Source organism: Mytilus edulis, chromosome 7 (assembly GCF_963676685.1).
Source record: "Mytilus edulis chromosome 7, xbMytEdul2.2, whole genome shotgun sequence".
Classification (NCBI taxonomy): Eukaryota; Metazoa; Mollusca; class Bivalvia; order Mytilida; family Mytilidae; genus Mytilus; species Mytilus edulis.
This window is the reverse complement of record NC_092350.1, coordinates 67,468,637-67,612,815: the sequence shown is the minus strand read 5'-3', so window position 1 is coordinate 67,612,815 and position 144,179 is coordinate 67,468,637. Positions and strand designations below refer to the sequence as shown.

The following is a 144,179-nucleotide window of genomic DNA, read 5'->3' as shown; positions in this document are numbered from 1 at the left end:
CGGTGAAATTTCGTGTGCATTGGTTCCCAATATACATGAATTTATCTCTTGTTGAGTCCTATTTTGAGACTCTTGGGAGCAACGTCCATGTCTACTTCGAGGACCAGATGTATGGTACTTTACGGCTATAGTCTGGGGCCATCAGTGGTGACATGGTTGTCACTGAAGACCAGTATCACGAGATCCCAGGACCGCTATCGACAAAAGGCAAGTAAAAACCCGGACAATTGATTTCGATCGTGAACTGGACTTTGAGAATATTGTAACCACCCTATCTTATAGAAATTATATAAATTTTGATCTTCAATTATTTCATTATAATATTATTATATTTAACATCTCAAATATGCCAAGTATTTCTAGGGGCGTATGACATTTGCGCCCATTTCATTTTTTCTAATTGGATTTACAGGTAAGTTACAGGTAAGTTAAAACTTTTACATTGGCTGAGCACAGAGTTTAAAGACAAATCAAGTGACATTGCAATTGGTAAAAGGCTATCCCAATGTTTCGGGTAACCATTCCTTTCCATAAATGAAATCGATGACTGCTTCACGTTTGAAATTGTCTGACGCTTCGCTCCTCCTGATGACAAATGTCATACATTCATAGACAACTTACAAGTACACATTCCATAACGGTCAACCAATTCGTGATGGCGTCCATAAAATTAACGAAGGGATGATTTCAACTTCACCATTTGGAACTCTTGGTTTAATAGCTTCCTTGTGAGAAAATGCGAAGTCTAGAAACTTTGGACACATTCTTGTTTATATATATTATGTGAAACAATATTTTCTTTTTGATAGAGGTAGAGGAAGAGGAAGATTTCTTATTATTCATGAAAAGTATTGCTGATCTAGAAGAAGAGTAGGTTTATAAATAATGTTTTGTTTGATATTATTGTACAATATTGAAAAAATAGGAATAGAGGGAAACTAAAAGGTAAACAAGCAAATTTAAAGGTGTAGGTTCATTAAGGCCCCTTTTTGGCCCCAAAATATAGTTTTACAAAATTGTGAAAATGTTATCTTTTAGCTATTGACTGGAAAGTACAAAAACTAATTGAATCAATTGAAATAGACACTTAAGTGTTTAAAAAGTGTCCAATATCTTTCGTTAGATGAACCTCGGCCCTTACCAGACCTTCTACCTTACAGATTGCCTTTGTTTCACATAAACACACTGGAAAAGCTGTATTTCAAAACTAAATAATGATTTGGTTCCAGTACGTATGCCAGACAAAGAAAAGATGGCCTTCGTTATCGACAATTACGCCAAATATAAAAGCGACGAAATCATAAGGAAATATATTAGATGTGTTCCCTATACATGCTCGGCAAGAACAGATATATGATTTGAATGTATTCCGTTTTTATGGATTTGAATGCTGTACATTTAAAACGAAAATTTATATAAACGGAAAAAAATCTTTGTCAAATTTCAAGCCAGAAGCGTTGATTCGAACAAACATTTAGCTGAAAAGATGTTAACAAAAGTAATTTACAAAAACAAACACAAAAACGGGTCTTTATAATCATATCCGGAAAAAAACCAACTTCCACACTTCACGATTCCGGGCGGGAAAACCCGTTTCCGATATCGGGTTTTCTTTTACTTTTTAATGTTTTTAACATGGCTCACGAAACTGACCTTGAAGCAAAAAAACGAAAAATGGATACATTTACTGTTATTATTTACCAAACATAAAGAACATAGCTTGGATACATTTTTAAATTATACATAACTACAGTTGCAATATATCCAGCACTTTGATTTATTGAAGTGAAGGAGAATTTTTCATCTGACCTGGACAAAAAAACAACATTTTATATACACTTTCAGTTACAAAAATGTAACCTCAAAATGCAGGATTTCACATCTAATTTTCAAAAATTTTCCAAGGGCCCCCCCCCACCCCCCCTAGCAGGTTCGGATTTGAATGTATTCCGTTTTTATTGATTTGAATGCTGTACATATATTTTTAATTCGTCATTTTAGTATAAACAAACTGCTTTTATCTTAGGTTTTTTACTTCTTGATTGTAAGCAGGAGACAACAGTGATATACATGTTATGATTGACAATTCATAAAATATGTACAACTGGCTAACGGAAGAGGTCTTAAATGATAAATGAAAATAACATTACTGGTATGGAGAGTTGTCTCATTGGCACTCATACCACATCTTCTTATATCATTTCACCTGTAATTTACCTGTTATTTAGCTGTTAAAAAAACGGCGCAAATGAAAAATAAAAATCGGCGAAAATGAAATGCAGATCGGCGTAAATGCAAAACACCGATTTCTAGTTCTAAAACAATAAATAAATGAGGCATAATGATACATCGAGTTATGAACAACAGACGTGAACAATAAATAAATGAGGCATACATCGAGTTATGAACAACAGAATTTTTTTTCTTCCCAAGAACATCAGAGTTAAAAGCGTAACCTCACTGAACACTCGTCTAACTGCATATGGCCAGCTTAGCAATACATATGTGTATCTTAGCAATGAGCCTTATAAGCTCACTGTCAAAGAGAAATACTTTCAGACAATGCAGAAGGCCCAATTCTTCAAACTGAAGGGCCATACTATTTACCATCAGAACACGTTCCTTTAATACAAATTATGCCATGGTAAGTAATATTACGCATACAATAAAATAGTCAGCTGTATATATACTTATTTTCATAAGGTACTACGTACTTTATTTACGCCTTAAACTTTATTTATTTAAAATGAAGCAAAAAAGGTGAAAAGAAGAATGTAACAGAAATTATGATGCAAATAATGTTGATACTAACACTGATGATATTGCTTTAGTTTCAAATTTTTATACTAATGATTTTATGGAAGAGGAAGCTGGTGAATTATGATGATTTACCTCAATTAAAGGATTTTTATAAATATATGCCTGATATATGTTAACAATCTATTACAGTACTGTTGATGAAATTATTGATTCTTTCAAGGGAATTGAGAAAAATAAACTTCCAGGACCTGATGATTTATTTAAAGAGTTTTTTAAAAAGTTTATTGATATATTTTGTGAGAATACTTTGCCAGATTAACAACCAATTTATATGAATGGATGTTATTCTTCTATAGACATTCTATATGCAAAAAGAGCGTGTTCTGACACTTGACCAATGTCAGAGCCGACGCTTGTTTCTTTGTCTTTGTTCTTTACTGCAGCAAAGATGTGTTATCCCGCAAAACTATTTTTAAATCTAAAGACACTAGGCATCGCTGGTGACATGATGTGTGGCTGTGTTAGCGGTAAAGGTCGCCACACTCGCCATGGGCGAATGATTTTATTGTGTGGCTAATAAAAATTCAGTTGCGATCGCCACTTTGGCGAACGAAAATTTATATAAACGGAAAAACATCTTTGTCAAATTTCAAGCCAGAAGCGTTGATTCGAACAAACATTTAGCTGAAAAGATGTTAACAAAGTAATTTACAAAAACAAACACAACAAGAGCTGTCGACAACGACAGCAAACCGGAATTATTAATATTTATTTGTGTCCTGGCAATATCACAAGAACCATTACTGATGGATGGTGAAAGTGAAAATCGTCAATATCAAATTTGAGCTCCATTTTGTCATCAGTATCAACATCTTAAAATTTGAAAAGCTTAGATTGAATGGTTCATGAGTAAATGCAACAACGTGAATTGAAACGCCATTTCACAATCTTTCAAGAACCATAACTCCTGAACGGTAAAAGTCAAAATCGTCATTATTGAACTTGACCTCTAATTTGCCATCAGTAACAACATATAAAAATTTCAAAAGCTTTGGTTGAATGGTTCATGAGAAAATGCACGGACACGACTGTAAACACCATTTTTCAATCTTTCAAGAACCATAACTCCTGAACTGTAAAAGTCAAAATCGTCATTATTGAACTTGACCTCTATTTTGTCATCAGTAACAACATATTAAAATTTGGGAAGCTTTGGTAAAACAGTTCATGCATAAATGCACGGACACGACTGGAAACACCATTTTTCAATCTTTCAAGAACCACAACTCCTGAACGGTAAAAGTCAAAATCGTCATTATTGAACTTGACCTCCATTTTGTCATCAGTAACAACATGTTAAAATTTGGGAAGCTTAGGTAGAACAGTTCATGCGTAAATGCACGGACACGACTGGAAACTCCATTTTTCAATCTTTCAAGAACCATAACTCCTGAACGGTAAAAGTCAAAATCGCCATTATTGAACTTGACCTTCATTTAGTTGTCAGTAACAACATATTAAAATTTTAAAAGCTTTGGTTAAACGGTTCATGAGTTAATGCACGGACAACATTTGATTGCCGCCCGCCCGCCCGCCCGCCGTACATCCGCAAATCAATAACCGACATTTTTGTCACAAAAATCCGGTTAAAAACGGGTCTTTATAATCATATCCGGAAAAAACCAACTTCCACACTTAACGATTCCGGGCGGGAAAATCCGTTTCCGATATCGGGTTTTCTTTTACTTTTTAATGTTTTTAACATGGCCGACGAAACTGACCTTGAAGCAAAAAAAAAACGAAAAATGGATACATTTACTGTTATTATTTACCAAACATAAAGAACATAGCTTGGATATAATTTTAAATTATACATAAATACAGTTTCAATATATCCAGCACTTTTATTTATTGAAGTGAAGGAGAATTTTTCATCTGACCTGGAGAAAAAAAAACAACTTTTTATATACATTTTCAGTTACAAAAATGTAACCTCAAAATGCAGGATTTCACATATAATTTTCCAAAATTTTCAAGGGGGGCATGCAAACCCCCCCCCCCCCCCCCTTAAGCAGGTTCGGATCACTTCGTGATCCTCACCGGTGACACACAAGTTGTAGCTTATCACATGAAAATGTGGCTAAGCAAAAAAATAGTTATTAGCCACTTTGGCTATTGACAATTATTGACTACTGCTAAAAGTGTAGGGAGAGTGAACACGTGGAGATACCGGACAAAAGTATGATATGCAACAGACCAGTACTCCTCACTCTTCTTGGACGACAGACACAGTGCCTCGAGTGTGTTGGAACATCAGCGTGCCATTTGTCGCTATCTGAGGAAGCAGCATATAGTGCATCAGCGCTCTTCTGCAGATGTTGCTTCAACCACACATGGGGAACCCTTTCAAGCAGCTACATCTGTAGATTGCCAGAAGAACGAAGAAATAGCCAAAATGCTCCCGCAGGACAAGCGCGGTGAAACGGATGAGACCCTCTGCGCGTATGACACGCAGTTCAAGAGAATGGTTTATTGAATTTACTGATGAATGTGATCGAATGTGATAAATGTATAGAAATAAGGGATTCCTTTTTAGATGAATTAGCTTTGTTTTAATTATTGAATAGCCAGTGTTCAAGAGTTCGAAATAAAATACTACAGATTGTGTGGTGCCGAAAAATGCCACCTGGTAAATTTTTGGAACAAATACGAGACCGGAACGCTCAGATTCAACGCTATCAGTTAATAATGTTAGATCTAGCCAAATCCTAAGTAAAGCAAATTATAAGTACCTGTCGAGGTTCATGGTAAATACTTTATTAAAAAAGAAGCAAACAGGTAAAAGGAAGAATGTAACAGATAATATTGGAGGTGCAAATACTAAAAATCCTGAAAATTGTTTCACAGCTTAAAATTGTATACTAATTTAGTTATGGAAGAAGAAATTGATGGAGAAATTATGGATGATTGACCTTAATTAGAAGATTTTCATAAATATCTTTTACTGCATGTCGATGAAATGATTGATTCTTTGAAGGGGTGCATCTTTCAGGAGTACTTGCAGTAGATGATGACTTTGCTATGTCAATTGAAATTGCCACGTGTCATGTCACAAACCAAATACAACAGTTTGATTTAAAATCGTAAAACCAAATAGATCCAATAAATTTACATTTCATCTTCAAAAACAAAACTAATGCAGACAGAAATGAGTCCAAAAAAATTACACACAATATCAAACGATTAAAACACAAACAACATGAGATATAAAACCTAATAAATAATCAGGATGAGAAAGAAACACAACTGCATTATACGATTCGAATAATTATGCAATAACACACAGTTCACCTGTGAAACAAGAACCGGTAAATTAACTAACCGGTTTTGAAATAATTTTTGATATAATCTTGAATGTCATACAATTTACTGTATAAAAGCAAGCGGCAACTAAAAGTTCCATAAAAGGCGTAGAATTTTTAAAGCTAGAAATAACAAAGTAGAAGTTTATTGCCTAAGTGACAATTGTATTATATTTCTTAATTTTCTATTGGTGTTGATGGATAAGAACAGTTTTATTTGTCAATGACGACGCCTTCCCCTGAGCTTAATAATGCATACAAATTATGATCTTTTTAATGATTGACATTGATTTTATTGATCACACTGTCCCTTTGGTATCTGTGTCCCTCTTTTCTAATTCATCTCGCAGTTTACGTGTGATTTGGAAAGTATGAATACGTAACTAATGAGTAATACTAATTATTATTATTTTCATTCGACAATTCGTCCCTTTAAGCATTAACTGATAAATACATTACAAAATATATGAATCGTTCTAATATACTTTCGTGTTAACCTTGTGAATATTACAATTTGACTGAAAAATTAAGACAGTATTTAAACTCAATGGACTCTTTTCACATACTGTTACAGCAGGTCAAACTAATGATAGGTATATACGCATATGCACATCTGTTTTGTTAACGACTATTAGGACAGGATTTCGGAACCATAAACTTAAAACAATATTTTCTTTAACTAAATGCAAGGTGCGCACAGATGCATTCATATCAACTATTTTCAAAATGCCAAGAGTTTCCATCTTTTAGGGTGCGCTCGACTTTTGTAAAAAAAAAATAAACACTAGCAGTCATAGAAAAGCAAGTGAGTAATCTGTTTCAAATTTTATAACAAAATTCTAACCATTTCTATAAAAATCTTAAAGCCACAAAGTCCAATTATTATATTAAATGCAATGAAACAGTAAATTATAATGCTTTGCACGAAGTTTCCTCTTGGTATATGTAAAAAAGGGCCTATCATTATTCATCATATTTTCCTACGCTAAACTTAATCAGCATATCTTTGCGTCTTGGTTGTAAACGCCATATATAAATATTTAACATAACGTTGCTACGAAATAAAGAGAAGAGCAATTATTTTTGCTGGTTCCAGCAAGGTACATCAAATACTGTTAAGACCGAATATCTACAAATAAGCCTTTTTCAACTGATTTTTACAGTTCGTTCTAATATTGTACTATTACACCACTGTTCCATGTAAGGGGAGGGTTGGGACTCCGCTAACATGTTTAACCCCGATATATTACGTACATAAGTGCCTGTCCCAAGTCAAGAGCCTGCAATTCAGTGGTTGTCGTTTGGTGCAGTGTTACATGCTCGTTTTTCGTTCATTTTTTTTTGTACATTAATCAAGACGTTAGTTTATTTGTTTGAATTGTAAAACGTTTTACATTTGTCATTTCGGAGCCTTCTACAGCTGGCTATATAGTATAGGCTTCGCTCTTTGGTGAAGGCTCTACTGTGACCATTTTATTGATTGCTGTGCCATTTTGTCTCCTGTGAAGAGTTGTCTCATTGGCAATCATACCACATCTGTTTTACAGATCCTATGGAAAATTAAGACACAATAAAGTATCAGATTACCTAAAATATCGACACCAGCAAGCCAGACATTTATTAGTCTTGCTTGGTCTAAAAAAATAATTATAAGAATTTAGAACATTTATTAAGAAGATAGGTAATTGTCCATACACCTTTCCATTTTGTTTTTCTAGAGGGCACGTCTGTCAAGGTGGTCTTGGCACGCATGGTATGTGTTCCTATCCACTTCCATGGCACCATTTTTTCTTTTGGGGTAATTGAACTGTTTCATCCTCATCATCATCATCGACAAAAGGGATCGCTTGAAATCAATGTGCTACGCCAGACGGTTCTTGATGTGATTATTGCGGTTCTTCAACCTGGTCTTCTTGAGCGTCATCCTTTTTCCAATGGCGTGCTTATCCTTGCAACTTCACGCTCCAATTCTTTACTGGCGTTGCTTGCAAGTATACAAAAATAAAAATAAATATATGATATATTTTCAGTTTTAACAAATAAAAATATATTACATGAAAAACCCAAATTAAGATTGATGTGATAAATTGTTGATATGTTTGATGATCACCGTTTTTTGCTTGTTCTGAATGTGATGAAGTATAAAACTGAGCGGAGTAATCGATTCATTGACAATTCCGATTGGTCAACATAAATCTTTAAATTTCATTGTAAAGGATATATCAAATGTCATGATTACCGGATAGAAATTTGCTGTTCACCTGTTGTGTTTTTTTGTTTTTTTTTTATTTATTGATAAAAATATCAAATTCAAGGTTTTCATTTTCTTTAAGGTGGTACCTACAGGGAGATAACTCTATAAAATCCGCTAAACGTTTTAATCACGTTGTGTTGTTTAAGGGAATATTAAGCTTCTCAATGATCAAAATTAGTGTTTGTCAAATTGCTATATAACCAGTTTAATTTTTCTGACAAAACGGTTGGTTCAAATTTTTTCAAATTTTTATATTTTTGTTTATGTGTCAAAGTAAATACTTTGACAAAATTTTATGAAAATTAAACGAGCCAAATTAATTTTCGTGAAAGTGTTGGGTACCACCTTATATGATTATTTACGGAAGCCTTTTAGGGCCATGCTAATTTACTCTATTTAATTTGTTATAACAAATTAATAATTTGAAATAACAATATAACATATTAATAATTTGATATAACAAATTAAATAGTTTGATATAATAAATAAATTATTTGATATAACGGATTAACAATTTGATAAAATAAATTTTGAAAATTTGATATAACAATTCATTCATTTAATTTATCAAATTATTTATTCAAAATAACAAATTGACTATTTGATATAACAAATTAACAATTTGAAATAAGAAATTAATAATTTGATATACAAATAGTCGTCTCAAGTGCATTTAAGCGATAGACTCAAAGAAGTCAAGTCCATAAGTTAAATATTGTGTAATGCTTATTTCTTATTCAATTAAAAAAATCTAATCATTTGGGGCTTGGCAGTCAAAGTCACAGCGCAGTTTTAAAAAGGTTGGAAACTTAATCAAAACCGACTTATGCTTAACTTGCATGTCCGAAGTCATTCGGAAACCTTCAGCTTGTGCGTTTTTCGTCAATTGCAGCCTCTTCATATTATTTTTGTTTCATCTATAAATTTAAGGCCATTGTTTTTCTCATTTTGGATTGTTTCTTGGACGCACCCACCATCTCACTATGTCGGGCTATAGTTGTGTCTGTAACATTCCCACCTGCATCTTTTATAGATTCTACAAAATAAAATTGTTCATTAGTATATTATCGAATGCTTTGTGTTTTAGAGTTATATCCCTTAGTAATTTTGTAGGTGGGGATTTAAATAAAATGTTGAACATTATTCTAAATATGTATTAGCAAACTATTCAACGGTTATTTAGACTTGCTTTATCGTAAAAAACTTGAAAATTAAAACAATTTTGATAATACAAAATGTACAAGTTTGAGAATATGAAGTGGAGAATCATTTATAACATAGTTGAAATATTAAAATTTAAAAAAAACCATAGAAGTATTTGTTACCTTCTCAATTGACTTCAACTATTTATAAATAAGTTTAAAAATATCAGACATATTATATTAAATTGCTACTTTTTACAAATTGTGACTTGGATGGAAGGTTATCTCATTAATACTCCAACCATGTTTTCTGATATTTATGATGATGTGCAATACACATGTACTGATTAACATAAAGTGTTAATAACTGGCTACAGTTTTTTCATTATATTGAATTATTTTGAATGACAATGTGTAATAAATTTACATATGAGCTATTGTTACTAGCTAAGTTATTTTATTCAATTTTTCACATATTATTCACATATATTGTCATTAACTTAATATTTTAATATTTGTATTAAGCTGTTTTATATGGTTATTCATAATACAATATATATATAAACTTTTTTTTTATTATACATGCACATTGTATTACCTTTAAATCCTCTGTTGAAGAATTCCATTTGAAGGTCCATTTCAATGTTGGTGTTGTTGTCTCCTTTCAAGTTTACTGTTTTGTTCCGCACCAATTGATGGCCTAGTCTTTCTGATACACCTCTTCTAACATCCGTTATCAGCTGATGTGCACATAGAAAGTATTGTGTGATGCATTACGTAAAAGTCTATTAGCTTCGAACCATTGTTTTTTTCTTATTGCATTATGATGTGCAATTTCTTTAAGTCCTCTATAAAGAAGTATACAGGTGTTATAAAAAATTGAATCATTTTCATTATCAGTAATGGTCTTGGATCTAGCGACTTGACTTGGGACAGGCTCAAAATTGCGGCGGAGTTAAACATGTTTATGAGATCTCAACCCTCTCCCTATACCTCTAGCCAAAGTAGAAAAATAAACGAATAACAATACACACATTACAATTCAGTTCGAGAGAAGTCCGAGTCCGATGTCAGAAGATGTAACAAAAGAAAATAAATAAAATGACAATAATGCATAAATAACAAAAGACTACTAGCAGTTAACTGACGTGCCAGTATAGAACGATATAATGATAGGTTATTGTAAGTAGTGATCCATTGGTCGCATGGTCCTAACATAATTATTTGTCATATTATTCAATGATTTAACACATGTTAAATACCAGGCAGCGACATGGTGTCTGATTAGGTTATAAAAGGTATCAATACATACACGGTTTATACATAAGACCACTTGCAATAGTCTAACTCTAAGTAGTTACTCTTATAGTTGGTAGCTACATGAACTACATGTACTTTTACTGGTAATGTAATGTAATAATATAACTACATTGTAATATACAGCCACAGATCATAGCATAACTTTATACACTTCTCTTAATTTAGTTTTGCAACTAACATTTTAACTCAGGAATTCAAAATTAATAATTTGCGACTACTTTAATTATTGGTATGGTACTCATACATAATATCACTGGTTATGTAATTAATATATATATACACTTTTTACTTTGAATTTCTCTGTTTATCATTTTTATATTTCTCGATCATATACACATGCAATATGCATTGAATTTCTATAGCAAATCATGATCTCGCCCTGCTTATAATAACCAAGCAGAGGGCAACACTTACACACCGTCACAATAGATTTGTAAACAAAATTATTTAATACTTTATTTTGTTTTTGTCCATAAATACATTATTTAAGATTCAAAATGCAATTTGTTAAAAATAATTATTTGTCATGGTATGTCCGTTGTTCATCAGTCCTGTCCTTTGTCTGACCCCTGGTATTTAGGGCTGGTTCTCTCGGAGGTTGGTGCCACCTTCTTAAATAACCTTTCTATGGTTTAAGTCGTATGACATTGGTGAATTGATTGCAAGTTCAAGAAAAGAGAGAGTGGTTTTCCTTTTTTGCTGAATATCAGTAAATGCTTTGATATGTCCAAAACTTTATCATCTTTATAAAGATTTGTTTGAGTCTTTAATGCCTTAAGTTTTTCAGTTTTTTTTGTATTTATCTCTCTCTGTTTCTAATTCAATTTCCAAATTCCATTTGTCTTTATTGTTTTCTTTTTATCTCATTTTCTTTTCTTTGGACTAATTTTTATTTACTATTTTAACACGGTTATTTAATATCTTTTTTTTTACACATAGTCATTTAAAGTTACTTGTTTTCTGTTTTTAATTGCAGTTTTTTTTTTTATAAAATCTTGTCAGTGTTCGATTTACTGTCTAGCCAAGTTTGTGTTTTGTTGTCGTTAGTCGTAATAGCGCCCACACGTGAGTTCGGAGACTGTTTGATTGCACTGTCCAGTTTTCCCACCAATCGGTCAACCGTTATATTATTAGAAGGACATATTTGCCACCACACAGAAAATCAGAGAATAATTGTTTAGTTTCTCAATAATAAAACAAAACATAATTTGAAATAAATTGTTTTATACCGATTTTCATTCGCCGTGAAAATATTCTGTACAAGGTGACAATCTTGTTCGGGGCCAAAAAATAATTTCATATGATCATCATATAATAATGAACTCTAAGTGATTTAACAATGTTGTACAACACATCAATTAATCTAGAGTATATATATGTCCCATTTCAATTGTTTTTTTTCTTTTCTTTTCTAAAGCTGCTTTCCAATATGGACATGTGATGGTTTTATATATCATTCCTAAAGCTTGCCATATACATATTAACATTTTGTTTTGAGGACAGTCTACAATTAATTGTTGTGTATTATTTAAAGCATTTTTTTACTGTAAAAGAATTTTTAAAATAACATGTTTTAAAAGGAAAAATTCAACCAGCATTGTTAAACTACACATTAAAACGACTCCCTCGCGTCTTTTCCATAGAATATTTGTCAATACCTTGACTCTTTAAATAAACATTTGACAAGGTTGGGTCTTCTGACCCATCTTTATAAAACAGTTTTGAAACAGAATTCAATAAAAAAAAAAACTGAATGAGAGGATGCACATAGTATTTAAAACTATTGATGGTATTTTTATTAGAATTTTAAATCAAAATACAATTAGTTTTTTATCCTCTGTCACACTTCTATCGGTTATAAAATTTTAATTTTAGACATTATTTTTAAATCCGGATTAGCAGTACACACATCATTTATATTATAAATCTTATGATCTGTTGATTTAGCATACTTTTCAGCACGACCATAAGCAAGTTTTTACAAACCAAGCGGATATGTACTTTTTGCATTTGATAGTTCAACAGCTTAAACATGTCTTCCACGTGTAGTTGTGGCATCTCTGTGCATCGTAAGATTGTCATTTTCATTAAAAATTTCCGACATTTGGTCTTTTGACTAAATTTCTTGTCAAGAAGAAGAGCCGGACTACAACTTGGGAGGACACTATATTCAGTATTGAACGTGTCAAAAATATATTTCAAAATTGGACCAATATGTTCAACTCCAACCTCATGACTTTGCAACAAATAATAAATTTGTCGTATATTACTATAATAAGGTCGCCCTAGAGAACTGTCTCTCGTTTTAAATTTCATTGTATCAAGTATTTCATTATTGTTATAATTTTTATCGAATTGTTTTTCAATGTTAGCGTGTAAATCCTCGATCTCAATCTTTGAATCTTTAATAACTTCGGATAAGTTTTTCATATTGTTTGTTCTTGCTTTCAACCAATTTCATATTTTATGAGCATAACATGGTATTCAGAATTAAGAGTAAGGCTAATTCTGATTGATTAATATGTGCGCCCGTAATTTTTTATCACTAGAGACTTCGTGCATTCTGCATTATAGCATAGGCCAAACAAAATATTTTCCTTAGCCCTAACGGAAATAAGATGTCTTTTCAACGCTAGGACAAGGCACGTTTTTTTAAGTGCAAAATTGATAGGCATGGGAGATAAGTACAAAATACGTTAGGAAATCCAACTCGAACCTGTATTTTTTGGACCAAAAAATACTGTCCGAATAACTTTTCTGTAATTCTAGCAAGGTTTCGTTACAAAATCTACTTTCTAAAGTCTGTATCTCAAAAAAGGCTATCATTGTCGCCTCTAGGAAAATTAATTGTTATTTCAATCTTGAGAACAGATATCTTGAGTATCCAACTTACCAGTCAAATCTTCTAACAAACAACTGGATCTTTCAATACTTAATTAACCAATTAAACAGGATCTTTCATGTGTATCAGTAGGAATAAAATTCATGTGCAAACCAAATAAACCAGTGTACACACACACGCAGTGAGAGACGGTGTAACATTTCTTTACTGAACAAATATAATGTAACACATATAATGCTATATACAATTATTATTGCAGGGCTACATCACCTGAAATGTGTTGAATTTAGTTTAAACTTGTATAACTGCATGACTTTAATTGTTTATATTTGAAATACAAAACAATTACTGGTCTTTAATTTACCTAGTACAGTGCTTATACTTTCATTATTGAGAACCTCTGGTATGCATGCCCCATTTAATTGTTGGGTACATGTAACATACACACATTATAAAATAATAAAATAATACCTTGAAACCCTTAATATAAAGCATGCACTAATTTATAACATCTCAGTGGAATTATCTCTCCTTAAAACAATTTCCATCTTCCATATGATACCTATTGTTCACAGTTTATTATGGTCAAATGTTGTTGGTCTTTCAACACATATGAATAGCTGTTTGAAAAAGAAGAAAAAATGTAATTATAAAGTTAAAATCTTGAGCGATATCATATGTTAACAGATATATGTAATTTTGGATTGCCTTAGTAAGATCAAAGCCCCAAGACAGAATTAAATATATACATTATTGAGAGAGAAAAAATCTGAATAATTAATACAAGGTGAACTAAATTGATGATGGGAACTGTTCTTCGCATATACATGTAAAGAATCTGGACATCAACTAAAACAGAGCTGATTCAAAGTATTGACCTGCAGGTAAATTGGTGGTATACCGCCATCTTGTATTTTGACAATCACAGTACAACATCAGTCTAGTTATTTGCCGAAATCTGCAAATTTGGAGACTGATTTTCAATTTAATGGTTAGACTGTTTATTCTTTTGATGAAAAATTGATGATTTATTGTATTATCCAAAATATTTAAACAAATATCAATTTTTTCGGTTTGTTTTTATAATCATTTGAAATGTTCAAATGAGCAATTAAAGAAGAGACAACATTTTAGAAAAAAAGTTATAAAGACCTAATAGGGATTTTTTTTTAAATTTTTACATAGCAAGAAAACAAGTTCGGACACCATTTTTCTCTTTATAGCTAATTAAAAAAATTAATAAAAACGTATCTTTATAGCAAATTAAAACAATTATTAAAACCTATCTTGCACACAAATGTGTTTTTTTCATAAACAATCTAACCAAATTTAGGCAATTTTCAACGACACAAAAAAAAAAAATAGCGCGGTGACCCGTACTTTTTATTAACTTTCTGAGAAAAGCATAGTAAAATCTTCATTGTGGCAAATTATAAGAAAGTTCTGTCTCAAAAAGTCTATACTTATGATCTACCTTTAATTAAAGCCTGAAATACATCTTATATTACTTTATATCATAAATGTACACTGGCAAAATATATTAATTTTCAGGCACGATTCATTGTAACAAAACATAAAAACAATATTTGGAACTGTGAAAGTGATGCCACCAAAATTTTAACCTCATAAATGCTTGAAAATATTTGGTCAACCCAAAGTTGTATTATTTGTGGAAACAAAAATTAAGAGGGACTGTAGAACAGAAAGACAGAAAGGTGGACAGACGGAGACATACGCTTAAAACAGTAAAACCCTTATATGTTTCTTCTTAACCATCTTGAAAACATTAAAATCAGAATCAACCATCTTGAAAACATTACAATCAGAATCCGAGTCTGTACTATTGTTACCAATTGTACATGTTTTCATAGATGCGAAGGAACGATGACATAGAAAGCCAGTTGGGTAGTTTGTTGCTGACTCAGCAGCTATAGTTTTTGGTGACGCAGAACTTTCAGGGTTTTCTGTTTTAAAATATTCTCTGAATGACATGATGAAGTTTCATTCACATCTTTTGTGCTGACAAAACTTCAGATAATCCTGCTGAGAAGCAGATAGTTCAGAAGAATTTTCTCTATTGAGTTGTTATACGTAGAGTCTGAGGAGGGTACATATGTTACAGTTTGTACCTCCATGACTCTCATGCATGATCACTCGAGCAAAATCTCCATGAATATACCTACGCATTATAGCCTCACGAGCATTTTGATAAACATCTAAATTTTTATTTATGATATAAAACTCTGGGGGCTTGCAGCTTTGTCATATCATGCTAGGATAATATGCCTGCAAAACTACCGAACGGTTAACACTTGGCAGATGTACATACACAGCAACATTATATTGTCCAGCTATTTAGAAAGGTATAAATTAGAATTAGGGTAAGACATCAAAGAACTGCATCAACAACAAGACCACTATACTTACAAATATGTCACCAATTTTGCGAAGCCTTAGAGATAACAAGAAAAACAGTGTTCGGGGAGATGGCTCTCATATGGAAAATATTTGATATCATATTCAATATATCTAAGCGACATCTTGCGAAACAAAAAAAAGCAAAGGAAAACATAATAATAATCAGAAGAAAACCAATAGGTCTTTCCACGGAAAAGTGGAAAGACCTAATAATCAGAAGAAAAGCAATAGATCTTTCCACGGAAAAGTGGAAAGACCTAATAATGGAATTGATTATCGCTATTTATTTTCATTTCATAGAAAATCAGCTTTTTAATTGGGCATAAATTATTTGTTAGTGAACTAACTCCTTATACAATATACATGTATAGTTAAAATAAAACTTGATTCGTATTCCATTATATAAGATGATTTTATCAAAATTAGCAATTTCAACATAAAGAAGTAAAATCACAAAAATACTGAACTGCAAGGAAAATCTAAAGCTCAAACAAATAAAACGAATGGATAATGGATAACAACTGTCGCATTCCTTACTTGGTACAGACATTTTCGTACATGTATGTATCAAACAGTGGATTAAACCTGGGTTTCTTGCGAGCTAAACCTCTCATTTGTATGACAGTCACTTAAAATTCCGCGTCATACGTAACAAAGCAACACAAAAAGGCATATTCTGTATGATAGTGCCTGACCCAAGTCCGGAACCTGTTATTAGGTGATTGTCGTTTATTGATGTTTTTTTAATTTTTTTTCCTTTTTTTTTGTCGACTTGTGTATGATTCTTTTGTGAATTATGCAATGCATGTACATAAATGCGGGACGGAATATTATAAAAATCATGAATAGATGTAGGTAATTGTGAATAGAGCCGACAGTGTATAGAGATCCGACTATCAAGAACACGTCAAAAATTTGTAAGTAAAACTTTTGTACCTACAATGTATGTTCTGATGTTTTTTTTAGACCACGTTATACTGGACAATTCATGGTCACCGAGTAGACCCTTTTCTATATTAACATGATTAAAGCATATTCTCTGGATTAGACTAAAATAGCTTTCTCACATTTTGTAGAAAGGTACGAACGACTGTAATATGGGCAATGTTTCGAAAAAGTACTATGAAATTTTGCTATATTTAGGGCTGCAACTTTTTGAATTGAGGAAGTATCTTTTTAATTATCTTGTTTGTTTTCGTGTGAGAGAGAGGATGAAAAATTTTGTACTGCATTTTTTGTTTGTAATCTCTGTTCTGCCTTTCTATTTTTCCCTCTTTTCGGTCGTGCATTTTTTTTTCTTAGTTTATCTGACTTTTTTTACATAAATTGTCATCCTGCCTTTTTTTTGGCCAAGTTGCTCATCCTGCCTTTATTTTTTTTAACTCAAAACTCCTGTCCTGCCTTTTTTCAAATTTCATACTAGCCCCCCCCCCCCCCCCCCCCCCTTTCCATAAAAGTCAAATGGTAGTGACCTTGCCTGAAGTTGTTTCTGTTGACATTATAGCATTGTTCACGTTTTGTTTATTCAAATCCCCTAATGGAGGAAATATAATAAGTGTCGCGTGATTCAGTACATAAGGAAATGCGTCGATGGCATACCTATTTCTATTCTAATTTTGAATAATTCGAATAACTAATGGGTGATTTTAGCATGATATCGCGTGCATTTTTTTTTTATTATTGATTTAAATATCCATCTGATTTCAACTAGAACTATTTACAATAGAGTAATGTAACAGAGACGCAAAGAAACAGGTAGTTTGACATGAATTATCAGAAAAAAAGTTTGTATTGTTGATAGTACATACCGTATTTAATTTATTAAGTAGATAATGTAAAAACAAGAAAAAACCAAAACAAAATAAAAACACTGTAAAACACTTTGTGGTCAAAATGCACATCATTAATCACTTGCACCCGGCATGCAAATAATAAAAAAGCTAAATACCTGTTTTCGGGATGTGCAAATACCGAATCACGTCAAAAGTCATACGACCAAGAACTATATCACGAACACCAATGACTTTAATTTTACAAAATTTTAATTCCGGTATATTCAATAATCAATAAACAAGGAATGTATTGCCATAAATACATATTACTGATAATAGCTAGAGAATCTTTACAGAGCTAGAAATTGTCAACCAATCGGATATATAAATAAATCAAATGTTCACAATTGTCATTTGACTCCTTATTTGAATTATTGTCACTTAATGACAAATTTAATCAATGTGTTACTCTTTTGACTATATCTTCAAAACGTAGAAATTTTATAAAATACAAACAAGCCGATATTTCTCATGGACAAACACAGCAATATTCCTATGTTTACTTCATAGAAATATGTTCCCTAGATTTTTTTCAATATTTTATTCCGTAATGACATTTTAAAACTATAGATACAGACACAGTGTGAATGGAAAAATAATCTACTAGACTAGTAAAGATTACAAATTTACGATGCTCCTCATAGAGGAAGATAATCAGTTACTTTGATTTTATAGTGTTTTTTTGTTTGCTTCTTAACACAAATTTAAAATACTTCGATTGATGGCTGTTTAGATATTTGATGTTCAAAGTGTCTTAAGTCAGCATTATGTGTCATATTAACTGCCGAAACAAATCTATTAATCTGACCTTGCTGTGTTTTGCTTATTTAGACAAATTAAAATATTCATCAATCGATGACTTTTGAGATCTTTGATGTTAGAAACGGCTTTCGTTAACACTATGTGTCCATAACTACTACAGAAGCTAATCTGTGACACCGACCTTGCAGTACATTGCTTCGTAAGACGAATTAATAGATTAATGACTTTAGATCTTTGATATTCGAACATTTAGAAAATCTGTTTACTTTGTTATTTTCGTTCCTTAATCCTTCTTATCATTTCTTAGGACTTCATAATTTGAAACAGACGTAGACAGTCATATATAGTTTCCCCCAAGGGTTACTGGGGTATAGAAATATGGTCACTTGGTCTTCTTCCGAACGGCAGTTAAACGCTTGCCGAAGTGGGGCGTCCGTTTGGCTGTGCGGGATGTATCAAGTTCGCAGTCACGTCCGGTCAGAAGGGGGACGTTAAATCCGAGGCCTCGTGTAAAGAGAGTGCCACGCTCTTTGCACGTTAAGAACCCTTGCAACAACTCTTTTGAGGGGTCCGTAGGTGGCCTGTTGCAAGGCAAAATGTCTGTCCCTCATTTTCCAGTGGTAGTCCAAATTTCCCCGACCATCATCTCGGATGGCCTCTATCGTATCGACCTACCTGTTGTATTTATTGTGAACTTGTTCTCGTCCTGAATATGCATGAAATATTTGCCACTGGACGTTAAGCAACCAACAATCAATCAATCATATATAGTTATAAATTCGAAAACAATTAGCTAGCCATTACATTAGTCACGCCTCAACTGATATATAACCACACACATCGTATTTTTTTGTTGACAACACTTCAAAGAGTGGACATTTGAAGAAGCGCGATATTTACGCAGAAGGTAAGAAAATCAAACGTCTTTGCTGCTTAGTTCCAAAAGATTTATTTATTAAACGGAAGTAACCTTAACTTCGTTCGAGTGGTATGTTTTTATGAGGCTGGATATAAAATACTGTTTATTTTAGGACGCAGGAGTTAACTAGATTCACCATACATTTTGGATACTAGTATAAAATCTGATTCCCTACATTTTTTTAACAAACATATCAGAGATGTAATGATATGTTATAAGGAATGTAGTTATAATATAACCATCTACAGTTATGAAAAAATAAACTACGTCTTATATCTACATGTATTTGACCGTTTTTTTTTATTATTATTATTAAAATGCATTGCATACGCTATTAGGGACGACATCAAAAGATCAATGAAGGATAAAAAACTTAATTCAAATAGTTTGGGGGTGGGGGGTTAAACTTGCTGCAAGTTTTGATTATCCTACATCGATTTTACATATATCCATATGGGTCAATCAATTTTTCCCAAATTAAGTTAAGAGGGGGGTAGGGGGGTCATTAAAAAAACTATGTGAATTAAGTTTTTTATCCTACATTGAACTTTTGATGTAGTCCCTTATTGAAAGGACATCGGTGTGTATGTTAGCTGCAACAAAATTAAAGAGATTTGCAAACAGATATTACTCTTAAAATAACTAAAACTGTTAGTTGTATTTAATATATGGTGCAAATAAGCATGAACATTTCCAAATGTCTATACATATGTTTTATATACTAGTACTTGTTTAAATTCTATGTATCACTGTTCCATTGCCGTTAATGCATTTTATAATTGGTAAATAATTGTCAGAAAGCGCGACCAACATTAAGAAAGATTCGGAATCTGTTTAGATTTTTATATTCGTATTTTTCGTGACCAGGTTATTTACTGTTCATGCTTTAATAGACATTTTCAACAACTCTCGACACTTTCAGTTGAGAACGACTACGACAGGTAAAATGTGAAGGGTCGTCTAAAAAAAAATGGGGTCATTATTGATTAAATTGTTTTCCTACAGAGTCCAAATGACATGATTTTTTATTTATTTTAAAGAAAATGATGGACTTAAGTCACATTTCATCTTTTTAGACGTTTAGCTTCTAGCTGTCCTGGTGGAGTTTGGAAAATGAAAAAAACAAATCATGTTTTATTGTAGTTGATATTTAAGTAAACAATGATAATGTCTGTTGACAAGGGCAGCACATGTTTCCACAATGTTGGTTAGTTTTGGCCTTGTATTCCTCCATAATGTACTCAATACTTTGTATCTTTTCAATTCACCAATTTGGTGTTCCACTTGAATTCTGTATTCACCAATCACTACTTAAATGTTGTAACATTGAAACGAGGGATAAACTATATATTTTTTTTCAAAATTCATCAAGGAAAATCATTAACTTTAACAAGATATCTTGAAGCGGAGAAGTCCGTCGTTGATAAAAAAAACAAGAGGCTCTCAAGAGCCTGAATCGCTCACCTTAATTCTTTTTGTTAAATCTCTCATCAATGATTATTTTGGCTTTTCAATTTATTTAAATGTTTTTTGGATCGTCCTATTTTCTTCAAAAGCCAAAAAAAATTATCATTTTCTCCTATGTTCTATTTTAGCCATAGGAGCTATGTTTCTTGACATACAAGGAAATAAAATATAAAATTTATACTAGATACTCTGAAACTCATTTAGCCTAAGTGTGGCTGAAATTGATACAGCAGTTTCAAAGGAGAAGATTTTTTAAAGTAAGTCAACATGATGAACAAATTGTGAAAAAAGTCTTTAAAGGGCAATAACTCCTTAAGGGGTCAATTGACAATTTTGGTCAAATTGACTTCATTGAAGATTACTTTGCTGAACATTATTGCTGTTTACAGTTTATTTCTATCTATAATTATATTCAAGATAATAAACAAAAACAGCAAAATTTCCTTAAAATTATCAATTCAGTGGCAGCAACCCAACAACAGGTTGTCTGATTCATCTGAAAATTTCAGGGCAGATAGAAATTGACCTCATAAACAATATTACCCCAACGTCAGATTTGCTCTAAATGCTTTGGTTTTTGAGTTATAAGCCAAAAACTGCATTTGACCCCTATGTTCTATTTTTAGCAATGGCGACCATTTTTGTTGATAGATCATAACTTCGGATACAATTTACAAACAAGATACCCCAAGGAACATTCAGTTAAAGTTTGGAAGTATTTGGCCCAGTAGTTTCAGAGGAGAAGATTTTTGTAAAAGATTACTAAGATTTACGAAAAATGGTTAAAAATTGACTATAAAGGGCAATAACTCCTAAAGGGGTCAACTGACCATTTCCGTCATGTTGACTTATTTGTAAATCTTACTTTGCTGAACATTATTCCTGTTTACAGTTTATCTCTATCTATAATAATATTCAAGATAATAACCAAAAACAGCAAAATTTCCTTAAAATGACCAATTCAGGGGCAGCAACCCAACAACGGGTTGTCTGATTCATCTGAAAATTTCAGGGCAGATATATCTTGACCTGATAAACAATATTACTTCATGTCAGATTTGCTCTAAATGCTTTGGTTTTTGAGTTATAAGCCAAAAACTGTATTTGACCCCTATGTTCTATTTTTAGCAATGGCGACCATGTTTGTTGATAGATCAAAACTTCGGATACAATTTATAAATAAGATACCCTAAGGAACATTCAGTTAAAGTTTGAAAGTATTTGGCCCAGTAGTTTCAGAGGAGAAGATTCTTGAAATAGTTTACGACGACAGACGACGGACGCCAAGTGATGGCATAAGCTCACTTGTCCCTTCGGGACAGGTGAGCTAAAAAGATATTTTCCTTCGACCCAAAATAATCAATATGTGATTATTCCTCCAGAAATCGAATATGTACATCAACTAAGGTGAAGATCGGTAGAAAAACACCAAGTTTGATACTTCATCCCTTATTTTTTATTAACTTTGTATTTATATTGTATCACAGATCAAATTTATTCGTTCATTGTCTGCTTATTTGTTTCACTCCGATTTTTGATTGAGTTAAGTCATTCCAATTGATATTTTATAGTGTGTTTCTATGTTGTGACGTTTTACTACTGTTTCATAAAAGGGAAAAGGTTTGATACAATTAAAACGTTTAATCCAGCTGCAATTTTTTGCACATGTCCTAAGTCAGGAATCTGATGTTCAGTGGTTGTCGTTTGTTTATGTGGTTCATAAGTTTTTCGCATTATCTATAGATAAGACCGTTTGTTTTCCCGCTTGAATGGTTTTACACAAGTAATTTTTGGGGCCCTTTATAGCTTGTTGTTTGGTGTGAACCTAGGTACCGTGTTTAAGACCGTACCGTGACTTAAAATGGTTTACTTTTGTAAATTGTGACTTGGATAGAGAGTTGTCTCATTGGCACTCATACCATCTCTTCCTATATATATATATACGTATGTGTGCTGTTTTGTCTATTTTAACTATTTGTTTGGTTCAAATCAAGGTTATATACATGAATGCACTCATGCTTCAAAATCGGAATACAAAGCAATGGTAGTAAAAAAATAGACATCCTTTTTTTTTTAAACCACCTAGGTTGAAACTTACCCGAGGAATAGTGTTATCTGAGGCTCTCCTGTTATATCTAAATCAAACAATTCTATTTGGTTTTGACCAGCCTCAGGCAACCAAGAATCCGTTGAAAATTTCCTATATTTCCAAGTAACATGGTCACAAAAGAGCCTAAAGTAAAAACAAAATATCACACGAGTAAAACAAACTAAAAAAGCGTTGATCGTTTCTGGATCCTGTTTGCTTCTATTATTTTTTTTAGGTTGCTTTTCTAAGCATTTCACTAATTATGAAATTATAGTCAGGGTCATGTCACATGTGACCGATGGAAACTTCTTACATGCCATCTTTATATAAGGTATTGAGCTATGAACCATCACTTTCGGCAGATTAACATGTTATTATCTTGCAATCTGAGACTCTTTTTCAAGACATACAATAATTTCTGGGCAGTATTTTATTCATCAGACTTGGAAAAGATATCAATAAGTGAGAACCTTAATTAATAATGAAGATACTCTGATAAAACTGCAGGTGTTACCGCAGTTACAAGTATAGATATATGGGATATTCTAATATGATCTTCCCCAACATAACGGTTCCCTTCAATATTTTTTTTATCTGATATTGTCTGTTATTTCCCTTATTCTTGCAGCTAATTTGAAGAAAATCTGATTAAAAAATGCTCTATTAGTATTAGAAATCAGTTTTTGAAATTTCAAAAACCCCTTTCCAAAAAGTTGATGGTTCAGTTCAGATTTTTCTGATTTTTCCTAATTTTTATTAGAACTTCATTATCCAAGTGATAAGTGTGAGAAGAGTGGAATCATTTCTAAATAGTTTGTACTTTTGCTAAGTATTTCTTGCTATGAACTGTTACATTTTAAATATGATTAATTTTTTCATAAAAGAGGCTTTAAGCTTAATAAAATTGTCACGATCCAGATGTATTTTATAGAGTTATTCACATATTTATTTAGTCGAGCTTGTATATAGATAACGATTGTGAAATTGTCGTCATGATCAGAGAATTGCACTTGCAGTCTTTGCGCAGGACGCCTATTGTTCACGGTTTATTTTATACATAGTTTTAACATACGCTTTGATGTATATATGTACGTTTGGCCTAAGTTTGGTTCACCTGTGTTTAAACGCACACTGATTAGGCTTGGCCTATTTACACACCTGTTGACTATTTTTAAATAGTGGTCAATCGAGTTCTTCGGACAAGTTTGGCTATTTTTAAACAGTGGTCAGATGATTTCTTTGGACACGTTGTCATTTCATTTCTGCTTGGGATTTTCGTGTGGAAGGATGCCACACTCGTTAGAGCATTTCATATTTGTTAGCTAAATTTAACCTACAATGGTTCTACTGTATATAGTGCATCAATTCCGAGGTAAGTGTTTTATTCTTACATATATTTATATATACTTTTCTGTATGTTACTTTGTTTATCAAATTTCCGAAACTTTCAGACTTCTGCAGATAATTTTCCATTATGTAAATTGTATAATTTAGAATATTTTGTAAACGGATTTAAAGATATGAAAACAATGTTTTATATTCAGATATTTGCGGTTTTACTAGTGAACAAGAACAAAATTGTTAATTACGGGTACATATTGAATGTACGTGATATTTATGTGTACAAGGTTCCGAATTTCCTTATGTACGTGAAACTATCATGCAAGGTTATGATATTTATTACAGTATGACACATTTTGCTACATATAAAATGTATGTGCGTATTTATCTATGTAAATTAATAGAATATATATGTTCATTTTATGAACGTGAGATTATAGAGTTCATGTTTATGTTGCATGAACGTGCAAGTAAAAAGCATATCTAAATTAATAATCGTACTAAAGAGTTTGTACAATTATATTATTACCAGGTTCCAGCATGCACCAGAGTAATACAATGCTGCGGTGTTAAGGAGTGGTCATACAGATTGAACGCAATCATACATGATAATTCATCAAACAACATATCTACATATTATAGTGGAACTGTCGTGCACGATACAATAACCGTCATAACGATACCATAACCGTCATAACGATATAAAGGGAAGTAATCTGGATATACAATACAAACTACTGAAGCTGTTGGACTATTTATTTGGACTTTAATATTTATAATAATTTGATGTATTTTTCTTCTTAATTGTTTATTTTTTTGTTTGTTTATTAAATAATTTATTTATTCTAATCGTTGATTCTTTTGTCAATATTGTAAAATAGCACTAAAAGACTTCTCCATCCGTCCGTCTGTGACAATTGGTGTCAGAAGTGGGATAAGTCTGAAGTGTTTTTTCTTATACATTTTGAAGTTAAATTTATATTTTCTATAGAAGAATTTTTTTTTTTATATACATTGAATATACATTCATAACGTGTAGTAAAGCTTACTATTGTATTTTTCAGAAACTGTAATGTCGACAGAAACCTGATAGTTTGGAACCTCAGAATTTGTAAAATAAATACACTACATTACCTCGGTGTTGTTGCACGCTGCAAGTACAAACAGTAGATTTAATGTAGGTATTGTTATTTAGAGTAGATTTAGACTAGCGATTGTTTATTTTGTGTTGTGATTGACACTTGTGGACCAGGCTATGGTCAACTGTGATACTAAAGCGTAGTGTTACGAGATATATATATGTGATATATTGAGCATTGTCCTTGGTCTAGTTTATTGTTACATAGCAAGTCATATTAGCAGGAATCAATCATGGAGACTCTAAATGAGTTACGACAGTATGGTGAGTCGTTGGGGTTAGCCAATGAAGATTTAATTAGGTTCATTGAGTCACAACAGGCGAAACAGCGCGATGATAGACGTTTTGAAAGAGAAAGAGAGAAGGAAGAATGGGAAGTTGAAAAGGTAAGATTAGAACATGAGTTGGAATTGAAAAGACTAGATAATACTCGTTTATTGGAAACTGAAAAACACAGGGAAGAAAAATGTAATGTTAACCCCTCAAAGGTACCTAAACTACCTCCTTTTGAGGAAGGTACTGATGATATGGATGCATATTTGCGTCGTTATGAAAGGTATGCTATATCGCAAAAATGGGACAAATCAATATGGGCCACTCATTTGAGTGCACTTCTTAAAGGTAATGCATTAAATGTGTACGCTTTGATGCCCTCAGATCAAGCATTAGATTATGATGCTCTTAAGACATGTTTGTTGAAGAGGTATAACATGACTGAAGATGGCTTTAAGCAGAAGTTTAGATCTTGTCGTCCAGAGTTTGGTGAAACGTTTCAACAATTTTCTGTTCGTTTGGGTAGTTATTTTAGTAGGTGGATTGATATGTCTAATGTTGTGAAGACGTTTGATGGACTTTATGATCTTATGTTAAGAGATCAGTTTTTACACATATGTAATAACGAGGTAATGTTATTTCTGAAAGAGAGAGTACCGAAGTCCATAGATGATATGACTCGGTATGCTGATCAATTTAAGGAGGCAAGGCGAGTAAATATAGTTTCACTTACAAATCAGACTCAAAAAGGTAAGTCACAGCCGTCTCAAAAACCCAACAATGCACGGAACCAAGAACCGCCAAAGCAAAGTGACAGAGATAGAAATAGACATGCAGGAGGTTATGGTGGTGGAAACAGGTTTGATAGAAAGTGCTTTAAGTGCAACAAATCAGATCACTTGATATCGAACTGTCCATTATTGAAAAACAAGGTTGGTAATGTACAAAATAGTGGTTCACGGGGAAAGGAAACTCCAATCTGCGGGAATGTTATTACTCTTACTGATAGCATTATTACTACACAGGTAAGTAATCTTACAATACCTGAACAGTGTGAAAAGAAACCAATCAAAATGCCTGTAGCTAAAGGTAAGTTAGGTAACCGTGTTGTGACAGTACTTCGCGATACAGGATGTAATGGAGTTGTTATAAAGAAAAGTCTTGTAAGTATAGATTGTTTTCTAGACGATTATCAGACATGTGTATTAGCTGATGGATCGAGTGTTAAAGTACCTATAGCTATAATTACTATAGACAGTCCTTATTATCAAGGTGAAGTAAAAGCATGGTGTATGGAAAAACCATTATATGATGTTATTATAGGAAACATAGATGGTGCTAGGGAGCCTTATGATCCCGATATATCTCCGACGGTAAGTGTAGTAACTCGACAGCAAGCGAAGAAGAGAGATAATCCATATCCGAAATTAAAAGTTCCAGGAAGTATTAAAGATGTTAGTCTAGAGGACATTGAGTATGAACAGCAGTCTGATGCAAGTTTGTCGAAGCTAAGACAGTATGTAGCTGAAGGCAGAAACTTTGAGAAGACCAATGGTACAAAGGTAAATTACATATTGAAAAAGAAACTTATGTATAGAGAATTTATGTCGCCGAAAGTAGAAAATGGTAAGTTATTCCGTCAATTGGTCGTTCCTGAAGTTTATAGAAGCGATGTCATGAAATTAGCACACGAGTCATTGATGGCTGGACATATGGCTACACGACGTACAGTATATCGTGTATTATCAGAGTTTTACTGGCCAGGAGTTGAATCCGATGTCAAGCGGTATTGCCAGTCCTGTGATATTTGCCAACGCACTGTACCAAAAGGTAAGCAAGTGAGAGCACCTTTGGGTAAAACCCCTATCATAGATGTACCTTTTCGCAGAGTAGCTGTAGATATAGTTGGACCTTTAGTACCAGTAACTGATAAAGGAAATCGTTATATACTAACTCTTGTTGATTACGCTACAAGGTATCCAGAAGGAGTAGCGTTACCATCTATCGAGACAGAAAGGGTAGCGGAAGCATTGATTGATATATTTTGTAGGGTAGGTTTTCCAAGAGAGATGTTGACAGATATGGGCGCACAATTTACTTCCAATTTAATGTCTGAGGTGAGTAGACTGATTTCTCTTCGGCAGCTTACTACTACACCGTATCATCCTATGTGTAACGGACTCGTTGAAAGGTTTAATGGTACGATGAAGATGATGTTGAAACGACTATGTGCAGAGCGTCCGCGAGATTGGGATAAGTATTTAGGACCAGCATTATTTGCCTACAGAGAAGTACCTCAGGAGAGTGTTTTATTTTCCCCATTTGAATTGGTATATGGTTGGCCAGTCAGAGGTCCAATGACAATTCTTAAAGAATTGTGGACTAGAGAAATTACTGATCCTGAAGTGAGGTCCACATACGAGTATGTTATCAATTTACGAGAAAGATTGGAGTCGACTTGTGAATTGGTTAAACAAAACTTGGAGAAAGCTTCACGTAAACAGTCACGTATATATAACAGAAAGTCACGTTCAAGAAAGATTAAGGTAGGTCAAAAAGTATTGGTGCTACTACCTACTAAAGCAAATAAGTTGCTGATGCATTGGAAAGGACCATTCTCTATAGTAGAAAAGATAAGTGATCTTGATTACAGAATTGATATGAGAGGTAAGCTTAAAATGTTTCATGTCAACATGTTGAAACTGTATGTTGAACGTGAGCAAACTAACGTGTGCGTTAGTGCACCAGATCACAAGGTAGGTTTTGTTGCTACAGTATCAGTTATAGATCTCGAAAATGAAGATACAGACGATGTAGACAATTACGAAAGTGAGTTAATCGAAACGCCCGTTGCAGTTGCTAAGGAGACATTACGAGATGTTCATATCAACGAAGCGTTAAAAGCAAATGAAACAGTTAAGGTACAGTGTTTACTAGATAAGTTCTCACACGTGTTGACAGATATTCCAGGTAGGACAAATGTACTACAGCACGATATCAAGTTGACTTCTGATGATCCTGTTAGATTTAAACCTTATCCCATACCATATGCTATGCTAGACACGGTAAATAAGGAAGTCGATAAGATGTTAGAAATGGATATCATTGAGCGATCAGATAGTCCTTATTCAAGTCCATTTGTGATTGTGAAGAAGAAAGATCAGAGTAATCGGTTTTGTATAGATTTTAGAGGTTTAAATAGTATTACAATTTTCGACGCAGAAACGATGGGTAATATAGAAGAGATGTTTTCAAAGTTGTCTGGTTATCAGTTTATATCTAAAATTGATTTAACCAAGGGATATTGGCAAATTAGTCTTGTGGATGCTGCAAAACCCAAAACAGCATTCCAAACACCTAGAGGATTGTTCCAATTCAAGGTTCTGCCATTTGGCTTAGTCAATAGTGGTGCTACTTTTGTACGTTGTATGAGAAAAGTTTTAGAAGGGTTGGAAAACGTTGATAACTTTGTTGACGATATTATTGTGTACACACGTTCTTTTAATCACCATATGGAGGTTTTGGAGAGTGTATTTGAGAGGTTGGCATCTGCTAATTTGTCAGCAAGACCCTCAAAGTGTTATATAGCGTATAGCAGTCTTGAAGTTTTAGGTCACATTGTCGGAACAGATCGCCTTTCACCAAATCCAGATAAAATTGAGGTAATCAAAAATGCTCATAGGCCTACAACCAAGAAACAAGTTAGAAGTTTCATTGGCATGGCTGAATTTTACAGAAAGTTTGTTCCCAATTTCTCAGATATAGCTAGTCCGCTTACTGATCTGACGAAAAAGGGACAACCAAATCAGGTACGTTGGGAAGCTATTCATGAAAGAGCATTTTCAAGTTTGAAGAATGCATTAGTAAAAGCTCCTGTTTTAAAGTTGCCGAACTTTTCTCAGGTATTTATCCTTCAAACTGATGCTTCTGATAATGGAATAGGCGCTATACTGCTACAGGATGAAGATAATATTAGATTGCCTGTATCGTACGCTAGTAAAAAACTGAAAGCTAGTGAACGAAATTACTCCACTATCGAGAAAGAATGCCTAGCCATTGTATGGGCAATCAGCAAATTTCAAAGGTATTTATATGGTAAACAGTTTATATTAGAGACCGACCATCAACCTTTGATATATTTGCAAAAGTCTAAAATTGCAAATGCACGATTGATGAGATGGTCACTCTTGTTACAGCCGTATAGGTTCAGGATTGTTGCCATCAAAGGAAAGGACAACGTTGGAGCAGATTTTTTGAGTCGTATATAGGATCGTGGAGATAAATGAAAGTAAGAATACTTTCTCAAATTTGGGAGGTGATGTCACGATCCAGATGTATTTTATAGAGTTATTCACATATTTATTTAGTCGAGCTTGTATATAGATAACGATTGTGAAATTGTCGTCATGATCAGAGAATTGCACTTGCAGTCTTTGCGCAGGACGCCTATTGTTCACGGTTTATTTTATACATAGTTTTAACATACGCTTTGATGTATATATGTACGTTTGGCCTAAGTTTGGTTCACCTGTGTTTAAACGCACACTGATTAGGCTTGGCCTATTTACACACCTGTTGACTATTTTTAAATAGTGGTCAATCGAGTTCTTCGGACAAGTTTGGCTATTTTTAAACAGTGGTCAGATGATTTCTTTGGACACGTTGTCATTTCATTTCTGCTTGGGATTTTCGTGTGGAAGGATGCCACACTCGTTAGAGCATTTCATATTTGTTAGCTAAATTTAACCTACAATGGTTCTACTGTATATAGTGCATCAATTCCGAGGTAAGTGTTTTATTCTTACATATATTTATATATACTTTTCTGTATGTTACTTTGTTTATCAAATTTCCGAAACTTTCAGACTTCTGCAGATAATTTTCCATTATGTAAATTGTATAATTTAGAATATTTTGTAAACGGATTTAAAGATATGAAAACAATGTTTTATATTCAGATATTTGCGGTTTTACTAGTGAACAAGAACAAAATTGTTAATTACGGGTACATATTGAATGTACGTGATATTTATGTGTACAAGGTTCCGAATTTCCTTATGTACGTGAAACTATCATGCAAGGTTATGATATTTATTACAGTATGACACATTTTGCTACATATAAAATGTATGTGCGTATTTATCTATGTAAATTAATAGAATATATATGTTCATTTTATGAACGTGAGATTATAGAGTTCATGTTTATGTTGCATGAACGTGCAAGTAAAAAGCATATCTAAATTAATAATCGTACTAAAGAGTTTGTACAATTATATTATTACCAGGTTCCAGCCTGCACCAGAGTAATACAATGCTGCGGTGTTAAGGAGTGGTCATACAGATTGAACGCAATCATACATGATAATTCATCAAACAACATATCTACATATTATAGTGGAACTGTCGTGCACGATACAATAACCGTCATAACGATACCATAACCGTCATAACGATATAAAGGGAAGTAATCTGGATATACAATACAAACTACTGAAGCTGTTGGACTATTTATTTGGACTTTAATATTTATAATAATTTGATGTATTTTTCTTCTTAATTGTTTATTTTTTTGTTTGTTTATTAAATAATTTATTTATTCTAATCGTTGATTCTTTTGTCAATATTGTAAAATAGCACTGAAAGACTTCTCCATCCGTCCGTCTGTGACAACAATACATACCAAAACTGATGTTGGAAGGAATGGAATGGCATCTCACGAAGAGAAGTGTCTAACCATGATTTGACATCTCACATGCTAACACTTTCTGGTGTGGTTTATCATGAAAACATGATTCTATTTCCTTTCGTAGCTGTGGAAGAGTCATGACATTAACAGGTCGTAATCTGTGTGAAATTACTGAAAATCGTTGATCAATGTCCTCATGTGTATGACAGTCACTTAAAATTCCGCGTCATACGTAACAAAGCAACACAAAAAGGCATATTCTGTATGATAGTGCCTGACCCAAGTCCGGAACCTGTTATTAAGTGATTGTCGTTTATTGATATGTTTTTTTTAATTTTTTTTCCTTTTTTTTTGTCGACTTGTATGATTCTTTTGTGAATTATGCAATGCATGTACATAAATGCGGGACGGAATATTATAAAAATCATGAATAGATGTAAGTAATTGTGAATAGAGCCGACAGTGTATAGAGATCTGACTATCAAGAACACGTCAAAAATTTGTAAGTAAAACTTTTGTATGTACAATGTATGTTCTGATGTTTTTTTAGATCACATTATACTGAACAATTCATGGTCACCGAGTAGACCCTTTTCTATACTAAAGCATATTCTCTGGATTAGACTAAAATAGCTTTCTCACATTTTGTAGAAAGGTACGAACGACTGTTATATGAGCAATGTTTCGAAAAAAAATACTGTGAAATTCTGCTATATTTAGGGCTGCAACTTTTTTAATTGAGGAAGTATCTTTTTAATTATTTTGTTTGTTTTCGTGTGAGAGAGGGGGCATTTATTTTGTTTAGTATTTTCTTAGGTTGAATAATGTAATGATGTAATTCTTTGGGAGAGGGTCGGGAGTTGAGCAATAAACTTTTATTTTTAGGGGTATATATCATGTATATATATCCTTCTTCTGACGAGCCTATGTTTATATATTTTGTAGAGTTATTTTCTTTCCCTTGGTGGTTTCATATTTTCATCTCTCGAACATCACGAAATTCTTATATCGCACTAGGGGGCTAGGATGAAAAATGTTGTACTGCATTTTTTGTTTGTAATCTATGTTCTGCTTTTCTATTTTTCACTCTTTTCGGTCCTGCATTTTTTTTTCTTAGTTTATCTTGACTTGTTTTACATAAATTGTCATCCGGCCTTTTTTTTGGCCAAGTTGCTCATCCTGTCTTTTTTTTTTTAACTCAAAACTCCTGTCCTGCCTTTTTTCAAAGAGGTAGGGCCAATATGCCGAAGATTTTTTTCACAGAAGGGCCAATTTCAAAAAGTGCCAACAGAGTAAAATTTCCTATAAAAACCAAAAATAAAAATGCTTTTTGATCAACATCTCGATTTACATATAGTATGATATGTGTGATCAATAGTTAATTTAACCCTAAAAAAGGATGAAAGTCCAATATCCGGATTTTCGGGTGTATTTATGTGAAAAAAAAACAGGGAATCCCCCAAGAAGGACATTTCAAACCAAAGAACAGTTATGCTTTTTATGACTGTTGTTAATTATACTACTTTTTACTTCAAAAATGAAATTGGTTTAGTGTGTCCTTATTACAATGTTACATAAAAAACAACTTTTTAAAGAAAAAATTGTAACATCGATAAATTGTACCAATATAGTTTCTAAATCAGAGTCATAATGATAAGAATCGCCGTAGCTCCACCAGTAGAGCACAGAACTACTTATAAATGACGGTTTTGAAGAAAGGGTTCGAACCTCGCTCAGAACTTTTGCATTTTTTTGTGTTGTTATATTAAATTTTAAAGTTTCTATCATATTTTTTTCGGTTGTTTGCTTGATTCATAGAGTCATTTTGGTTCATTTTGACTATTCAGTTAGTGTACTAGTAAAAAAATTTACGTGTATCAAAGAAAAAACAATGTATCGCTTATTGTGTGCGATCCTATGACTGTCCATACTCTTGAATTACTTTCTATTCATGTGTTTACGTTATTACATATATCCAAAGGACAACTGCCGTCAAACTGATGTAGGTGCCTGTACATAACCAATAACACGAGAATTAATTCTATAGAAATTAAGCCTACATGTTGCGGGTGTAATATACACATAACTTAAAATAAGGCCATTGTATACAATATTCATAACAACAAAACACATTTCGTCGAAACCTTTTTTGAACATGGTATTATATGTAACAAATGCAGTCAACAACAATTTTGTCGCCAAATCACAAACTGTAAAGATACTAGTACTGAAATTTTTACCACCGTCTATACACGAGTACATAACTCATCAGAAAAATAAAACAACATAACAGAACAAATCAATTACACTACAAATCGTGATTGTAGGTAAAACATCAAGAAGCTGTTGCATCTGTATCACAACGAAGGGCCGATTTGTTAAAATTACAGAAAAGGCACAAGTTGGCTTAATGATAAGGTAAATATATTTTCCTTTGCTGAGTAATATCACAGGGTCATATTATATATTCATTATGGGGAATTTGACAAAAGTCCTTAAATGTATGGTTTCAGGATAAACACTGTTTCAAAATACATTACAGATTGTTTTGCATTTCCAAAGAAAGCCGTATTATCATAATGAAAATGTATTTTTTGGACCTTAGTAATATTTAAATTGACAGTCATTTCACAACACTAACATATAGAGTGCTCCTTTAGCCAAAATTAATACCACTGTTTGATCACAACTCCTGTTATTCTCTATACAATACATAACGGTATACATTATATATTACAAGTGATAAATTGTGACCTATATTATTTGAATTTTCTGACACCCTTACTCCTGTATTGTTTACATTAAAATGTCATTGTTACAACTGTCATTAAGTGCAGTTTAATCTTTAATATGAAAAGAAAATCTAGTTTCAAAATTTAATTCAGGTATGAAAATTTATTTCAGGTGATAAATGCATATATGGGAATCCTAAAGAGTGAGCAAAATTTAGAACAAGAGTGTCACATTTTTGCTCTGCCTTCATATATGGCAGTCCTTTGGAAGCAAAAACGGTTTGATACATGGTTTTACAGTAAGGTAAGAATTTCATTTGTAAAATATGTAGTTTGTTACTGTTAATTTATTAATTATCAGTTAGTTAAAGTAAAATAAAGCAATTATTTGTATGTTAGTGATTAAAGGAAATCATCAAGTGAAATATGCTATAAAAAAACATTTTGGGACTGATATAGTTTCCTCTCTCATGATATTTTATGGAGAACAAAACCAAGAAATCAAATGTGTTCAATTTCTTTATAACCTTTCCAGCTAACTTTACCCCAAAAAGAAATAATTCACCCTGTCTGTCAAAATATCCTGTAAGAACAACTACTACTGAACCACTTGAAGTACATATTTCAATAAAACTGTACACAAAGGTTTGAAATTATTTGTTTACTTGCCCAAAAAAAGATCATTCTTCTTAGAATCTTCAAAGAGGAGATAATTCAACTAGTACTTTGACATTCCTGGGAGGGAAACACTGGTATCCTTTAATGTATTTTCTTACACTATATGTCTGAATTCACCAACAGTTCATATATGTAAGGTATAAAAAAAAAAGATTCCATAATAATTTAAAGTCCAATATATGTATATATTTTTTCGTTAATTAGGATGAGCGATTTGAACTCATGGGATCCTCATATAGAAATATAGGTTGGTAACTTTCTATTGTTAAGGATGATGTCATTAACACTGCATTCATAAATTATGTATCTCAAAATTCATCTTTTCCTTGTAGGTAAAATTCTCAAGATACACTTGGATTTTCATGCCTATAAACAAATCTCAGAACCACTGGATATTACTGGCAGCAAATATTCCATCTAAAACTGTATCAATACTGGATTCCATGAATGAAAACAATGACAAATATGTACAACTTTGGAGGTAATTCCATTAATTCTTAAAGAAAATGAATGATGCAATTCCTTGAACACAACACAACCAAATAGTGCATTTGAAGAATATGTTGAGCACTACAGTACTATGAACTCATAAGAAAAAATATAGAATTGGCCCTTAATAAATTAAAAACTTGAAATATTTAATCATCATTTATTTGACCAATGAAATTGTTTTCAATTAAAACATGTTTTCAATTACGCAAAGTGTTTTTTTAATGCACAGAAGATATCTCAACTGTAAAGGATGTTTTAAGTTTCTGATTCTTATACTTTATGTAGAGACTGGTGATATTGTATAATTGTACATGCATGAATTGCGATATATGCTATATAGATGATGAAGGTGACATCATTATTTATATTAATTTTCCTGAAGACAAAGTTCGTGTATCAACAAATATCATGGTTTCCTTCTGCTTGTGAGACCTAATGTTCTGAGTTTCTCTGATATATACAATTGATTATCATTTTAATATCACTTTATGGAGATGCTCATATTTTCAAAACTTTTAGTTTCCATAACTTTTCCAAAATATTTCTTTATTGAAAGTAGCATACACTATACACTATCAGTTAAAAAAAAATAGTATGTCAGTATCATATGAGTTATCTTTTTCTCTGACAACTAATTTTCATGCACTTGTATTTTGTATTTTAATCAAGAAAAACATTTTGCAGGAATTACATGAAAGTAAGAAGTGAGAAAATAAAACAGGATGTTGATTGTAATTGGAAAAAAGGAAATTTAAAATCCAGTCAACAAAATGATGGCCATAGCTGTGGACCATTTATTCTTATGGTAAAAATAACCAGGACATGATATACAAATGTTGACCAATTCTCATATTGGCTTCATTATTATTGAGTGCCACTGTTTGAGTGATTTGTGGATAGTTTATATGGAACAACAAAATTAAGAACACCGCTTACAATTTACTGTGTATGATAGGTATAATATATTGATTTGGATGTTCCTGGTAACTTTTAAGTTTTCCCCCTCCCAAAAGAATCATTTAAATATGAACTGAAAGAAAATTGGAGACTAGAAAATGCTAAATTATCCTTAAGTGGGTCAAAAATTTTGTTTCAGGGGTAGCAATTTCGTTTGCTGAGCCTCCTTGCCTCTCCCATACCATACCGCTAGCAATGGCAGACAACAAAATACACAATGTAACATGATTAAATTCAATCAAGAAGAAGACTGAGTTAAATGTAAATATAGGGAACAAGATAAATTAAAGCATATAAAAAGTGAACAATAAACACAGGACTACTAGGAGTTCTTGACATGCCAGCTCTAGACCTCAATTGAATTGATCCAAAGATTATGCCTAATATTATGTATCTTGTTTCAGAATGCACTAGCCCTATCACAAGGTCTTGAACCCAACCAGTTGACTCAAACAGCAGCTCTTGTGATGAGACAGCATGTCACAAATAAAATTATAGAAACATCTCGAAAACCAAAGACACAGAGGACAATTTGTGACATGCTGGATTGTAAGAAACCAATTAAAGATGCATGGGTTCAGTGTGAAGTGTGTGGGCGATGGCTCCACTTCAAATGCATTGGACTGAAGACAGAGCCAAAAAACGATTATGTATGCACTGTTTGTGACTCACAATCTCATTGCGGTGGAGCGGATGGTGACAGAATAGATGACCAATCCCTGGTGACATCGCCAGAGGTAGGAGAGGATACAGTCATAGTGGAGGAGGGGATGGACATGACCGGAGACAGCAAGAAGAGGATGAGGAGCGATAGTGGTGATGAGGAACAGAACGAGACAGCGGAAGATAGTGGTGGGAAAAAGAAAGGAGCATGGAATGGTGTTTTCAAGGAGGAACTTATCCCAGGTATGCTTTCGAAACCGACAAGTGACACCCCGGACTCTTAATTTGAACGTTAAATGGACTATGAGAATATTGTAACCCCCTTGTTTTGATTATGGCTATGCCCATGGACTTTGAGATTGATTTGTGGAATATAACCCTTTTTTATGGGTGTAATTTGTTTAATTATTGTATTATTATACTTTTTCTTGTTATGTATTTAATTTTCATTCTTTTTTTCATTGAGATTAAGATTGTTTACTTAAATTCCCCCTTTTTACATTTGGATTTAAAGTTTTTATTTAGAGCCTCAGTACACTTTTCTAAAGTTATTTTCTATTGTTCCTTTTTTTGTTCACCTGTTGTCAAAATGCTGTTCACCTGCCTTATAATTACTTTTAAATTTTCAAGGCATTTAATAATCACCTGTTTTATTTTTGTTACTATTTTTAATCACACCTGTGTCGTGTGTTTATACCTTTATTTACTATATAGACTGATTATTATATATTATCTATGTAATATTTTTTTCAAACTTTAACCTTTACAATGAATAAAACTGATAAAAATATTCTTAATGTAGCTACCTTAAATGTAAATCAAATCAAGATCTCGTGTTCCGTGTGCTTTTGTATATAAACTTGCAAAATTTGTGTAGCTTTGGTTAAAATTAAAACACCGTGTTTGAGTAAGAAATAGGATTTGTAGGCTTTGGAAACTCGGAAAGATTTGAGTATCGCTTCTCGGCCTTTTGGCTAAGATCAAAGTGTAGAAATATTATATGTTAACTTTTTGAAGCGAACTGTGGGGTAGCCGCCTGGTTGGAGGCTCTATTACCCACGGTCCAGAATGTCATACTACGAAAAAGACGCAATGAGGAAGACGATGAGGTGAAGTTTTTAGGACCTAGACGCGTCAACACCAGGGACAAGGTGCTGGATGAGATAGAGACACTTGTGGACATCAGGAAGCTGACGGCCATCTACAAGTGTGGAGAGGGTGCCGAGTGGTACTTGACTTTCGAGGACGAGGTGGAGTGTCAGATTGGGGACGGTAACCTGAGATCCATCACTGCAGGAATGAAGATACGGTTTGAGAGGATAGACAGAAGGGTTGTCAAGTTCAGGCTACATTGGTATCCACTTCATATGAGCCTGAACTTGGTACGTCAGTTTATGGCACGGTATGGAACGAGTGTCCATCTCTGGCACGAGGACCAGGTGTATGGAACGGATCTCAGGTTAAAGACAGGTGTCATTGCTGGAGAGATGATTTGTGGGGAAAAAGAGTACCTGGAGCTACCCACGGTCCAGAAATGACCAACCAACACTATGACAGAGACGTTATGAGACGAACCGTGAAGGCCAGATTTTTCCATGGTGAGCGAAGGATAAATACCAGAGAGAGGGTCCTGAAGGAGGTCGGGGAGATTTTTGACATTTCGGAACTGCACGCGATATACAAGTGTGGAGAGGGTCACGAGTGGTACCTGAAATTCCGCAACGAGACAATTCCTGGAAAGATAGGCCACGGGAATGCTGTAGATGGGATCGAAGGAATGAAGATCCGGTTTGACAGACTGGACAAGAGAAAGGTGAAGTTTCAGGTGCATTGGTTCCCAATGCACATGAACCTTTCTCTTGTCGAGTCTCACTTTGAGACTCTTGGGAGTAATGTCAATGTGTGCTATGAAGACCAGGCCTATGGTACACTACGTCTGCAGACTGGGGCCATCAGTGGTGAAATGGTTGTCACCGAAGACCAATTCCACGAGATACCATACAGGGAACCATTTTGGGAAATCCTGTCCTGATAACGGTGTTGGGCAGGAGGTCCAAGTGCTTCAAGTGTGGTTCCTTCGGCCACCAGAGAGCAACCTGCCCAGCTGGAGGGAAACAGTCCTCAGTGCAACAGCGCTCTTACACAGGGGCGGTTTCCGGACATAATCAGGAAGATGCCACTGAGGTCCCGGAAGCAGAAGCAGAAGTAGTGGAGAAGACAACGGAGAATGGGCTCCCGCTACTTCAGCGCGGTGTAGCGGATGTGACCCCTCAGGCGCAAGACAAGCGCGCTACTGAGAGCAGTACAGAACCCCCTTCCGTGTACTAGGACCAGGGGAAGGCGAGGAGACCGCAGAGGAGGAGATGGACATGTCGGGTGCTAGCAAGAAGAGGACGAGGTGTGACAGTGTGGACGGAGACGAAGGAACAGAGACAGACAGTATGTGGGAAGACATGGTTGAAGAAGAATGCGCTAAAGGGACCACTTTCAAATAAGAAGAAGGTTAGTGCGAACAAGGACTCGTGAATATTGAACGTTAAATGGACTTTGAAAATATTGTAATCCCCCCTGTTTTGACTGCCGCTACGCCCATGGACTTTGAGATTGAATTTTGGATAATAACCCTTTTTTATGGGTGTATTTTGTTTAATTATTGTATTGTTATACTTTTCTTGTTATGTGTTTAATTTTCATTCTTTTTTTCATTGAGATTAAGATTGTTTATTTAAATTCCCCCTTTTTATATTTGGATTTAAAGTTTTCATTTAGAGCCTCAGTGCACTTTTCTAAAGTTACTTTCTATTGTTCTTTTTTTCGTTCACCTGTTGTTAAAATTCTGTTCACCTGCCTTGTAATTACTCTTAAATTTTCAAGGCATTTAACTATCACCTGTTTTATTTTTGTTACTATTTTTAATCACACCTGTGTCGTGTATTTATATCTTTATTTACTTTATAGACTGATTAGTATATATTATCTATGTAATATTATTTTTTTCAAACTTTAACCTTTACAATGAATATTACTGATAAAAATATTCTTAATGTAGCTACCTTAAATGTAAATGGTTTATTAGATTATCAGTGTCAGTATACTTTAAAAGATTTTTGTTTACAGCATCATATAGATATTCTTTTTTTACAAGAAACACATGTTTCTAATTCAAAAAATTCAAAACAGTTAAGACAATTATTTTTATTTTTATAGATGTTTTTGGAATTTTGGCTCTAATCGAAGTAGAGGAACAGCTATTTTTATATCTTTCTCGTTAAATTTTTCTATTGTAAAATATCATAGAGATTTAGAAGCGAACTGTGAATCCTTATAGTATAGTTCCTGAGAAAAATGTGACGAAAATTTTCAACTCGGCTATCAGGTGTAAAATGATACAAGTGTTCGATAAACAGGAAGTTGTTGAGTGATGAATCTGAAAATGCATCACACATTAGAGCTGACATATATAAACTCTGAAACCAAATTTCAAAAATCCGTGAAGTATAATTCCTGAGAAAAATGTGACGGATGGACTAACGGAGGTAAAACAGTATACCATCCCCCCCTTTTTTTTTAAAGCGGGGGTATAATCAACTAAGTCTGAAACAGAAATCTTAGCGTACCAGGGGTCAAAAGACAAGGTGGTTTGCCTTAGAAGACCAGGTTAAGAGCTAGATCTTCTAAAAAAAAAAGGCAACAGTAGTATACCGCTGTTCAAAACTCGTAAATCTATGGACAAAAAAACAAAATTGGGGTAACAAACTAAAACTGAAGGAAACGCATTAAATATAAGAGTAGAACAACGACACAACATTAAATTGTAACATACACAGAAACGGACTAAGGATATAACAAAATCCGATGAGAATAACAAATATAACATCAAAACCAAATACATGAATTTGGGATAGAAAAGTACCTTGACACGTCTTATAGTAATGTGAATTCACACTCAAATATATGAGAAAACAAACGATACAACGGAAACACAACGTTAAAATGTTACACACACATTCTAACAGAGAGCATCACTTATTGGCGTTAGTACTACCCATACTTGTCTTAAGGCGGTTGCTTCTGCCAACTAAAAGGATAAACTTGTCAACTTTAGACAGTACTGTATAGACAAAATTACAGAATAAAAACATTTGTCCATACTCAGTCATTAACATGGACGAAGTCGTACTAACATTTGACATGCTAATAAATGCAGCAGAGAAAATGGTAAACAAACCATAAGCACTAACACCACCGGCCAAGAAAAATCTAGCTTCAAATGTGTACTATCGTGTACCGCCTCTGGATTCCTCTTATCACCAATACCCATCTTTAAAAGGAATTAGACCATACCAAAAGAGAACTTCCAAAAACGGCATCGCCATCAATGTGAACGAGAAGGGGTGTATTGACAATGAGATAATGAAACCCCGGATCACAGAATGTTACGTGAAACGTCCTGGTGGGTTTTTCAACGGCAGTAGTTTGTGTTTGTAATGGTAGTTTATTTTGCGAGTATCTTTTTTATCTGAGAAAGTACAACTGCAATTTTTAAACTGATAAAACTTTTGTTGTAGATTAAATTTCTGTTTTGATGGTAGGAAACACACATGATGATGTGGATCAATTGTTCAACAAAGTCAGCACTAAGTTATGCCAAGAAAATGCACCAACGCTTCAAGAACTTCATTCAATAATTAGAGAAGCATCAACACCTTCACCCGTTGCCTGGACAGCAGTTTTAATTTTAAAGAACAAATAATAAATATAAACGGATGTGGCGGAATAAAATCTTCACACGAGTCTAAATTTGTGAAAGATGGTTCAAGTGTGAATATGTCAATAAAAGATTGACTATGAAGAGTACATTGAATATTGAGAACATTATAATATGATAGTGTAGTTAGTAATTGAAATCAGAATGTATATCAAACGTTACCTTTGCAGTACTACCTTTAACTATTCTGTAAAAAGAAAAAAGATACGACCGTGTATCCATTAATTCTAAATTGAATAGAAACAGTAAAACTATGCGTGAAGTGCTCACCTGTTTTGGGTGTACACCCGAAAAACTTGCTGATAATATGCTCAGCCTGGTGTGCCTGTGCCCAGCTATTGTCAAAACACCAGAGCAATCAGAAAAAGAAACTAGAATCACTGAATGAAATAAAAATAAAACCACCAGGTTCTTATAAATGTATGGATTGAGACTTCAACAAAAGCATTATTAGATGAGGTTAACTTTTGATTGATAAATATACAATTATTGTATCGATTATCGAAACAAAAATCATTTGCTTTATATATCAGGAGTCTGACAAAGATTATGGCGTTATAGCAGCAATCAGCTTTAACAGGTTGGGGATAACCCACATTTTCATGGACTGTTACCCATATCGTCATTTGTTACTCCTTAGGGAAACGGAAGATTCATCATATGACGTATACCCTCATTTTCATTTAAATCCACGTCGTTGAAAGATGATTGGCATCATGACACCGACAGTTGTTAGTTTTTGATGTCTTGATTAAACGATTGAAGCTAGTGTTTACCTGAAACATGAAGTCAAAGACAGAGTAGTATGTAGGCTTGGACCGGAAAGTGTAAACTTGATGCTTAAATAACAATTATTATGTCACGAAACAATATTTGATACATAAAAAATCACCGACATTTTTATGTTGCTTTCTGCCATCTTGTCCAATATGAATGGTAAATGGTCAAACTAACCGATGAGAGGCAAATTGGACGACTGGCAAATATTACACGAAGTCACTTTGTACAAGGAGATATGATAAAAACAGTAGCACTGAAATATTTCGGACACTTTCCGCACGTACTTTAAATAATTATTCAATAAACATATTTTTTCTCATTCTTCTAATTAATTTATAAGAGTAGTTGTATTCTGTGTTACATAGATGAATAAATAAAGGCAACAGTAGTATCAGTGTATATAAAGTGCTATCCAGCTAGTTCATTTTCACTGTCATATGCGGGTATGTCTATTGTAGAATAAAGGATCATGGGAAAACTGTATTACGTTTTGAAAATACCAAATTAATTGATTTGAAGGAAAGTTTTTACATATTTTCATTGTGATATGTCTTTATTATGTACAAACATAGCATTAAAGTTCAAATAAGTGTTACAAAAGCAACATAATATAGCATATCGATTTTTGAAAGCGATCCATTTTAACTATAGATGCGATGAATTATCACTGTTAGTGCAGTCATTTCTGATGTGGAATTTTCGAAGATGCGAGGAATTTTTATTGTAGAATTATGTGATAAATGCACTTGAAACAAATGAAAAACTTAGTTGATGACTTTAGAGTTTATGATAAATGTATTTTCAAATTGAAATACAAACTCCTCATTCATTCTTTATCAAATATATAGCTTTTCAAACTTGTAACAAAAACGCTTCTCAAAATGTCATATTGTATTCTTCAAATTACGTTTTTCCTTGATTTTCTGTATTTTTTTTTAAGTCAAAGATTGATATTGCGGAGTTAAAGTGCAGTCTGTGTAAAATAGAGACGAGTACATTTGAGGGCGTTATCTTCCACGCAATAAATACACAAGTTTGCGAACAGAGAAATATGCATCTTGAAACGCAATGGTGACAGAAAAGCTTATAAAAGATTAACTTTTCCCAGTTGTACCCTCAACTGCTTCGATTTCCATATTCTGAAAAAGACAGTTTTGGTAGAACAAATATTCTTGACTCGATTGTTGCTTGCATGATTTTAACTGTATAAGGTGAAACGGTATGTGACATAAATTATCCAGTCATTAAAACATGAAATGTAAGGTGTGGGCGAACTTTTTTGTTTGCATTGGTACGTGAAGTAGAGCACCCTTGATACAAAAAAAATTATCCGTAATGAACAGCTCGATACCAGAGGAGGATTTAGGGGGACAGGGGGTTGCCCCCTTTTTGGGAAAACATTTGGTTACTTTTATATGGAATCACTGGAGCGGGCCCCCTCTTAGGTAGTCATTGGACCCCTACTTATAAAAATTTCTAGATCCGCAAGTGGATACTACCACAGAGGTCAAACAATGCACATTTGGGTAATTGTACACAACATGCATGCTACAATTCATGTTTGATGATCTTAGACCCTTTGGACCTCTATGTGGGCTATTTCGGTAACTTGGTAAAAATCCCCAAACTGGATACAATGTTAGATTCAGCATGTCAAAGAACCCCAAATATCCATAAGGTCTTTTGTCTATAAAAATGCATGCATGGGATACATTTGTTATTGAAGGCATGACTGTAACAATAGGATGAAGATAAAAAAACACATCTTATTCTGGGGTCTCATTAGGGGGGGAGGAGTCTGATCCCTGATCCCGCTTACTGCTTTATCAGATTCCCGTATCCCGCTTATACTATGCAGTTCTCATTTTTTTAAATTTTCCGTGTCTCGCTATACTTTATTTCTCGTTTTCACGACACAATCATTTGACTATCAAGTACAAAAAAATCGGCAATTCCGCGTCACGCTTATACCCCAACGCGACCCACTATTCTTATCTTTTCTGACTCATATTAAGCCCATTATAAATATATTAAAAAAGTGTGTTTTTTATCCCTGTTTATCCCGTCTCGTTTCGGGTTGAGCCACAGATAGATAAGATGTCAAATGTGCCAATGAGACAACTCTCAAAACGAGTCACAATTTATAAAAGTATACCTTTATACGTCAAAATACGGTCTTCAACATGGAGTCTTGGCTCACACCGAACAGCAAGTTATAAAGGGCCCCAGTGTAAAACCTTTTAAACGGGAAAACCAACGATTCAATCTTTATCAAGATGTACGTAATTAGTGGTGAAGTGTCATGGAAATGGATAAAAAAACAAGGATATGGAAATGGATAAAAAAAACAAGGATAAAGATCCCTATACGATTCATAAGAAATTTTAAAAATGGAATATATTTGAAATAAATGTTATTTCTATTGAATTTATTTAGAGTGTTTTAAAACCAAACTTTTCTCCGCAAGTTAAATTTTATCAAATCCGTCTCTTACTTTATCTATTGTTTGAGCAAGTCGGCTAAATTAAGGCTTTACAGCTAATTTCCTAATGCATGTAAAGCAAAACTTAGGTTGACTTGATTGCTTAGTTTGTATAATTGTTTATACAAACTTTGTAAATAAGATTGACATCTTTAAACAATATGTATCGGCATAGTTTAACCTGTATTTATATAATTATTATATTTGAATTAAATTGGGTGTTATCATAATGATTGTACAAAAAAAAAACCGAAGCAAGCACGCTAACTAAAGTCTTGCTTTACATGCTTAAAAAAATACGCCGTAATAGATAAAAAAAATAATATATCATACAGTGAAAATGCGCCGCATATACAATACTAATGAATCGCTATACAGTGAAAATGAAAGAATAGTATCATTATTCGACAGTAAACATGACTCGCATGAAGAAAGCATCATAGTGGAATTCAGTTCAATATGAAGAAACTGAATGACAAATCCTATACTACGTTATACAACTTTAATAATTGTGTTGAAATGAATATTTTTTCTGCAACATCTTACCTGTTAGTTATAAAACACCTGCACGATCTGTTCGTGAAATGTCCTAAATATTCACCTATTTTTTATATATATTTCACAGCTATTTGGATTTAGGCGCGAAAAAAACCCGTTCGCATCTCTTACTTTGTTTTATTAGTATTATGTGTTTCTTAACATATACTTTTTAACTAATTTTCTTCATTTTCTTCAAAAATAAAAAAAAGTCGTCTGTTTTTTTATCATTCTACATCAAAAATTTCTGGCATATACAGTGAAAATGATATTTTAGGATCCGCACTTTACATACACTGAGTATACCGCTGTTCAAAACTCATAAATCCATGGACAAAAAACAAAATCGGGGTAACAAACTAAAAAGAGGGAAAAGCATTAAATATAAGAGGAGAACAACGACATAACACTAAAATGTAACACACATAGACAAAATCCCACGAGAATAACAAATATAACATATATATATAACATCAAAACCAAATACATGAGTTTGGGATAGACAAGTACCGTGACACGTCTTATCGCAATGTGAATTTACACTCACACATTGAAACAAGGGGAAAAACATGTTACTAAACTTCAATTATGTTGTATTTCAAAATTTTATGAGAACAAATTTGCACTTTTATTGTTACAAGGAGACAACAAACTAACCTGGAAGAACGTCCACAATAGAGATTGTGAAGAAAGGAAAAACGGCAACCATAAAATAATAGGAGATATAAGAATAGACATGTCTTTTTGTATGAGAAAAGAGACCGCTTTATACACAACACACAGAACTGAATCGATTACAACACATACAACAAATAACATTAAATATCAACATAATACATATTTCAGTAGACATAACCAGTACTTCATTGCACGACTCGAATAATAAAACTGAGGTCATCTGTTACACCTGTACAGGTAACATTTACCGATATTGATTAAAACAGGTTGTACAGGTTTAAAAAGTAATCTTGAATATTATACAATTATATTTCTTTAAGTGCATTTTCTATATTTGCAAGCAGGAACAGAGAGTTCGGAAATTAGCATCTTTTTGACAAACTTTATACAATTGCAAAGGCTCTATCGCAGCTTTAAATTTATTGTTTTTAAAGTATGTCATTTTAATGTCTAAATTTTAATTATAAAACATTCTGATAGAATTTATATTAGAAATTGTCATTTTACTCTAGATTATTGTCACAATCATAATTTTCAAGGTTAGCAAGTCCTTTTGTATTAAATTTTGTTACAGACGCGAAATGTAGACAGCAAAGGCGGGCATGCAATTGTGTAAAAGGTACACTATAACTTGTTTAGTTTTAAGAAATGATAAGTTTGCGTTAATACATTTGTGCCGGTTTTTTTTTTAAAGAAAGATTATGGTGTAGAAGCAGCAATCAGCTTTAACAGGTTGGGGATAACCCATAATTTCAAGGACTGTTACTCATATATAATGGTCAGTTGCTACTCAACGGGGAACGGGCATGTTACTTGCATGACGTATACCCTCGTTTAAATAAAAAGCCACGTTGTGAAAAGGTTTGATTGGCATCATAACACCGACAGTTGTAAGTTTTTATATCTTGTTTAAACGATTCAAGCTAGTGTACACCTGAAACATGAAGACAAAGACAGAATAGTATATATTCTTGGACCGGAGGGAGCAAACTTGATGTTTAAATAACAATGATCATGTCAAGAAACAACATTTGATACATAAAAATTCACGGACATTTTATGTTGCTTTCTGCCATCTTGTCCAATATGAAAGACATTGGGTCAAATTAGCCAATGAGAGGCAAAATGGACGATTAATGTATGGAACGCAGATATTACATTAAGAAACGTTGTACAAGAGAGAATAAAAAAAAAATAGCAATGCAATATGTGTCACACTTTACGCACGTACTTTAATAATAAATTATTCAACAAACATATATTTTTTTTTTCATTGGGCTTATTTATAATAAAATAGAGAATGGAAATGGGAAATGTGCCAAAGAGACAACAACAGAAGGTCACCAACATGTCTTCAATGCAACGAGAAATTTCCGCACCCGGAGGCGTCCTTCAGCTGGCCCCTAAACACATATATACTAGTTCAGTGATACTGAACGCCATACTAAACTCCAAATTGTACACAAGAAACTAAAAGTTAAAATAATACAAGACTAACAAAAACCAGAGGCTCCTGACTTGGGACAAGCGCAAAAAGGCGGCGGGGTTAAACATGTTTGTGAGATCTCAACCCTCCTCCTATACCTCTAGCCAATGCAGAAAAGTAAACGCATAACACTACTCACATTAAAACTCAGTTCAAGAGAAGTCCGAGTCTGATGTCAGAAGATGTAACCAAAGAAAATAAACAAAATGACAATAATACATAAATTACATCAAAGTACTAGCTGTTTTTTGTATTACATAATGAAACAAGGGAAACATTCATATTACTAAACTTCAACTGTTGTATTGCATAACTTTATGTGAACAAAATGGCATTTTTACTACTAAAATGAGAAAACAAACAAACAAGGAAGAACATCCACAATAAATATTGTCAAGAAAAGAAAAAAAGGCCACCTTTCACAGGTAATTGAGAAAAAATACTATAGTTCTCAAGGAACAAAATAAACTGTTTGCATAAACAGTTATCAAATACATAAATAGAAAAAAAAATGTTATAAATTAATATGAAATAAAAATATTTAAATATTCCAAGCAGGTATTTTCACATAATACTTCAAATTACTGAGACGCACAAGATTAACATATCACATTGAAAATTTTATAGTTCCTAGAAAATCATGTTTTTTTTTTTTTATCTTTTTCCATCTATTGTTCATTTCTGTGTGTCCTCGTTGGCTGCAGTTCCATTTCAATCACACTTGAAATTTCTGATTTTGATTTCCAATGATGTTACTTTAGTTTCTAAAATAAAAATTGACTCATACTTTTTTTTGAATTGTGCCATGTTCACAAAACCACTGAGTCCAATCTATTCTACTGTATTGGTTAATCAATTGCGAGTTATTGTCACTGCAAATGCATCGACTTGTTAATTCATTCAATGGTGGAAAAACCCCATAAACATGATCAATAGGAAAACAAATTGAGACAGGCACATGACTTATGAGAGAAAATGTTTTTAATAAGACTAACAAAAGATTAACACATGTTGTACGCAGGAAAATATGACCCCTTAGTAGAAGTTGATATATTTCATCTATGTCACTACAAGTGTATCTTTCCTGAGCACGGACAGTATACTAGTAGATAGACTTGTGTCATTAAAAACTGCAGTTTGTCATGGAACACACCAAACACAGTACCGAGAACACCATCATTATCAAGACTGCTTAAAAATGGTACAACCAACTGGTTTCGGAGAAAAGTTACATCTCATCTTCGCCAAAAAAGTTAAGGCAGACAGGTTATGGTCCTATAAAATTACACACGTATGACCCGCTTTTTACAACACACACACACGCACATCTGAACAGATTCGAACACATACAACAGACAACATCAAAATATTAATATGATAAATAATTCAAGATGATGACAAAACAGTACTGCATTGCACGATTCGCAGAATAATATGTCACACCTGTACAGGTAAAATTTACCTGATATCGATTTGAACAAGTTTTAAAATAATCTTGAAAATTATAAAATTTATTTTTTAAAGTGTTTTTTTTCTCAGAAATACTATGATATTGTTTACTCGCGTAGTGGTATGAACCATATGTGGGTTCTTAAAAATTCTAAAGAACTTCTAGACAATTTTAAATGTAGTTTTTTTTTCTGTCATTAGTTCTATCATAACTTTTGATTTTTCAACCCTGCATACCACCATTCCTCATGTGAAATTGAAAAAATTGACTGAAAGAAATAATCCATAATGCCTTTCCACACAAACATGGTAGCATACGCTATAAATGTATTACTTTGGGATATCATCAGCCATATTTTGTTAACAGTAAACAGAAGGGTAAAACATGCAAAAAAGAGGAACAAGTGATCAGTATGCAGGATTTTTTTGTCGACAACATATTTGTTGAATTTGAAGGTGGAGTTTTTCAACAAAATGTCGGCATTCCTATGAAACCCAACTGTAAGCCTCTTCTTGCCGACCTCTTATTATTTTCATATGAATCGGAGTTCCTTCAGACAATTGTCAAAAACAATGAGATCCAAGAAGCCAGATTATTTAATTTCACTTTCAGATGATGTTCTTTCCATTAACAAGACTTTTCTGATTGCGTTCCTTTGATATTTACCCCAGAACTAGAATTTAATGAAACAACAGACACGGCTTCCTCTTTCTCATTTTAGACTTATAACTAAGTCGAATATAACATACACAGTCATCTAGGTACAAGAAACCATGACAAATCTAATTTTGAAATTATCAATTTCCCCCACCTTAGTAGCAATATACCAACTTCACCTGCATATGGGATATACATTTCCCAACTTATTCGATTTTCAACAATTTGCAGCTCCTACTCAGAATGTGTAAAACGTCACCAGTGTCTAAGCAGAAAGTTCATGAACCAGGGGTATGTCAAAGAACGTCTCGTTATATTCGTAAAAAAGATCATCGAAATGTACCAAGATCTTGTTGATAAATATTCAGTATCTACTGCACAAATAATATATGATGGTCTTATATAGATTCTGCGTTCTGACATTGTTTGTCATCTTAATAACGTGTTAACTTTTTTTGTTTTTGTCCTATTATTAATATTTCTTTTACCTACTATACTTAGTATTAGAAATATATATTCCCATTGTGTCCGAAAATATATCAATGCATATAACTATACGTATATCGCAATTATTGTTACACTGATACACGAAGCTTAGTTCTTACAAATGTACCTGACTATATTTTCATATAATTTTTATCGATTTACTATTAATATATCTACATGCAAGTTTTAATAACGCATCAGCCTTGTCAACATTACATCATGTACATTGACATTTCTTGTTTTTCAGCCTATTCATTATTATTCAAATGCGTAGGTTAGTTTGGTCTTGATCATTTCTTTGTTTGAAAAGAAACAAGAAGGTATGTTTTGTACAAAGTTAATGTATACGAGCGTAAGAAACCGTGAAAAAACGCAAGATTCACAAACAAAATACAACAAAGTACATTTATTGCATTTATTTCATGCAATTTGCATTTACGTTTATTTTAATATCTTACCTTCAAATTTTATCACATAGACCGATTTATACTTGGAGCACGAAGATGATCACTTCTTATCGTCTATGTGGCTTATTGTGTGTCAAGCTGTCAAAACGCGATAAGCCCGTTGCGGAAACGCCGAATAATGCTGGTACTATTTTACATTGTGGTCATTAGACGTCACATTTGAAAATTTAAATGAAAGCAAGCCAATTTCATTACATAATATTATTTTTACCAGTGAGGAACGTATTTCAAACGGATCACATGTTAATTAAATAATAAAAAAAAACAATCTAAAGGTCAGGAGATGCAATTTGAACATTGCAATCGACCAGAGATGGACGAACGATACTAAAGGGATATTTAAACTCATTTGTCGAAAACCATGACATCAAAAAGAAATATGCCACCGTGTAAACAACAGGTTACAAAAAACACAATAGAAAACTACAGATTGAGCAACACCAACCTCGCAAAAAATGTTGGGATATCTCAGATGCTCCATATATGACAAATATGATTTGAAAAATCCAACTAAGTATTCAAGTTCTTTTCATATCTTTAAGTGGTCTGTATTTTAGATTCACTAAAGAAGATGTTTTGGATTCCGCTAATGAGACAGCTATCCAATTATATAGCCACAATTTAGAGGTCAAAACATAGATCGCAACAATAATACACTGAATTTCTCCCAAGTTTAAAAGTCTGAAAAAGATATAAACGACGTCAATTTTGTAGTTTGATGAGTAGTTCATTTAAGATTATTTGGTTTATTTAGAATTGAAATACTTTCTAAAATAAGATGATTAATAGTTAATTTAAATGATTTATACTATTAACGTTTAGACGCGTAATTTAAAAAAATGATTGTTTAAGAAAAAATTGCATCAATAATTTCGATTCTAAATAGGACAATTAAGGTAATTTCTATGTCCGATAAGTATAAGTGTAAAAGCGATTGTGTAGGCTCTTTCATGAACCTCCCTTTTTTGTTTGTAAAGAAGCAAACGACAAGCAATGTGATTTTTTAGAGGGAGACGTTTTGACAGTCAGCATGAACAGTTGTCGTATGTAGGTCAAATATGTCAATTTCGGAATGCAACACATTACAGTCATAATACATGAATTAGTAACATAATATGCACCATTTAAGAGTTTGAAAGTGTTTTAAAGCTATGGAAATATATTTAGTGCATGATAATTTGATAAAATTCATTCCTTCTGAAGAAGTCAATATACGCATGTGCAAACACACTCTATTGGATTAAGAGCATGGGATTGTTCACAAAGCGAAAGAAGCACGTCATATTAGAATTATCTTCAAGTAAAATATTTTCTGATTCTACTGTTTATTGCAACTTAAAAGTGATGTTGTACTAACTTGTACTCTTCGAATTTGGATCATGTAGTTATTTTCAAGAAAAGTAATGATTTTAGAGAAACATAAACTGAGATGGTGAAGTATAATCTATATTCACCGGAACATTTGCAGAAAGCCTATTTTTTTCGCTCACTATGTTATTCTTGCATATGCAACACGTCGCGTACTACATGTGGAGCAACTGGTAAAACCTTGAAAGCATACGTGTTGCTCTATTTTACGTTTTGAATATTGTGATTTGTATATAGTTGATTGTTTGAAGCACTCTTTTCATTTTATTTTGCAATTTATTTTATTCGTATGAGTTTGAATGTCTCTTTACTTTTTATCATCACTATTTTAAAATATGTCTTCGACGAATTTAACATAAGTTCTATACCAAACACAATAATGACCACAAGGCGAGCAACTTCCAATTTAGAACACCTGACTGTACCTCTGATTTAAGGTTATGTTCCTTAGTTCCAGGTGTAGTGTGATTTGGACTCTTTTTTCTGCTCGTCATATTTTCAATCGCGTTTTTTTTTTCATCCATTCGTTGTTTTTGTTTGATTCCTTAGTACGATCTATCCTGTTCAACCCACCATTGTTTCTTAGAATGTCCTGTACCTAGTCAGGAAAATGGCAATTGTTATCTTATAATTCGTTAAAGTATGTGTTGCATTGTCGTCTTTTTTTTATTGCACCTCATTGTTTCTGTTGTTTCGTTGTTTTCTTTTCATATTTGATGTGGTCCCTCAGTTCAAGTTTGTAGCCCGGATTTCTTTTCTCAATTGATGACTTTTGAACAGCGGTATACTACTGATGCCTTTATCCATTAAGAATGTAATGTATACTTCTTGGAATTGCATAAGGACGGGTTTTCGTTGACCGAAACACATTTTGCATTAATAAAATAACCATTTATATCACATGTTTTTGTCCCTTTGCATTGGTGTAATAATGTCACGGAAAGCACGTGTTGTCAAGACATACAACATAATTTTTGAATGCCTATCGATTGTTTCCAGCCAATTAAAGTTTGGTTTCTTATGAAGCATACATTTAAAAAAAAATCAGTCTGTAACAGAAAAAATATTGTATTTGTAAAACACTGCAATCTTTTATCGACAATGCACATTTATTCTCTATACTTACAGAAGTTGTCAAATGACCTTTATTTACACAACAATTCAACGATTAAAAAAAAAGTAAATTATGTGCATATTTAATAACAATGTTTGACAAAAGTACAAACATGTGTAAGATGATTACAAATCAATATATTTTTCTGATTATAAACATGTAAATTTCCAAAGCGACATGTAAAACAGCATAATTTAAATAAAAAAGTTACATCATTAGTGTACGAGGAAGAAATGTGTTGCTAAAGCATGTAAAGTTTCAAAAGACAATCAATAGCCGGAAAAAGTTAAAAAGTTTAGATGCCAGCTGTATGTTTTCATCATTCATTTGTTTTCAGTGAACAGTGAGTTGTTATTGTTTTGGTATGCATTTTACAGTTAATTGCAAAAGTATGCATTATTCGAAATACTAAGGATTTCCCTATCGCAGGCTTAGATCATCTTAATCGTATTTGGCACAACTTTTTATAATTTTGGGTCCTCAATGCTGTTCAACCTTTTAACTGCCTGGCTTTCTAACTTTTTGATCTGAGCGTCACTGATGAGTCTTATATAGCCGAAACGTCAAATGATAAGCCTGGTACCTTTGATAACTTTAACATGTTTAATTTGAATAAAAAAAAAGTGTTCTTGAAATCCAAAAAGGTTGATCGATCGTTGGAATGTAATTTTATACTTATATAATACAAAATGTAAATTTCAAATGTAATATTAATATCTACCAGACTTATACTTAGTACAATTCATGAATATGTTAAGATTATTTGCTGATATATCAATGATATAATTCATTTTTGAATTTAGATACCAAACATTGCCAAAATGACTCCTTTATAATTCAGTAAAATTCTTTAAAAAATACTGTTGATTTCAGCCGTTACTGGAGACTTCTGGACACCAAGGCAACAATTGGTTAACATTTTATGATGGTGAAAATTCTACTTTTGCTTATATTAATGGCATTGACCTTACAAGGTATTTATTTGATATTTCACGTTGCAATGATCCAACAAAGTATTTATTTGATATTTCACGTTGCAATGATCCAACAAGGTATTTATTTGATATTTTACGTTGCAATGATCCAACAAGGTCTTAATTTGATATTTCACGTTGCTGCAATTATTGTTATTTTTGCGTGTTCACCCACTTAGCTATTCGATTGTAGCCCTTCTATTTTATTGGTGGAGAAATATAAAATTACGAAGAAAACCACCGCTTCGACTTGAAAATTCTATTCCATTAGCAAGAGATGGAAAACTAAGCTTTTCTGTATGATTGAAAACATAAATCATATGAAAAACAAAAAGTTTGCTGTTAAACAGGTAGCCATGGATAATTTTCCAAATTCGAGAGTGCGCAATTTATCTGACAATTAACAAAATAAACAACATGAAATCATCGTAATTTATTTTTTTCTGAATATATTTCTCTTTTCAAGACGTCCATGGGCGTCGATATAATCGACACAGACGACATCATAACCGGAAAATAGGTAAGACACACTTATGTCCAGGAAAGTAGTAAAATTACATAAATTGTACTTATTTTACTAACTTCGATGCATACTTTGTCGACATTTTCAAAAGTAAAAATGGGATCATTGTCTTCCTCTGTCAACTTTGGAAGAGGAAAACTACTGGTACTCAAATTATAAATTACACTGACAAAACAAGCGTTGACGGAAAGACAAACAATAGTATAAAAAACACGATGCATACAAATAACTGTAAAACTGAGAAAGACATAGCTCTACAAAAACACATTATCATGTATATAGCAACTTCATGTATTTCCTTAAACTTGCAAAAATTCATCCATGTTGTTGTATAATCATCATAATGTAAATTATGTGACTTAGACGTTTATCACTGTTGATTGTAATGTACATTCGATTTCAAACATCCCTTCTAGTTATCAGATCCAATTACTAATAAACCTTGCCTCACTTTGATCCAAGATGAGTTCAAGTTAAACTTGACAACTATATTTGAAAAAATGAATGTTATGCTATGCTTTTCTAGATCGCATCAAGAAAAAAAAGTTGTTATGCTTAATGAGATGTATGTATTTATAAGTTTTATTGAATGCTGAGGATTTTCAAATTTTTGAAGATACCATATCTATTACTTTAATCACAATCAAAAATTATAGCAAATTATTTCACATTTATGTTAGAAATAATGAACGCTCTATTAATATTTCAGAAGTATTTTCCTGGGGCCCTTTTAATTGGTACAATTTTTTAAACTTTATACCGATACAATCATGAGATATTTTTTTAACCAAAAACTCTTATGCAGATGTTAACATGTTCACAGACTTAATTATTAATTAGACGACTGTACCGAGCTTGGATATTGTCTATTTTTGTAGTTGGTTGCAATAGACATTATTGTCATTTTGATATTGACATTGACCTTTGAATCTGCGTACTTGCACTATCGACGTCATACAACAACCCCTTTACCTTTATTGTGTCATCATTTTATTACGGGAACCTTTAAGATGTCAAATGTTGGCCGATATATAGTGATAGGGTGTATTTGATAGATTTGGTTGTTGGCTTTCTTTTGGGAATGTTTGTTTCTCAATTCGTAACTCTGATATGTTTTGGCTGTACGTTAATATATGTTTTTGATTGTGTTCCGTCCACCCCTTCTTTGGTTTTATTCAAACCATATGAAAATAAATTGAAGACTTTAGAAAATGTTCCATTCTACTTTATATGAGAATGATTTCTTTGAGTTAGGCAAACTATGCTTCAGTTTTTGTTTGAAACAAATAAGAATGAGCTTTCAAATAGTATGGAATTTTCTTTGAAAGAGGAACATTGTAATATGAAATTGTTACAATGTGAACGTCAGTATAAGATATTTGATGTTGTACTGGATCTCTAAAGCCTTAGTTTAGAATAATTGGTCAACCATGCATATGCAAATAAGAAATATAAAATGAGTTCCTTATGCATGTTATATTCGGAAATTTTATCATACCTTGAAAACACAATAAATAGTTTCAATATGTGTTTCGAAAAATTGAAGTTAGTTTTAACTTATATTTTTCAATGTTAATACTTAAACTTGGTCCACACTTTAAACAAAAAATGGAGATGAATCGATAAACTTTAACACCAAACTCATAATTGCACTTTAATCATGTTTATGTGTATTTTTATTATATATTTTAATTGTCGAGATTCAAACTTCAAAATAAAAAATTAAATTTTACATCCTTACATTGAAGTACTTATCTTAGACGCATGTGGTATGTATGTGCCTGAAAATGATATTGTTAACGAGCATTCTGCAGAAGAAGACAGCATTTATCGTTAGTAGTTATCAAAGGTACAAGGAATATAATTTAGTACGCCAGACGCGCGTTTCGTCGATATAAGACTCATTAGTGACGCTCATATCAAAATATTTATAAGCCAAACAAATACGAAGTTGAAGAGCATTGAGGATCCAAAATTCCAAAAAGTTGTGCCAAATACGGCAAAGGTCATCTATGCCTGGGATAAGAAAATCCTTAGTTTTTTCGAGAAATTGAAAGTTTTGTAAACAGGAAACTTATGAAAATGACCACATAATGGATATTAACGTCAACACCGTAAATCTTGCTTGGTTAGCTACATAAGATTTCAAGACTGTAGTTTCTATAACCTTATAACCCGGTAATGAGTCAGTAGGTCACATTTAGCGGAAGGAGAACGATTTTGGGATAACGTCAAATATTTTTGTAACCGTTATAATCTTTGAATAAATCAACTCAACTCGTGATTTCGTCAATAAATGTGTCCACAGAATGATTTAAACCATTAAAATTATCCCTACGAAAGGCCACATCACCATTTTTTTTAACGTCAAGATAACACTTTAAATATGCTATCAACGTAACGAATGTACAATCAATGTCAACTATTTAATAAATATACATATGATATCAAATACATTTGTAGCATATGATTATTTGCAGATAGTAAAACAACCCAATACGGCAGTTATAGACAAGGGAGAAAACACATGCCTAAAACAACCCAATATGGCAGCTACAGACAAGGGAAATATATCACGCATAAAACAACCCGATATGGCCGCTATACAGAAGGGAGATATATCAAGCATAAAACTTTCCAATATGGAAGCTATAGAAAAGGGAGATATAGCACGCATAAAACAACCCAATATGGCGAATATAGACAAGAAAGATATACCACGCCCGTTCCTGGAACGCCGCCTGGTGGTGGGGAAAATATTCGTTTACCGCTCAATCTATATCCATTCCTATATGATCTGGAACTACAACCTTTTATGTATGAAACAAATGCACAAGACTTCTATTTTATTGGGAAAGTTAGAATTGATATGGAATGCAAGCGGTCAACAAACGAAATAGTTCTACACAGCGATAAGCTCAACATTACGACAAGTTCTGTTATGATACGTCCAATGACACCTGGACAAAGTACAATTATTCCTACAATAGAATTTGATACAATCAAGCAGTTCCTGATTTTGAGAACAATTACACAATTAGTGAGCGGGTCGAAGTATTCTGTTTTTATTGAGTTCCGTGGACCTATAATTTCTGAACATACGGGACTTTTTCAAACCGCATACCAACGTAGAAATGACACAATGTAAGTAGAAATAATATATTGTTTTAACAGTATTGAATGCAAAATAAAAGTCGAAGATCGATAAAACCCAGACGGTTGGTTATAACATTTAAAATATATGACACTTTTGATTAAATTATATTTGGCTAATATTATTGCACAACAATCGCCACTATGAGAACAATATTTTTGACCCTACAATAGCCATGCTTATCGTTATCAGGATCGTTAATTAATTTTTCGTAGTACAATATCGAACTACAAGTAATAAAATGAAAGGTTTGTTTAAGTATTTTCAATATTAATAATTTACTGTTTTTATTATGTATTTTCAGTTATGTTGTCCAGACACATATGGCGCCATCACATGCAAGAGAAGTATTCCCGTGTTTTGACGAACCTGCAGTTAAGGCGAAGTTCAGTGTAACTCTCATCAGGAAAAATCAATTTATTTCATTGTCAAACATGAAAAAAATAAAATCCAGAGACTTGTAAGACATTTTCCTTTGATATTTCGTTAAAAAAACACGATATATGGTCACAATAGACAATCAAAGATATGTGACCTTCGAAAATAGATAATCAGTGTCGAGTTCAGAAAGTTATATAAGTAGGGTTCCAGGTCTTTAATGATTTTCTACAAATTGTGTGTGTGTGTGTGTGTGTGGGGGGGGGGGGGGGGGGGGGGGTCTGACTCACCTAAATCCGCCTGGTACAATGTCGATTCACACATGTATATACCACGTGATACGATAGATAGATAGATTACAGTTGTTTTATGGCTTCGTTTTTCTCAGTCTTTATTGTGTTTGCATTGACTTGTAGTTGTTGTTTTGCCATTTGCAAATTTTGACGTAATATGATCGTTATCACTTTGAATGAACCTTAGTTCAATGTATCGTCCACCTCTTTGTTTCCGACTTTAAACCCTCACTTAGTTTCTTTCCACCATATTTTAAGATAAAAAAAATCATTTGCATCCTCAGGAAAATTGAAATTATTTTTTCATTCACAAGTCTCCCCCTCCCCGTCTCCTTTAATGTGGTGGAAGGCCATTAGTCATTTCATTTTTTTTGGTGACTGATTTTATGGTGCAAAACTCATAATTCATAAAGGCAATCGTTGAATGTATTTGCTTACACTAGTTAAACGAATTTGATCTGAAACATTTTTATCCTTAAAGAATTAACAATAAATCATACAGTTTCATTCTGACAGTTCATATTAAGACTTATCATCTACGTAAAAATTGGTTTATACAATGAGCTTGGACATTATGAACCAAAACAACAGTAAACACCCAAAGTGTGTTTTTTGTGGCATTATAAAAATTTATGCTCTGAACTGAAATAGTTCCATATATTTTTTCTCAAACGATTTAAAAAAAAAATTAATACCGCTCTGTTTATTTTGTTCCAGATCCAACCAATGGGTTGCTGACTATTATGCAGCAACTCCGATGATGTCAACTCATTTATTAGCCTTTGTTGTTTGTGATTTCATATCTAGGGAAGTCTTAATTTCAAGCAATGTATTAGTAAGTATTTCTGTAATGTGTCAACACTCCTATAATGCAACCTAATTATCATTCAATTCTGCTGTTCACTTGCATGAATAATGATTAATATTTGCGTAAATCCAGATAACTGTGATGATGAATAAACTAACCACAGATACCGTGATTTTGTACGCAAGACAAGCGTTCCGTCTACAAAAGACTCATCAGTTGAGCTTGAATATAACAAAATTCAAAAGTCAAACTTAAAGAGCATCGAGGAACCGAAATTCTGATATTGCAGATAAAAGCTAGAGTAATGTATTCCTGGGGCAAACAGTCCTTAGTATTTCGAGTTATTAAAAGTTTTGTAAACAGTAAATTTTGATTTTAAGTTAAATGGCATCACGCTTTAAAAATAATTGTAACCACACAAAATATCAATAGTGATTCAAGTAAATACAGTTGAAATGTGCACTGGACTGGTGATATCCTGGTTGTATTAAGGTAGTATTCAACTTCCATTAAAGGATTGAAGTTTGAAATGTGACAATGTTATTCAGGTTGTGTATGACATTGATTGGTCATGGTTCCACAGTTGAATGCTGACATTCTTTCTTTTGCAATATCAAACGACTTTGCTAAACAAATGCGTATCCAATCTCAAATAACAGTCACCATAGAATATGCACGAATTTGGATTTCATCGAGGATGAATCTGAATGTCCGTCTGGTATCTTTTGCTCCTCTTTTATACATGAACGATATGAAATTGATTATTTTGACGCAAGTGAACCAAACTGACCGATAGTATTGATGACTTTATTTGAAATCTGGTTTAATAAAATTTTACCAAATGTGTAAAGCCCCACAAAAATCATATTCTAACGTATTGTATTTTACAAATAACCAATTATCTAAAAAAAAAATCGTTGATATAACAGAAAGATGTTATAACTTCAATATGAACATTAATAAAGTCAACAGTAGTATAACACTGAGAAGTGAGGGGACAAATATCAGAGGAGAACAACGACACAACAGAACCACTAAAATGCAACACACACAGAAACAAACTATGATATAACAATGGCTTGTTTCATGACTTGGTACAGAACATTTTAAGAAAAAAATTGTGGGTTAAACCTGATTTTGTGGTTACCAAAACCTCCTGCTTTAATGGCAATGTTAAATATAACATTTAAATGATAACATTAGATGACAGGACTACAATACAAATCAATGGGAGAATATACAGATCGGATCAACAAACAAAAATAGCTATCTAAAGGTACCAGGCTTATAATGTAATAGACCAGACGCGCGTTTCGTCTTCATAAGACTCACCAGTCACGCTCAGATCAAGAAATTGCAAAAGCCAAAACAAGTACAAAGTTGAGGAGCATGTAAACAAACCACAAAAGGAAAAAAATGGCACATCATTAAACATGTTAAAAATATGCTTAACAAGTATACTTTTACATCAGTTCAGAATTTGGACTCGTCCTGAAGCAATCGACCAAACAGGATACGTTTTAGACCTTGGTGGCAGAGTTCAGAATTTCTATGAGGAATATTTCAATTATCCATTTATGCTTCCCAAACAAGGTGAGAAAAGTATATATATATTAATCAATGAACGCTTCCGAAACACGATGTGAGGTACATGTATACGAATCTATTTCCGTTGCCGAAATAAGGTGAGAGGTACATGTACACGAATCTATTTCCGTTTCCGAAATAAGGTGAGAGGTACATGTACACGAATCTATTTCCGTTTCCGAAATAAGGTGAGAGGTACATGTATACGAATCCATTTCCGCCTCCGAAATATGGTGTGAGGTACATGTACACGAATTTATTTCCGCTTCAGAAATAAAGTGAGAGGCATATGTATAAAAATCAATATTTGCTTCCGATACAAGGTTCCACCTTAAACTTTACGTATCGATTGCCTCTTCCAAAACATAATGAAAGGTATGTGAATAAGAGTTAATTTCCACTTTCTAATCAAGAGGAAGGGTAGATGCATACTTGTCAATTACCGCTTCCTAGAAAAGATTCGAGGTAAAGTCAATTTCCGCTTTCTAAACAAGGTAAGATGTAAATGCAAACGAACATATTACTGTATACAAATAGACCCGAACACTTTGTTTGATATAAAAGACCAGCGTAAAAAAACAATAATATTGTTCACACATCGTTGTCAATATAACAGAATTTGATGCACTGTCATACAAGTGAAACTAGATTTAGTCCCTCATTGTCAACTTACGAAAATGCATGAACCAAGTAAAGAATATATTAACAATTGTTATCCATTCGTTTGTTTTGTCTGCGCTCTTTATTTTGACATTTGATTAGGGTTTTTCTCGAAGTTCCATATAATTATTATTTTACATTTTGTCTAAAGTCCGATGGAAAAAAAGCATTCAATATAGTCACCAAATTTTGATATATTTAGTGAGCGGACCATCATCTTTATAGCGGACCGTAAAGTTTAAGGATACTGCTAATTTCTTTTATTTCTTCCTCGGAAGAAACTGTAACACACATTAGGTTAATCAAACATAAGATGTTGTTTTTCTGGTTTGTATTTGTTGTGATTGTGTTTTGCGCACGTTATTTTGGTTTGCGAAAATGATTTTTCTCAAACGACAGGATTCGGTAGATTGGCACGTGTCGGGCATGTTTCATTTTATTTGCAGTATATTTTGCAGTGTATTCTTTATACTTTTCAAGATATAATAGGTGTCCCAGATTTTAAAGGTTCAATGGAAAATTGGGGACTGATAATCCAGAGAGAGGAGGCTATGTCGTTTACTCCTCAAGAAACAGCAGAAGGTTTTAAAGAGTATGTTACAATGATTTTATCGCGTGAGTTGGCACACGTGGTAAGTAGAAAATACACCTTTTCTTAAAGACATGATTAACTCATCTTTTATCTCAGTCGTTATCTCATTTAGATCACATCGTGGTGCATCATTGAAGAATAAGTTATCACTTATCAAGTATTGGTTAACATTATTGTTTTTTTTTTACATATTTATATCAAACGCTTTATTACCCGTATACATGATATAAAGAACACAAATGTTATAAAAAAAACTATAAATAAATGTAATGATAAAAAAAAAGTAGAGAAATTATGTTTTTCCTAAAATCCTTGACTCCTCTATATGTTTCTTTAAAGATTTAAAGAAATGCTTGAACAATGACCTACATAACGGTATCTGATATATAAACATTTTACAACTTCAGGTTTAATCGTATGAATATTTATTTTGCAAACTTGCATCTATAAAGATAGTCATTTCAAAAAGCATATAAACACTCATTGATTGAACGATCTAATATTATTTCGTTCATTTATAACTTAATATTTATTTTGTAGTGGTTTGGGAACTTAGTGTCACAGTCATGGTGGGACGATTTATGGCTCATTGAAGGATTTGCGAACTATATGGCCTTTGTTGCAATGAATTCCGTAGTACCAAGCTGGTTGCCGGTAAATATTTAATTTCAATGCAATATTAGAATGATATCGGTTCTTACTGTCATGCGTATTACGAGTTAAAGTTCATATATATTTATATACATATAGCATTTTTTTCTTTTTAATTAATTTTGATGAAACTAAAGATTATTGAATTGTAACTAACTTTTCTACAAAATAAGTATTTTTGTTCAAGATTTTTGAAATGATCATTCCAAGTAAGGCCATTTTACAACTACTTTCTTTGTTTTGGTGTTGTTGTACACTTAATAAGAACAAAAATTTAGTAAATTGTTGCGAAAAAAGTTGTTCTAGAAAAATACAACAGAAAAGCTCATTTAATGGAAAAACAAATGAATTATTGGTTTAACAGCTACTACATCTGAATATCTAACTGATTTATTGAGTATATAAAAGCAAGCCCGACTGACACTGAGAGGTCAAAATTTAAACAATAAACATGTATGCTCTTTAACTTTGTACTTGTTGGGCTTTATAACTATTTTGATCTGAGCGTCACTGATGAGTCTTACGAAGACGATACGCGCGTCTGTCGTATTAAATTATAATCCAGGTACCTTTGATAACAAGTATTTTCTTATTATCAGTTAACACAATTTGAAATGGGTTTATACAACGAATATCATTGTATTATTTCAACAGCAAGTCCACATCTGTACATAATATATAAGAGTAAACGTCAAGAAAAAAAACCAACCAATTTGGCCTTAATTTCTAGGTCATTTGGTTTATGGTGGAAAGTTATTGTATTTGCCATATCAAAACTTCTTACTGTAAGTTAGGAAATTATTGCGATGTTTTAATTATTTAATATGATTTAAACAGGATGTTTCTCAATATCGCAAAAATTAAAATCGCCTTTAAGTAATAAATGACAAAATTGCAACAATAAATGCATGCAATCATTTATAAATTTACAGTATTTGAAATATATTTCACCGTTTTTTCAAAATTTTATTCTTTTTACTATATTATGTATCCCCCCCCCCCCCCCCCTTAATTCACTATTCATAAACTCTATTTGGACACCATAATGTGAATAACATATCATTAATACAAATTCAACATCAAATATGAAAAATGGTATGATACCTGAGGAAATAATTTCCACTTATAATCATACTTGAAAACTTTAACATATCGTATCGTAATTTTTCTGTATTTAAGATCTTCAGTGCTCTTCATCGTGATACTCTGTTTTACCTTTTCAACTTTTTGTATTCGACCATCATTGATGAGTCTTTTTTTTTTAGGTAGAACGTTTGTCTGATGTACAATATTTTCATTCTGTTATATTAAACGAATTATTGATTTTGTTTACTCCTTCTCATTGAGTAACAGCTGCTCTATTAAAAAAATTAGTCCAAAAGAGTATATTTAGTTTGGACTGAAGTTAATATCATAAACAAATCAATGACGTCATTGACGTTGCCTAGTAAAATAGTAATTAACAGAGTATTGCAACTCTTTTAAACTCGGTGAGATTAAATGTAGATTAAATTGTCTAGTTTGAAGAACCAGTCATAAACTATAGTTAGTTTCTTGAAACCAGAATAATTGATGATAAAACGCATTTTTACCGACAAATACATATCCAAAGTTTTAAATAAGAATTTCATGTGCATTTGTTGAAACTATGCTATTTACAATTTGTAAAAGTTATATTCACTGTTATGTTAAATATTCAGAAATGTTTACGAATCCTATTTCTCTGTATTCATTTGTAGCTTGATGATTTTGTGATAAAGAATGTACAGAGGGCTTTAGCATTTGATGGTCTAATATCCTCACATCCGGTACACGTCCCTGTTTCTAATCCAGATGAACTAGATGAAAAATTTGACTCCATTTCCTTCCGGAAGGTACGTATGAAAATGAAGAATTGAAATGCGAAATGTGTTCTAGAGACAATAACACACATGACAGCAGAAACAGGCACAGGTCACCAGGTGTGCAATAGTCTTTGTAATTAAATACATGTAACTATCTATTAATCATGTTAAATCAAAAACAATTCTTCACCATGTGGTTTGAATATAAAGGTCTTAAACGTATGCTATGGTATAAGTCATAAACCCAGGCCTAACTCAGCATTGTTTTCCGACAATTAATACTATAGTCTTGATCTGTCATGAGCATGGTTCGTAGTAGCAATCCTTCACCTTAATAGATTTGAACTTTGACAGCCAAATTGTATGTTTGACATCTTCAATTATTACTAGCTTGCCAACATAGAGATTCGCATTAGTAAACGAGTTGAAAAAAACATCGTAATATGATTAGTTACGAAAAATAATCCTAAAAAAATTACAAAAAAAGATAAAATGTGAAAATTCATTTTACAAACACGACCCCCACATGACTTTAATTTGAAAATGAAGTAGACTAAGATTACAAATGAGTATATTCTTTCGAATTAGAGACATTGTTTCTCGATAAATTCAGGAATATAACATGTCGGTGTTCTTCAATTCCAGACATGTACTTTAATGAAGTTTCAACTGGTAGTTATCCAATCAGTGTAATCGATACAAAATAGTTATTATTTATATTAGTACATGTAGTAGTAACTCTTTGCATTATAATTTGTATTTATATAGAAATAATGTTGTGTCTCAGTGGTATATAATAATCTGCAAACTACATGTATAGACTAAAAAGAAACACATTTCAAAACTCTGTGTGTCAGACGAATCATGTTTACTGAATGTTTGATTTATTTGTAGGGTGGATCTATTTTAAGAATGTTGCAATTCATTTTGGGAGACGCAACATTCCAAAAAGGTCTACAGGTAAGACATAGCAAGATCTCTAGTAAACATATTTAAGTATGAAACGATCCTATTAATCTGAACGCGCTTTAAAAAAATCCGAAAAGCCTCATTTATTAATAATTAAATTGCATTTAATTTTTAACTATGTTTAAAGCCGCTTAAGAAATTGAAAATAAAACCTCATTTTCATTCTCATATTATAATTTATTGGGGGAAAAATTAAATTAGAAAGTTTAATGACAATAATACGTTACAAAAGCAAATCACTTAGAGGAACATCTATCGAGTTGTACATAAAGTTAGATACGACAAAATTATAAGATAATATGAACCTATCAACACTTTTGGCTATGGAGTGTAAAAGGGAATAGAATAATTAAACAGAAAAACATACAAAAGAAAACTCTCAAAAATATGTTTTGTCGGTATTATATTTGCTAATGTCAGTCATTTGCAATGAAATGAAAACAAAGATACCCCAACTCCTTATTTTATAATTGAACGCAGTCTGTATATCACATGCTTTTACTTTTGCAGCGATTGATTAGAGAGAGAGAATACGGTGTAATGGCCCATGACGATCTTTGGGCGGCTTTAAGAACAGTAAGTGCTACATTGTATTTAAGGATAGACTTTGATAAAACAAGAAAATATAGAATTTCAAATTGATTTTTTATTAGTCGTGAGAACATTTGTAAAGGAACAATATACGCTGAAAATATTGATAGGGTCCATGGAGCTGCTTTTTCGACATATTTAGGTTTTTTAAAGTGCGGAATAATGCTGACTTGACTTTTACCTTATATATGCATTATTGTTATTTTGGTAACAAACCGAAAAAAATAGAAATATTGAACAGGATTAAAAAGTGGTAATTAACTTTTTATGAGCTATTGAAGATATAATTATGTAAATGAGAAAAATGGTGGTATGGAGCAACACATTTGAACCTGTACCGTAGGGAAAATGCTTAAACCTGACATAGAGCATCATTAACTTACTGGATCATCTACATGTTGTTCACGTGGTTTCATAAAATCGTTTGAACACTTACCATGCTTACCTTTTAAACATTTAACTATTATTTATTATCCTAAATATCAATAGTCGTTTACTTCCTTATATTTTGCTTCAAATTGTCACTTGTCATTAAAGTCATGTTATGATAACAAAAGGTTCAATTTTAAACAAGTTATAATCCTTTAGTGTTTAATAATGTTATTGATATCGTACGAAGCACAATTTGTACCTATTGGATAGACCAATTTGATCAATCTGCAGAATTTACAGATTCAGATTAGCTAATAGCTTGTTCTTTGAATCATAATCTAACGTCGATTAAGACATTTTAGAGCGTTAATGTTTTTCCTCCCAATTTAGCAAAGTATAATTGATGGAAACAGTTATCAAAGATACAAGGAATATGAGCCACTTGATGTTAAAGGAATAATGGAAACTTGGACGTTGCAAATGAATTATCCAACAGTTTTCATGGAAAGAAAAGGATATGGCATGAGACTGAGTCAGTCCAGGTACCTTCTGGATAAAACTGCTACTGATCCTGGACAATATGCCTCACCGTTCGGGTAAGTGTCATCTATATCAATTATTTGGACGTGCAACAAAGTCTATGAAGGATAAAGCTGAACAACAACAATGTTTTGTCCTACACAGTATCTTATTTCCAATGGTAAAAATAACAGATCTACCGTTAATCTGGTCGCTCATTAGTTTAGCATATTTACATATCGTTTATATTCAGTGTTTTACATAAGATCGGATCTTTAATTATATTGCTCCTACATTGGGTTTGAGCATTTTATATCAGGTGTTATTGATTATGATAACACTCCATTTATCCATTTCTGCTAGATGGTTAAAACATTGAGTATCAAATGATCATCTTTAATCGACATATGTCTTTTCAAGGTATAAATGGGAAATACCTTTTACATTTACAACCCAAAATATTAAAGATTTTAACCAGAACAAGGCTGACATAATCTGGTTGAGAAAAGATGGGGCAGACGGTACGTTTACTATCTAAAGAACAATTTTTGTTTTGCTTTATTTTTAGTCAGAAGTTGTTGTGCTTAACTGAGCTTAAGTTTAAAATAATAAAAACTAAATAGTCTTGTCATTTATACATGGACGTACCATAGATGGTGTCCTAAAATGTTATGTGTATTTAATAACTCATCATAGATACCAGCATAACAAAAATATATTTTCGTCAAACGCGCTTTTCGTCTACAAAAGACTCATCAGTGACGCTTGAATCAAACAATGATACAAAGGCCAAATAAAGTACGAAGTTGAAGAGCATAGAGGACCAACATTCTTAAAGTTTTACAGCCAAGGTTATCTATTCCTGAGGTAGAAATGCCTTAGTATTTCAAAATGTCAAAGTTTTGTTTCAACAAATTGCATACGATATTAAGGACAGTTTAAACCAAAATACAATAGAATACTAGTAATTCGTTCACAATTAAATTCATAGATATATAAAGACAATCATGATCATATAGTTGCTTCTGTTCATCATAAGTATATGAACTTGTCGTGGTAATTTAATTTTGTTCTATTACATAGAGAATAAAACATGGCATAATCCGTATCACATGCCGTATCATCCCGAGATACCAATATTAGCCCGAGGATGAAATAGGTCGAGGGAGATACGGCATATGATATGGATTGATCCATACGCTCTACCATATATCTTCAAAGGAGAGTAGATAGGATTCTATCTTTTTTTTATACCATATATATGTTTCATATAAAATATAAAAGTGGTTTCGTCGGTATGTTGTGGGAGTGGTGTTACAAAGTGATATTTGATACATCAACTACTTTTACTATCAGTTTTCCTACCAAGAGTTAAATGTGGAAATAGCTGGTATATAGGAAATATAAGACAATATGGATTCTATAGAGTAAATTACCCAGAAGACAATTGGGTCAAACTAATAGATCAGCTAAAGACGGATCATACGGTACATAATCTTTATTTATAACTTAAGTTTATTGAGAATACTTTGATTTCCCGTGAGCTTCATTCGGTTTATACAAGTATATAGCGCTATATGCAGGTAGCTTTACATCTTTTTAGTTCCCTGCTTTTTAGATATGATTGTTTCTGATGAAATCAATCCAGACACACTCCGAATGCTATACATTTCTCATATTTATTTTCATTGTGAGTTTTGGAAAACGTAGATATTTGATTGAATTAAAATTTGATAGAGGATTCACAATGACAATACTGGTTGTGTGATGTACTAGTGTCCATGTGTGTAACAAGAATGAAACGAACGTTTCTGAACCAGGAGATTTCATTAGAAAACTTTTTGTTAATTATGTTTTAGTTTCAACATATTCAACTTACAGAGTAATCTAACAAGAATTTAAACGTTTTATATGTGGCACATGCAGATCGCTGTTTGTTTTTAATTTCGTTTTTTTTTAACCGGAAGTAGGAGCATAGGTTCTAATGTTTTGCATCAAAAGATCATTTTTTTTTTATTAAATTTAATACGACTGTCTATTAAACAGATTGTTTAATATCAATTGCTTTTTTACGTTTTGATTCGAGTGATGGCGGTTGACAATACCAAAAAATATACTTCTATACGTTTGTCGATTTTATTCTGAGACAGCAGGACAACATGTCTTCCTATGAAAACTGGTATGTTTTAATGTTATAGGTTATACATCCTGTAAATAGAGCTCAAATAATTAATGATGCATGGAGTCTGGCAAAGTAAGTACATGTAAATAGAGTTCAGATAATTAATGATGCATGGAGTCTGACAAAGTAAGTACATGTAACAGTAGCACACTTACTGGTGTGGGCTACATATAGATTAAGATTCATATAACAACAAATCAAAAATGGATTTTAATCACGTCTGTTAGCTGCACAACTCAGCTATGGAATATTCATCATTATCACAGGAATGAAGTCAAAGGTGGAGAGTAGATCCTACTACATCATCTTTTACATGCGAAAAACTGGGAATCATCATGACAGGTTAAATAGATATTGAATTTAAGGAAACATATGCATATTTTCTAAATTTTTAATATGATAGAGTTACCAAATCAAGCGTATCCAATGAGTTTTGAATAGAGAGTCGGTTAATTGTTTGGAAATAAATAAATGACTGTATCAATGATATTTCTTGATGATTTCTTACTTACGCGGCTGGTTATATTCTCCAGGAGGAAAACTCAACCAGTAGTGTATCCTTAAATAATACTGACTACAAAGAGCAATAAGCATATCAATAAAAACAGATTACCGAAACCTATTGGTGATATACTATAACTAAGAAGCTGCCGATATTATATAATCGCGAGCCAGGATAAGCCAGTGCAGCAAAACACCCATTAACCGCAAAAAAGGTATAACAAGTTTAATACCTCGATTAGAAACAAAAATCATTTAAAGTCTTCTTTTTTTTTTATCTCAAAGATGGTTATATGATTCTTTACAAAATAATTTTCTTTCAAGATCGGGTGACCTTAGCAAGAAAATAGCTCTCCAAACTCTTGAATACTTATCAATGGAAGATAGTTATTTCCCTTTTTATGCTGCCCTTACGGAAATTACGTACGTACGGAACATGCTAGAAAGAACAGACATATATGATGACTTAGTGGTAAGCTTTTTTCATTTCTTGTTTTTTATGTTTGTTTTAAAAGATATCATTTTCTTACAAATATATACATGAATATGTTGCTTTTTTTGTTTGGTTGTAAGTTTATATATCGCATGTTTGTTAATATTTCAATTAAACCTTGGTTAATGTATTCAAGATTGTTTCTTTGAACATAATGAACCTAATGTTCTTAATTTTTAGTTGTCCAACGTGTAATTACTGGACAATCATCCTGGTATTTTTTTTTGTAGACGGGATATTAACTTCGCTTGATGTTAGTGATTTTTATCGACCTTGACTGGCTTAAAAGCCCTCTTACAGTCGGTTTATAGTCACCTAACGTTCATCTGTTTTTGGCGGTTTATCATGTACAAACATTGGTCATCGTTGATAAAAAAAAACCTGTCTTATCAATATTTATTTGAATAAGTAATAAAAAATTTGCTGATTAAATCACATTATCTATAACATCTTTAGTTGTTGTTTAATTAGAGGATGTTGTCGAAGTAATGTTTGGAATGAGATTAGTTTTTTTTAAAGAAATTGATAATACTCTGAAAAGACCTTTGTGGTGCGGCTTCTCGCACAAAAAGACCCTTTTTACACAATAAGTTCTTTAAAAATATAGTTCTGCGCATACATTAAATAACACTATAGTATTGACACTTTTATTATATGGTAAATTGCTCTTCTAATCAGGACAAATGATAAAGCACAGACTAGTGTTAAAAAAATGTCTTATATGACTGCATAGGAATATTTTGTTACGTACTATGATTTTAATATTTCAATTTGATGCGTATGAGGGTTAACACTTCCCTATCACAAATGGCAGGTCTTGTCATCGTATGTTGTGGTCCTCACGTGGGACTTACGTGTCATTTAGGTTCTAGATATTAACACAACACTTTATCATGTTTATACCAAATCTTATATCCAATTCTAGCAAATATATGCATTATTTGTATTCATAAAAATTATCTTCCCTCGATGACATATACTTATTTATGTATTTTGAAAAAAAATAATTAGGAAATTCGCTAATACGTGTGAGCAGTGACTGTTTATTATGTAAATAAAGAATATTTTAAATGTTGACTTTTGGATTTTGCTCGATCATCTAACAGTCGAAAGCTTATGGAAAGAGAATGTCTTTAGTGATTTCAACCATTTTGTGGTCATTCGTGACAAAGGAGATTATTATAAAATGAAAATAAATGAACATTATTCAAACTAATTTGTACCATCAACGTGTCAAAATATGTCAATCATCTTCAACTTCGTCCTCAACTAAAATTGACCGTTGAGAAATTTGGATCCGCGTTTAGTGTTCATTTTTTGTAAGATAGATCTTAACTTCACTACCTTTTTACATTCCTGGTTTTTTTAATGTTAAGGCTAGAATGTTCCTGACGGTTAATCCCGACATGTGTTTAAGATGAACGGGAAAAAAATGTACTAAAAGTATATAATATAATTTTATAATGGAATAGGCGTTTCAAAAGATAGGCGACATAAACCAAAGGGATGAAACTTGAAACGAAAGACGTCCTTAAAACACACAACCATTCAGTATACAAAACAAACCATAGTAAATAAGAGACAAGGCAACACCACCCCACCAGCAGCTGAAGATCCTGTTTATCATATGACGTCATAAATGATTGTGTCAGTTGTTCCATTTGTGTTGTTTCATATGACAACTTCAAAGGGAAATGACTTTGATATCAAACTACTAAATCAGGATTTATGTTTTTATCTTGTTATGACTTTCGTTTAACAGTGATTTAATATATTTTCGTTGATCCGAATGTAGTTCATTCAGTTTTATTTAGATATCTGATTAAGTGGTATTATCAAATTCTGGGTAAAAAAGAAAAGTGTACATAGCTTTGAAATTCATCTTTTTGTGTATGCCCACAAAATCAAATATCCTAGTTATTCCACGCACAATAAGGATTCTACTGTAACTGAAAAAATAATGAATGCATGTCATACTGTATCTTTTTTGCTTTGTTTTAGGCATTCTTGAGTAAAACATTTTCCTCTCCATTGATAAAGCTTGGTTACAGTAATACTGGATCTGGACGTTTAGAAATGTAAGCAATACCATATAAAGTCAATAACATAAACAGTACCATCATGTCTGCACCAGATGCGTATTCAACAATCAATGGATCTTCAGCATTTTCCATGATGCTCGAGTTGCTAATGAAGCGAGATTGGTATGCTTGATATATTTGTTGGTGATTCATCATAACAACTTAGTCACTGTAGCGACAAAATACTAAACGGTGACAAGACACCTCTTAAGCATTTATTCTTACACTTGAAAATGGGGGGAAAAATCCAAGTCCCTTAACATTTTTTTTCAAAACAAAATTACTTGAATAGAAAGTCATCCCTATACTTAAATCTATCATTAACGTATATATACAACATATTTCAATCTTCCAAAATACTGTTTGAGTTACATAGTAATTTTTTAATGAGGGTATATTGTGAACTTGCGTATTTTCAAAAAAAATATTTCATAGACGACAATGTGGTGTGTGTTTTGCTTATTGTTAAAGTCCGTACGGTAAGCTCTCAATGTAAATGTTTCTTTATATTTGTGTCTGATGCAGAGCTGTCTAATATAATACCACCTCTTCTTTTTATCTATATATTATATATATTTAAAACTAACACATTATTTCTATTAAATAGGCTAAGTATTTTACTGAGATAAAACAAAAGTTTCTTCAAATCATTGTTTGGTATATTTGAACGCAAAAGTTTATTACATAACTAGTGGAAGCAACTTTGTATATATTGAAGATTACTTAGAGAATTGGTTTTAAGGGAGGCATGCAGATATGGAGATCAAAATTGTATAAACTTCTCCATTAACTCGTTCCAAAATCTGATGACCAGTCCCGGGAACACAAATCCGTAAGTATAAAGTAACGTTTAAGTTCACTGAATGAAAATAATTCCTTGCAAAATTGAGTGCAATAATTTCAAGAAAAAGACACGCGTTAACAAGAGCCAGCATGTATTTTTTTTCCTTTGATAACATATTTTGTTTTCCAGGATTGATGCTGAGTTCAGATCAATCGTATACTATACAGCAGTACAGTATGGAGGTGTGACGGAGTGGGAGTATGCTTATAGAGGATACACAACATCTAATAGTGGATCTGAAAGACTGCTCTTTCTATATTCCTGTGCTTATACTAGAAATGTCACCATTCTAAACAGGTTTGTGGGTTTGCTTTAGCTGATACACAACATTTAGTATTGAATCAGAAAGGCTGCTCTTTCTATATGATTGCTCGTACTAGTATTCTAGAATTATCACAATTGTAAACAGGTAAACGTCAAGTCGGAAGAAGAATCAAATGTTTTATCAAATTCTTGACTGCAATGTATTGTATGTACTCAATATATAATATATCTATGATATCTATAATCTAAACGTTTACAAATCCTTGATCAATACATTTTTTGAATATAAAAAAGATGTGGTTTGATTGCCAATTAGACAACTCTCCACAACAGACCAAATCACACAGAAATTAACAACTAAAGGACACAATATGACCTTTAACAATGAGCATAGTTCAAAGTGCATAATCGACAATATTAATGAAAGGACCCGACATTACAATTAAAAACATTTCAAACGAGAAAAATAACGGCCTTATTGATATACAAAAGATCAACAAAATACAAATATTTAACATAAAAACCAACGACAATCACTGAATTACAGGCTCCAGACTTGGGACAGGTGTATACGTACATAGTACATAATGTGGCGGGATGAATAATTGTAATGGTTTGTAGATTAAATGTGCTATTCTTTGAAAACGTGCAAATCACATTTCATGAACTAATCTTGTTGTACATCTCTTGGACAGGATAGTTTTATTACAAATAGTTATCAAAGGTACCAGGGTAACAATTTAGTACACCAGACACGCATTTCGTTTACATAACATATGGTGGTAGATAGAGTTTCTTTTTCCATATGTAATTTGAAAATACTAGAAAATAATAGGTCTAGATTTTTAATAAAATATGCAATTTTCGAGCTCACGTTGCATACAGTCACACTCGAAATCTTTTGTTTGGTGTTTCTTATACATCAATTCAAATAAAAGTCAAGTAGCTTAAACTTGCGGATGTTATTATAATGACTGTTATCATTTCGTAAACATGTTTCCTACTAATAAGCAGATAGTAAGATCACATGCTCGCTGACGGGTCTGGATGGGGTTGCCATTAGGTAAACATGATCCAGTCATGTGTTAGTCATTGCTAATGAACTAACCTATCTGCTAGTTAGCAGTGAGTTCGATCACGTACTTGCTGAAGTGTCTGGACGGGGTTCCTTCATTTATATATTTCTGTTTTTTCTCGACATTTTAATCTATTTTTTATTGTTTTTAATTAACTGTACATGTCTTTTTGTATTATTTATATTTTACCAGTGCTTTTTTCTCTCTTCCTAATTTCTTGTATTTTTGTGTGTAGGATTATTCCTTCATTCTAGTCTTTAAACCCCATTCAAACCATCTTGTGTGTGGTAGATATTCCAGGCCGTAAGTCGCATTGGGTATTTTTTTCAAGGGGAGGAGCTCTGGTTTTAGGGTCGTGTACACATGGTTATTCCAATTTTCGAACAACATGTGCAATTAATACATCACATTATGATAAAATAATATAGACAATACCTCAGAAAAAAAAAACCAACAACAACATAGCGTTAGTGGACAACCTCAAATCAGGTGTTCCGATTTGGTTTTTGTATATGAAAAACATCTGAATCGTACAATATGTGAGCAATGAAAATACATTTAACACATATTTTTACTTTCCACCAGTTTTCTGCAAAGGATCTTAACGGACGCTGTTCGCAAGCAGGATGGTGAAAGAATCCTGCGTTATGTTTCAAGGAATCCAATTGGTAACCCTCTAGTGTGGAATCTTATAACATCAAATTGGGATGTTTTAATAACCCGGTAAGTAAAAGTATTCTCTTGATTATTGAATCGCTTCTGTGAAGTTCTGTTTATAACATAAATTCTGGTGTTTCATTTAATTTAACAGATACATATACAAGGTCATTGTAATTGTAGTAAGCTGTTTCTGTTAATATAATAATACTTTATTGAAAGCGCTTTACACCCATATTGGCCAATAGCCTAAGACATTAAACATGATATACAGTTTACATATAAACAATGAAAATAAACAATGCAGACACGTTGTACTATAATCCTTGTTTTCTGCTTAAATCAATGTACATTTATAGACATAAACGATTCAAATAATATGAAGGACTTCCTGCCCTGAGTCTTAGTGACCTTTTCTTTTAAAAGGAGCCTAATTTATTAGTTTCCTGTTTTATTTCAGGAGTGATTATAATTTATCTATATCATTTAAGTTATTATGTTTATTTTCATTTTTTTTTTTTCTTAATTGTTTATTTATTTTACATATAAAAAGGAAATGAAACTCATCATCTAGCACATCACAGTGTTTACATAGTCTTAAATCTTTGGAATTGTCCTGTATCTACCAGTTTCTATTAATAAACAGTGGTCAATAATTCGAAATTTACAAATTAGTTGTCTATGTTCAAAACTTTGAGAAAGTAGGTAAGGTTCAAAGTTATAGTTGTTTAATTTTATTTTAAAAGTTGGAGTTAACTATTATCTTGTAAATTTATTTTTTTTGTATCATTATGTACATTTTCATAGGAGTTTTCTAAATTTTGTTTGTATATTAGCCTATTATTTTTATCCTGATCTTAGTAAATTATTATTATCTTTTTTTATTCTGAATACTGAAATGCAGATGTAAATGCTTGTACGGATACTATTAACGCCTGACTAACTTGTACGGATACTATTAACGCCTGACTAACTTGTACGGATACTATTAACGCCTGACTAACTTGTACGGATACTATTAACGCCTGACTAACTTGTTTTATATGACTAACGTCATTTGATTAAAATGTTGCAAAATAACACAAACCTTTGTGGGATGATGCAAAATTGTGCGTTATAATGTACACATTTTCATTTTTATAATTCCATATTTTGGTATATTCCATAATCAAGAACTATTTCGAATTAACTCTTGACATGCGACATTTTATTTAAAAAATAGTGATTGGGAAAGAAACAGTACGCACAGTAAACCTAAGTTTATGTAAATATAATTGGTTGAAATTTCCGAATAAGATTTGAATTATTTGACAATAACTCCAGAGGTTGTTAATTCCGTCTAGTTATGTAATGTTTTCGGGAGTTTGGGTGGCATTTTGATCTTCTAATTTTTTTCAAGGTTTTTTGTTTGAATTAAGCCAATATTACACAAATCAAATACAATCACTTACTTACATAACTATGAGAAAATTCCGATACATTACCACGATTTAATCTTTATTTCGTGGATACAGCTATAATTTTATCAATCTTCTATGTAATTTCGTTCTGCTCATTACATTTCACGCTGCCTTGTCTTTTGTACTTAATACAATTTGAAAACTGCACCTTTTCTGATGTACGTATTTTAAAAATCAAACTTTTTCTAAAGTGCGTATTTGACGATGACACTATTTATGAAATGTGTATTTTGATAGTAGCACTTTTTCTGAAGTGCTTTTTGTGACAATTGCCCTTTTTCTAAAATGCGTATTTTGACAATTGTCTATTCGTAAATGGCCGACTTGGAATGAGGATAATTCTGAACATCTTTAACTCTTTAACAGTGGCATCATCAAATCAGTGTGCAGCTCCGCTCTACACTTTGGTATATTCAAATGTTCAATTGTTTCGTTTCAGTTTTGTGTCAGTGAACTACCTGATAGCTGATGTTACAGCCAAGTTTAATACTGAAGCTGATATACAGTCGGTAAGACGATAAAGCAAGAGAAACAAAATATTAGATATGATATTTCAGGCCAGGCGTTTCCCCTTAGACATTTTTACCTACTATGTAGGCTTACTGAAGCAACGTTCCAACATATGACAAAAAGATTAAATTGACCGATAACGAACATTTATCGTAGAGGACCGCATATGTGATTCACAATCCAGTCCTCTTGTAACCGCAAACGTGAATCTTAATATCCTGATTTATTTCTATGCCTAGTCAATCAAGAAACATTAACACGATCTTTTGATGCTTCTAGAAAATAAGCAGTGGTATTGGGGAGTAGGATCAGATAGGATATTGAAATTATTAAAAATTGATATTGATTTAGAATAAACATACGGTAGGTCAATAAATATCTTTAAAAACATGTTTATATAACTAATGTGGCTTTGATATTCAAATTCTGTTTTCTATTCTACCTTTATTTTTTATATCTTTGTCATTATGTCTTCCCCTTATTTATTTAGCCCTCTTGTTTTCTAATAACATTCACATATTGATCTTTTGACAGATTCAAGCTTTTAAGGATAGTCAGCAAAATTTAGGCGCTTCAACAGCAGCATTGGATAGAGCAATTGAGACAACACGAGCTAATATCAAGTGGATGAATAGTAACTTCCAGGTTATAAAGGATTGGTTAAAAAATCTACCTTAGTTGGATAAACCACACACTTGTCTTTTCAAAATAATTACGCTGTCAATATGTTTGAATAAAATAAAAATAAAAAGAAGTTTTATACTGTTCCTAAATGAAAAACAAAAGTGTTCGACTGTAACATGAAATTGAGAGGTGTAAAAAATATCAACTTATTAGGTGGATGGGATTTTCTTGTTGAGAAATGGAAAGTTGACAGTTGGAAATTAAAGTATAAACGGTTGAAAAAGATAAAAAAAAAATATCTTTCTAAACAATCATTCTTATGTTGTCACTTAGTACTCAGTTGTCTGTGCAGGTCTTTTTTTTCAGACCGTTGATTCTATTTTGTCGATATTATTCTTAGCCACTGTATGTTCTTGTGTATTTTTTTTCTCTACAATTAATTTTTTTACTTGTCTTTATGTATCTGCAACCCTTACTTTGTAAAATCTGCTCAAAGTGAATTACCCTAAAAGGCTTTTGAAAGCTAGAAAATATGAAGTCAACTTTTAGCAATGAGGCAGGGCATAACCAACAAGATATACTGCTATAAGGTAATTTACTAAGCAACGTGTTCTAAATTCTTTCTGTAACATCAGTCACGTGCGGTAAAAAATAATGGATTTTACCTTGTTCTAAAGCTAGCTAAACCTTGCATTTGACGTTCAGAATTACTTGAAAGTTATCCGTTTTAAACATTTTTTGTGCATATAACTATGAGTTTTTGAATATTATTAATAAAAGAAAATTTGGTGACTAATACTAAGCATGACCTGTTAAGAACAGTGCAGATAGAAAAGGAGAGAGCAGCGCCCTTTTCTAAAAGACTGTCTGTCCCGGACAGGACATGATCAACCATGATAATAAAAACATGATAAAAATATGATACATATGTACATTATAAAATATCATTACAACAATAATAATTTTCGAATGTCCATTCAATAATCTGAAATATAACATGACAACATGACTTTCTCTGCTCATCACCTCTAATTAAAATCCACCACTCCTCCAACGTCTATAATCGAGTTACATCAGGTCAAATAAAACCTGAATTTCTCCACTCTGGGTGAACATGTCTTTTGTGGATGTCTCAATTTGTGCCCCCTTCTCTACTGTTTTCTTCTCTTGAATTTGCTCTTCCACAGTGATGTCCTCTTCCGAATCACTCCCCTCCATTAACACCACTGTTGTTTTAACATAATTGCCTTTTACCGGCTCTGCCACATAGATTGTCTCTTCCTTTTCCTCTATTGTTGGTGAAGATGGTCTGATACTTTTCCTTCACGTTGAAGCTGATAAATGGTGCCATCAAGCAGAATGGCCTTTTAAACCTTTTTAACACCACATATCCTACAGTGAAATTATATCACTTCTCTTAGCCTTTTCCCTTGTGCACAAAACCCTGACGGCATCCTCTGATGATTGATTCTTTTCCTCCGAAACACTTTTTTCTTCTGCCATACTTTTAGTTTTCTGACTAGTCTTTGATACTTCAATGTTCCTTTTTTTAGAGGTGATATGCAAAGGGGAAATAGGTTTCACAGGCGATCCAAACAATGCCAGCATCTCATATGATATCGGGGGAATTATCTCTTCATCAAATCCCAAAATAATTGGTACAGTGGATTTTATTCATCGAACACTTCACTGTGGACTTCTCTGGAGTTGTATCAAATTTTGGTGCCTCTTCATCGGCGATACAAGGCAAATAAAAGTTGGATTCGTTCTTAATTTACTAGTGTTCTCTTTACTTCTCTTCTCTGCTGTTTTTATTTGTTCATAATGCCTCATCTTCTAATGTTCTTCATTATTTAAGAACTATAATTCCATTCCACTATAATTTCGGGGTGCTTGTTTCTCACATGCCTCAATAGTTTTTCCCTCGATAAATATTCTGCACCACAGTACCTGCATGTAAACATAATTAGTATAGGAAATCCATACACCTACAATATAAACTTTTGACCAGGAGAATCTAATCTTGCTTGCTTGTTTCGTTTTGGTTATTTCATTTTAATATCATTTTATCTTTATTTCAGGTACACCTGAAAAAGTTAAGGAAATATCAAATCATTAAACCTGTTGTATGTTAAGACACATAGGACATTTTTTTACACATCCACTTTGCACTCCAGTTAGGCAAAACTAGGGCACATACGCAACTCCTTACCTTTATAGCTTTTCTATACCAATCAATGATTACTTCAAAAGTTATCTTCATATTGTCAAATAAATAGATTTCTGTACAAAGCATATGGTGCAGTTCACATCTAAGTATCAGTATTCATTAAACCAAGTTTATATGTACACAAATATTGGTATACTTTATAATTATCAATATAATATGATATAATTATAAAAAAATAGTTATTAAAGTGGAACTTAAAAGGGCATTTTTTGTTATTAGATTGTAAATAATTTGAAATTAAATTGAGCTTCTCGTGTCTTCCAGGCTATTTATTAGTTTGATCATTAAAATTTTCGTCTTTAGAACTTTGCGTTTTGTTTTATATAACCCAGATTTTTTACTTCTCCGTAACATTGCTTTAAACAGTCGTAATGAACAACCTGTGACCTTGAAAATGAATTTTTCTGAATTGTAAGTTACATCAGACAGAACAGTTGCTATAAAGTATGGGCCATCCCATTTTCATAGACGTTTTTGGCTTATGTTATTGACCCGAGTAGGGGATACAACCACACTACATTCCCTATCTGGTATGATAGCTCTTAATGTCATATTGTTTTTTTCTGATATTCGCTAGCATTCACCATATTTTTCCTTGCTTTCTCGTGTACTTTCCACATGTTTCGCGTTATCTGAATCATGTTTTCATTAACTACATGTGTTTGATCACTAAATTCTTCGTTTTGGGGATGGGTCCATTTATCAAGTCAATGGGGAGTTCTCTTCGATTATTTTTATCAAAACCGGTTTTAAACAAATCACAAGTACGTGTTAAGATCCGACTAAATACCTATTTCCCGATATGGTCAGGTAAATTTGCTATCTTATGGTCGGGTTGTTGTCTCTTTGACACATTCCCCCTTTCCATTCTCAATTTTATTCAGGCAAAGAGTGACCTCAACAACTAGAAACCATCAAGGAGAAATTTTTTACGACAGAAATAGATGAAATACATAAAATTTGAGTTTTTTAAACAACATCTCAAAGTATATCTATTCCAGACTGTAGGAGTATTTGGATCGTACGGCGTACTTTTTCAAAATACTCAAACGGTCGGACCGTACGCGTACACTAATACTAAAAAGTTGATCAAGTTTATTCGATACAAATGCATATAGCAGATCAACATAACTTAACTATCAAATTAATATAAAAAAGTCAATTGTTATTGAAACAAACACTTTATATTTTAACTTTTTTTTTAAATCACGCTTATTAAATCTGTTAATCTCTCGTATTAAGCATGTCGACCAGTATAAATACACTAATTGAATTATGATCACTGAAATTGAAGATATCGGAAGTAAACATAAGGTCAATAGACCACTTTCGAGTTCATCCGTCACCGGAAAAAACTCGTCAATTATACGCGCTTTTATCACCGTCATTTGTGCGTTTTGGGGCGTCGTCACTTCCCTTCCAATGTTGAGCGAGTGGTTGGAAAACTATAATTTTATATTATACGAATTATTCGGCAAATTGAATTTTCAAAATTGACAATCAACACTGCTGTCATTAGGGAATTGTCAGTAAGTACCTACAGAGCAACCATTATTTCTAGTTTATCCTGCACAAAGACGATCACTAAGACGCTTGATGAACGTAAATAGTGCAGGGATACAGGCGACCCCCTCTATCTGGTAAATGACGTCATAAAGGCGTGCATAATTGACGAGTTTTTGCCGGTGACGGATGAACTCGAAAGTGGTCTATTGTTTTAGAATATTTAGCATATTTACCTAAAAATGCAAATGCAAAGGAACATGCATGAACTGCATACATGAAGATGTAAAAAATATTACGTTACAATAGTTATTTAAGGTACCAGGATTACAATTTAGTACGCCAGACGCTCGTTTCGTCTACATACGACTTATAAGTGACGCTCATATCAAAATATTTATAAAGCCAAACAAGTACAAAGTTGAAGAGCATTGAGATTCCAAAATTCCAAAAAGTTGTACCAAATACGGGTAAAGTAATCTATGCCTGGGATAAGAAAATCCTTAGTTTTTTCGAAAAATTAAAAATTTTGTGAACAGGAAATTTATAAAAATGACCTCATTATTGATTTTCATGTCAACACCGAAGTGTTGACTACTGGGCTGGTGATACCCTCGGGGACGAAACGTCCACCAGCAGTGGCATCGACCCAGTGGTGTAAATCGTTATCAAAGATACCAGGATTATAATTTAGTACGCCAGACGCGCGTTTCGTCTACATAAAACTCATCAGTGACGCTCATATCAAAATATTTATAAAGCCAAAAAAGTACAAAGTTGAAGAGCATTGAGGATCCACAATTACAAAAAGTTGTGCCAAATACGGCTAAGGTGTCACGTTGTGTACTAAAATAGGATTCAGATATACAATTAAGCAAATACTTAATTTCAATTGTTAGTTTGTTTATTTTATCTACTTAATTTCAATTGTTAGTTTATTCATTGTATCTATCTAATTGTAATATATTATCAATAACAATTTGTAAAACTACAAATAAAGATTGTGATAAATGCTTGTTTCAATTTAACCCATATAATCATATAGCATGTATGGTCAGCTCGTAGTGGACCGTACACGTATGGTCGGACCGTACGCGTATGGTCGGACCATACGAGTATACGTATACGGTCCAAATACTCATACATGTATGGTCTGAAACATATCCACAAATTGGTCAGAACAGCGCAAAAAACGTTTAAACTCAACAAAATCTGGCCGAATTGTTAAAAGAATTTCAAAATTACCCGTTGTTAAACTATTATCTTCTCTCCTTTACTGTACATGTTCTTGAAATTAAACAACACGTTTTTGACTGGGCCAGGAAAGAGTTACAATTTTGGTATACATTCATTACATGAGTTAGCAAAATATATCTATCAAAATTGAACAGTGTGGACTTATTATACAATTTTATGACTTCAAGTCCTGATATCATTGTCTTAGGAAATAATAATAAAACCGGAATGATTGAAATAAAGAATGATCTCAACAACAAACCCATATCTTTGACTGAAGCAAAATAATCCGTTTCTCATTTCTGTTTCGAACTTAAGCATGACAAAGAACTGCAACTGAAGAAAAACTACAACTTTATCAATCTCAGGTTTTATTAAATATTACAAGTTAACCCCTAGACCTAACAAATCTCCAGGAATCAGAGAATCTGACAATTGGGTATGCATGAGCCAAGTATACTTTTTTCCAGTTGATATTTAATAAGTTATATGTTGGTTAAAATATGTTTGCTTTTTATTTGACATGTTCATATTTAATGCTCACCTGCCTTAAAATTACATAAAAATTTAAATCGAATTTAATTACTACCCGTTTTATTAGTTAATATTTTAATGACACATTTGTCGTGTGTTTATATCTTTATTTATTATATAGATTGATTAGTATATATTATGTCTGTAGTAATTTCTTCATACTTTTTGTTACCGTTCTATGATTACGACAGATAAAATAGTTTTAATGTACCAACTTTAAATGTAAATGGTTTGTTAGACTATCATTAGCAATTCACTTTTAAGAGTTTTGTTTACAACATCACATTGATATACTTGTTTCACAAGAAACACATGTTTCTAATTAAAAAAATCAACACAAAATAACTAAAATAACTATAATAATTTTGATTTATATAATGTGTTTGGAATTTTGGCTCTAATCGTAAAGGAACAGCTCTTTTCCTTTATTGCTAACTTTACAACTTTTGGCATGTACAACTTTTAAGTCAACTCGCAAAACGTTTTTTTTTTTTTTTGTTCGCTCAAAAAGTTATTGTTACTTCTTCCGTTCACAAACTGTCTTGGTTAAGTCTTGCTAAGTTTATCTTTTAAACTAATAACCTAACCTTCAATGATCGAGATGTATGTCTTTGGAAATATAAAATATATCGCATACCATTTCATTTTAAAGTAGACACGTAAGATATCGGATACCGATATAAATCCCTAAAAAATTTACCAGTTTAACCTTGGATTAAAATTTAAACATAAAGATAGCAAACATAGACTAGTAAAAAGCCGTCTCTTCAAAAAATGTATGTGTAAAGGTGTTGTAAATTAAAAAAAAATAAAGAAATAAGACTTCCGTATAAAGTATAAATCGTGTAGCTGGGCTGGATTTATAAACACGAAGCAACGTGTAGTAAGGTTAGAAATAAATCTTATAAGGAACAATCCAACGCTACCTACATTTTGTTTTATCTATTGACGGTTAACTCCTGACATGGCTTTACAAAATTGTTAAACCCCTTAGTAATACCATAGTTTTCTGGCATAATTTAATAAGCCTTTCTTTTATATCAAAATATGACCTGTATTTTTTTTTTTACATGTGGTCATTTTGAATATGTTTCATATATGTGCCACTGAAGAAAACTTTGAACATATTCTACGGTACTACTATCTATGTAAATTTGTAAGGCTTGTTGATATATCAAGTAAGCTTTTCTCGTATCTCGGAGTCCGTATCTTGGCGTGTGTCGTAATCCGTCGTCGTCGTTAACTTTAACAAAAAATATATCCTCTGAAACTAATTTGCCAAATCACTTAAACTTGGCCACAATTATCATTAAGGTCTCTATCTAGTTTAATATTTGTCCGATTATCCCGCCTACCAACCAACATGGCAGTCATGGCAAATTTCGAAAATAGGGGTAAAGGGACAACAATTTGATATTCTTGGAGACGGGGAGGGCAGGATGATTTGCTTTGGATCGTTTTTTTTGTAATCTAAGAGGACAAATTGTTTATTATCTGTACTGTTGAAGCAAGATTTTTCATTTTCAAAAGTATGGCTATTTTGTACATACCAAGGGGAAACTTGATGCAGAGCATTATTATTAACTATTTAATTTAATTTAATAGAAAAGGGTACTTTGTGGCAAATAAACCAAGATGTTTATAGAAAATCCACAGCCTTTAAAACAGAGATTTTTATTATAAAATTTCAATCATAGATTACTCACTTGGTTTTCTATGATGTGCTACTATTTATTTCTTACAAAAACTTCTAACCAACCTGTAAATTCCAAAATACCTCGTGTTGAGTCACTTAAGTCGAGCGCACCCAAAAAGCCTTTAAGGTGTACTCGATTTGGTCCATATTTTTATTCTTTTAACCAATAACTACATTAATAAATTTGTTTTTAAGGAAATAAATGCTAGCACTGCATGCAATAATCCTATATGTGTATGTATATTGAAGAAGCTCTTGATTTGAGAGACCCCCATACCGATTCATCAGGTAATCTTTTACAGTAGTTCGTGCATATACATATATATATCTTATATTGTGTGTTTTAAGTAAATTTATGAAAATCTAGAATAATACTGATGGATAAGTTTATGGTATCAATATCAGTTTATAATGTAATGACATACTGTGGATTCATTTATTTTCATGGGTATCAATTTTCGTGGATAGAGAAAAAAGGCGTTTCGTGGTAAACGTAAATTCGTTGATCGTTGACTACAAAAAAAAAATCAGATACGTAATTCGTGGATTTCTTTTGATTTAGGAGATCATATAACCTTCTTGGTTTGATCAATAATAAAACAAACAAAAAAGAAGGAACTAACTGAACAAATTTTGAAAGGTCAAAATTCTCCCTTGGTCATTCTAGGTTAAAGTGTTCATCGTAAACTTCTATTACAATAATAGACAAAGACAACTTATTATTTGTTTGTTTTACAATTTATAAATTCTTGTCGAAATTCTATAAGGCATTCAAATCTTTATGATTTAAAGCTAATTTCCCTAATCACGATATAATAAAAAGTCATATAAGTAAAAGGTATCAAAATAAATGTTCCTGTCATAGACAATATTACCTACGGGCAATATCCCTGTACTTAATCCTATTGATTTTTAATCACTAGTAAACCAAACTATGACACGGTAATTAACAACTTGCAGTTATTTTCCATGAACAGTTTTAATCAATTTTAAAAAGGGAAATTATTACTGATATTCGATATATTATTTTTGATTTAATTAAAATACTTGTATTTTCTTTCAATAAAAGACACGTGATGTGTTACAATGTTTATCGCTAGTCAACACTATACCAGCACTACATAACATAAGCGGAAATAAACATCCGAATTCATATACATTTATCGGGATTATTATTCGTTGAATTCTTAAATTCGTGGTTCGCTCTGACCCACGAAACCCACGAAAATTGGTATACCACGAATAAAAATGAATCCACAGTACATAGAACGGTCTTATGACTTGTTGTTACATGCATCTTTATTTCATTTATATGTTGTGTTAATATCATAATTGATAATTGTCTGTATTTGGATCACGCTTCTATTGTGCTCATTCCAATAAAATATTGAATTGAATTGAATATTTATCAGTCATCAAATTGCCAAATATGAGAGTACATTAATAAAGACTGGATTTTCTATAAAAAAAGATTAATAATTCAAGATGTTAACAGCTTTCAATCAACACACGGGTATATTATCCTTAACGTTGAGAACAAATCGTATGATAGATAACAAAAAATGAAAAATAAATAAGCTAACCAGAGCGTTGTCTATATCGTGGTTTTGAGATCGTAAGAACAACTAATATTATACCTCGGTTTAAACTTACACATAATTTCCATAAGTACTCTGACGGGGACAGGAAATTCTTAATTTTTACGAAAAAAGTCAAAGTTTAAAACAGGAAATTTATAAAAATGACCAAATTATTGATATTCATGTCAACACCGAAGTGTTGACTACAGGGCTGGTGATACCCTCGGGGACGAAACGTCCACCAGTAAAATGTATTCTTAAATTTCAACTTGCAAAATCAAGAAGCTTAGAAGGGATTTTGTCTGATGCTGGGTCCGTTTCTGTGTGTTTTACATTTTAGTGTTGTGTCGTTGTTCTCTTATATTTAATGCGTTTCCCTCGGTTTTAGTTTGTTACCCCGATTTTGTTTTTTCTCCATGGATTTATGAGTTTTGAACAGCGGTATACTACTGTTGCCTTTATTTAAACTAAAAGCCATAAAGGTTTATGACCCCTTCTGTAGCATTTTTGTACAAACTTCAATTGTACTCAAAACAAGAGATATAATGAATAATAGAGATATGCCATTTTGTACAGATACAAAGGGGAAACTTTATGCAAGGCATTATAATCTACTGTAGCATTGCATTTCAGAGAAAAAAGACGGTCTTTGTGGCAAATAAATTAAGATTTTTATAGAAAATCTACAGCCTTTAATATAGAGATTTTTGTTATAAAATTTGAAACATAGATTACTCACTTGCTTTTCAAGACTATGATGTACTAGTGTTAATTCTGTACAAAAAGTTCAAAGTTACCTGTAAATTCCAAAATACCTCGTGTTGAGTCACTAAGTCGAGCGAACCTTAAAAGAAGTACTTGATTTGGTCCCTATTGTAATTGTTTTAACCAATAACTACATTTATAAACTTGTTATTGGGAAATAAATTCTAGCACTGCATGAAATAATCCTATATCTATCAGACATCAGATTGCCAAATATGAAATTACAAGGATAAAGGCTGTGGATTTTCTATAAAAATTTCCATATGTTTAACATTGAATAAAAACAAGGGTATATAATCCTTAAATCACAAATAACGTATCGCAAAGAAATAGAAATCTAAAAAGTTGACACCAGTTCAAAACGTCTTTTACAAACTTCTCTTGACCATCCTGAGCTTTCGGAAAATAAAATCTTCTGAAAACAGAAAAGTACATGTAGAAGACATGCTACAAGAATGTTACATGCATAATGTAGACGTCTATACATTTGTACATGAAGTGCAAACTGACAGTCTTCCAATAAACTGTGTAAGCAAACATATACTTTATATATGGGATGATGGAAGCAACAAACTAACGATGTACATGTATGATGGAAAACTTTTACAAGATTATAACAGCTCAACAGGGATGTTTTACAATTCCAACGGGGATACCTTGAAAGTAATTTTCAGTATGAGATGGCAGACCAGGGTTACGATAGAAATATGAGACAAACCTTTAGGGCGAAGTTCATAGGTGAAAGAGGGTGAAGACGAGAGACCAAGTTGTCGCCGCTTTGAATGGTATGGTAGATGTTATACAGTAACTGGTCATCTACAAATGTGGAGAAGGTGGTGACTTGTATCTGAAATTTAAGACAGATGATCCAGTCAGCACTCTAAAACACGGAAGAACCATTGAGGGGCAGAATGGGATGACCGCGGGATTTGAACGGATAGACAGACGGTTGGTGAAGTTTAAAATGCACTGGTTCCCGATGCACATAAACATCAACGTAGTTGAACAGTATTTCAGCAGGTTTTGCACATGTGCATCATGAGCATTATGATTATGGAAACGGGAGCCATTGGAGGAGATATGGTTTCTACGGAAGATCAGTACGCAGAAATTCCGTACCGGACGGCCATTTTCAATAGACCTGTGCTTATCACAGTCTTGGGCAGGATGGCACAGTGCCTCAAGTGTGGAGGTTTTAGTACACAGTGAGCCACCTGGTCAAACCTATCGCAGCAACATCCAGCGCTCTACTGAGGGCAGAACAGACGACCAAGGGACAGTAAGAAGAGGAATATGGTGGAATCAAGTAAGAAGTGATATCAGGACCTCTATCAAAAAAAAAGTGACACCTCGGACTATTGATTTCGAACGTATAATGGTCTTTGAGAATATTGTTATCCCCCCCCCCCCCCCTGTTTGATTACCGATATGTCCATGAACTTTGATAACGAATTGTTGATAATAACCCTTTTTTATTGGTGTATTTTGTTTAACTATAACTATTATATTATTATACTTTTTCCTTTATTTAATTTTCATATATTTAGTTTTTATTCTTTTTTCATTGAGATAAATTTTGTTTACTTAAATCCCCCTTTCATACAAATAGATTCAACGTTTTCATTTAGAGCCTCGGTGTACTTTTCTTAAGTCACTGTCAATTGTTCTTTTTTTCGTTCAACTTATGTCAAAGTTCTGTTCACCTGCCTTATAATTACTTTTAAATTTTCAATGCATCTAATTGCTACCCGTTTTACATTTGTTTCTATCTTTAATCATATCGGTGTTGTGTGTTTATATCATTATTTATTATATTGATTGAATGTGTTTATATCATTATTTGTTATATTAATTGAATAATTAAAAAAAAAATAGATTCACCAATTAGGGGTTCCATTCACACAGGATTCGCTCTATCAATATCCGAATATATAGGAATATAGGAAGGTGTTTGTTTCCAGCTTTTTCTATTGATGTGTCACTGAGCATTGGTTCATCATCGTTGTTTCTCGATATTACAAGTTTATCAGTGTCATCACCAGACAGGTATCTTGAAACAATAGCCATTCGTTTGGCACTTCCACCAAGAAATCATGTCAGCTGACTTACAGAATCAAACAAATTCCGAATCTTAGGTAGTGCTTTACAAGATATTGCAACAACAAGATTCAAAACATGCGCTCTGCAATGATGATAATATGCGTTTGGTTGTATTTGCTGTATGCGCGCTTTAATACCAGAAATATTACGAGACATCACGCTGGCACCATCATATCCTTGACCACGTAATGGTCCATGTGTATCCCACATTCTTGAATCTTATTAACATATTTCTGTTGCAATTGACTCTGCGGCGAACTTTTCCATCTCGATAAAGCTAACAAAATCTTCCAAACACAGTAGCAGTTCTATCGACATATGTAATGCAAAGTGCCATCTGCTCTTTTGTACCTACATCCGTGGATTCATCAGCCATGATGGAAAACCATTTTGCCTGTACTTCTTTTAATAATTTCTTTTTTAATTTGCATTCCACACAAGCTTATCAGTTCATTTTTGAATGTCTGGGCTTGTGTATTGTGCATTCTCCAAATGAGGTTTTAGAATGGGCACATCATCGGCTTCCCATTGTAAGAAGCGAGAAAAATTACCATCTTCTATCTTTTTTTCCTTATTCCAATTGTGTCCTCGTAAAGGAATATTTTGTTGTCCTTAAACTACTATAGTGTCTATTATTCGAAATAATATTTCTCTGTTACGTTTAACCTTTTCTTCATAGCTTTTTGAGATAGAAACATATATACCCTTTTCTTCTTTAGAAACTATTTATTGTTTTATTTGTTGCTTGTTGGTGGGTATTTGACTCGTTGTGGGAAGGTAATAATCCTCTTTTGGACCCAGTGCACTTTTCCCATCATCAAACCCTTTGTGAAAACATCTCCGTCTTTGTAATTACAAAACGCTACACAATTTATACAAAGCGCAGCATCTTTTTGTATTGAATATCGCAACCAAGGAAACTTCTCTTCCCACTTTGAGGAGTATCTGTGTCCGTCTGTTGCCGGAAATACAATTTTAGAGGATGACATTTTAATATCAAACAGTACATGTAGTTGTGTCCTGTCACTGTCGTTCAAAGATTTCCCAGAAAAGTAGTAAGGATCACTGTTTGTAGGATCAGACTGTTTTAGAAGAGATTCTGTAAAGATATTTATTCTCAGTTTAAAGATGTATGAACCAAAAAATCAAAAGTTAACACTCATCACATATGATTTCATTGTAACGTTGGATTATATCAGTTCTCTAACTTCGAAACAGAAATGAACCGAAAAAAAAACAAGAACAGAAGACTCATAACTGCATACGGACTTGTTTTATGAAACAACATTTATAAGAATAACAAGCTAGAAACAATATACTACCTGTTTTAATTCGTATGTAACTATTATTTCATTTTTGAAGAAACTGTATGCCTGATTCAAATGTAGGAATAGTGGTTGACAACATAACACAAACTAAAAGCCAAGTTAAAGCTAGTAAATGTACAACCTGACTGCACTCATACAATAAGTGTATTTGTCTTAATAATTTATCTCATTTAGATTTGTTCATATGTTTTTTTTTGGTGTCAACAATTGGAATCTATTTAACGTATCTATCTTTAAGGCTCATATTATGTTTCAGGAACTAGTGATCAACATGAAAATGTCTTAGATAAGGTATAGGCAATTAATTATCTTTGTTAAGCGGAAGTGCTTTCTTTTTTGTCACTGCAAAGAACAACGTTTGTTTTATTATCTCCTTCAAGCTGATTCAAATAGCACATCTCTATGTTATGCATATAATCTTTTTAAAGGTTTCATTGGTGAAAATAACTTGTATCATTCACCATCATTATTGTTGTAGAAAATATGTATTTTCATGAATAACAGCAATTACCGGACGATTTTGCATTATAAGCCTATACGACCGTTGACATTTCTGTCAAGTTTGTAGAACTGCTAATTGTTCCAATGGTAACGGCGGTCATATTCAACATTCAAAATAAAAATACTATAATTTATGTAATAATCTATTGATCACTTAGCTCTTTACATTTAGATACCCCTCGACTACCCTTTCATAAGATATATGTTTACGATATCGCAAAAAGGGTTTAGATTCTCTTAATAAAAAGCAAAGCCTGAATTGCCTCGATCAGACCTTCTTGGCTTACAATAGATTTTGTCCTTTATATCATCGTTATTTTTTTTTAAATACTTGATTATTTTGACATTATAGAGTATATATTATTAATTTATCATTAAAGTTATTGTTTTTTTATGATTTGACCTATGCTTTTGATATTCACGATTAGAGAATTTTACCTTCAAGAAATATTTCACTGTCTATTTCAGATCAAATAATAAAATAAAAAACTGAAGATTATTTATTGAGAGAGAACATAGTTGTAACTTATACCATCATGTTTTTCTTTTTAATTTCTGACAATGATACAATTAAATTTGAAAAAAATATCACTGTTGCTTATATATTACAGATAGAAATATCTTCAATTCGCTAAAGGACAGATATACAATCAGAGGTGAAGGAACATCACACGGCTGTGTTGCAGAGCAACACATTTAGAGTGGAAGGCCAAATAAAGATAGGCTCTGCAATCATGGCAAACAATAATTTTGGGAGGGATATTTTTAAATTATCAGAAAGGTGCAAAGTGAGTGTTACAATATTTTAAGCCGTTCATTTGTTTATTTTGTCACTAAGTTTTCATTAAGCACTTGTGATGAATTAAGCTCATGACATCTCAATGAAACGTTCGTACAACTGGCAGCAGAGAACGTGAATTAATAAAGAAATGATATAGTATTAGTATCTTCAACTAGAGGTAACCGTCAGAATATTTAAGGGAGTTCCAGAAATTAAATTTGAGCTTAATATATCCCCGAAAAAGCATGATATCACTCCAGGTACCAGTAATTACGTTAGAATTAGTTTTATCTAGCGGCCAAACACAGTACATGATATATATAAGACATGCACTATTAACAGATCAGCTAAATTGTATATCGTAGAGGATCTTACAAATCAATGTAGAATGCAGTTACAGAAATGTTTATATTATAAGTTGACTAACTTTATCTTTACTCTTTGTAGACTGAATTCAGTGCATTGATAAGGGAGGAAATGGGGAGGACTACAAGACCCTCCAAGATACAAAAAGGGCTATCCTTCGTGAAAAGAAAGTTCTGTACAAAATTCAGAACTGCTATGTTGAGAACGGCAACTTTACATCTTCAGTAATTAATAAAACTTTTTATTTTCAAATTTTACAAGAACAATTGATGTGTTGCGGTGTAACGAAACTAAGTTAGCTAAGCGCTGAATTAACGAAGTGAATGAATTTAGTTATAACAATCAGCTATTACAAAACGGAAGTCAAGAAATATAAATATTGTCTTAATGAAGTTTTTTCAGCAACAAATGATGTGAATGAAACTTTGTTATTCAGAGAGGATTTAAAAACAGAGAACTCTGAAAAGGAAAATAAGTTGTGCGTTACCAGAAAATATACATGTAGCTGTTGAGTCAGAAGCAAATTATCCAACTGGCTTTCTATGTTATCGTTCCTCCCCATCTATGAAAACCTGTACAATTGGCATCAATGTTTTCAAGATGGTTAATAAAAAAAACATAGAAAACAATATAAAGTTTATACTGAACTAAACGTCTGTCGTCCGTCCGTCCACCTTTTTGTCTTTCTGTTCGACAGTCCATCTTAATTTTTGTTTCCACAAGATAATACTACATTGGGTTGACCAAATGATTTCAAGCACATTCCTAGACCTTTACCTGTACAGGTCGAACAAAAAAATGACAATCTTACAATGCACAGAGATGCCACAACAATTTGATGAAAATAGTAATAATAATGAAACACTTGATATAATGAAATTTAAAACGAGCGACAGTTATCAAGGGCGACCTTATAATAGTAATAGACGACAAATTTTATTATTTTATGCGGTCATTGGGTTGGAGTTGAACATATTGAACTACAATTTTGAAATATATTTTTGATATGTTCAATACTGAATATAGTGACCTTCCAAATTGTAGTTCTGCTCTTCTCCTTGACAAAGAAATGAACATTTAGGCCAAAAACCAAATGTCGGAAATTTTTAATGAAAATGACAATCTTACAATGCACAGAGATGCCACAACAACTAAAAGTGCAAAATGTAAATTCACGCTTGGTTTGTAAGAACTTGCTTATGGTCGTCCTGAAAAGTATGCTAAATCAACAGATGCTATGATTTATGATATTAATGATGTGTGTACTGCTAATCCGGATTTAAAAATAATGTCTAAAATTAAAATTTTATAACCGATAGAAAAAATATATAAAAATATATAAAAATATAAAACAACACGTTTAATAATTTATTGCGTCCGAAGCGCTTTTCTGGATTTACCTTCATCAGGAACGCTCAAAGCCAAACATTTGAAATCCGAAGATGTATAAGTACCGAAATGTGTGACAGAGGAAAAAAAACTAATTGTATTTTGATGGAAAATTCCAATAAAAATATGATCTGTACATCCTCTCATTCAGTTTAGGGATTTTTGTGATAAAAGTATTAAAGACATAGAAAAGGGGGAAACTTTTCAACTAAGAAATGGTGATAAAAACCGATAAGACACATACACATGTACATATATCTATTTTATTGAATTCTGTTTCAAAACTTTTTTTTATAAAGATGTGTCAGGAGACACAACTATGTCTAATGTTTATTAAAGGGTCAAAGTATTGACAATAAACCTTTTGAAAAGATGCGAGAAAGCTGTTTAAGTTCAGTTTTAACAATGCTGGTGAATTTTCTATTTGAAACATGTTATTTTAAAAATTCTTTTACAGTCAAAAACGTGAACATACAAATTAATATTCTTGACAAGTTATTCATCATACTTGTATTGGAAAGAACTATACAAAGGTAGCAATGAGAAAAATGAATTTTTACCATTTTAATTTTAAACTCAAATTTTGGCCAGAAATAGAAGGCTAAAATTGTGCAACAGTAGAGCAGTATATGTCTTGTACTGTACTGTAAACGAAATAGTTGTGGGCAAATGGGGCTAAATTTTACCTTCTTATAAGAAATCTTATACGTGTCTTCGCCGAAGTCCGCGTTTGTCTAATGTTGCTATTACGGAGTTCGATGTTTGCTATACCACTCTTCATTTCAATGCACTTGATGACAATACCACTATACCAATCGAAATGAAAAGTTTTGCAGTGTTTTGAAAAATGGGTTACCTTTCTAGTCACATATTTGTATGTGAAACATTTTATGTTTTAAAAGCGCGAATTTTCTGTATAAAGTCAATAATTATATGGACTTTTGAACCCCAAACTTTGTATTGCCTTTAATATATATATAAATTGATTGATTGTTGGTTGCTTAACGTCCAGTGGCAAATATTTCATGCATATTCAGGACGAGAACAAGTTCACAATAAATACAATAGGTAGATTGTTGTAATAGAGGCCATCTAGGATGATGGTCGGGGAAATTTGGACTACCACTGGAAAATGAGGGTATATTGGATAGGGACAGAAATTTTGCCTTGCAACAGGCCACCTACGGACCCCTCAAAGAGTTGTTGCAAGGGTTCTTAACGTGCAAAGAGCGTGGCACTCTCTTTACACGAGGCATCGGATTTAATGTCCCCTTCTGACGGACGTGACTGCGAACTTAAATACATCCCGCACAGCCAAACGGACGCCCCACTTCAGCAAGGTAATTTTAAGGAAATTTTGCCGTTTTTTGCTATTATCTTGAATATTATTATAGATAGCCATCTTGGTTGGTTGGCCGGGTCACCGGACACATTTTTAAAACAAGTTACCCAAATTATGATTTGGTTAAATTTTGCCCAGTAGTATGAGGGAAGATTTCTGTAAAAATTAAAGACTATGGACGCCAGACGAAGATGGACACAACGTGATGAGAATTACAGTTGTTTTCTTAAAAGTTAATTAAAATCATATGATTCATAAATGTCTGTTTTCACTATATTTTGATGATTTCAACATGTTCAGATCATCTTTTTTACATCTCAGATTGGAGAAAAACAAGTTTCTGGAAGGCGCAAGTGGCGCATAATAACCATTGAAAACCATGAAGAGGAGGCAAATGTCACCCTATGGGATGTCACGGTTACAATTGGTGACAGTCTAGAGGTAAATGCAGAGATCAATATAAACGTGTGCTGTTTTGTAACCGCTACATTTCAGGAGCAACAGGTCTTCTACTCAACACCATTGATTAAATTTGAGGTAATTTTTTTCACATTTCTTTTATACACTACAGGTTTTCCAATTTTGTGGATAATACATCTGCACATTGAGAAGCCCAAATTCAAGATGACTCTATACATGTATGTGCATGGTAAAATTTACAATAATACTATCATTTGCATTGTATGCCACTTGAATATAATATATTCAGCTTGTATGATGAAATTTTGTATATATCCGTCTTCTATAACAATGTATAAGATGGGTGCTGGAAACCAAGTTAACAGTTTTCCCACTCCTTCTAAAATATAAAAATGATTGATAATATAACAAAGAAACTCTTCTATCATGTCTATAGTGCCTAACAAGATTGTGTGATGAATTTTAATGTTTGCTATACCACTCTTCATTTCAATGCACTTTATGACAATACCACTATAACAATCGAAATGAAAATTTTTGCAGTGTTTTGAGAAATAGTTTACCTTTCTAGTCACATATTTGTTTGTGAAACATTTTATGTTTTAAAAGCGCGAATTTTCTGTATAAAGTCAATAATTATATGGACTTTTGAACCCCAAACTTTGTATTGCCTTTAATATATATATAAATTGATTGATTGTTGGTTGCTTAACGTCCAATGTCAAATATTTCATGCATATTCAGGACGAGAACAAGTTCACAATAAATACAATAGGTAGATTGTTGTAATAGAGGCCATCTAGGATGATGGTCGGGGAAATTTGGACTACCACTGGAAAATGAGGGTATATTGGATAGGGACAGAAATTTTGCCTTGCAACAGGCCACCTACGGACCCCTCAAAGAGTTGTTGCAAGGGTTCTTAACGTGCAAAGAGCGTGGCACTCTCTTTACACGAGGCATCGGATTTAACGTCCCCTTCTGACGGACGTGACTGCGAACTTAAATACATCCCGCACAGCCAAACGGACGCCCCACTTCAGCAAGCGTTTTACTGCCGGTCGGGAGAAGACCAAGTGACCATATTTCTATACCCCAGTCACCCTTGGGGTCAATATATATATAAAAGATTCACAACTGTACCAATACAGTACGATATGTTTATGAAATGATAGCAAAACGTTTGGTTGATACATTTTTATTCTTTACTGCCAAAAAATGAACTTAAAATATCTTCCATTTTTTCCCTACCCAGTTTACCCCTACTACAGTTACTTATCATGATATGGACCAGCCATTGTTATTGAATATTACGCAATTTGATTGGATTAAGTTATTATTAGTTTACCTTCAAACTGTTAATGCTTTTCGTATATCATGTACATGATTATAGATTTAATCAGAACATGAATGTGACAGTAATGAAAATTACATTCAAACTGGACACTGGATGAGTCCATATTATGTTTAATCAATGAAAGAATAGGTATAAAAGGTAAGAATTACCAATTCTCCTTTTTTCGCAAAATTTTCTGAATACACAATAGATAGATTTATTAATAGCCAATTGCAACGAAAAAAAGAGTTTTTACGCACGACTACGTCAGGTATAATTATTATTCATCTTACTCAGTATCATTGGAACATACTTACTTCAATTAACACCAAACTAGAGTAGTCATTAAATAAAGTCAAAATACGTCCGATTTACCTATTTTTGGACCAAAAAAAGTCAATACAATCGTTATAAGGGCAATTTAGTTTACCTCACAAAATCTTGTTAGGCACTATAAAACAACATGCAATAACCAAAATTTTGTAATGAAAAACATACTGCCATCTAAATGGATTTAATATTGACATGAATTGAAGAGTTTCTTTTACTATAAGGGGGACAAGCAATGCAGTAGTGCGAACTATACAAGGAAGTCTCGAGTACATTTAATTTGCCACTTGACAGTATCCTACACACTATCTTTTCTATGATTGATTCATGGATTTTTGTTGATACCACTTTCAGCATGTTGGCTATTGCAAAAGCAGTTAGTGTGATGGTGCTGCAGTCCCGAGTTTCTGCAATCTTCAGTATACATACTAAATCATAGTCCATTAAGATTTAGGGAGCTACCATTTAATTTTTAGGGGGGGGGGGGGGGATAGGATGAAAAAATTGTCCTCTCTTTTTTTTTAATTGTAATCTCTGTCGTGCCTTTTTATTTTTCACTCTGTATGGTCCAGCCTTATATTTTTCTTAGTTTATCCAGAATTTTTTTTCATAAATTGTCATCTGCCTTTTTTTTTTGCCAAGTTGCTAATTATGCCTTTTTTTTTACTCAAAACTCCTGTCCTGCCTTTTTCAAATTTTATCATAGCCCCCAGTCCCCATAAAAATCAAATGGTAGCTCCCTTAAGTCATTATACCTTCTAAAAGCAGTTCTTGTTACTTTTCTTTTAAATGGATAAGAGGGTACAAACTTTATAAAAATCTATTATTCTAAACATTTACAAGATAATAAAATTACAGAATTTCTAACTATGACTTCTACAGACCGAATGGCCATATTATCAACAATTAGAACCGGTTCATTAATACAGATAATTATGCCACGCTAAGTTATACTATACAAAAAGAGTAACCTCACTGAACACTCGATTGCTGTGAAGAAAAAAAAATGTCTAACCAGGCAGAAAGCAAAATTCTTTAGACTGAAGGCCCATACTATCTACCATAAGAACTGGTTCATTAAAACAGATTATGCCACGTTAAGTAATATTGCACAAAAAGAGTAACCCCACTGAACACTCGCTTACTCTGAAAGAAAACATTTTTCTAACTATGCAGAAAGCAAACTTCTTTAGACTGAAGGGCCATACTATCAACCATCAGAACCAGTTCATTAATACAGATTATGCCACGTTAAGAAATAATGCACACAAAGAGTAACCTAACTGAACACTCGCTTATTGTGAAAGAACATTATTTTCTAACCATGAAGAAAGCCGAATTGTTTAGACTGAAGGGCCTTACTATTAATCACCAGAACCGGTTCTATAATACAGATTATGCCACAGAAATTAACATAACGCATACAATAAAATAGTCAGCTGTATATATACTTATTTTCAAAAGGTACTACGTACTTTATCTGGCCTTGATGTATCTATTCAAAATGGATCAAAAATTAATAGAAATTAGAGTATTTAGCATGTTTAGAGATGCATATAATGATTATACTAACATTGATGATATTGTTTTAAAGTTTTTATTTTTATTTATATATTTATTATAGAAGAGTTTGATGAAGAAATTACATATTATTTATTTGTTACCTCAATTAGGGCATTTTTATAAATATATACATGATATATGTGAACAATATTTTACTGTAGATGACAATTATTGCTTCTTTGAAGGGTAGATAATAATTAAGCTCCAGGACCTGATGGTTTATGTACGAGTTTTATTTAATGTTTATTCATATATATTTGAGAATACTTTGCCAGATAATCATCCGATTTATATGGATGGAATTATTCTATAGACATTCTATATGTAAACAGACAGTGTTCTTACACTTGATCAATGTCAGAGCCGACGCTTTTTTTGTTTGTTCTTGTTCTTAACTGCGGCAAAGATGCATTATCCCGTAGCCCGTTTTTATATAATGCGGAATAGTGTGTAAATTAGTTTAGATTATGAACAGTCGTATATTATCATAGTTCCATAAGCTGATAATTTAGCAACTTTCGGTTAGAAAATGTAGAGATATTTATTTCATCTCGAAAAGTTGGACGTCACGAACTTGGTTGATTGAGGTGTGTTTTTGTTAACGACGACTAGTGTACAATACTTAATAATTTAACTAAACACGTCTTAAATGTTAGCTGATGAATCTGTTTAATTTTGAGGCGTCCTTCAGCTGGCCCCTTAACAAATATGTTACCAATAATTATATAGCACTAAGGACAATCACGTTGATTAACAAATTGGAATCCCCAGGCGTCATGTGCAACTTCATATCATGGGGGGGGGGGGGGGGGGGAGAGCAGAGCAGAGCAGCTAACAGTTCATCATGCAAGTGTGGAAACCCATAAAAGGCATTATCAAATGGAGTATGGTATTTGGACAATTCATCAGCAGGTGCCATTCTCCTTATGATCTAAGACATTCTGCTTCTGCTCGAGTTCAAATGGACGACCATTGTACTTTGACAGCTGATCTGCCGGACCAATCTACCTGATGATCCAAGACATTCTGCTCGGTTTGAGTTCAAATGGACGACAGGGATAGAGCCTATATGGATAATGGAACAGTCTTGGGCAAAACCAATGCAAGCGATGTGATTTACTCGACGAGAAGGACCGGTATAAAAACTGGTGTGTACCGTCCCCTTTGTGGTATATCCATTAGTTACTTTCTTATGACAGGGGATATGAGGCGGTTTCCAGAGGGGGATCTCATTTACAAACGGTACTTGCAGAGATATGGTAAATCATGCTGTCGTCAACGATTGACAGAGAAGATAAAGGAATTATTCAAACAGTTGTACGAAGAATACTGATGGCAGATCGATCAGCAAATACTGTCAAATAATACGTACCTTCATAAAAACTACTACGGGGAAACAGAGCGATACCACAAGAAAAACGAATACAAGTAACCAAACAATTTATCGACACAAGACCAAATAAACAACAAAACAACCCGAAATGTCTGACGTTTGACCGAGGAATAGAAGACTAGAAAAGGGGGTCCGACCTCGCATACATCAATCAATAAATAAAATTTACCGAACTGTAGGCCATCTTCAAGTGTGGGGAGGCATAAATGGTATATTGAGTTTCGGACTGACGAAATTCCAGGAAGGATAGGCCATGAAAATCACAGAGGGCCTAGATCGGATGAAGGTTCGCTTTGACAGGCTCGACAAGAGAACGGTGAAATTTCGTGTGCATTGGTTCCCAATATACATGAATTTATCTCTTGTTGAGTCCTATTTTGAGACTCTTGGGAGCAACGTCCATGTCTACTTCGAGGACCAGATGTATGGTACTTTACGGCTATAGTCTGGGGCCATCAGTGGTGACATGGTTGTCACTGAAGACCAGTATCACGAGATCCCAGGACCGCTATCGACAAAAGGCAAGTAAAAACCCGGACAATTGATTTCGATCGTGAACTGGACTTTGAGAATATTGTAACCACCCTATCTTATAGAAATTATATAAATTTTTATCTTCAATTATTTCATTATAATATTATTATATTTAACATCTCAAATATGCCAAGTATTTCTAGGGGCGTATGACATTTGCGCCCATTTCATTTTTTCTAATTGGATTTACAGGTAAGTTACAGGTAAGTTAAAACTTTTACATTGGCTGAGCACAGAGTTTAAAGACAAATCAAGTGACATTGCAATTGGTAAAAGGCTATCCCAATGTTTCGGGTAACCATTCCTTTCCATAAATGAAATCGATGACTGCTTCACGTTTGAAATTGTCTGACGCTTCGCTCCTCCTGATGACAAATGTCATACATTCATAGACAACTTACAAGTACACATTCCATAACGGTCAACCAATTCGTGATGACGTCCATAAAATTAACGAAGGGATGATTTCAACTTCACCATTTGGAACTCTTGGTTTAATAGCTTCCTTGTGAGAAAATGCGAAGTCTAGAAACTTTGGACACATTCTTGTTTATATATATTATGTGAAACAATATTTTCTTTTTGATAGAGGTAGAGGAAGAGGAAGATTTCTTATTATTCATGAAAAGTATTGCTGATCTAGAAGAAGAGTAGGTTTATAAATAATGTTTTGTTTGATATTATTGTACAATATTGAAAAAATAGGAATAGAGGGAAACTAAAAGGTAAACAAGCAAATTTAAAGGTGTAGGTTCATTAAGGCCCCTTTTTGGCCCCAAAATATAGTTTTACAAAATTGTGAAAATGTTATCTTTTAGCTATTGACTGGAAAGTACAAAAACTAATTGAATCAATTGAAATAGACACTTAAGTGTTTAAAAAGTGTCCAATATCTTTCGTTAGATGAACCTCGGCCCTTACCAGACCTTCTACCTTACAGATTGCCTTTGTTTCACATAAACACACTGGAAAAGCTGTATTTCAAAACTAAATAATGATTTGGTTCCAGTACGTATGCCAGACAAAGAAAAGATGGCCTTCGTTATCGACAATTACGCCAAATATAAAAGCGACGAAATCATAAGGAAATATATTAGATGTGTTCCCTATACATGCTCGGCAAGAACAGATATATGATTTGAATGTATTCCGTTTTTATGGATTTGAATGCTGTACATTTAAAACGAAAATTTATATAAACGGAAAAAAATCTTTGTCAAATTTCAAGCCAGAAGCGTTGATTCGAACAAACATTTAGCTGAAAAGATGTTAACAAAAGTAATTTACAAAAACAAACACAAAAACGGGTCTTTATAATCATATCCGGAAAAAAACCAACTTCCACACTTAACGATTCCGGGCGGGAAAATCCGTTTCCGATATCGGGTTTTCTTTTACTTTTTAATGTTTTTAACATGGCTCACGAAACTGACCTTGAAGCAAAAAAACGAAAAATGGATACATTTACTGTTATTATTTACCAAACATAAAGAACATAGCTTGGATATAATTTTAAATCATACATTAATACAGTTGCAATATATCCAGCACTTTTATTTATTGAAGTGAAGGAGAATTTTTCATCTGACCTGGAGAAAAAAAACAACATTTTATATACACTTTCAGTTACAAAAATGTAACCTCAAAATGCAGGATTTCACATCTAATTTTCAAAAATTTTCCAGGGGGGGCATGCCCCCCCCCCCTAGCAGGTTCGGATTTGAATGTATTCCCTTTTTATTGATTTGAATGCTGTACATATATTTTTAATTCGTCATTTTAGTATAAACAAACTGCTTTTATCTTAGGGTTTTTACTTCTTGATTGTAAGCAGGAGACAACAGTGATATACATGTTATGATTGACAATTTATAAAATATGTACAACTGGCTAACGGAAGAGGTCTTAAATGATAAATGAAAATAACATTACTGGTATGGAGAGTTGTCTCATTGGCACTCATACCACATCTTCTTATATCATTTCACCTGTAATTTACCTGTTATTTAGCTGTTAAAAAAACGGCGCAAATGAAAAATAAAAATCGGCGAAATGAAATGCAGATCGGCGTAAATGCAAAACACCGATTTCTAGTTCTAAAACAATAAATAAATGAGGCATAATGATACATCGAGTTATGAACAACAGACGTGAACAATAAATAAATGAGGCATACATCGAGTTATGATCAACAGAATTTGTTTTCTTCCCAAGAACATCAGAGTAAAAAGCGTAACCTCACTGAACACTCGTCCAGCTGCCTATGGCCAGCTTAGCAATCCATATGTGTATCTTAGCAATGAGCCTTATAAGCTCACTGTCAAAGAGAAATACTTTCAGACAATGCAGAAGGCCCAATTCTTCAAACTGAAGGGCCATACTATTTACCATCAGAACACGTTCCTTTAATACAAATTATGCCATGGTAAGTAATATTACGCATACAATAAAATAGTCAGCTGTATATATACTCATTTTCATAAGGTACTACGTACTTTATTTACCCCTTAAACTTTATTTATTTAAAAAGAAGCAAAAAAGGTGAAAAGAAGAATATAACAGAAATTATGATGCAAATAATGTTGATACTAACACTGATGATATTGCTTTAGTTTCAAATTTTTATACTAATGATTTTATGGAAGAGGAAGCTGGTGAATTATGATGATTTACCTCAATTAAAGGATTTTTATAAATATATGCCTGATATATGTTAACAATCTATTACAGTACTGTTGATGAAATTATTGATTCTTTCAAGGGAATTGAGAAAAATAAACTTCCTGATGATTTATTTAAAGAGTTTTTTTTTTTTAAAGTTTATTGATATATTTTGTGAGAATACTTTGCCAAATTAACAACCAATTTATATGAATGAATGTTATTCTTCTATAGACATTCTATATGCAAAAAGAGTGTGTTCTGACACTTGACCAATGTCAGAGCCGACGCTTGTTTCTTTGTCTTTGTTCTTTACTGCAGCAAAGATGTGTTATCCCGCAAAACTATTTTTAAATCTAAAGACACTAGTCATCGTTGGTGACATGATGTGTGGCTGTGTTAGCGGTAAAGGTCGCCAAACTCGCCATGGGCGAATGATTTTATTGTGTGGCTAATAAAAATTCAGTTGCGATCGCCACTTTGGCGAACGAAAATTTATATAAACGGAAAACATCTTTGTCAAATTTCAAGCCAGATGCGTTGATTCGAACAAACATTTAGCTGAAAAGATGTTAACAAAAGTAATTTACAAAAACAAACACAACAAGAGGCTGTCACAACGACAGCAAACCAGAATTATTAATATTTATTTGTGTCCTGGCAATATCACAAGAACCATTACTGATGGATGGTGAAAGTGAAAATCGTCAATATCAAATTTGAGCTCCATTTTGTCATCAGTATCAACATCTTAAAATTTGAAAAGCTTAGATTGAATGGTTCATGAGTAAATGCAACAACGTGAATTGAAACGCCATTTCACAATCTTTCAAGAACCATAACTCCTGAACGGTAAAAGTCAAAATCGTCATTATTGAACTTGACCTCTAATTTGCCATCAGTAACAACATATAAAAATTTCAAAAGCTTTGGTTGAATGGTTCATGAGAAAATGCACGGACACGACTGTAAACACCATTTTTCAATCTTTCAAGAACCATAACTCCTGAACTGTAAAAGTCAAAATCGTCATTATTGAACTTGACCTCTATTTTGTCATCAGTAACAACATATTAAATTTGGGAAGCTTTGGTAAAACAGTTCATGCATAAATGCACGGACACGACTGGAAACACCATTTTTCAATCTTTCAAGAACCACAACTCCTGAACGGTAAAAGTCAAAATCGTCATTATTGAACTTGACCTTCATTTAGTTGTCAGTAACAACATATTAAAATTTTAAAAGCTTTGGTTAAACGGTTCATGAGTTAATGCACGGACAACATTTGATTGCCGCCCGCCCGCCCGCCGTACATCCCCAAATCAATAACCGACATTTTTGTCACAAAAATCCGGTTAAAAACGGGTCTTTATTATCATATCCGGAAAAAACCAACTTCCACACTTAACGATTCCGAGCGGGAAAATCCGTTTCCGATATCGGGTTTTCTTTTACTTTTTAATGTTTTTAACATGGCCGACGAAACTGACCTTGAAGCAAAAAAAACGAAAAATGGATACATTTACTGTTATTATTTACCAAACATAAAGAACATAGCTTGGATACATTTTTAAATTATACATTAATACAGTTGCAATATATCCAGCACTTTTATTTATTGAAGTGAAGGAGAATTTTTCATCTGACCTGGAGAAAAAAAACAACATTTTATATACATTTTCAGTTACAAAAATGTAACCTCAAAATGCAGGATTTCACATATAATTTTCCAAAATTTTCAAGGGGGGCATGCAAACACCTCCCCCCCCTATGCAGGTTCGGATCACTTCGTGATCCTCACCGGTGACACACAAGTTGTAGCTTATCACATGAAAATGTGGCTAAGCAAAAACATAGTTATTAGCCACTTTGGCTATTGACAATTATTGACTACTGCTAAAAGTGTAGGGAGAGTGAACACGTGGAGATACCGGACAAAAGTATGATATGCAACAAACCAGTACTCCTCACTCTTCTTGGACGACAGACACAGTGCCTCGAGTGTGTTGGAACATCAGCGTGCCATTTGTCGCTATCTGAGGAAGCAGCATATAGTGCATCAGCGCTATTCTGCAGATGTTGCTTCAACCACACATGGGGAACCCTTTCAAGCAGCTACATCTGTAGATTGCCAGAAGAACGAAGAAATAGCCAAAATGCTCCCGCAGGACAAGCGCGGTGAAACGGATGATACCCTCTGCGCGTATGACACGCAGTTCAAGAGAATGGTTTATTGAATTTACTGATGAATGTGATCGAATGTGATAAATGTATAGAAATAAGGGATTCCTTTTTAGATGAATTAGCTTTGTTTTAATTATTGAATAGCCAGTGTTCAAGAGTTCGAAATAAAATACTACAGATTGTGTGGTGCAGAAAAATGCCACCTGGTAAATTTTTGGAACAAATACGAGACCGGAACGCTCAGATTCAACGCTATCAGTTAATAATGTTAGATCTAGCCAAATCCTAAGTAAAGCAAATTATAAGTACCTGTCGAGGTTCATGGTAAATACTTTATTAAAAAAGAAGCAAACAGGTAAAAGGAAGAATGTAACAGATAATATTGGAGGTGCAAATACTAAAAATCCTGAAAATTGTTTCACAGCTTAAAATTGTATACTAATTTAGTTATGGAAGAAGAAATTGATGGAGAAATTATGGATGATTGACCTTAATTAGAAGATTTTCATAAATATCTTTTACTGCATGTCGATGAAATGATTGATTCTTTGAAGGGGTGCATCTTTCAGGAGTACTTGCAGTAAATGATGACTTTGCTATGTCAATTGAAATTGCCACGTGTCATGTCACAAACCAAATACAACAGTTTGATTTAAAATCGTAAAACCAAATAGATCCAATAAATTTACATTTCATCTTCAAAAACAAAACTAATGCAGACAGAAATGAGTCCAAAATAATTACACACAATATCAACCGCTTAAAACACAAACAACATGAGATATAAAAACTAATAAATAATCAGGATGAGAAAGAAACACAACCAGAACTGCATTATACGATTCGAATAATTATGCAATAACACACAGTTCACCTGTGAAACAAGAACCGGTAAGTTAACCGGTTTTGATATAATCTTGAATATTATACAATTAACTGTATTAAAGCTAGCGGCAACTAAAAGTTCCATAAAAGGCGTAGAATTTTTAAAGCTAGAAATAACAAAGTAGAAGTTTGTTGGCTTAGTGACAATTGTATTATATTTCTCAATTTTCTATTGGTGTTGGTGAATAAGAACAGTTTTATTTGTCAATGACGACGCCCATCCATGAGGAGCTTAATAATGAATACAAATTATGATCTTAAGGTTTATGTACCCTTCTGTAGCCATTTTTGTACGAATTTTTCAAACCTCAATTGTATCAAAACAAAAGATATAATAAATAATATAGATAGGCCATTTAGTACATGTTCCAAGGGGAAACTTGATGCAAAGCATTATTTTTTACTGTTTCATTGCATTTGATAGAAAAAGAGGACTCAATTTCTGTGCCATTTGGTTTCCTGTGAAGAGTTGTCTCATTGGCAATCATACCACATCTGTTTTACAGATCCTAGGAAAAATTAAGACACAATAAAGTATCAGATTACCTAAAATATCGACACCAGCAAGCCAGACATTTATTAGTCTTGCTTGGTCTAAAAAAAAATTATATAATTTTTTCTAGAGAGTACGTCTGTCAAGTTGGTCTTGGTACGCATGGTATGTGTTCCTATCCATTTCCATGGCACCCGTTTTTCTTTGGGGGTAGCTCCTAATCCTCCTCATCATCGACAAAAGGGATCGCTTGAAATCAGTGTGCTACGCCAGACGGTTCTTGAGGTGAATCTTGCGGTTTTTCAACCAGGTCTTCCTGAGCGTCATCTTTTTTCCAATGGCGTGCTTATATTTGCAACTCTCCCAAAGGGTGACTGGGGAATAGAAATATGGTCACTTGGTCTTCTCCCGACCGGCAGTAAAACGCTTGCCGAAGTGGGGCGTCCGTTTGGCTGTGCGGGATGTATTAAGTTTGCAGTCACGTCCGGTCATGTACTGATTAACATAAAGTGTTAATAAGGCAGAAACCATTTGATTTTCTGGGGGGGGGGGGGGGGGGGGGGGGGGGGCTATGGTTTTTTTTTCTGGACAAATTTTTTAAACTGGCTACAATATTTTCATTATATTGAATTATTTTGAATGACAATGTGTAATTAATTTACATATGAGCTTCTGTTACTAGCTATTTTATTCAAATTTTCACATGTTATTCACGTATATTGTCATTATCTTAATATTTGTATTAAGCTGTTTTATATGGTTATTCATAATATAATATACATAAACTTTTTTTTTATTATAAACTTTTTTTTTATTATACATGCACATTTTATTACCTTTAAATCCTCTGTTGAAAAATTCCATTTGAAGGTCCATTTCAATGTTGGTGTTGTTGTCCCCTTTCAAGTTTACTGTTTTGTTCCGCACCAAATGATGCCCTAGTTTTTCTGATACACCTCTTCTAACATCCGTAATCAGCTGATGTGCACATAAAAAGTATTGTGTGTGATGCATTACGTAAAAGTCTATTAGCTTCGAACCATTATTTTTTTTCTTATTGCATTATAATGTGCAATTTCTTTATGTCCTCTATAAAGAAGTATACAGGTGTTATAAAAAATTGAATCATTTTCACTATCAGTAATAGTCTTCTTGGATATACCTCGGCATCCCTCACATCAGAACCACATCCTTCCGCCATCTCCTAGCTCTTCTGCTTCTTGTTCACTCATGCCAATACAAGAGAAATGTCACCACTTTCCTTTATTGCATTTTGTATTGTCATAACTTTTCATCCCTTCGTCGTGGTAAACTTTGCAAACACAGTACTGATATGTTTCTTTGTTTGATTCGCATTGATGACAGGTGCTGTGTTAAGATGGTTTCTAGCATATATCTACATGACAAGCAACATAATGATTTTTTTGTTCAAGCTGTCCTTGGTCAGTTGGCAAGTCTTCTGGCAAGTCTGCGTATGTTTTGCATTTCAAATAGGATAAAGCAACAGCAAGCACGTAATTGGTAGTGGCAAATCTCAGTAATTAAGTAACCTCATTGAAGGAGTGTTGAACATAGCTTTCACATTTGGCGATATGTGTTGCGAATGCGAATGTCCAAACACTCCTTGCACGTTTGGAGGAAAACAGAACTTTGTATGTGTCCTCAAAATGAAATACAATAAGTAAAATAATTAATCTATGATTACTTTAATGAATATACATTTTAAAGGTGGTGGTACTGGTACTGGTGATGTTAATGGTACTTGTGATGATAATAGTGATGGTGTTGGTGAGGGTACTTGTGACGGTTTTGGTAACAAAGTTGTCATGCTCTTGGATAAATCAAAAGGTTCTTTTATAAGTTGACTCTGCATAAACTGGTGTAATGGTTTTTGTCAAATCCAGGGGTGTGTCGATGTTACAGGTTCTGGTGATACAAGAGGGTTGGTACGTGTGCAGGTTGATGGTAAAGGAGTTTCTGATTGCGAAATAAATGGCTGGTCTGATAGGGAATATGTCATAGGATCTTTAAATGGTTATGTACTTACGAAAGAGGATATCAGAGATGGAGCTAGTATACATGGTATGGGTGTGGTCATTTCATTCCTCCACCTCTTCATCGGGGAAGGTGTCCCCGGCTTATAAAAAAGCTCAGCAAAATCTAGCATCTGCTCATCCAGAAGTGCTGTTATTTGTTGGATGGTTGATTCTGACTGCCTTTGACTAGCACTTGTTGACGGATGGGTATGAACAGGTTGACTTCGTGACAGAAAAGTCCTTTCCACTGATGATTTTACATTAATTGTATGTCTTGGTGTGTCCCCTGGGTGGAACTGAGGATAACTGTGTCTGGATGTTTCATGTTGACGAAGTCGGAATTTATTATCAGCACTACAGGTCCAGGGGCAGTACCGGCACTGTAGTTTGTTTCCATGGTTGTGGCATCTGTGCTTATGCAACTTAGCTGTAATAGGAAACCTTTTCCCACAGTCTTTACATTGTTAATTCCATACTGGTCTATCCATGGTCTATAAAATAAAAGGAAGACAAATTCATACTAAAATTGAGAAAGGAAAAGGCTGAATGGGGAATGTGTCAAAGCGACAACAACCCGACCATAGAGTGGACAACAGCCGAAGGCCACCAATGAGTCTTCAATGAAACTCCCGCACCCGTCCTTCAGCTGGCCCCTTAAAAATATGTTTACAAGTACAGTCATAATGGACGTCATACTAAACTCCGAATTATACACAAGAAACTTAAAAATCATACAAGACTAACAAAGGCCAGAGGCTCCTGACTTGGGAAAGGCAAAATTGCGGCGGAGTTAAACATGTTTATGAGATCTCAACCCTCCCCCTACTTCTAGCCAAAGTAGAAAAGTAAACGCATAACAATACGCACATTACAATTCAGTTCAAGAGAAGTCCGAGTCCGATGTCAGAAGATGTAACAAAAGAAAATAAATAAAATGACAATAATACATACATAACAGACTACATGGACTACTAGCAGTTAACTGGCATGCCGGTATAGAACGATATAATGATAGGTTATTTTAAGTAGTGATCCATTGGTCGCATGATCCTAACATAATTATTTGTCATATTATTCAATGATTTAACACATGTTAAAAACCAGGCAGCTACAGGGTGTCTGATTAGGTTATAAAAGGTATAAATACATACACAGTTTATACATAAGATCACTTGCAATAGTCCAACTCTAACGTCTAAGTAGTTACTCTTATAGTTGGTAGCTATATGAACTTCATGTACTTTTACTGGTAATGTAATAATATAATGTAACTACATTGTAATATACAGCCACAGATCATAGCATAATTTTATACACTTCTCTTAATTTAGTTTGGCAACTAACATTTTAACTCAGGTATTCAAAATTAATAATTTGCGACTACTTTAATTATTGGTATGGTACTCATAAATAATATCACTGATTATGTAAATAATATATATATATATATACACTGTCATGTGTAGATACATTTGAATTCCTCTGTTTATCATTTTTTTATTTCTCGATCATATAAACATGCACCTAATAAAAAAAATCACAGATGCAATATGCATTAAATTTCTATAGCAAATCATGATCTCGCCCTGCTTATAATAACCAAGCAGAGGGCAACACTTATGTTAAAACTATCAGGTCTCTGATAAAACGTCGCATTCACAAGTTGAAAAACTGTGTTAATGAAAGACCAAAGTCCGTTTTCAGAGACAAAGAGGTCATGAATTGTCTATCATCTCTGCATGATAAGTATGTCGTTCCTGCGGACAAAGCTTCAAATAATATTGTCTGTGTATGTAAATCGTAGTACTACGGATGTCTTGTAAAGGAATTGGGTATAAAGGAGCACTCAGGTAATCCCACATACAAAGGCATATCATTGGACAAGGATGAGATTTTAGCACATCATAATTCCTTTATGGCTTCAATAAACATTACATTGAACAGCAAATCGGAGGACTTGCTTGTTTGTGTTGGATACCAAAGCTTCATAAAATCCGTTCAAACAACGGTATATTGCTGGCTCATCTTCATGTTCCACTAAAGAATTGTCCATTAGATTGTCCGCAGTGAAAGAGGGTCTTCAGAAATACTTTGAAACTGTTTACTCGCGTTGTGGATATAAACCATATGTGGATTCTTAAAAATTCTAAAGAACTTCTAGACAATTTTAAATCTCGGTCTTTTTCTGAAATTAGTTCTATCAAAACTTTTGATTTTGCAACCCTGTATACCACAATTCCCCATGTGAAATTGAAAAATTGCCTAAAAGAAAAAATCCACAATGCCTTTCAACATAAAAATGGTAGCATACGCTATAAATTTATTACCTTGGGATTTCATAAGGCATACTTCGTTAATAGTGACACAGAAGAACAAGTGGTCAGTATGCTGGAGTTTCTTATCGACAACACATTTGTTGAGTTTGGAGGTAGACTTTTCCTAAAAATTGTCGGCATTCCTATGGGAACAATCTGTGCGCCTCTTCTTGCCGACCCCTTCTTATTTTAATATGAATCGGAGTTCCTCCAGACACTTGTCAAAAACAAGAGGAACAAAGAAGCCAAATTATTTAATTTCACTTTCAGATATATTGATGATGTTCTTTCCATAAACAATCCGAACTTTTCTGATTGGTTTCCATTAATATATCCCTGGGTTCCATTAATATATCCCCCTAGGGTGACTGGGGTATAGAAATATGGTCACTTGGTCTTCTCCCGACCGGCAGTAAAACGCTTGCCGAAGTGGGGCGTCCGTTCAGAAGGGGGACGTTAAATCCGATGCCTCGTGTAAAGAGAGTGCCACGCTCTTTGCACGTTAAGAACCCTTGCAACAACTCTTTTGAGGGGTCCGTAGGTGGCCTGTTGCAAGGCAAAATTTCTGTCCCTATCCAAGATACCCTCATTTTCCAGTGACAGTCTAAATTTCCCCGACCATCATCCCAGATGGCCTCTATCGTATCAACCTACCTATTGTATTTATTGTGAACTTGTTCTCGTCCTGAATATGCATGAAATATTTGCCACTGGACGTTAAGCAACCAACAATCAATCAATCAATCAATCATTAATATATGCCCCAGAACTAGAGATTAAAGAAACAACAGACATGGCTTCCTCCGCTTCATTTTTAGACTTATATCTCGAATTTACACAGTCATCTCGGTACCAGAATCTAAGACAAACGAGCCGATTTTAATTTTGAAATTATAAATTTCCCCCACCTTAGTAGCAATATACCAACTTCACCTGCATATGGGATATATATTTCCCAACTTATTCGATATTCAAGAGCTTGCAGCTCCTACTCAGACTTTGTAAAACGTCATCAGTGTCTGAGTAGAAGGTTGATGAACCAGGGGTATGTCAAAGAACGTCTCGTCCTTTTTCTAAGAAAGTTCATCGGAAGGTACCAAGACCTTGTTGATAAATATTCCGTATCAAGTTTACAAATAATACACGATGGTCTTGATGTATAGATTCTGCGTACTGGTGTTGTTTATCATCTTAACAACGTGTTTTATAGTGCTTTCATTTGTCTTTGTTCTATTATTAATATTACTTTTACTGTTTAATGGTTTGATGTGATATCCGTTTGACGTGGCTCGGTACTTATACATTGTACATCTCGTCAATGTGTTTGTATTCTCTTTCATTTTTTGGTGGTGTGTTTTGTATTTCTTTAGTTCTTATAACGTGACTCTGTACTTTAAAAGATCCCGTCAGTATGATATTGTTCTATTTTATGTCATTGTGATAATTTCTATTATGAATTACAATATACGTGAACCACAAACGTCACAATCATTCAATCGAGTAGTGGAAATAACTATTTGTGGATTCTTATAAATTCTATATATAACTTTTGGACTAGTTTCAATCTCGGTCTATTTTTGAAATATATTCTTACATACTTTTGATTTTTTAACCCTGTATGCTACCATCGCCTACGTAAATTTTAAAATTGTTTGTATGTACATTGAACGACAAATCTATGTGACGTATAAAATTTTCTGACGTCGGACAAAGAAATCAATGAATGTGTTTGTAGATAGATGTTCTTGTTTTCCGTTAAATTGTTCCTTTAAAAATTGTTATACCATGATGACTGATGTACCCAAATTCTGACTATTTTATTTTTTTTATCTGTTTAGTTAACGCATCAATGTAAATATAACGGAATTTGATGAGACTGTAATCAAAGTGAGAGGGTTAGCGCTATAAAACCAGGTTTAATCCACAATTTTCTACATTTTAAAATGCCTCTACCAAGTCAGAAATATGACAGTTCTTGTCCATTGTTTTTGATGCGTTTTGTTATTTGATTTTGCCATGTGATTATGGACTTTCCGAATTGATTTTCCTCTAAGTTCAGTATTTTTGTGATTTTACTTTTTACACACCGTCACAATAGATTTGTAAACAAAATTATATAATATTTTATTTTGTTTTTGTCCTTAAATACATTATTTTTAAGATTCAAAATGCAATTTGTTTTTATGACGTCACATTTGAAATATAAAATCACAACATCATTTTTATGTTGAACATAATAACACTATAGTAAAAATAATTATTCGTCATGGTCTGTCCGTTATTCATCAGTCATTTCCTTTGTCTGACCCCTGGTATTTAGGGCTGGTTCTCCCGGAGGTTGTGCCACCTTCTTAAATGGCCTTTCTATTGTTTAAGTCGGTTGATTGATTGATTGTTGGTTGCTTAATGTCCAGTGGCAAATATTTCATGCATATTCAGGACGAGAACAAGTTCACAATAAATAATATAGGTAGGTTGTTGTAATAGAGGCCATCTAGGATGATGGTCGGGAAAATTTGGACTGCCACTGGAAAATGAGGGTATATTGGATAGGGACAGAAATTTTGCCTTGCAACAGACCACCTACGGACCCCTCAAAGAGATGTTGCAAAGGTTCTTAACGTGCAAAGAGCGTGACACTCTCTTTACACGAGGCATCGGATTTAACGTCCCCCTTCTGACCGGACGTGACTGCGAACTTGATACATCCCGCACAGCCAAAAGGACGCCCCACTTCAGCAAGCGTTTTACTACCGGTCGGGAGAAGACCAAGTGACCATATTTCTATACCCCAGTCACCCTTGGGGTCTAAGTCGGTTGAAATTGGTGAATTGATTGGAAGTTCAAGAAAAGAGAGTGGTTTTCCTTTTCTGCTGAATATCAGTAAATGATTTGATAAGTCCAAAACTTTATCATCTTTATAAAGATTTGTTTGAGTCTTTAATGCCTTAAGTTTTTCAGTTTTTGTTCTCAATTTACCTATCTCTGTTTCCAATTCAATTTTCAAATTCCATTTGTCTTTATTGTTTTCTTTTTATCTCATTTTCTTTTCTTTTGACTCATTTTTATTTACTATTTTAACACGGTTATTGAATAACTTTTTTTTACAAATAATCATTTAAAGTTACTTGTTTTCTGTTTTTAATTGCAGTTTTTTTAATAAAATCTTGTCAGTGTCCGATTTACTGTCTAGCCAAGTTTGTGTTTTGTTATCGTTAGTCTTAATAGCGCCTACACTTGAGTTCGGAGACTTGATTGCACTGGCCGGTGTTCCCATCAATCGCTCAACTGTCTCATTTATCATGTTTATATCATATATATATCCAGAAACTACATGTACACTTTTTCTTTGATATTTAATTCAAATATTATATGTAGCATTATTATACATATAATTCGTCATTTATGAATATACTGATTAATTAACTAATGACAAGTGAAAACTACTTTTTATTGGTACATCCTAGCAACACTTTTTGGCTATAAAAACACTGGCACATTAAATGTGTTTGAATTTTTTTTAATTTTTTTTAATAATATATAGATACCTGAACCACAAAAGGGGTAAAATTGTAACTAAATTTATCTTTTTTTTATTTATTTCTTTAATTTTTTCTTTGGTACTTTAATTTGGATCTTATTTAAAAGAGCAGATAACTCATATTGGCAGAATGCATTTAGATTACAAGGCTTCATCACACACAACAAAAATTATTAAGGACAGCACAAGATATGAATCTTGGTGTACAGTATGCAAAACATGTAAGTTATATAAATCACTTGGGACAGACAGCAACAAATATAAGAGTGTAATATATGTGGCTATTACTTTATTGACAAAATTTGTGTATGTATATCAATGGCATCCATAGTTGTAGGTTCCATAAACTGTAGGGGATTAGCAAATAAGGTAAAAAGATTAGATATTTTTTCAATTTGTAAGAAACGTTATGATATTGCAGTGTTGGTTGATACTCACTGTTGTTTAGAAAATGAAAATAAATGGCTTCAAGAATGGGGATATACAGGTAAATTTAGTAGCTATTCAAACAGGAGCAGAGGAGTAGCAGTCTTATTTAAGAATTCCTTTGAATTTAAAATAAATAATGAAATTATAGATAATAATGGAAATTTCATTATTTTAGATATTACTGTTCAAGATTATAGACTAACACTTGTAGCATTGTATGGTCCAAATGAGGACTGTCCTGAATTTTTTCATTCATTGGAAAGCAAAATTTGTCTTTTTGAAAATTCTTCAGTTATAGTTGTTGGAGACTGGAATGTAGTACAAAATTATAGTCTTGATACTCTGAACTATCAGACTGAAAATAATCCCAGAGCTCAAGTTAAGATTCATGAAATGATGAATAATTTAGACTTATTAGATATTTGGAGGATACAAAATCCTTCCGTTAAAAGATATTCTTGGAGGGGCCCTAACAAAAAACAAGGACGTCTTGATTATTTTTGTATTTCTTCTGACTTAGAGCCGTTTGTTGTGACATCAGATATTGGGATTAGTTATAGATCTGACCACTCACCAGTGAGGATTGATCTCAAATTTATTAATCAGATCAGGGGAAAAGGGACTTGGAAATTTAACAATAGTTTATTGAAGGATATTGATTTTATTAAAAAAAGTCAAGCATGATATTACAGAGGTTATATCTGAATATGAATGTGATCCAAATGAAGATCTTGAAAACCTTGATAAAGCATACAAAATTGATAATCAATTACTTTGGGAAACTATTAAAATGAAAATAAGAGGCACAGCCATTTCTTGCTCTTCATTCAAGAAAAAAGAAAAAGACAAGATGGAGAATATGCTTTTTGGAAAATTAGAAAAATTAAACGACCTATTTGCTTTAAATAATTCAGATGAAATTAGACTTGATATTGAAAAGGTTGAAACAGAACTTAAAATTTTAAGAGAAGACAAAATTAATGGAATTATAATAAGAGCAAAGGCAAAATGGCAAGTTGAAGGGGAGAAGAATACACGTTTCTTTTGTAATCTTGAAAAAAAACATTATACAGAAAAAATTGTATCAAAATTACTTTTGGAAGGAAATCAAGTTATTCAAGATCCAAATGCTATTCTTAGGGAACAAAAATTATTTTATGAAACTTTGTACAGAAGTTCTAACCCAGGGGATGAGGAGAATGCCACATTCATGAATGAAAATAACCCCTTCTTAAATAAACCTAGCAGAGAAGAGATTAATTCCTGTGAGGGTCAAATTACCTTAAAGGAATGCAGTATTGCCCTTAAAAATATGAAAAATTTAAAGTCACCAGGCATAGATGGTTTTACTGTAGAATTCTATAAATTTTTCTGGAATGACATAAAATTTCCACTTGTCAATTGCCTGAATGAGAGCCTTGAAAAAGGAAAATTCTCAGTAAGTCAGCGACAAGGGTTAATAGTATGTTTACCAAAGGAGGGAAAAGAAAAACACTTCATCAAAAATTGGCGTCCAATTACTTTATTATGTGTTGACTATAAATTAGCATCTGCTTGCATAGCAAAGAGATTAAAACCTATACTGCAAAATATTATAAGTCAGACACAAAAAGGATTTTTAAAAGGAAGATACATTGGTGAATGTGTAAGAATTATTGCAGATCTGATAGATAAACTAGAAGAAGAAGATATTCCAGGATTATTATTACTGGTTGACTTTGAAAAAGCCTTCGACACGGTCGAATGGTCCTTTATTGAAAAAACTTTAGATTTTTATGGGTTTGGTCCCACACTTTGTAGATGGATAAAATGTTTTTATACAGACATTACCAGTGCAGTTACAAATAATGGACATTTATCAGAATTTTTTAATTTGGCTAGGGGGGTTAGGCAAGGGGATCCTTTATCCCCTTATCTCTTCATCCTTGTGTTGGAACTACTTAGTGCAGCTTTAAAATATGACCCAATTGTTTCTGGTGTCACAGTAAACGACTCTGAGTTTTTACTAAGTCAATATGCAGATGACTCTTCTCTGATTCTGGATGAAAATGAGGCATCTCTTAAACAAGCATTGCACATTTTTGATAGTTTTGCTGCCTGTGCTGGTTTGAGGGTAAATGTAGATAAAACTGAAGCCATATGGGTTGGCTCAAGATTAGGCAGTAACGAAAAACTGTTACCAAATAGGAAATTATCTTGGAATACTTCAGGAAAGTTTAAACTGTTGGGAATTCGTTTCAATCTCTTAAATGAGGATAAAACTTTAGAAAACTATACAGAAAAAATTAAAAGCATGAAAAGCCTTCTCAATTTGTGGTCATACAGAAACTTGACATATATTGGCAAAACCATTGTTATAAAAACTTTGGCTCTCCCACTTTTGGTACAGGTTCTGACAGTCCTTCCAAATCCACCAGTTCAGGTTATACAAGAAATACAAGGAATTTTCATTAAATTTTTATGGGATGGAAAACCAGACAAAATAAAAAGGAAAGTTATTATTAATAATTATGATGAGGGAGGTTTAAAGTTCCCACATATAGAAAGTTTTTGTATGTCCCTTAAAATGTCATGGCTTTATAAATTGCTAGATCCTTTGAATATTTCTCCCTGGAAAATTCTATTATTGAGTTATATAGAAAAATATGGAGGGGATAAAATATTGTACCTGACAAAAGAGGGTCTGGAAAAAATTGCAAAAAAGTTAAATCCTTTTTGGAGGGACATTTTTCTAAATCTGGCTAAATTGAAGCCAGAAAAGGTGAAAGATGAAAACAATCCCATTAATATCCTGAGTCAACCCATTTGGCTGAATATTAATATTAAAAGATGTGGAAAGCCATTTATTTTTGAAAATTATTGTAATGATGGTATATTTTTTATAAATGATTTAATCTCAGATGGGAAAAACATATTGACATTTGAGCAGCTTAAAACTCAGTATGCAGTTAAAACCAATTTTGTTGAATATTATGGTCTTGTTAGTGCAATCCCAGATATCTGGAAGAAAACAATTTCAGATCATGGTAGATTAGATATTATTGAAAATGATATTGTAGAAAAACTCAAAAATGATAAAAAACCATGTAAATATTTTTATCAATTATTTCTAGAAAAAATTAAAGAAAATCCTTTAAGATCACAAAATAAATGGTCTGATGATTTATGTGTTAAGATTGATGATTGGGGCAAAATCTATTCGATGGCATTTCAAGCAACAAAAAACATTAAACTTCAAAATTTTCAATTCAAGTTATTACATAGAATTGTATACACAAACTCTTTTCTTTATAAATGTGGTTTAATAGAAACAGAACTGTGCACTTTTTGCACTGAAACCAAAGAAAGTTTATTGCATATTTTTTGGGAATGTATATATAGCAAAAATATTTGGATAGCACTTCAAGATTTATTATTAAAATGTGGATTTAGCCTTAAACATATAGAGGCAAAAGATGTTATTTTTGGTATTGGGGAAATTTTTGACCCATATAATGTAGTACAACATATAATGTTGATTTTAAAATTTTATATTTATAGCTGTAAAAACTCAGGAGAAAAACCTTCTGTGAAAGGTAGTATTGCATATTTAAAATACTGTATAAGAATAGAACAACATATAGTAAATTTCTTATCTCCTACACAAAAAGAATATATAGATAAAAAATGGTTGCCATTACAATCTGTCCTAGGTGATTTAAATATTTTATAACTGGTACGAAAATTATAGTTATATTTTGTTGTATGTCTTGCTATTGAGAGTTGTCATATAATAATAATAATATCTTTAAGACCATACTTGAAACTGTACATGTGTGTAATCCTGCTTGATTGTTTTCTGTCTTTATGTCAAAAATAAACAAATTACAAAAAAAAAAAAGTTTGTGTTTTGTTATCGTTAGTCTTAATAGCGCCTACACTTGAGTTCGGAGACTTGATTGCACTGGCCGGTGTTCCCATCAATCGCTCAACCGTTATATTATTAGAAGGACATATTTGCCACCACACAGAAAATCAGAGAATAATTGTTTAGTTTTCTCAATAATAACAAAACATAATTTGAAATAAATTATCTGTTTATACCGATTTTCATCCGCCGTGAAAATATTCTGAACATCATGACAATCATGTTCGGGGCCAAAAAATAATTTCCTATGATCATCATATAATAATGAAGTTTAGTTGATTTAACAATATTGTACAACACATCAATTAATCTAGAGTATATATCCCATTTCAATTGTTTTTTTTTTTTCTGTTCTAAAGCTGCTGTCCAATATGGACATGTGATGGTTTTATATATCATTCCCAAAGCTTGACATATACATATTAACATTTTGCGTTTAGGACAGTCAACAATTAATTGTTGTGTATTATTTAAAGCCTTTTTTAACTGTAAAAGAATCTTTAAAATAACATGTTTCAAAAAGAAAATTCCACCAGCATTGTTAAACTGAACATTAAAACGGCTCCCTCGCATCTTTTCAATAGAATTATTGTCAATACCTTGACTCTTTAAATAAACATTTGACATGGTTGGGTCTTCTGACCCATCTTTATAAAAAAAAAGTTGTGAAACAGAATTCAATACAATAGATATATATATGTGTCTTTTCGGTTTTTATCACCATCTCTCAGTTTAAAATTTTCACCCTTTTCTATTTCTTTAATATTTTTATCACTCACATCCCAAAACTGAATGAGAGTATGCACATAGCATTTAAAACTATTAATGGTATTTTTATTGGAATTTCCATCAAAATACAATTATTTTTTCCTCTGTCACACTTCTATCGGTTACAAAATTTTAATTTTAGACATTATTTTTAAACCCGGATTAGCAGTACACACATCATTAATATCATAAATCATAGCATCTGTTGATTTAGCATACTTTTCAGCACAACCATAAGCAAGTTCTTACAAACCAAGCGTAAATGTACCTTTTGCATTTGATAGTTCAACAGCATAAACATGTCTTCCACTTTTAGTTGTGGCATCTCTGTGCATCGTAAGATTGTCCTTTTCCTTAAAAAAATCCGACATTTCTTCTTTGGACTAAATTTCTTTGTTAAGGAGAAGAGCAGAACTACAACTTGGGAGGACACTATTTTCAGTATTGAACGTGTCAAAAATATATTTCAAAATTGGACCAATATGCTCAACTCCAACCCCATGACTTTGCATTAAATAATGAATTTGTCGTATAGTTCTATAATAAGGTCGCCCCTGAGAACTGTCTCGCGTTTTAAATTTCATTATATCTAGTATTTCATTAATTGTAATAATTATAATTTTGATCGAATTGTTTTTCAATGTTAGCGTGTATATCCTCGATCTCAATCTTTGAATCTTTAATAACTTCGGGTAAGTTTTTCATATTGTTCTTGCTTTCAACCAATTTCATATTTTTCACTAATTTGATTTTTAAATTCTATCATGTCTCTTCAATTTTGTTTAAGTATTGTTTGTTATGACATTTTTTTGAGTCAATATTAGTCTTTAAGCTGTAACAAACGGCAAACGTGATCGACAGGTCGCTTGAAAGAACATTTTTCCATTTTTTGTTCGGCTTGTATAAGTGAAGGTATAGGAATAAGAAAAGAAAAACTATGTATTTGGCCTTTAAAACGTCACTGATGAGTCTTTAGTAGACGAAACGCGCGTCTGGCGTTTATATAAAATTTTAATCCTGGTATCTCGTGTATCTATATTGCGTTTATTTCCTATAGACTTAAAACTTATTGCCATTAGCATTATGTGTTTTCAATCGTTTTAAATGAGCTACAGTTGTTCTGACTCTGGCATATTGGCTTTTTATATTGACATTATTTTTATCAATTTTCGTCATGTATTACGTATTACGTATTATTTTTCCTATTTCCACTACAGCGATGTAAAATTTCATTGATGAGGCCGTTGCTAATACAAGTTCTTGGATTAAACATATTGAAATTTCATGAAAAATTACCGACATGAAGTAAACTGCAAAGCAAAAGCAAAGAGTTTTAAATGTTATTTTGTTTAAGACTACAGTTGGGTGTAGACCAAGCATTACATGTAAACAGGCCTAAAAAGTTAACGCAGGGTTTACTCGCACTAACTCCAAAATTTAGTAGACATAAATAGTTAAAAGGCGTTTACTTTCGCGTTTATCTCCGTGTTAACGCGAAAACCTCGCGTCTTCTAATTTTTAAAGAGTGAACGCAACGGGCTTTTTCTTTAGCTTTAACGCGAAAAAGGCGTGTCTTCTATTTTTGTAAAAAAAAGTAAACTCCCGTTTACTGTTTGTAGTAAACGCGCGTTAACGCAGATTATCATCGTATCCTGAATACACTGACCCTGTATATCGCATGATAAGGTACATCAAAAATATCCATCTGTCATTTTCGATCAACATATTTACGATTGCATTTAATAAAATTACACCTCTTTAGTTAATTTATTGAAAATTAATCATTGCATATAAGAACAAAATGAGTATTTGTCCTGGAACTGTAAAACCTGCAAGACTTTCAATTTACATTTGTGAGAGGATATGTATCTTAAGAAGATCTGGCAAAACATTACTGAAGTTAGAGATGAGTTGATACGATCAGATACTGTTCAGGTGTCTAGACAGGGGATAAGTGCATTTCTACGACGTTTCCGTCAAAGTGGATCTGTTACTGACTTTAGAGTTAACACTAAACAGAAATTGTTACAGGAAGTACATCTATTTATTGACGAAACAATTCGTCTTGACCGAGCAATATCCGCAAGAGAGGTTGCTATTCTACTCACTGAACGTTTCCACATACCTGTCAGCGAAACCTTAATAAAGAGAGAACGCCAACGTTTGGGGTGGAAACATTCTCCAACCCAATATTGCCAGATGCTCCGTGAAGAGAAAAAGCAAAAAAAAGTGAGTTATGCGTTAGAGTGTATAATAAACCGAAAGACATCTGACAATGTGATTTTTACTGACGAAACAACTAAAAAAAAACTATCGTCTACACGCTAATCATTTCGCAAAGAAGAAGAAACACAAGCAAAACATTATATGCCTGATTGAAATACCGTAATTAATTGATTACTATTAATGGGCCAGGAGCCGGTTTCTCAAAAAAATTACGACTAAGATTGATCGTAAGTCATGAACAATTCAGTATACTTAGATAAATCTTAATCGTAAGTTTTAATGTGAAACAGACTCAAGAAATTGCAAGTCAAGACTTTAAAATTAATCTTGCATATAATTGATCAATCCAAAAATTTTAAATTAACGCATGTACGTTTGAGGTTACAATACACCATAAGATTGCATGGGTACATCCATTTTATGAGCATAACATGGTATTCAGAATTAAGAGTATGGCTAATTCTGATTGGATGATGTGTGCGCCCGTAATTTTTTATTATTAGAGACTTCGTGCATTCTGCATTATAGCCAAACAAAATATTTTCCTTAACCCTAACGGAAATGAGATGTCTTTTCAACACTAGGACGAGGCACGTTTTGTTTTACTGCAAAATTGATAGGCATGGGAGATGAGTACAAAATACGTTAAGAAAAGCAACGCGTACCTATATTTTTTTAACCAAAAAATACTGTCCGAATAACTTTTCTGTAATTCTAGCAAGGTTTCGTTAAAAAATCAACTTTCTAAAGTCTGTATCTCAAAAAAGGCTATCATTGTCGCCTATAGGAAAATTAATTGTTTATTTCAATCTTGAGAACAGATATCTTGAGTATCCAACTTTGCAGTCAAATGTTCTAACAAACAACTGGATCTTTCAATACTTGATTAACAAATTAAACAGGATCTTTCATGTGTATCAGTAGGAATAAAATGCATGTGCAAACCAAATAAACCAGCGTGCCGCCCCTTTTTCACACACACACGCAGTGAAAGACAGTGTAACATTTCTTAACTGAACAAATATAATGTAACACATATAATGCTATTACAATTAAAATTGCAGGTCTACATCATCTGAAATGTGTTGAATTCAGTTAAAACTTGTATAACTGCATGACTTTAATTGTTTATATTTGAAATACAAAACAATTACTGGTCTTTAATTTACCTAGTACAGTGCTAGTAATGGTTAGACTGTTTATTCATTTGAAGAAAAATTGGTGATTTATTGTATTATCCAAAATAATTAAACAAATATCATTTTTTTCGGTTTGTTTTTATAATCAATTGAATTTTTCAAATGAGCCATTTAAGGAGAGATAACTCTTAAGAAAAAAAGTTATAATGGACTAAAAGTGATTTTTTTTTAATTTTTACTTAGCAAGAAAACAAGTTCGATGACACCAATTTTCTCTTTTTAGCTAATTAAAACAATTGGCAAAGTCTATACTTATGATCTACCTTAAATTGAAGCCTTAAAGTCAATATTTGGTAAGTTTCATAGGACACTTTGTTGGTTTTGCTAAATTGTAATACACCTTATGTTACTTTATATCATAAATGTGCACTGGCAAAAGATATTAATTTTCAGGCACGATTCATTGCAAAAAAAACATAAAAAAAATATTTGGAACTGTGAAAGTGATGCCACCAAAATTTGAACCTCATATATGCTTGAAAATATTTGGTCAACCCAAAGTTGTATTATCTTGTGGAAACAAAAATTAAGATGGACTGTCGAACAGAAAGACAGAAAGGGGGACGGACGGACAGACATACGCTTAAAACAGTAAAACCCTTATATGTTTCTTCTTAACCATCTTGAAAACATTAAATCAGAATCTGAGTCTGTACTATTGATGCGAAGGAACGATGACATAGAAAGCCAGTTGGGTAGTTTGTTGCTGACTCAGCAGCTATATTTTTGGGGTTTTCTGATTTAGAATCCTCTTTGAATGACATGATGAAGTTTTATTCACATCATTTGTGCTGACAAAACTTCATTCAGATAATCCTGCTGAGAAGCAGATAGTTCAGAAGAATTTTCTCTATTGAGTTGTCATACGTATAGTCTGAGGAGGGAACATATGTTACAGTTTGTACATCCATGACTCCCATGCATGATCACTCGAGCAAAATCTCCATGAATATACATTTTTGTACCTACGCATTATAGCCTCACGATCATTTTGATAAACATCTAAATTTTTATTTATGATATAAAACTCTGGGGGCTTGCAGCTTTGTCATATCATGCTAGGATGATATGCCTGCAAAACTACCGAACGGTTAACACTTGGCAGATGTACATACACAGCAACATAATATTTTCAAGCTTTTTAGAAAGGTATAAATTAGAATTAGGGTAAGACATCAAAGAACTGCATCAACAACAAGACGACTATACTTACAAATATGTCACCAATTTTGCTAAGGTTGGCCTTCTAAGGAAAATATCTGTACTAAAATTTTAAACGTTTACGTTTGAATAGTAAAAGATGCATATGTGAAATAATAAATAACTAAGATTCGTCACCACCGTCATCTTTCATAGACTGAATAAAACTCCTCATCTTGCAACCTTATCTGTTCAGTTATTATAGATAAGTAGTTGACATCTGAATTTGACCTCAACCGGAGGTCAGAGATAGATAACTTGAAATGCATTAAAACTTTATTGATTGGAGCAAATCATGAATGACTCACTACAGGGTAGTTAACAAAATAAAACAAAATCATTTTCTAAACATTTCATATGATATTCTAAATTACCAAATCAAGACGATATCACACCGTATTAGCTAAGAAAATTAATAAATCTCTTTTAAATTACTTCATGCGATATTCTAAGTAGACAAATCATATAAAAAAAATCACACACAACCGGAAAAAAATTGCTTACAAAACTATATTGAAAGAAATTACGAATAAATCAGTTTTAGGGAACATGGAAAATTCTGATTTGTTCCATGAAACGCAAGCAAATGGTACTATCAAATCGTAGAATAAAGATTTGAAAGTGCAATGTTAATAAATGTGGTTGTCGGTTTTTTCCAAATTTAAATTATTTGTTATTTGATTGATACTATCATTTGTAAGTTATTATATTTCAGCATTACATATAGTGGCAGCTGAGGGGGAAACAAACATTTTTCTTTTGCAGGGTCAAAAACAAATTATTTTTTCTCCAAAACCTGGAAACAAACTATTATCCCCCAAAAAAATCCATTATTCTCCATTTCCCCATCATGCATTTTTATGCCACATTTTAGACATTGTTTTTTTTTCGAGCCTGCGACTTTTGTCGCAGAAAGCTCGACATACGGATAGTGATCCTGCGTCGGCGGCGTTAGCTTACTTCTTAAAAGCTTTTTATTTTAGAAGGTGTAAGACCTAGGTGCTTCATACTTTGTGTATGGATACCTCATGTTACGACCTTTCCGTCAGTCACTCATTGCCTAGTGCATTTGAAAGTTCATTGATAGATATTAATTCAAAGTGTTTTGCCCTCCCAAACACAATCCATAGTTCGTCTACCCCTATGTCACGGAATAGCGAAACAGTAATGATAGCATCATCAGTAACGACTGTTCGAATCATGACTCGTTTAAGTTCGTGTTTCACTGCATCAGATACCTGCACCATGATTCTAGTGTCTGCCTCTTAAAGTGAACATAGTGCTAAACTTGAAATACATAACGTGGTGGATAAGATAGAATATCCTGAACATTTGTTGCTACAACTACCATACCCATCCGAGAATTCATCCACTCGTGTTACAGTTTCAAGGTATTTTATTGATGTCAGGACATAATACCCAATCAGCATAGCTCGTTTATTCACAATTGGAGAGTTGATTTTCCACATTTACAAAGACTGGTATTGTTTCTTACATAATAGCTTTTAACCATGTATCGAAGCTTTACAATATGATATTGAATTTATGTTAACTTTTTTTCGACCGGCAGTTATTTCATTATCAGTTCGTTTAAATGCATGGGATCTAAAAGGACGATGATAGTCCGTCGGAAGGGGACGACAAATGGCTAACCCGTGGTTAAGAGCGAGCAATTTCTATTGCACGTAAAGACACCCTTGTAGTTTTCGAAAAAGAGCAGGCTAATGCCGCTTAAAGGCAGCAGTCGCACCCGCAAATTGGAAAGGGATTAGTTTAAGTTGTAACTACTTGTTTCACAATCCACTATAAATAAATATGTTTAAACTAAAAAGGCGTAGCCACGTTTAAATTGGGGACGTTAAGTCCAGTGCCCAGAGAGAGATACCGAACATGTAAGACATTTAGTTATGCATGATATAAAAATGAAAACCCATAGAGAAGTATGCCAATAAGACATTACCTCTTGGCACAAACCGCAAACTTCTTTTGTGAAGACTGAACATACACGTGAAAGTTATTCGACATACAAATGTACCTGTATCATGATACAATAAAACTTGTATACAAATTAAGATTGAATCCATTTTGTTTATGTTAAATAAATAGTGATATAAGATATGTCTTCTTTAACGATTAAAAAGCTCAATGCAAAGATTTTCCAATAATAAAATAAAATATTTTATACATTAAACATCCAACATCCAACTATTAGTCTGCAAGTTAAATCCAAAGGCTCTTGTATTAAACAGTCTACCGAACTGAGAAAAGGTTGGCATAATTTATGGAACCATTTCCCATGTTATAACAGGAGATCTTAACATCGTTCAAGACCAAGAGTTAAAATCATTCCTCAGTAAAGGACCTAAATATCGTCCCCCTTTTACTATTAATTGGATTGAGTGTCGTGATATCATCCACGACTCACTCCGTACTTACTGTTTGAAATGGATAAAACAAGAAAAAGCTGACAAAAAATCTTTGGACTCTTTTTTTAATTCAGTAATAAACATTGTTGATATACGTATTCAACATTTTAAAGACCATTTTACTCTTAATAATAACCACAATAAACCTATTTCTCGTATCAAACATAAACTAAAAGAACTAGCCAAGGAAATTGTTTTTGTCCCGGCCGATAAAGCTGCTAATAATATTATTATTGTTTGACGTAAATTTTACATTGAGGTTATACAAAAAGAAATCATCAATTCACCAACATTCCAACTGACTCCATCTTCAGAAAACGTCATCTGTAACCAACATAAACTTTTAGCTACCGCTTTACAAGCAGAACCCAAAACAATGAAAGTTCCAACTATGTATTGGGTTCCGAAACTACACAAAACACCTTACAAATATAGATTTATTTCGTCTTCAAGCCATTGTTCCACTACTAAGTTATCTATTCTTCTTACAAGTACACTTGGTACAATCAAAAACCTGATAATAAATTGTTCAAATAAGGCCTTCGAAAATAGTGGAATTAATTACTTTTGGAGTGTCAAAAATCGTACTTGATAAATTGCATGCTTATATTGGTGATTTTGAATCTGTTTAAAGTTTTGATTTTTCTACCCTATATACCACATTGCACGGTGTTTATATATCTCAACTTGTACGATTCGCTCGTGTATGTAACAATGTTTTAGATTTTAACGAGAGAAATTTATGTATTACTGAAAAATTAATTCACCAGGGTTTTCGATATCACAAACTAGTCAAAACATTTACTAAATTTTATCATAGGTATAAGGACATCATTCGTAAATATAGCTTAATATGCAGACTTCTTACACGTTCAGGTATTTCACATCCAATTTTTTATGGAAATATTCTTTATAAAGGACAACAATGTCAGTATTCACCTCAGAAGCTTACAAAACCTTTAAATAGACTTATTAAGAAGGGATATAGTTACGATACTGTTGTCAGGTCATTACAGATTGCATATTTTGGCGTTAATATTGATTCACTTATAGGGTCTTTGCATTGGAACTAAACACATTTATTATTAAGTCTCCCAAACAAAGTTTGGAGACTTATTGTTTTTGCTCAGTTCTTCTTATTTTTTTTTTATTATGGCACCCTCAACGGAGTTGGGGTGACATATTGTTATTCTACGTTTCTTTTTTTTCTTATTATGTCACCCTGACGGAGGTCGGGTGACATATTGTTATTGTACGATTCTTTTTTTTTTCTTTATTATTCCACACTTTTTTGTCCAGACTATTTCTCGGAATTGCATGGACCAATGATGATGGAAGTGTACCATAATGTTAACCCCCATGTGCAGATGTGCAATCGGGGGTTGGCATTTCCAAGATGGCTGTCGTTGTCATGGAGACAGAAATAATGTGAAAAATCGGAAAGTGTTCCAAAATGAATAAAACTTTGTGGAAATGTTACTTGGCATGCGAAGACTTGAAATCCATCTTTGGAATTTCCAAAATGGCGGCCGTTGCCATAGAAACAGTACAAACATCAAAATTTTCAAAATGCTTTAAATTTTCGGAAAATTCGGAAAATGATGTATTGTAAAGTGAATTAACTTAATTCAATGTTAAAAGTTTCGAAATGGCTGCCACTTAGTGGCAATTGGCGGACCAGGGTGACATCCGCTATTGCTTGCAATGGCAATTCTAGTTATGGCACCCTCAACGGAGTTGGGGTGACATATTGTTATTCTACGTTTCTTTTTATGGCACCCTCAACGGAGTTGGGGTGACGTATTGTTATTCTACGTTTCTTTTTTTTCTTATTATTATTATGTCACCCGATCGACAATGTCGGGTGACATATTGCTATTCCTCTGTTTCTTTTTCCGTATTATTATTTTTCTTCCACCTAATTTTGTCCGACCGCTTTCTCAGAACCAAAGGAACCAATCTAAATGATAGTTCACTATAACAAGGAACCCTGACTTTCGAGTTGCAGTGCAACTTTGGAACTAAAAAATGGCTGCCGTTACCATGGAAACAGAACAATTGTGAAAAAATCCAGTTTTTGGTTTTAATGAATTATTTGGATATGCTTAAACTCAGAATCATTATATTTTGATACAATGTAGGTGCCAACTATATACTGGTTTTGGAGGATTTTGGCAATCATTGGAACTACTATGTTGCCATGGAAACTACACCAAAAATTTCAAAAATACCAGAATGCTCCAAATTTAACGAAACTTTATAGTAACGATGAGCAACATTGGTAGATGTAGAATTTGGCGTTAGAATTTCAAAAATGTCTGCCGTTACCATGGAAACAATGCAAAACAGGTCAAAATGGTTCAAAAACCTTAAAGTGGCATTTACTTTCTTAAAATGGTAGGTCAAATTGATCGAAACTTTGATGGTATGGTCCCTCCCATGTACCAATGTGGTATATGCCATTAACTTTTGGGAATGGTCTCTGTTGCCATAGGAACAAATCAAAATGTAAAAAATTTCAAAAGTTTCAAAATGCTCCAAAATTGATGAAAATTCATATGATTGTAGACTGTCATTTCTGCATGAGACTTTTGAAGTTGGAATTTCAAAAATGGCTACCGTTGCCATGGAAACTGGAAAAATGTCAAATATTTTCGAAATGCTCCAAACTTAATGAAACTTAATATTATTGTAAACTGGCATGTATACATGAGACTTTTGACTTTGAAAATTTCAAAATCGCTGCCGTTGCCATGGAAACAGCAAAAATGTCATGTTTTTAAAAATGATCTAAATGTACTGAAAATTTACAGAAAAATGTATAGCCATGCAAATATGTGCATTCACTGTTAAAAAGTTTTTGAAATGGCTGCCGCTTAGTGGCAATGGGGGGAAGGGTGACATCCGCTATTGCTTGCAATAGCAATTCTAGTTATTATGTCACCCGATCGACAATGTCGGGTGACATATTGCTATTCCTCTGTTTCTTTTTCACTATTATTATTATTATTATTATTATTATTCTTCCACCTAGTTTTGTCCGGCAGTTTTCTCAGAGCCAAAGGAACCAATCTGAATGATGGTGCACTATAACAAGGAACCCTGACTTTCCAGTTGCAGTGCAACTTTGGAACTAAAAAATGGCTGCCATCACCATGGAAACCGAAAAATAATGGAAAATTCCAGTTTTTGGTTTTGATGAATTATTTGAAAATGCTTTAACTTAGAATCATTATATTTTGATACAATGTAGGTGCCGGGCATATACTGGTTTTGGATGATTTTGGCAATCATTGGAACTGCTATGTTGCCATGGATACTACACCAAAAATTTCAAAAATATGGAAATGCTCCAAATTTTATAAAACTTCAAAGTAATGATGAGCAACATTGGTAGATGTGGAATTTGGTGTTGCAATTTCGAAAATGTCTGCCGTTACCATGGAAACAATGCAAAACAGGTCAAAATGGTCTAAAAACCTTCAAGTGGCATTTACTTTCTTAAAATGGTAGGTCAAATTGATTGAAACTTTGATGGTATGGTCCCTCCCATGTACCAATGTGGTACATGGCATTCAATTTTGGGAACGGTCTCTGTTGCCATAGGAACCATCCCAAATGTCAAAAATTTCAAAAATTTCAAAATGCTCCAAAATTGATGAAACTTAATAGGATTGTACACTGACAAGTCTGAATGAAACTTTTGAAGTTGGAATTTCCAAAATGGCCACCGTTGCCATGGAAACTGGGGAAATGTCAAATATTTTCAAAATGCTCCAAACTTTATGAAACTTAATATTATTGTTAACTTGTATGTATAGATGAGACTTTTGACTTTGGAATTTTCAAAATGGCTGCCGTTGCCATGGAAACAGCAAAAATTTGAAATTTTCTAAAATGCTCTCAATGTACTGAAAATGTACAGAATGATGTACTGCAATGCATATATGTGCATTCACTGTTAAACAATTTTGAAATGGCTGCCGCTTAGTGGCCATTGGGGGAAGGGTGACATCCGCTATTGCTTGCAATGGCAATTCTAGTTATTTTTATTCTTCCACACATTTTGTCCATGCTATTTCTCGGAATTGGTCAAACCCATGTTGATGGAACTATACCATAATATGAACCGCCATGTGAGGTTGTGCAAGAGACATTGGAATGGTAAAAAATGGCTGCCGTTACCATGGAAACAGAACAAATGTGAAAAAATACAGTTTTTAGTTTCGGTGAACTGTTTGGTTATGCTTTAAGTCAGAATCATTATATTTTGAAACAATGTAGGTGCCCACTATATACAGGTATTGGATGATTTTGGCACTCATTGGAACTACTATGTCGCCATGAGAACTACACCAAAAATTTCAAAAATCTCAAAATGCTCCAAACTTCACGAAACTTCACAGTAACGATGAGCAACATTGGAAGATGTGGAATTTGGCGTTGGAATTTCCAAAATAGCTGTTATTACCATGGAAACAATGCAAAAAGGTCAAAACTTTGAATTTTCACAGAACATTCCAGAACATTAATGTTAAATTTATTCTAGAGACATTAAATGGTATATGATTATGGAGGGAATAAATTGCAGCGGGGGTTTGACTTTGGAATATTAAAAATGGCCGCCGTTACCATGGAAACAGCAAAATATGAAAAACTTCAAAATGCTTTAAATTTAATGAAACTTATAACAAATGTTGCCTAGCTTATGTAGACTTGACTTTTGAGTTTGGAATTTTCAAAATGGCCGCCGTTGCCATGGAAACAGCAAAAAAATTTCTAAATGGCTGCCGCTGGCCTGGCAATGGGGGAAGGGTGCCATCCGCTATTGCTTGCAATGGCAAATCTAGTTTTTCTTATTTTTCTTCCACACATTTTTGTCCAGGCGATTTCTCGAAATCCAATGGACCAATATTGATGGAACTCTACTATAGTGAGGACCCCCAGATCAAGTTGTGCACGAAGCATGGAATGGTTTAAGATGGCTGCCGTTACCATGGAAACGGAACAAATGTGAAAAAATCCAGTTTTTTGTTTTGGTGAACTATTTGGATATGCTTTATCTTAGAATCATTATATTTTGATACAATGTAGGTACCCACTATATACAGGTGTTGGATGATTTTGGTGATCATTGGAACTACTATGTTGCCATGGGAACTACACCAAAAATTTCAAAATTCTCAAAATGTTCCAAACTTAATGAAACTTCACAGTAACGATGAGCAACATTGGAAGATGTGGAATTTGGCGTTGGAATTTCCAAAAATCGCTGCTGTTACCATGGAAACAATGCAAAAAGGTCAAAACTTTGAATTTTCACAGAACATTCTAGAACATGAATGTTTGATTTATTCTAGAGACATTAAATGGTATATGATTGTGGAGGGAAGAAATTTGCAGCGGGGGTTTGACTTTGGAATTTTCAAAATGGCCGCCGTTACCATGGAAACAGCAAAAATACAAAAAACTTCAAAATGCTTCAAATTTATTATTATTTTTCTTCCACACATTTTTGTCCATTCTGGAACTCTCATATGAATGGACCCAAGAAGATGGAACAATACCATAATGTTAACCACCAAATGAAGATTTGCTTTTTGGGGGTGGCACTTTCAAGGTGGCTGCCGTTACCATGGAAACGGAACAAATGTGGAAACATCCAGTTTTTTGTTTTGGTGAAGTGTTTGTATATGCTTTAACTCAGAATCATTATATTTTAATACAATGTAGGTGCCCACTATATACAGGTGTTGGATGATTTTGGTACTCATTGGAACTACTGTGTTGCCATGGAAACTACACCAAAAATTTCAAAATTCTCAAAATGCTCCAAACTTCAGGGAACGTCACAGTAACGATGATCAACATTGGAAGATGTGACATTTGAAGTTGGAATTTCCAAAATATCTCTTGTTACCATGGAAACAATGCTTAAAGGTCAAAAATTTCAAAAAAAATAAAAATGCTGCAAACTGGATGAAACTTTTCAGTAATGGTCAATGGTATAAGCAGAGTTGCATTTTGAAGTTGGAATTTTCAAAATGGCCGCCGTTACCATGGAAACAGCAAAAAAAAATCCATATTTCAAAATGCTCCAAACTTAATGAAACTTAACAAAAATGATAATTTGAATGTGTAGATGCACTATTTGACTTTGGAATCTTCTAGATTGCTGCTGCTCGCCTGGCAATAGGGGAAGGGTGCCATCCGCTATTGCTTGCAATGGCAAATCTAGTTATGGCACCCTCAACGGAGTTGGGGTGACATATTGTTATTGTTCGTTTCTTTTTTTCTTATTATTATTATGTCACCCGATCGACAATGTCGGGTGACATATTGCTATTCCTCTGTTTCTTTTTCACTATTATTATTATTATTATTATTCTTCCACCTAGTTTTGTCCGGCAGTTTTCTCAGAGCCAAAGGAACCAATCTGAATGATGGTGCACTATAACAAGGAACCCTGACTTTCCAGTTGCAGTGCAACTTTGGAACTAAAAAATGGCTGCCATCACCATGGAAACCGAAAAATAATGGAAAATTCCAGTTTTTGGTTTTGATGAATTATTTGGAAATGATTTAACTTAGAATCATTATATTTTGATACAATGTAGGTGCCGGGCATATACTGCTTTGGGATGATTTTGGCAATCATTGGAACTACTATGTTGCCATGGATACTGCACCAAAAAATTCCAAAATATGGAAATGCTCCAAATTTTATAAAACTTCTCAGTAACGATGAGCAACATTGGTAGATAAAGAATTTGGCGTTGGAATTTCGAAAATGTCTGCCGTTACCATGGAAACAATGCAAAACAGGTCAAAATGGTCCAAAAACCTAAAAGTGGCATATACTTTCTTAAAATGGTAGGTCAAATTGATTGAAATTTTGATGGTATGGTCCCTCCCATATACCAATGTGGTATCTGCCATTTAATTTTGGGAATAGTGTCTGTTGTCATAGGAACCAACCAAAATGTCAAAAATTTCAAAAATTTCAAAATGCTCAAAAATTGATGAAACTTTATAGGATTGTTGACTGGCAAGTCTGCATGAGACTTTTGAAGTTGGAATTTCCAAAATGGCCACCGTTGCCATGGAAACTGCGGAAATGTCAAATATTTTCAAAATCCTCCAAACTTTATGAAACTTAATATTATTGTTAACTTGCATGTATAGATGAGACTTTTGACTTTGGAATTTTCAAAATGGCTGCCGTTGCCATGGAAACAGCAAAAATGTGAAATTTTCTAAAATGCTCTCAATGTACTGAAAATTTACAGAAAGATGTACTGCAATGCATATATGTGCATTCACTGTTCAACAATTTTGAAATGGCTGCCGCTTAGTGGCAATGGGGGGAAGGGTGACATTCGCTATTGCTTGCAATGGCAATTCTAGTTATGGCACCCTCAACGGAGTTGGGGTGACGTATTGTTATTCTACGTTTCTTTTTTTCTTATTATTATTTTTCTTCCACACATTTTTGTCCAGGCGATTTCTCGAAATCCAAAGGACCAAAGTTGATGGAACTTTACTATATTAAGGACCCCCATGTGCAGAGTTGCAGGAAACATGGAATGGTTCAAGATGGCTACCGTTACCATGGAAACAGAACAAATGTGAAAAATTCCAGTTTTTTGTTTTAGTGAACTGTTCGGATATGCTTTAACTCAGAATCATTATATTTTAATACAATGTAGGTGCCCACTATATACAGGTGTTGGATGGTTTTGGTACTCATTGGAACTACTATGTTGCCATGGAAACTGCACCAAAAATTTCAAAAATATCAAAATGCTCAAAACTTAATGAAACTTCACAGTAACGATGAGCAACATTGGAAGATGTGGAATTTGGCGTTGGAATTTCCAAAATATCTGTTGTTACCATGAAAACAATGCAAAAAGGTCAAAACTTTGAATTTTCACAGAACATTCCAGAACATCAATGTTAAATTTATTCTAGAGACATTAAATTGTATATGATGGTATATATGATTATGGAGGGAAAAAATTGCAGCGGGGGTTTGACTTTGGAATATTCAAAATGGCCGCCGTTACCATGGGAACAGCAAAATTATGAAAAACTTCAAAATGCTTTAAATTTAATAAAACTTATAACACATCTTGCCTAGCTTATGTAGACTTAACTTTTGAGTTTCGAATTTTCAAAATGGCCGCCGTTGCCATGGAAACAGCCAAAATGTTCTGAATGGCTGCCGGTGGCCTGGCAATGGGGAAAGGGTGCCATCCGCTATTGCTTGCAATGGCAAATCTAGTTTTTATTATTTTTCTTCCACACATTTTGTCCAGGCGATTTCTCAAAATCTATAGGACCAAAGTTGATGGAACTTTACTATATTAAGGAACCCCGTGTGCAAAGTTGCAGGAAACATGGAATGGTTCAAGATGGCTACCGTTACCATGGAAACAGAACAAATGTGAAAAAATCCAGTTTTTTGTTTTGGTGAACTGTTTGGATATGCTTTATCTCAGAAACATCATATTTTAATACAATGTAGGTGCCCACTATATACAGGTGTTGGATAATTTTGGCACTCATTGGAACTACTATGTTGCCATGGAAACCACTCCAAAAATTTCAAAATTCTCAAAATGCTCCAAACTTCAGGAAACTTCACAGTAACGATCAGCAACATTGGAACATGTGGCATTTGGAGTTGGAATTTCCAAAATATCTGTTGTTACCATGGAAACAATGATAAAAGGTCAAAAATTTCAAAAAAAATAAAAATGCTGCAAACTGGATAAAACTTTACAGGAATGGTCAATGGCATCAGCAGAGTTGACTTTTGAAGTTTGAATTTTCAAAATGGCCGCCGTAACCATGGAAACAGCAAAAATTTCAAAAATTTCAAAATGCTCCAAAATTGACGAAACTTTACAAAAATGTTAATTGGCATGTGTATATGTTATCTTTGACTTTGGAATTTTCAAAATGGCTGCTGCTCACCTGGCAATGGGGGAAGGGTGCCATCCGTTATTGCTAGCAATTACAAATCTAGTTAAGTCACCAAAACGGAGTTTTGGGGACTTATTGTTTTTGTATCGTTTCTTATTATTATGGCACCCTCAACGGAGTTGGGGTGACGTATTGTTATTCTACGTTTCTTTTTTTTCTTATTATGGCACCCTAAACGGAGTTTGGGTGACATATTGTTATTCTACGTTTCTTTTTTTCTTATTATTTTATTTATTCTTCCACACATTTTGTCCATGCTATTTCTCAGAATTGGCTTGAACAATATTGATGGAACTATACTATAATGTAGACCACTACATGAAATTGTGCAATCGGGGTATGGCATCATCAAGATGGCTGCCGTTGTCATGGAAACTGACAAAATGTGAAAAAAAATGCAATTTCTAAATCTTTCATTATAAGACCTAGCTGGATGAAATTTTATGGTAATGTTCCTTGGTATGCCTAGATGTTGTGACAATATTAGGAAATTCCAAAATGGCCGCCATTGTCATGGAAACAGGGCGAAAGTTTAACATTGGCCCAATGGGAAATCATATTGAAGTTGCATTTCCTGCAAGAATATTTGATCAAACCTTCTACAACTTAATGAATATGTTACACGGCATGTCCCAAAGTGGCACCTATCTTTGGAATTTTGGAAATGGTACCCGTTACCATGGAAATTGCAAAAATTTCAAAAATTTCAAAATGCTCCAAAATTGACGAAACTTTACAAAAATGTTTATTGGCAGGTGTATATGTTATCTTTGACTTTGGATTTTTCAAAATGGCTGCCGCTCACCTGGCAATTGGGGAAGGGTGCCATCCGTTATTGCTAGCAATTACAAATCTAGTTATGGCACCCTCAACGGAGTTGGGGTGACGTATTGTTATTCTACGTTTCTTTTTTTTCTTATTATTATTATTATGGCACCCTCAACGGAGTTGGGGTGACATATTGTTATTCTACGTTTCTTTTTTTTCTTATTATGTCACCCGATCGACAATGTCGGGTGACATATTGCTTTTCCTCTGTTTCTTTGTTATTATTATTATTCTTCCAACTATTTTGTCCGCCACTTTTCTCGGAGCCAATGGAACCAATCTTAGTGATAGTTAAGTATAATAGGGAACACAAAATTGCGGGTTGCAGTAGGGTCTAAGACCATAAAAAATGGCTGCGGTTTCCATGGAAACGGAACAATTGTGAAAAATTCCACTTTTTGTTTTTTTGGAATAATTTGAAGATGCTTTAAATCAGAATCATCATATTTTGATACAATGAAGGTGCCACCCATATACTGGTTTTGGATGATTTTGGCAATCATTGGAACTACTATGTTGCCATGGATACTACACCAAAAATTTCAAAAATATCAAAATGCTCCAAATTTTTTGAAACTTTACCATAACGATGAGCAACTTTGGTAGATGTGGAATTTGGCGTTGGAATTTCCAAAATGTCTGCCGTTTCCATGGAAACAATGCAAAAAGGTCAAAATGCTCCAAAAACTTCCGGGTTTGGTGAATAACTTTGGTATGCTTGAACTTAAAATCATCAAATTTTTATGCAATATAGTTGTCCACTATATACAGGTTTTGAATGATTTTGATAATCATTGGAACTGCTCTGTTACCATGGATACAGGATCAAATATCTCAAAAATTTCAAAATGCTCCAAAATTGATGAAACTTAATATGATAGTTGACTGGCAAGTCTGGATGAGACTTTTGACTTTGGAATTTCCAAAATGGCCACCGTTGCCATGGAAACTGCAAAAAAGTCAAAATTTCTCAAAATGCTTTGAACTTAATGAAACTTGATATATTTGTTAACTGGCAAGTACAGATGAGACTTTTGAATTTGAAATTTTCAAAATGGCTGCCGTTGCCATGGAAACAGCAGAAATGTGAATTTTTTTAAAATGCTCTGAATGTACTGAACATTTACAGAAAGATGTATTGCCATGACTATATGTGCATTCACTGTTAAACCATTTTGAAATGGCTGCCGGTTAGTGGCAATAGGGGAAGGGTGACATCCGCTATTGCTTGCAATGGCAATTCTAGTTATTATTATTTTTCTTCCACCTAATTTTGTCCGCCCGCTTTCTCAGAGCTAGAGGAACCAATCTGAATGATGTTGCACTATAACAAGGAACCTTGAATTTCCTTGTGACTTTTTGACTTTGGAACTTAAAAATGGCTGCCATCACCATGGAAACAGAAAAATGGTGGAAAAAAATAATTTTGGAGTTAGGTGAATTGTTTGAGATTGCTTAAGCTTAAAATCTTTAGATTTTAATACAGTGTAGGTGCCCACTATATACTGCTTTGGGATGATTTTGGCAATCATTGGAACTGCTATGTTGCCATGGATACTACACCAAAAATTTCCAAAATATGGAAATGCTCCAAATTTTATAAAACTTCACAGTAACGATGAGCAACATTTATAGATGTGGAATTTGGCGTTGGAATTTCCAAAATGTCTGCCGTTACCATGGAAACAATGCAAAACAGGTCAAAATGCTCCAAAAACTTCAGGGTTTGGTGAATAATTTTGGTATGCCTTAATTTAGAATCATCTAATTTTCATACAATATAGTTTTCAACTATATACAGGTTTTGAATGATTTTGACAATCATTGGAACTACAATGTTACCATGGATACAGCAGCAAAAAAATTTCAAAAAATTCAAAATGCTTTAAACTTAATGAAACTTCACAATAATGTTGACTGTCATGTGTTGAAGCAGAATTTGAAGTTGGAATTTCCAAATTGGCTGCCGTTGCCATGGAAACATCAAAAATTTCTAAATTTTCAAAATGCTTCAAATGTTCTGAAAATTTGTAGAAAGATGAACTACCATGCATATATGTGCATTCACTGTTAAAAAATTTTGAAATGGCTGCCGCTTAGTGGCAATGGGGGGAAGGGTGACATCCGCTATTGCTTGCAATAGCAATTCTAGTTATGTCACCCCTATGGAAATAGGGGTGATATATTGTTATTGTTCCGAATTATTCTTCCACACTTTTTGTCCAGCTTAGTTCTCGGAGATGACTTGACATACATTAATAAAACTGTACCATAATGACAATCCCCATGTGCAGATGTGCAGTTAGGGTCTGAAATTTTCAAGATGGCCGCCGTTACCATGGAAACGGCAAAAATGTGAAAAACCGAAAAATGGTCCAAAATAAACGAAACTTTCAGACATTGTAACTGGTCAGGCGAAAGCGTGAAATCCATCTTAAAAACTTTCAAAATGGCTACCGTTGCCATGGAAACAGTCCAAACGTGACAAAAACGAAAATAATTCCTTAATTAATTCATAGTAAATCAACCGTTACAGATACGACCCCTAATACTCCCTTTGTAACAAGAGTATGAACTGTAGAATTCATTGCCGTTGGAATTTTTGAGATTGCTGCTGTTACCATGGAGAAAAGGCTAAAAGTGCAATATTGACCCATATGGGAAAAAACGTCAAAGTATCATTTTCTTGCAAATTTTAAGCTCATTCCCGGTAAAATGCTATTGAAACGTCATCTGTCCATGAAATTTTCAAAATGGCCGTCGTTGTCATGGAAACAGCAAAAAAAAAAAAAAAAAAAAAAATCGCAACTTTCAGGCAAAATTCTGTAATCATGACTATGTGCATACGATCAAATACAAATCTGTACTGCAAAACATCTTCTAGAATATGCTAGAAGAAAACTAATATAGAATTTAACGTGCTTCTATTCTATACATAAATCGTGCTTTAAAGAGAGAATCGCCACTGAGAGAGAGAGAAACACGAAGAGTACACATAAGTGACATTTCTGCACTTGCACTAAAGTACACATCCGTTAATCGAACACCTGCTACAATATACACATGAGCTAAAAATCAATCGATAAGCGTGTAATTAAATTGTACAAGATAAGATACATGTATCGTGTGATACGCGAGTAATTGAAGAATAAAATGAACAGTTAGTATGCCGCTCCGTCAATATATACACATGTTGTCTGTCCAAGGTCCCCTCTAAAAAGAATAGTAATGTTCTAAGTCCACGATAATATACTTCAGTATCACGTGACACCACCTATCTTCCTCGCGCGTGTGTCTAATTTAAGATTTTAAAGAGTTCCCCAACTATATATAGACATCACTCTTAGTCTATGAGAAGAGAAAAAGGGGGGGGGGGGGGGGGTAAAAGGCATGTATACTAGACGTGTCATCTGACTTTGGTACATTCAAACTGGTTGCTGCTACTGTGACAATGTCCAGAACGGGGTGACATCCTCAGCTATTGCTTGCAATGGCAAATCTAGTTATGGCACCCTCAACGGAGTTGGGGTGACGTATTGTTATTCTACGTTTCTTTTTTTTCTTATTATTATTATTTTTCTTCTTGCAACAAATTTTGTCCAGGTGATTTCTCGAAATCCAATGGACCAATGTTGATGGAACTCTACTATAGTAAGGACCCCCAGGTGCAGAGTTGCAGGAAGCATGGAATGGTTCAAGATGGCTACCGTTTCCATGGAAACAGAACAAATGTGAAAAAATCCAGTTTTTTGTTTTGGTGAACTGTTTGGATATGCTTTATCTCAGAATCATTATGTTTTAATACAATGTAGGTGCCCACTATATACAGGTGTTGGATGATTTTGGTGATCATTGGAACTACTATGTTGCCATGGAAACTACACCAAAAATTTCGAAATTCTCAAAATGCTCCAAACTTCAGGAAACTTCACAGTAACGATGAGCAACATTGGAAGATGTGGCATTTGGCGTTGGAATTTCCAAAATATCTGTTGTTACCTTGGAAACAATGCAAAAAGGTCAAAACTTTGAATTTTCACAGAACATTCCAGAACATCAATGTTAAATTCATTCTAGAGACATTAAATGGTATATGTTTATGGAGGGCAAAGAATTGCAGCGGGGGTTTGACTTTGGAATATTCAAAATGGCCGCCGTTACCATGGAAACAGCAAAAATATGAAAAACTTCAAAATGCTTCAAATTTAAGGAAACTTATAACAAATGTTGCCTAGCTTATGTAGACTTGACTTTTGAGTTTGGAATTTTCAAAATGGCCGCCGTTACCATGGAAACAGCATAATTATCCAAAATTTCAAAATGCTTCAAACTTAATGAAACTTTGCAAAAATGTTACTAGACATCTGTAGATGCACTATTTGACTCTGGAATTTTCAAAATGGCTGCCGCTCACCTGGCAATGGGGGAAGGGTGCCATCCGTTATTGCTAGCAATTACAAATCTAGTTATTTTTATTATTCTTCCACACATTTTGTCCATCGTGTTTCTAAGAATTGAGTGATCCAATATTGTTGGAACTATAACATAATGAGGACCCCCATTTGAAGTTGTGCACCTTGCTATGGAATGGTAAAAGATGGCCGCCGTTTCCATGGAAACAGCACAAATGCGAAAAAAATCAAAGTGTTCCAAACTGGAAGAAACTCCACAGGAATGTTCACTGGCATGTGCTGATTTCCAGTTTGACTTTGGAATTTTCAAAATGGCTGCCGTTACCATGGAAACAGCTAAAATATCAAAAATTCTAACTCTTTCGTTATAACATCCAACTGGATGAAACTTTATGAAAATGTTCTCCAGTATGCCAAGGTGTCAAGACAATATTTGGATAGTTCAAAATGGCCGCCGTTGTCATGGAAACAGGGGCCAAGTTTTGCATTGACCCTATGGAAAAATGCATAAAATCAGCATTTTCTCAGAGAGTAGTGCACCAAAGTCAATGAAACTGTATTGATATATAACATGACATGTGGCAATGAGACGTACGCTTTTAGAATTTTGGAATTATCTACTGTAACCATGGTTGCAGCACAAATGTTCAAAATTTCCAAAAAAAATTAAGTGCTGCAAACTGGATGAAACTTCACAGAAATAGTGACTGACATGTGCGGAGTTCCATTTTGAAGTTGGAATTTCCAAAATGGCCGCCGTAACCATGGAAACAGCAAAAATATCAAAATTTTCAAAATGCTTCAAACTTAATGAAATTTTGCAAAAATGATGACTTGCATGTGTAGATGCACTCTTTGACTTTGAAATTTTCAAAATGGCTGCCGCTCGCCTGGCAATAGGGGGACGAGGGTGCCATCCGTTATTGCTAGCAATTACAAATCTAGTTATGTCACCCTGACGGAGGTCGGGTGACATATTGTTATTGTACGATTCTTTTTTTTATTTTTATTATTATTCCACACATTTTGTCCATACTATTTCTTGGAATCGTATGGACCAATTGTAATGGAACTATACCAGAATGTTAATGACCATTGTCAGAAGTGCAGTCGAGGTTGGCACCTCCAGGATGTCTACTGTTACCATGGAAACAGAAAAAGAGTGAAAAAATAAAGTTTTAGTTTTTGGTGAATAATTTAACTATAACAAAACATCTAATCGTCATATTTTTATACAATGTAGCTGTCCTCTATATACATGCTGTGGATGATTTTGAGATTCATTGGAACTACAATGTTGCCATAGGAACTGATAAAAAATATCAAAAATTTGAAAATTCTTTAAAAATATATAAAACTTTTACAGAAATGTTGCCTGGCAAATCTAGATGTGGCATTCAACTTTGGAATTTCCAAAATGGCTGCCGTTACCATGGAAACAAGGCAAAACACATCAAAATGAGAAAATGTGATGGAACATTCCAGAACATTAGTGTTGTACAGCTATTAAATTTTATATGATTGTAAAATATTATGGGGAGTACAATATGAAGCAGAAGTATGACTTTGGAATTTTCAAAATGGCCGCCGTTGCCATAGAAACAGTAAAAACATCAAAATTTTAAAAATGCTTTAAACTTTCTAAAAATTTGCAAACTGATGCATTGTAAAGTAAATTAGTTAATTTAATGTTAAAATTTCGAAATGGCTGCCGCTTAGTGGCAATTGGGGGACCAGGGTGACATCCGCTATTGCTTGCAATGGCAATTCTAGTTATGGCACCCTCAACGGAGTTGGGGTGACGTATTGTTATTCTACGTTTCTTTTTATGTCACCCTGACGGAGGTCGGGTGACATATTGTTATTGTACGATTCTTTTTTTTATTATTATTATTCCACACTTTTTTGTCCAGACTATTTCTTGAAAACGTATGGACCAATTGTAATGGAACTATACCAGAATGTTAATAACCATTGTCCAAAGTGCAGTCGAGATTGGCACTTCCAGGATGTCTGCTGTTACCATGGAAACAGAAAAAGAGTGAAAAAATGAAGTTTTAGTTTTTGGTGAATAATTTGACTATGACAAAACATTTAATCATCATATTTTTATACAATGTAGCTGTCCTCTATATACACGCTGTGGATGTTTTTGAGATCCATTGGAACTACGATGTTGCCATAGAAACTGATCAAAAATATCAAAAATTTGAAAATTCTTTAAAAATATATAAAACTTTTACAGAAATGTTGCCTGGCAAATCTAGATGTGGCATTCAACTTTGGAATTTCCAAAATGGCTGCCGTTACCATGGAAACAAGGCAAAACATCAAAATGAGAAAATGTGATGGAACATTCCAGAACATAAGTGTTGAACAGCTATTAAATTTTATATGATTGAAAAATATTATGGGGAGTACAATATGAAGCAGAAGTACGACTTTGGAATTTTCAAAATGGCCGCCGTTGCCATAGAAACAGTAAAAACATCAAAATTTAAAAAATGCTTTAAACTTTCTAAAATTTTGCCAACTGATGCATTGTAAAGTAAATAAATTAATTTAATGTTAAAATTTCGAAATGGCTGCCGCTTAGTGGCAATTGGTGGACCAGGGTGACATCCGCTATTGCTTGCAATGGCAATTCTAGTTTTTCTTATTATTTTTATTAATCTTCTTCCACACTTTTTGTCCACGCTAGTTCTCGGAATCTAATGGGTCAATGATGATGGAACTCTA

The 144,179-nt window shown here is 33.1% G+C and overlaps 3 protein-coding genes and 1 pseudogene across 6 annotated transcripts; all 4 read left to right on the top strand.

Annotated features, from left to right (window-relative positions):
- The first annotated feature begins 25,724 nt into the window (after positions 1 to 25,724).
- LOC139482043 (uncharacterized) lies at positions 25,725 to 31,518 on the top strand. Its single transcript, XM_071265686.1, has 2 exons — positions 25,725 to 30,705; positions 31,207 to 31,518. The coding sequence occupies exon 1, from the start codon at positions 25,880 to 25,882 to the stop codon at positions 30,185 to 30,187; it is 4,308 nt and encodes a 1,435-aa protein (XP_071121787.1). The 5' UTR covers positions 25,725 to 25,879; the 3' UTR covers positions 30,188 to 30,705; positions 31,207 to 31,518.
- Positions 31,519 to 33,497: 1,979 nt separating this feature from the next.
- On the top strand, positions 33,498 to 41,956 carry LOC139482042 (uncharacterized). Of its 2 annotated transcripts, XM_071265685.1 has the most exons (6): positions 33,498 to 34,025; positions 34,512 to 34,643; positions 35,350 to 35,498; positions 36,194 to 36,314; positions 36,871 to 37,372; positions 41,698 to 41,956. In XM_071265685.1, the coding sequence occupies exons 2-6, from the start codon at positions 34,527 to 34,529 to the stop codon at positions 41,700 to 41,702; spliced, it is 894 nt and encodes a 297-aa protein (XP_071121786.1). In that variant the 5' UTR covers positions 33,498 to 34,025; positions 34,512 to 34,526; the 3' UTR covers positions 41,703 to 41,956. The 2 variants fall into 2 exon arrangements, with proteins under 2 accessions (XP_071121786.1, XP_071121785.1); XM_071265684.1 differs by lacking the exon at positions 41,698 to 41,956 and having other exon boundaries at positions 36,871 to 37,615.
- Positions 38,084 to 38,214, top strand: LOC139483682 (U2 spliceosomal RNA; annotated as a pseudogene).
- Positions 41,957 to 50,755: 8,799 nt separating the features above from the next.
- Positions 50,756 to 78,139, top strand: LOC139482041 (aminopeptidase N-like). 3 transcript variants are annotated; one of them, XM_071265682.1, is made up of 23 exons: positions 50,756 to 50,773; positions 54,276 to 54,376; positions 54,843 to 54,896; positions 57,380 to 58,043; positions 58,358 to 58,513; positions 59,442 to 59,559; positions 61,005 to 61,125; positions 62,260 to 62,411; positions 62,912 to 63,025; positions 64,762 to 64,896; positions 65,761 to 65,826; positions 66,346 to 66,411; positions 67,189 to 67,394; positions 67,738 to 67,838; positions 68,674 to 68,804; positions 69,516 to 69,571; positions 70,325 to 70,472; positions 72,495 to 72,571; positions 73,293 to 73,406; positions 73,548 to 73,715; positions 75,344 to 75,481; positions 77,315 to 77,384; positions 77,920 to 78,139. In XM_071265682.1, the coding sequence occupies exons 2-23, from the start codon at positions 54,325 to 54,327 to the stop codon at positions 78,061 to 78,063; spliced, it is 3,051 nt and encodes a 1,016-aa protein (XP_071121783.1). In that variant the 5' UTR covers positions 50,756 to 50,773; positions 54,276 to 54,324; the 3' UTR covers positions 78,064 to 78,139. The 3 variants fall into 3 exon arrangements, with proteins under 3 accessions (XP_071121783.1, XP_071121782.1, XP_071121784.1); XM_071265681.1 differs by lacking the exon at positions 50,756 to 50,773 and adding an exon at positions 53,719 to 53,764; XM_071265683.1 differs by lacking the exons at positions 50,756 to 50,773; positions 54,843 to 54,896.
- The last annotated feature ends 66,040 nt before the right edge of the window (positions 78,140 to 144,179 follow it).

Excerpts from the sequence above, each read along its gene's own strand:
- LOC139482043 (XM_071265686.1), top strand. The coding sequence starts at position 25,880 with ATGGAGACTCTAAATGAGTTACGACAGTATGGTGAGTCGTTGGGGTTA.
- LOC139482042 (XM_071265684.1), top strand. The coding sequence starts at position 34,527 with ATGGGAATCCTAAAGAGTGAGCAAAATTTAGAACAAGAGTGTCACATT. Across the intron at positions 34,644-35,349 it reads ATACATGGTTTTACAGTAAG|GTAAAATTCTCAAGATACAC; the intron begins GTAAGAATTTCA and ends TTTTCCTTGTAG. Across the intron at positions 35,499-36,193 it reads AAATATGTACAACTTTGGAG|GAATTACATGAAAGTAAGAA; the intron begins GTAATTCCATTA and ends AACATTTTGCAG.
- LOC139482041 (XM_071265682.1), top strand. The coding sequence starts at position 54,325 with ATGATGGTGAAAATTCTACTTTTGCTTATATTAATGGCATTGACCTTA. Across the intron at positions 67,395-67,737 it reads CAATATGCCTCACCGTTCGG|GTATAAATGGGAAATACCTT; the intron begins GTAAGTGTCATC and ends TGTCTTTTCAAG. Across the intron at positions 73,716-75,343 it reads AATGTCACCATTCTAAACAG|TTTTCTGCAAAGGATCTTAA; the intron begins GTTTGTGGGTTT and ends ACTTTCCACCAG.